Here is a 109,521-nt window from a genome sequence, read left to right on the forward strand (position 1 = left end):
CAGTGGAAAGTATATTCCATGAAGCATGTCACTGTTGATTCAGAGTCAAACGTAACTTTTGTTGTTGTTTGTAAAATGATATTATTGTTTTGAGTGGTTAACTTTTATAAAGCATGTTAAAATGCTACTTAAAAATAGTTTTTGGGTTTTTTTTTTTATAGTGACAGTTTGTCACTGGTACTGATTAACTCGAAAATTTGTTTTGGAATGCAAATCAGAGGTCAACTACTCTAGTATTCAAGAATGGATTGCAATTTAAGAATGGATTGCAATTTAATCCTTCTTTACACTCAACTTTTCTGCTTATATAGTTGAGTCTACTTTGTGAAGACTCATTCCCTCAAACCAATGTCTGCCTCATTTAACAGCCCCTTAGTCTGTCACACTTACTCAAGATGAGTTAGGAAGTGCTGTCAGCAGTGATGTACTCGGGAGTGGTGGAAACACAGGCGCAAGGCAATGGTTCCAGCATACAAGGTGAACCTAATTGGTGTGAATGTCATTCTGATGTACAGTAATTCAGAAATTAACTCAGTATACCTCAAGCACAACTTAATTGTACTCTTTCAACTGTGGGAATATTATTTTCATTCACCGAATGATATTTAGGAAGCCGACTGGTTAGCACATCCACTTCACAGTTCTGAGGACCTCAGTTCAAATCCGGCCTCGCCTGTGTGGAGTTTGTATATTCTGCCTGTTGTAACTTCATTATTATAGGCATATAAACTGTAAACACAGCCTTAGTCGCAACATTTTTTTAAATTATTTATTTATTTTAAACCAGTCCTGCTCAGCTGCATGGCCTTACAGAATGGTGGGTCTGTATGCCTTTGTGCTGGAACAGCTTTGCTGTGCAATAGGGGAGTTTGAAATATTCCCTCTGCTCATTTTTTTATTTTTTAATTAGTCTGATGTTTATTGAAACTGCAGACAGAAAAGGGCTTTAGGGGACAGACTAAGGGACAGAATGGACAAGGGGAATAGGGGTGCGAACCACACAGACATTCAAGATATTTGAGCACAAGTAACATTACAACAGTCAAATCGTGCTCTTATTTGTGGATGGGGACAACCACCCGGTGAGGAGATGCAACAACTCACCAATAGGATAAGATGAGAGAGGACAGAAAAGGACAGGATGTGGGAAATGAGCAAGGCAGTGCTCCTGATGAGTGGTGCGATAGGATTCTTTTTAGTGTAAGAACCTGAGTTGATATGTTAATATAACCTGTGTTGTTCTAAGTGGTCCCAGCACAAGCAATTAAAGTCACAACAAATTTGAAAATGGTATTTTATTTTTTTATCTGTGATTCTAAGATATGCTACTAAAGATGTGCATTATGTAACAAAGGGCAGTGAAAAAGTAATTTAACCTACTAATAATTTTTTTTTCCCCGGAAATGTTCAGTTTAAAAACTTGTTTGAAGGTTTATTTAAAAAAAAATGTTGTTAAAACCTTTCCTCTTCCTGACAGCCATTTTGGAAATGAGGTCATTGTTGGATGCGTGTCAGAAATAGAGAGCTGTGACTGAATTTCTTGCTTTGTAAGGGGAACCATCACCATTATATATTTTCAAAAGGTTGACAAAATGTGCATGGGGTTCGGGTTATGTCATCAATGATGACACGTGATGGTGATGTCATCAGTGGTGACTCTCCGATATTGTCTGATCGGTGCCTTGACCCTCGCACTATTCCCAGATTACAGTTTTTTTCAATTGTTGAAACACGATTTTGAAAACAGGGCTGATTTTTTCAAAACACTACACACACTTCACGCAACCACACACACAAGTAGCAGAACACTTCAGATCCTTTGCAAAATGAAACACTAATTTAAAAAAAAAAAAACATATTTTGTTTCCATATGAAACACATTTCATATTACTTACTGAAATATATAATGAGCATCCCTCCCCCCGTCCACCAAAAAAATTATACATAGGTATAGGGGAAAATGAAAAAAACGTTTTCATTTCATAAATGTATGCTGCCATCAAGAGGTTATGAAAAAGCTATACACTTTAATTCCAATATGCCACCGCCACCTAGAGGTCATGAAAAAGGTGGAGCCTACACTTTCATTCCAATATGACAGGGGTACATATGAGTGCATATATGTACAGTTGTGCTCAGAAGTTTACATATCCTGGCATAATTGTTGAAATACAGTTGTTGTTTTTTTAAATACAACCATCATTAATTTCTTTATGGTTATGTTGTGTTTAATGAGAATGCTTTTCTGTAATACTTGACAGTTTAATTGGAATCCCATTAAAATTAAATTAAATGTGTTTCGCCTGGTCCTTCATGTTTTCTTTAAAGAATTGTACCCATCTTACAAATTGTGTATTTGACACCATTTGTGTCCAAAAAAAAAAACAGACGACAAAGGTTTTCTGAGGTCATAAGAGCAAATGGCCCGAACTCGAAAATGTTCTTGAGGACTGGGTGAACACACAGCGAGCAGACAGCCGAGGTTATATTTACATTACATTTATAAAAATCTTTCTGTGTAAATATCTAATTTCACAATGTATATATCCGCGGCGTATAGTCTGGTGCGGCTAATATATGTAAAAAAAATTAATAAATGTTTTCTAATATTAGCCGCGCCCACTTTGGGCGCGGCTAATATTCTGATGCGCTCTATAGTCCAGAAAATACGGTAGTTCTGTGTCTAATGTATGCAAGTGTGTTTAGTGTTTTGCAAAAAGTGTGAGGCTGATATTGTGCTTATAGTGGTGCAAATCTGGGCCGATGTTTTCCCCGCTGAGTGTAAGGTTTTGATAATTGTGTAATACGTTTGATTTGAGTGTTTAGTTGAAAAAAACTGTATCCGCCAAAGATGGTCTGCCGCTCCTTTGCTTTCCACAGAGATCACTCACAGCTGACTCTTGTTTTTTTTTTGCCTTTGATCCTAGACACCCATTTTTTTGACTGTGCCGTCGCCTATTGCAGCGTCCCAATACACATTTTGCAACCTTTTCAAAATGTTTAGTGGTGGTTACCCTTCCAAAGTGAGAAACTGTCTGCTTCTGACAAAATGTTTGACAGGCTTAAACAAAACGTTTTGGGAGTAAACCTTCAAGCAAGTTTTTAAACTACAAACCATGAACATTTCAGAAAAAAATAATATCACTAGTAGGTTAATTATCTTGGGCTTGTTACTATTTGACGCCCCCTTGCACATTGTATGAATTACAAGTCTGCTCAACGTAAAATCATATTAATGCTTATAGTCAAACCAACAAAAGTGCAAGTCTTCTTCATCTATGTTGGAATGCATCGTATTAAAACATTTCAATGCCAATTTTGTATTTGGGGAAAGTGAGGCAGTGCCCCATCAGATGGTGCTACAATATGAAATGGTAATTAGCATTTTCAAATAAGCACAACATTGAATCTGGCGCAAAAGTAGAGCGTTTGTTTTTTGTTTTTAGGTTTTAATGTAACCTTTGTCAATTTTTTAAAAAAAGGCCTTCACTTTTCATTATTAACGTTGAAACTGAGTTTTTTTATTGTTTAAATATTTTTGCCATTATGTTAACCCAATTTTACACTTGTATTACAGTTGAGAATGTTAAAATATTTAGCTTAAATTTGCCTGTACCATTAAGATATATTTTGGAGGGTCACAGTTTGAAGCTGGAGCATGTTGCTTCTATTTCAATTCATTCCTCTGGGACAAATTGTTTGGAAACCTGAACAAATTGGATCAGTGACCCAGTTGGATTGTGTTCATCCTCCTCTTGGCAACCTTGTGCTTTATCAATACATGCGAGACTGCGTGAACACAAACCCATGGAGATTCCCTAGCATGAAAAACATAATTGATTAAAGAATATTTCACTAGCATTGACATATTGACTGACAGCTTTTGAGAGTCGGGATGAAGGCCTAACTGATTGATTTTCTGGCTAATTGTTTTGCTTCATCATCTGCTTCTCTCCCAAGCAGCGACCTTTTGTGACCCACTACACAGTCACCAAATTCACAGATGTTTTGCGTAAAGAGGTCACTGCATTCTGGTCCAAAATTACTGATTCAAATCAAAGACTCCTGCAACTGTTATTGGGATAATAGTCAGCCTGAGAGCCTTGTATGTGAATTCATACACATTTTACAACCATTAATCTGTATTCTACGAGATATACTGCCACCATGCAAACTCCTAAACAGGCTTCCGGCAGACTGCGACCCCACTACTGAGCAACATCCGATGCAATGCAGTTGATTTTAGGATTGATATATGTATCAAGTACGGCAAGATGAGGCAGCATTGCCATCCTCGGAATCTCAATGAGCAGTGGGAGCTCTTCTTTTTTATCTCCCCATCCTCACTGTAACCCAAAGAAACCTCTGTAACCTGCACAACAACAGCTCTGCATCGTTCACATCTCAATGCTACGTGTGCAGCATCTGAATTACAACAGCCGGTGTCACTTTGCTGCTCTCCTCTAAAAGCTGCAGCTGTCAAGGAGGATGGATTACATGACCAGATTTAGGACTAATTAGGGGGCAAATTATTAATATATTAAGTGAATATAATACACTATACAGGGAAAAGTATACTGTATGACACCTGGCCTTACAACTACAGGAATGAGAAATGGAAGAAAAAAAACGTGTACCGGCATTACCAGATAACTAGCAACCCTTTTTGCTCAGTGACTGTTTTTGTCAATGTCTTTATGTTTCAAAAGACTGCTCTGTCAATTGACTGTCTGTTGTCGTACTGGAGCGGCTCCAACAACCGGAGACAAATTCCTTGTATGTTTTTGAACATACTTGGCAAATAAAGATGATTCTGATTCTGAAGTGTTTAATGGGGTTGAGGTCAGGTTGTATACTGTAGGATTTTCATGATAGTGCCACCTCTTTCATTTCTATGTTTAATGTGGTAAAGGTCCTGTAATTTGTCAAACTAACATTTTCTAGTATTTGGGATGTAATAGTGGCTCTATGGTGCCTCAGTAAACGTGAAATATGAATTAAAATCGTCCACGCATTCTTGAGTTACAGAGGTTTTTCTGCCTAAAGGCCTGAAATCAGGTCATTTGAATTTCTTGAGCTTATCTACGTTACTAGTGAAGATCTCCGCCTATCTCTCAGCTCAGAGCCAGCACTGTCAACATATCAAACACGTGTGGTCTCACAAGTGGATCTTCTACACGGAGGCAACCAATCAGAAGAAAGGGGGCGGTGTTAGCCAAATCTGGACAAAGCAAATACAAAAGTGGGTCAAACAGAAGTAGCTGTCAGAGGGGCCTTTTCTGGACACTGGTGTGACAAAACCAATGTGATTTTTAAAATGAAATTGACACTTTTATACTAAGTCCATGTTAGAGAGTCACTCTATGGAGGTCCAACTAGCCAAAATATGGGACCTTTAAATTAAAAATCTCACACATTTAGCAGCTTAGTTTGCTAATGCCTGTGGCCGCCTCTGCCTTTACGGAGTTTGCTTTGTGTGCGGCTAGAATGGAAAAGAGCCTTTCCGAAAGTTGCATGCATAGCATTGTCCATAATGCCAAATTGACTAAAACATGCGTTCCAAGACTTTTGTCCATCGTCCATAGTCTATTAAAAGTCCCATATTTTGGCCCTTTCGACCTCCATAGAGTGACTCTCTTAACGTGGACTTATATAAAAGTGTCAATTTCATTTAAAAAACACTGTGGTTTTGTCATATTAGTTTTCAGAAAAGGCCCCTCTGACAGCTACTTCTGTTTGACACAGTTTTGTATCCACTTTGTCCATATTTGGCTAAGACCGCCCACTTTCCTGTGATTGGTTGCCTCCGTGTAGAAGACCCACTTGTGAGAGCAACGTGTTTATTATGTTGACAGCGTTGGCTCTGAGCTCAGAGATAGACAGAGATCTTCACTAGTGACGTAGAAAAGCTCGAGAAATTCAAATGACCTAATTTCAAGCCTCTCGACACAAAAAAACATCTGGAACTCAGGAATGCGTGGACGATTTTAATTTATATTTCACGTTTACTGAAGCACCATAGAGCCAATATAACATCCCAAATACTAGAAAAGGTTGGTTTTGGTAAAATATAGGACCTTTTAACATGTAGGGGCAAAACTTTGCTAAATATTGATTCCATACTTTTCTTGCCTTAAAATATAATATTGCAAATCTTAACAATATTCATTCATCTTCCGTTCCGCTTCTCCTCACTCGGGTCGCGGGTGTGCTGGAGCCTATCTCAACTCTCTTCGGGCGAGAGGCGGGGTACACCCTGAACTGGTCGGTAGCCATTCACAGGACACATACAAACAAACAACCAATCGCACTCACATTCACACCTACTGGCAATTTAGAGTCTTCAGTCAACCTACCTTGCATGTTTTTGGGATGTGGGAGGAAACCGGAGTACCCGGAGAAAACCTATGCAGGCACGGGGAGAACATACAAACAGCACACAGGCGGGGCCGGGATTTGAACCCCGGTCCTCAGAACTGTGAGGCAGATGTGCTAACCAGTCGCCCACCGTGCTGCCATCTTAACAATATAAATCCTTAAAACTAATAAAAGGTGAACAGTCTCAAAGCCTAATAAACATTTGTAACCTGTAGCTCAATCCCAAGAAATTCACATTTTGTAAAAGTAAAAATACATAATTGAAAAAGTTTTCTGTACATATGATTAATGAGTAGCCATTCTGTTTGAATGGGGAGTTTGCTCCGGCAGTACTGTAGTTTGGTGCAGGATGGATTAAAGCGTCCCCCGTCCCTACAGAACTGCATGCGGTGGTACTGTGTTGCTGCTTGTACTGAACATCCCGTTTCCATCCTCAACACTGCAGTGCTGTTAAATCAAGCCGTCGCCTGGCAGCCAACTCACCTCCCAGTGCAGCTTTCATTACAAAATTCATGATGAAGCAGTTCTGTGTTCTCTTCCTTCAGCGGGTCACGCTATCTGGAACGGCCGGATGGACCTGCAACCGGGGGACAAAACACTTTTAGCAAATACTGTTATGACATTCATTCCGCTGGGTGTCGCACACAAGAGTTTGATGGGACAAAGAGGAGGAGGAGGACGATCCGCAAAAGAGAGAGCGAATGACCTCCAGTTAGGGCATCGTGAAAATCAAGAAGAAAAGTGCATTTTTTAGAGTTTATCATTGTTGATCATCTTTATTGTGTTTTATGAATTACTTTATTAGGGGCAAAAACAGTTGCAAATCAAACTAGAGACATCTTTACCCTCTACTGTACCACGTTCTGACTTTTCTCTAGATATCCGCACCCTTGATTTACAACCACAATCCATCTTGTGTGGATTCATGCTGACGCTATACCTGTGATGTATCGACATGGGGAAGAAAAGCACCCGTGGAAAAAAAATGGAAGAGCAAAAAGAGGGTCAAGGTGAGCAAGAGAAGCCATGCCTTGTATCCGAAAGATAACCTTTATGCTGTCGTAATCGCTTTCTTGATCTTAAAAGTGCATGCATTGTAATCCTTCTTGCAAGTGAATGGTCTCTATTCATTTGTAATAAAAATCATCTTGTCTTGAAGTTCCAGTGATATTACAACTAAGATGTTAATGTGATATAATTTGACATTTGTCAACATTTTTCCACATAACACTTCAAAAAGGCACTTTGGCTGCATCTTACAGCTTTGCTGGTGCTCTACTGCATTACAAAACTTGCAGCACTCCTCATTATTACAGTGCGGTTGCCTTAATCTGCAGCAGCCTCTTCAAATCATTTCCTGCTTTGCCTCCTCTTCAGCATTGTCTGCTGCAGCGGCAATCTCTCCTCACGTGAACCCTTATTAACTCAGCATTCAGCCAAACGTTTTGCAAGTAATTCAATTCGGGTATTCGACGAGCGATCGGCATATTTCGGCAAGTGCACCAGCATGTCCCCATCCTGTCCCGCGCGGTGCACCAACAGTGGTTTCATCCTTTACCTTGATTTGGATCCTTGTCCGAGTCTTTCTTAGCCCAAATTAGGAGGGGGGGGAAAGGACGCTGCGTGTCCACAACCAGTCTGCTTCTTCTTCTCGAGCAGAGGCAAAGAATATGCAAGTTGTTGCGTCTAAAAAAAAAAAAAAGGCTAGATCGAGCCTCTCAAATTGCAGACATGCCGGTTGTGTGGAAGTCAGGCTGCAGTGGAGGAGGAGGAGGAGGAGGGAGGAAGAGGAGGGGTGAGGGGGAGGAGGAGGAAGAAGAGAGAAGGAGCTCCTGCAGGACCAGATGAGAGCATGCAGAGGGAGGGGAGGGGGCTGGGGGACAGCACATGACCGTTATAGCAACATTTAAAGAGCCGGTTTCATTGTCATGGTGTCAGAAGTGAAGAACTAAAATATCTTGCATCGACGGTAAATACATTCCTGGAAAGAAAAAGCACTTTGTGAAAAAGAACAACCACAACAACATTTAGTCTTAACAAACAACATACAGGTATTAAACTTAATATACAAAAAGGGGACAACTGTCCCATGCATGAAAGGGCCACTGGCTGTCCGCCATTCACGTACACATTGAATGTAAGCACCAATTTATCCATACACATTTTAATATTCGAATCTGTTTGACACGAACACACAAAGTATAAATGTTTGTCCACTCACATATACGCCGAGTGTAAATGTATGTCCATTCATGTACACACATAGCGCAAACATCTTTCTGTCTCTTCTCATACACACCCAATGTACGCAACTCTAGCCGCCCGTTTGCGTGCACAAAATTCAAACAGCGGTCTGTCCATTTAAATACACAGTTAAATTGAAATGGAATTAAATTCTCATACACATATAGTATAATGCATATGTTATTCTTCGAAGGGAAATATCTCATGCCTCATGGCTATTTACAGCAGAAGTTGTCCTTTAAATAGGATTATCTCCTGCTAGCAGAAATGTTGCCTTTCATTATTCTGTTTGAGGTTCTGGTAACGACAAAAAGGTCTGTTGGGGTGATGCGACACGACGAGCTCTTCAAGAAATACGCTTGAATGTTTGTAAATGTGTAGAGAGTCAAAACAGAGACTCTTTTTACAGGAAATATTGGCATCAGCAGACTATTTGCACACCCAGCAGACACGGAGCAACACAAATATTGAATGCAACTGCTTCACTGGCCACCTGGAGAGAACCTCCCTCACTCCACTTTTAGTGCTAATTTGGGCTAAGCAAACTCGAGAAGGGAAGTCTATCAGTCTTTTAATTGACTGAGTCTTTGCTGTGTTCACCGAGTTGTCAGCACAACTGCCTATCGGCATTGTGAACGCGCCTCCAACTACCGGAGACAAATTCCTTGTGTGTTTTGGACATACTTGGCAAATAAAGATGATTCTGATTCTGATTCTGATTCTGATATGGTTAGCAAGCTTACTATTCACTTGAAATACGTGACTCTTCCTTGAAATTGCGGTTTCAGTCAGCCAAACAATCTTCTCAAATAAATTGAATCGTAATATGAAAACACAAATACATGACAATTGTTATCCCTTTGTGTTTTGGTGTGTTTGTTTCTTCAAACACAAGCCGTCAAATACAGTGGGGGAACAATGTGTTACTTTCTTTGTGGAACCTTTTCCCACCACTCTAAGCAATATTGCCTGTTTTGAGGAATGAACACACAGCTGAGCACTGATTAATATGCACTGGAACAACCTTTGTTTTTGTTTTTCCTAGTCAATTCATAAACAGTATGTCCATAGCTTATATATCTATACTGTACGTCCAATGCAAACATGTGTTAAACCCAAGGTTTGTTGTGTAACTGTAGCCCACCAGAATGTATTAGATACATTGCCACTCGTCCACTGTGTCATCTTTTTTTAAATTTTGATGAATGTATGCAATTTTGGGGGCAGAGTAGCCTGTAATTTATGAACGTCAGTTACACTCTTAACTGTGCTTTCAACTACTTACTTACATGTCCAAAAAAATGTCCATTGGGATTATTGGGGTCATCTACGAACATGAGTTTCTAGTTACAGTACACTGTACAAAGGTCACGGGCAGTAATGCAGAAAAATTGGTTTGGGGACAAAACCGAAGTCCCAACTAAACAGTACATAGATCAAATAAAAATAAAATGTCGCCCAAATCAATACTTGATCCACACCCATGGAACTGCTCAAACAGTCATGTGCCGTGTGGTTCTATGGCACAATTTCAGCAAACACATTCCTCTTTATACACACAACGGAAGCCGTGGTAAAAAAATAAAAAAAAAAAGTACATAAATTATGAATATAATATGCAAGTGTTTACCTCCTTTTTCCTAACAGTGTTTTGCTATCTGGCCCCCTAAAATAGCTTGCCCCAGCAAATGCTTAAAGCGGCCTTGCATTTCCCCCCGTCGCTACATTGGTAGACTCAATAGGAATGGACAGACAGAGAGCACACAGAGGACCAGGGGGAACTTAAAATGCTGCATCGCACATCAATTAATCAAGACGCAGGAGACTGTGTCCAGTCGATCCACTGTGGCACCAACACATCCATCACCTTGTTTATAACCCGGAAACACTCTAAGACAACTGCAGCATCCAGTGCGTCCGCACACGCACTTGTGACACATGTCCACAATTTAAACGTTTTCCGTTTGAGGTCAAACATATAAATTCACTGCAAGGTTTTCAAAATTGAACATTAGATGTTTTTCTACGTTAAGACCTTAGCGCACCACACTTATCCTCTGACAGCCACATTCGAAGAAGGCGCTCACTTCCGTTGCACTAGTTGTTGAATTCTCAGCAACTCTGGTGTTCAATAGTTGATTTGGGTTGATGCATTCAATAATGAATTCAGATTATTTGGGGTGACTTTCAGCTAAATTTGAATACATTTCTCAACTGAACCCATCTCAACATGCAGACTGTGTGTTGCATGCTGTATGTACAAAACGAGAGAAGTCAAGGTATGAGCTACTGAATTGCCATTTAAATCTCCAGCAGCCATTTTTAAAGGAAAATATAAACAGCAGAGTTCCACAGGGACTGCCTGCCATTCAAAAAAGGTCAGAATTAACATAGTGCTGCTGTCACACAAAGCGGTGCTGTTTTTGACACATCTAAATATAATCATATAGGAAGGTTTAAGTGTCAAAGACAGTGTTTATCTTCCAGTAGTGGTCAACTTCTTTTTTACACTAAACCAATTCATGTTGAAAAATGAGACGTGCATCAGGGACATGACGTTTATGTTTCTATGTCATTAAATTTAGTAACGTGTTTTATTATTGTAATGTATTAATATTACTGTGGTTGTCATATTTTTACACGTATTTAAGAATGATAAAATGCTACTGGAAATTGCAAAATTGCCAGTGTAGTTAATCAAGGTTTTATGGCAATTATGCTATGGCAAAATTTGAGGTCGACCACCATCACGGAACAGATTGTGTTCAGCCTATAAAGTTAAAGTTTATTTCCGTGACAGTCTTATGGTGGGATATACCGTATAAATTACTGAATTTAGTTGGACATAAGAAGTTAAGAACTGGTCTCTCTCTTGATTAGTTGCCAATGTGGAAGTTGTCCTTCTCACACAACCAGTCTTTTCATGCATCTCTCTACCATGACAGCACCATTGTGTCATGGGACAGCAATTTAATTTAGCAATTTAATGTCATTTCCTCAGGCAAGTTCAAGTAAAAAGGCATCAGTTTGTCTTCGTGCATCAGTAGATCCTCAGCCAAAGGCTTTTGAAATTCTGGCAGCATCCATTTTTCATGTTCAGATACCAGCATACAGTACCAAAATATCCGACCTTAAAAAAAATGAAAGGATAATGCATTTCAAAACATCCCTGAGTTTGCCATTCATAGCTGCATTGGCCAATGCAACAGGAAACTGGTCAATAAGAATTGCTTTGGGAAAGACATCAGTTCTGCTGAGTGTTGACAGTTAAACATTGTGTCCTTCACATGAACTTTGCATCTGACTGCATTGGACCCCAATGGGAAGGTAGTTAACACCTGACCTAGAAACCTCACTCGTGCTAATACAATACCACTGCACCATATCAGAGCGTTGTCCATTGAGAACTGTTTATTTATATACATTTATGTGTTTATGAACAATCCCTGTTTGTCATGCCAGTTGAACTCCATGTCTGTTACAAAGTTACCGCTGACATTAACACATCCCTGTGCCATGTAGGAGGTTTTGTGTTTATGACATTAGATGACAATGAGGAAGGTGTGTGAGCCACTTCATGAGAACACTGAGTAACTCTGCTCTGACAACATAAAACAATAAGGTTAAGGTACATACAATTTATATAATTGTACTTTTTTTTTTTTCAAGATAAAACCATCTCAACTGTTTAGTACATTTTAGAATTAGTAGCTGCATTTGGACATGAACATCTTTTAATAGGATTTCTCTCTTTCACACATATTACCATATTCATTCAGCACTTTGACCTCTGCGAGGTTGTTTTGTGAAGTCAGAGGGGAGGAGCGATTTAGCTTTTGCATTAGTCTGCTGTCCATCATCCGTGCAGCACTCTCAAGTCCCTAGAGAGGGTGGAGGAAAGGCAGAGGCAGAGGGGGAGAATAAAGACAGGAGGGGGAGGGGGATGAGGTGTGTTCGTGTGTGTGTTCGTGTCCATCAGCCCGCGAGGCCTTCAGAGGTCCCGTGCAGAGCAGTGCTGCTGCTGTGCTGCAATGCGTAAAGGCACCTCTTCATGCGGAGAACCGACCGGCTGACTTGCTGGCTGCCTCTGAGATGAATGCATTGCAAAGGTGATAACTAGCGTGCTCCTCTCGTCATTTATAGACTCTCGGCATCTCTCAACAGCTGACTCCACGGGGCTGCACCACAAGAGAGTAAGTCCAAATACTGTGGTAACTAAGACAGCAACATGGGTCACCTCGAGGATGCTCTATTTCAAAGGGACCTAGATGGTTTATGGTGTACTTTTAATGGTTCGGGGCATCACTTGTTGGACAATACATAGTATGACTGCTAAATTCTGCTCATTTTTTAAAAAAAAATTTCACCTGCAATTCTTTGTGAAATCAGTTATTTGAAGTGCATCTTACTGTGAATACATAGCAATTGCAGCTATAGACTAGTAATTCAATTGTAAAAGTAATATATTTATAACAAATCTCTCAATGTTTAGTGCTGTTTTTGGAGTCATTTTCTTCGTGTGTGTCTGTTTGACTTCCTGTTCCTATCAGCTGTCTTTAAACCTATACCGATGCACTAAAAAAAAGTACTTCATTGTTAGTTGCACATGAGTCAAATGTGGTAAACTATTATCATTTTACCCCTTTTCTTAGAAAATAATCAAGTAATATACAGTATGCTAGTCACATTTTAATCAACCAATGTACATGTTCAAATTAAGTAAATTCAAATGACTTCTTTTTTTTTCACGGTGGTTGGAGACAGGAGATTTTCACTGGGGCGTGGCACCAAAGCTAACCAGATTGTGGTGTCAAGAGATCACTTCCTGCCTGATGACCAGCAGCGTGATGAAGGAGTGGCGAAGGAAGCAGCTCAGTATGACAACTGGAAACCCTCCATTGTAAAGACATGAAAACGTCATGTAAACAAGGGTGTAACTGCTAGGTGGTTAGGATCTATTGGGATTTTCACTCACTCGATTGCAGGACATGAAAACAAATCGAGGAATACAAGGATACAAGTAAATATGAATGTTCTCTTCTCGCTGAGCTGTGACCAGAGCGGCACGTTTCAAGTTCATTTCTTCACTACACCCTCAGGGTTATGACTGTTAACCTGCTTCCTCTGCCTTTGTCAACTGCAAGGTGTAAGAAGCGCAAATCTCCCTGCAACCTACAACTCGTCTGCCTCCTAACTACACGTAATGTTGAAATAGAAGTAAAACTGCAGAAGGCAGCCCCCATCTCACTTTCAGTAGACTTGGAAAGAACCTAGAGTGGGGAGTATGGTGCCTCAGAAATCCTGTGCAGTAGTACAGTCACGGAGTAATGCAGGGGAGAGATGAGCATGACAGGATGGGGCAGGCGCTCCATTCACACCCACTGCGTAGACACACAGGAGCGGGAGGGAAGTACTCTGGACAGCAAGTGCAAAGATTTGGGATTCCTCTGGGTAGATTTCACACATATTTCATTTATTTTGTTGTTTGCATTTATGGGTTAGGTATGTAACGATATTGCTCAAAAAAAAAAGGGGGGGAACACATAATCATCACACTAACTGCATGTAAGTCAGTCACACATCTGGGATATCAACCTGTCAAGGAACTAATAGTAATTGTAATATTAATCCTAAATAATAACAATTTCACCTGCTGCTGTGCAAATGGAGGAAGAGGAAATAAAAGGCAATAGCATGAATGTGAAGGAAATGTTGACTTTTTAATTGTTTGAAAATACAGTAGCCAAGTCTCTGAGGTGCCTGCACACATGTCGAGTGTGAAGTTACACAACCAACAATTTTTTGTTTTTCCCATTTTGGAAAATGCATCTATAAAGGCCTTGTCACATTGCACTTCGCCACGCCCAGAGCACTGTCGATGAACCTATTCATTTTGTATGTGCTGACAGGGTGCGATGACGGAAAGTCGTGTCACGGTACAGCGCGACATGTAAGGTGGGTGTTTGCCACAACGCACCCTTGAATTAAAAACTGTTTAGTTTGAGAGCTGCATCGCTGTGACGTCAGAAGGCCAACCAATAGGAGAGGGTTTAGTGGAGTGATTTCAGAGTGCTAATATCAATAGACCAACGAGTGCGAAAAGCTTCCCTGTTTTTTCCTGGTAAGGCTGCTACACAAGCATTTCCAAAAATGGCAAGCTTGCACTTGGCAGTGTCATCCTTGGCCTTGAGCCGTTCAGCTTTTGGACAGCGGTTGGCACAAAAGTACACGCCGTGACCCAAAGTTTTGCTATGTCACCTAGCACAGTGTCAAGAGTGGAATGAGGTACCATGAAAGAGGTTAGTTGGTTAGTGATGGTCTGGGTTGGCATATCCTTAGAGAACCGTTGTAACATCCACATGTAAGCCAGCGATACCCTGCCTGCTGTACCTATATGAGATCCCCAGAAAATATTGGCAGATCAAATTCTGGTGCCATTGACTGGCTCGCATCCTATTAAGCACCTCAGGAACATTATGTATTGTGTCCCTCACTGCTCCATGCTCCAGGAGCTGAGTGAAATGCTTTATCAAGGTCTGGGGGCAAATCCCTCTCGTAGGGTATCCGTCGTCTCAACAGGAGCATGATTCTGTCTGCAATGGATTATTTCAAGTTTACATTTATTGTTCATTCATTCATTCATTCATTCATCTTCCGTTCTGCTTATCCTCACTACGGTCGCGGGCATGCTGGAGCCTATCCCGGCAATCTTCGGGCGAGAACTGGTCGCCAGCCAATCGCAGGGTACATTTATTGTTCTTACATTATTTTGTTCTCAACTAATTACAATATGTAATCAAAAAAGCCATGAAATAAACTGGATTATTTCATTCGTCTAAATCTGGGATGTCCCTGTAAACCTCATTCATCCAGGTCATTTCATTCTCAAGACATTGAATCGATCACAACTGGACTGTTCTGATTGTCTTAGAAAATGTTTCACCTCGCAACCAAGCAGGCTTCATCAGTTCATGCACAAGGCTAGGACAACACTAACCTGGGTCCACAAGGCGTTCCCAGGCCAGCCGAGAGACCTTAGTCTCTCCAGCGTGTCTCCTGGGTGGGATCTCCTCCCGGATGACCGAGCTTCTCACCCTATCTCTAAGGGAGAGCCCGGACACCCTGCGGAGGAAACTCATTTTGGCCACTTGTATCTGGGATCTTGTTCTTTTGGTCACGACCCACAGCTCGTGACCATAGGACAGTGTAGGAACGTAGATAGACAGGTAAATTGAGAGCTTCGCCTTTCGGCTTAACTCCTTCTTCACCACAACTGACGGATACAAACTCCGCATCACTGCAGATGCTGCACTGATCCGCCTGTCGATCTCCCGTTCCATTCTTCCCTCACTCTTGAACCAGACCCCAGGATACTTGAACTCCTCCACTTGGGGCAGGATCTCATCCTCGACCTGGAGAGGGCACGCCACCCTTTTCCGACTGAGGACCATGGTCTCAGATTTAGAGGTGCTGATTCTCATCCCAGCCGCTTGACACTCGGCTGTGAACTGCTCCAGTGAGAGTTGGAGATCACGGCTTGATGAAGCCAACAGAACCAAATCATCTGCAAAAAGCAAAGATGCAATACTGAGGCCACCAAACAGGACCCCCTTTACGCCTCAGCTGCACCTAGAAATTCTGCCCATAAAAATTATGAACAGAATAGGTGGCAAAGGGCAGCCTTGGCGGAGTCCAACCCTCACTGGAAACGAGTGCGACTGACTGCCGGCAATGCATCCAAAACTCTGACACTGGTCGTACAGGGACCGAACAGCCCGTATCAGGCGCTCGCCTCCAAGCCCCGACCGACTTTTCCACTGCCAGGACGAAAACCCCGCTGCTCCTCCTAAATCTGAGATTCGACTTCCCAACGGACCCTCCTCTCCAGCACCCCTGAATAGACTTTACCAGGGAGGCTTAGGAGTGTGATACCCCTGTAGTTAGAACACACCCTCCGGTCCCCCTTCTTAAAAAGGGGGACCACCACTCCAGTCTGCCATTCCAGAGGCACTGTCCCCAATGTCCATGTGATGTTGCAGAGGCGTGTCAACCAGGACAGCCCCACAACATCCAACATCTTTCTGAATTTGTTAACATCATAGGAGTTTTTGGAGCCGTGCTTTGTCTGATCCCTCACCTAGGACCTTTCTTCCATGCCAGGAGCATAAAGCCCCAGACAACTTAGCTCCTAGGATCATTGGGACACACAAACCCCTCCACCACGATAAGGTGATGGCTCAAGGAGGGGACTACTAGTCAGGGTGTTGGTGGGAAACCCAACTATTTATCCTCCAAGTTGGAGGCATGCCCCAAACCACAAATGGCATAATTATTTTGTAATGCAAAATGACAGATGCCTTGCAGATAGGCCACTGTCTGTCAACAAGAGTCGTAGTCGTGTAAAGTCCCTCGTTAATATCCCATTCAGTTGGAAAAAGGTTGTGGAGCTGCCTCAAGCTAAAAAAGGCTGTTTTTTGTTGTTGTTGTTATTTACTGGAGGCAAAATTATTGTCCCTTTGGAATAGACGAATGGATGGCATTGTATGTGGGAGATAGGGGATGTCGTAAGCCACCTCCTCTTTTTAGAAATGCTTGTTCCGTCTTCACGTAGATGGCCACGCTCACTCCACTTGTGAACCATCTGTCTTCTCTGTCAAGAATATGCACACTGTGTCCTCAAAAGAGTGCTATTGCTCTTTGAGACGCAAGTAGACAACTAAGTCTTGACCAGAGGAGTTGCCCCGTCTGTGTTGGTACATAAGCCTGCTCAATGGTTGCTTGGTTTCCCCAACATATGCATCTGTGAATTCCTCACTGCACTTGACTGCATATTGCTTTTTCTGGGTATGGGATGTCCGGTGTTTCGGGTGTACCTGTAACAGCCTTTGTCTCAGGGTGTTACCATGTTTGAAGTGAACCGGAATGTTGTGTTAGTTGAAAAACCTGATACATTTGGAATGACAATATTGCTGTGTGTGTCACTCTTTTCTTTCTCATCCACCTTGCTCTTGTCCGTTCTGGTATGTGTGCTTCATTGTTTTAGCAGTGTGCTTCACTGATTGCCAAGGAAATTCTGATATGAATCTATACCCATGAAATCCTTTTATGAGGCTTGGGTTGCCTACCCCCTCGTGATTGTTGCAGGTTTGACAACACAAAATCTATACATTCTGTAGTGTTATTCCTGTATTCCTTACACATGAAAACAAAAGTTACAATGTTGTACCTTTACCCTCAAAAGATGCTGCTTCTGTAAACCTTTATAGTTTTGCCCTGGAAAAAGGTACCATCCATCAATTTTCCGTACCATTTATCCCAGCTATCTTCAGTCAAGAGGCGGGGTGCACCCTAAACTGGTTGCCAGCCAATTGCAGGGTACATGTAAACAAACAACCACTCACACTCACATTCACACCTACGGGCAATTTAAAGTATTCAGTTAAACTACCATGGATGTTTTTGGGAGGAATCCGGAGTTCCCAGAGAAAACCCATGCAGGCACAGAGAGAACGTGCAAATTCCACACAGGCGATTTGAACGTGAATTTGAAAACTGTGAGGCATATGTGATAACCAGTCGTCCACCATGGCGCCGAAAAAGGTACCATGGAGTCAAATAATTAAACCCACTGGGTACATTAGTATAGATGTTACCTTAAGACACAAATAGACTCTAAGTGCAAGCTTTTTCTGGCAATGAAAATGCAATACTGTCCCTGAATATCACTGGAAGATTACCCCTTCCTGTGTATCACATCACAACAGCTGATGTTACACATTTCAAAAGGCAGCATGGTCAAATAACAGTGACTGATTCAAAGCTACATTACATTACTTATGGTGACGCAGCAAAAAAACAAAAACAGCAGTGTTGACCGGATCAGGACCAAAGTGTCATTTCCCCCTGAGGAGACAGACTGTACTGAAGGCAGTAACCCCACAGAGTGCAACCCGTGACAGACCACACCGGTCCAAACAGATGCCCCTTTGAGCTACAATGGGTGGGGATGTCTTTCAGAGTCACATGTACTGCACTGCAACAAGCCATTGTTTAAAATAGTCTGATAAGCTCGTGAACTTATGTTTTATCCAACTCGATCTTTTTATCTGATCTATACGATGGTGTGTTAGTGCAGTCCCTGTGCAGTAGAATAAGGAAATGATGATCAATAGGTCAGCGCCATAGTGTGGCTCATTGAACCAAATGCATGCATGCCCACACAGACGGGCATGACCACTGTTTTCTTTATGTGTCAGGAAAACACATATGCATATGCAGTCCATCCATCCCAACAGTAATAAAGATTGTGCTGACAAGGCTTCTTACAGTAACCATCAATGACTCATGTCCATTGTGTGTGCGTGTGTGTATGAGAGAGAGAGAGAGAGAGAGAGAGGGAGAGAGAGTGTGTATTTGTGTGTGCGTGTGTGTGTGTGTATCATACTGTAAGCCAGCCTCCAGAGAGAAAAGGGGAGGGAAAAGTGAGAGAGTAGTGAGAAGTATTATGTTTTCCCCTCATATTTGGAAGGAATGTTCCCACATCAAGGCATATGAGGCCAATGAAAGGCCATGATAAAATAGGATCACATCTGGATTTAACGGCAAAAAGTCAAAAATGGGAAATGAATTCACTGGCTTTTGGAATATATGGAAAAACTGCTGTACACTCTGTTACTATAATCATTAGATTATAGATGAATAGATGAATATAACAATGGTCTCCATTCACACTAGAGTGTATAATTTGACAACCAGACCAAGACTGCATGCAATGCATATATGGTTCACGAACAGCCTAGTGAGTTAACAAAAACAAACTTTCAGTTGGACTCTACTTGAACTTTAAATTTAAAACATGCTCCAACAATAAGGTCCACAGTGAAAGCTACTTTCTTCTCGAGGACCATGAATCAGGAGTTATTGATTTATGGGTACTTCCTGGTCCCATGCACACACACATGCACGCAAACTGCTGATGGGGAGCTTTCCAATTCAACAGAGCTCTGTGAATACATTACTGTATATGGACACTCAGAGTTGCCATGCATATTTGATGAATTTAAAAAGGTAAGGCAGTAGGAGAGGTATGATGGCTCAACTGTTCTTGCTGGAAGCAAAACACAAATTATCTGTTTATTATTATTCAGACAAATGCAGCAGGAAGTGTATCATTCGATGGCCAGTTCTATGCTTGAATTAACTCTGATCTTGATATTTTATTATTACTTTCATTCTTATACAGTTGTAGCTACAGCAAATGAAGATAGTGTTATTTGTGCATGAGTTGTGAAAATGTTGCTCCTCCTCTAGATTACTCCAGCAGAAGACGCCAACACAGTCTCTCCCTGTTTTCATTTGACTTTGCAGATATGATGTGTGCCCTTGAGAGAGACCTTGCTTTGCATTGCAGTCATTATGGTGGTCACAAGTACAGGACTCTGGCTGCACCACTGCCTCCCTCTGGACAATGAGCAAAAGTGCATACAGCAGTGGAAATGCTGCAACTACTGGTGAAGGGAAGCATTGGTGTCACAGCGTTGATGGAATTACTTCAAAAGATACAGGTCGTCTGTTATACTTTGTTAATCAATAATCCCACAAAAACAGTGTTTAAAATTAGTAGAACGAGAGCGGAATACATTGGGTGGAAGTTAAAACAAAATTGAATTACATACCCGTGACCTTATGATTCACTTTTTCAGATCAGCATCAACATTACAAATCTTTAATGTAAGCAAGTACCCCAATTGCACCACACACACACACGCATGCACACACACCCATGCGCACACACGCAGGCAGACACACACACACACACACCACGTTTTTCTGTGCGCATCCGCTTCCGTCTAAAAGTTGTCCATCATCTCCACACCCACTCACACCCACGGCAAATACATTTCTCTCTTAAGGGATCCTGGCTCACCAGGAAATCTTTAGTTCTTATGCAACCTGACCCTGCATTGCAGCACACAAAGTACGAACAACAGGTATGGTGGTGCAGCTAAAGTATGTGTTTGTGTGCGCATGTGTGATTTTTTTCAATTTATTTCACGGATAGCCCCTTGAGATGGATCATCTCATTTTACAGGGGGATCTTATAATACATAAATATAATCACAAGCGATATAATTAAAGGTAACTCGAGAACATCCAACATTTAAGCACATAGACACCTGCACCATACACAAACACACACACACACAAAATCACTCACACTTAATATTACGTACACACAGGGGCTTACCACCAGATTATGGGCCCCCATACCACTCCATCATGGAAGGCCCCATGGGGTGCAGATAAAGCTTTCCTCCCAAAAATTACTTGACAACGTGTGTGTGTGTGTGTGTGTGCAAGCGTGTGTGTGTGTGTGTTGGGGGGAACGTGTTGCGGTCCCCAAATGTTTTTGTCAACAGGAGGGGGAGGATAGGTGGCGGGAGGAAGGGTGGGTGCTTCGTAGGAGGGAGTGGATGGATATTTCCGTCAACTGGGGTTGGATAGGGCCCTCTGCCGCACAGCCAAGGGCCGCCAAAATGCTCAAGGCCCTGGGAAGGTTGTCCTCTTTTTCTCCCCTGTTCAACGCCGCTGCATGCATACATAGGGTTCTATTTTCCTAGACAGCAGATCAAATCCTGGCATACCCTGACTACAAGCACAAAGCTCGCTGCTCATGTTCGGCAATTTGGCAGACCGGTCTGCAACAAGCTAGGTGTTCTGCCGGTGCAGCAAGGGTATGTCCTTTGACATGCGCCCGGCGGAGTGACATTTTGGTGACAGAAAGTCAAATTTACGCCTGCTCAGACGACGTCTAAATACTGGTGCGGTATAGGTAGACTGTTGGTCTAATGTGATTTTGGTGAATTTGATCAGGACACATAGGCAGACAAAAACACGAGCTCCACGGACATGTGATGGATATGTCAGACATACTCCATTCATAAATATGTGAACAGCAGCCATCAAACTTTTCCATCTAGGAATTATTTATTTTTTTTATTCTGTTCAAGGCAAATACTTCGGCTGACTACATAACAACATGAAAAATTATATATGTACATATATATTTTTTTTCTTATTCAAAAGAAGCTTATTGATAGAGAGCCATGTTTGGACTTGATTCAAATCTGATTTTATTGAGTGTTGAATTTGTGAAATGTCAGAACTGGAGGAATATAATAGATATAAATGAATTTGACAGTCAGAACAGACGTGTGTGTGTGGGGGGGGGGGGGGGGGGGGGGGGGTATTGATGAAGTTAATATTAGAGGATAATATTAGAGGACCTAAAGATGAACCTTGCGGGTACACTTTTACAAATAATCTTGAAGTCTGACTGGCTGCCCTGAAAGAAAACACATTGACTTATTTGATGCAGAATGAGTTGAGAAATAATAAAGAGTCAGTAGAGACCAATAGCATGTAGTTATAGAAGGTGATAGTGATCAACCATGTCAAAGGTACCTTTAGAATGATCAATGAATATGCTGCTATCGGCTGCTTACTGTATGTCACTGGTAAATTTTACAATGTATCATTGAGATGCTGTATATAATTGATTAAAGATAGTTTTTTCCAAATATTTTTGCTATGGTATTAATAATTGAGATAGGTCTGTATGTAAATGTTGATGTCTGTGGGGTCACCTCCTTTTTGGATAGGGGTTACTCTGGCACATTTCCAGGGTGTGGGGGTTTTAGCAGCTGCCAAAATCAGCCAGGGGAAATGATCAAACATGAGAGGCAAGTTCAAAGAACTTAATCTCCAGACCTGGACCAGCAATGCGTCGAGAATTTAGGTCATCAATGACCCGCTAAACATTAGTTGGTGTGATAGTTTTAAAGGAAAAGGAACTGCCAATTCTGTTCTGGATCATTTTTTACAGTCACAGTGAGAATAACGAGACACGGAACTACCAATTGTGGAAGTGTTGGCTAAATACCTCTGGAAGTGATGATGCTTCAATGACAGTTTCATTGTTAATTCTGAAATGAGTAGCTTTCTTGTGATTTATTGGTTCTACCTGTACTTTTGATTCTCTTGGAAAATGGCTTCAGGTTCTTAAAACTAGTTGACAGTCCTTATAATGATTTGCCTTTGCATTTCTAGTATTGGGTTTATTGGGGTCATTTATTTCTCCACCCTTCACATTAATCAGTAACCAAGAAGCAGCTCTCTCATGTGTCATCAAGGTTGGTGACCCTTGAACTAACCTGTGTATCCATCCACCTGTTGTCATTCATGCAACAGAATAGTAGCCTATCCATTTTCTGTATCGCTTATCCTCACAAGGGTCACGGGCGTGCTGGAGCCTATCCCAGCTACCTTCGGGCAAGAGGCAGGGTACACCCTGAACTGGTTGCCGGCCAATCACAGGGCACATACAGTGAGTACAAAAAGTATTCAGACTCTCTTAAAGTTTTCACTGTTTGTTAGATTGCAGCCATTTGCTAAAATAATTTAAGTTCATTTTTTCCTCATAATGTACACACAGCACCCCATATTGACAGAAAAAAACTGAATTGTTGAAACAGATTTATTAAAAAAGAAAAACTGAAATATCACACAGCATAAGTATTCAGACCCTTTGCTGTGACACTCATATATTTAACTCGGGTGCTGTCCATTTCTTCTGATCATCCTTGAGATGGTTCTACACCTTCATTGGAGTCCAGCTGTGATTGATTATACTGATTGGACTTGATTAGTAAAGCCACACACCTGTCTAGATAGGACCTTACAGCTCACAGTGCATGTCAGACCAGAGGTCAAAGAAACTGCCTGAAGAGCTCAGAGACAGAATTGGGGCAAGGCAAAGATCTGGCCAAGGTTACAAAAAACATTCTGCTGCACTTAAAGTTCCGAAGAGCACAGTGGCCATCTTCTTTTCCTTTGGGCTTGTCCCATTAGGGGACGCTACAGCGCGTCATCCTTTTCCATGTAAGCCTATCTCTTGCATCCTCCTCTCGAACAAAAACTGCCCTCATGTCTTCCCTCACGACATCCATCAACCTTCTCTTTAGTCTTCCTCTAGCTCTCTTGCTCTCTTACCAATATTCTCACTATTTCTCCTCTGGACGTGTCCAAACCATTGAAGTCTCCTCTCTCTAACTTTGTCTCCAAAACATCGAACCTTGACTGTCCTCCATAATCCTGAAATGGAAGACGTTTGGGATGATCAGAACCCTTCCTAGAGCTGGCCGTCCGGCCAAACTGAGCAATCGGGGAAGAAGAGCCTTAGTGAGAGAGGAGAAGAACCCGAAGATCACTGTGGCTGAGCTCCAGAGATGCAGTCGGGAGATGGGAGAAAGTTCTAGAAAGTCAACCATCACTGCAGCCCTCCACCAGTCGGGGCTTTATGGCAGAGTGGCCCGACGGAAGCCTCTCCTCAGTGCAAGACACATGAAAGCCCGCATGGAGCTAAAAAAAACAACTGCAGGACTCCAAGATGGTGAGAAATAAGATTATCTAGTCTGATGAGACCAAGATAGAACTTTTTGGCCTTAATTCTAAACGGTATGTGTTTAGAAAACCAGGCACTGCTTATCACCTGTCCAATACAGTCCCAACAGTGAAGCATGGTGGTGGCAGCATCATGCTGTGAGGGTGTTTTTCAGCTGTAGGGACAGGGAGACTGGTTCCAATCGAAGAAAAGATGAAAGTGGCCAAGTACAGGGATATCCGGGATAAAAACCTTCTCCAGAGTACTCAGGACCTCAGACTGGGTCGAAGGTTCACCTTCCAAGAAGACAATGCCCCTAAGCACACAGCTAAAATAACAAAGGAATGGCTTCAGAACGGGCGGCACGGTGGATGACTGGTTAGAGCGTCAGCCTCACAGTTCTGAGGAGCCGGGTTCAATCCCTGGCCCCGCCTGTGTGGAGTTTCCATGTTCTCCCCGTGCCTGCGTGGGTTTTCTCCGGGCACTCCGGTTTCCTCCCACATCCCAAAAACATGCATTAATTGGAGACTCTAAATTGCCCGTAGGCATGACTGTGAGTGCGAATGGTTGTTTGTTTCTATGTGCCCTGCGATTGGCTGGCAACCAGTTCAGGGTGTACCCCGCCTCCTGCCCGATGACAGCTGGGATAGGCTCCAGCATGCCCGCGACCCTAGTGAGGAGAAGCGGCTCAGAAAATGGATGGATGGATGGCTTCAGAACAACTCTGTGACTGTTCTTGAATGGCCTCAGAACTGTACTTTTTTAACAGTGTGTTTGGGGGTGTGATGTGAGATTTTTCTACTATAAAATATTTAGCCAAAGTAATCCACTCAGCAATCCGCCAGTATAGCACGATGGTATTCAAAAACGCCGACACGATACGATCGCGGACGGAGAAAGAGCAGTATTATGGTTACTGGTTTGATGACACTAACGCCCCGCCTGCTCCAATATCACTGGCCCTGGGACACGCGCTGCTCCACTATGATTGGCTGTTGTTTCCCTGGGGAACGCCCGACAGTTTTCAGACGGGAAAATAAGTACTGTATGCGAGTTAAGTGTGGCGGCGTTAATATTTTTCCCACGAACCCTAAGCCACCCTAATCCATCCTAAACTGCCTTAAAACCTAAACCTAGTCCTAAACTTAACCATAACAAACGTCTTTGTTTTTAATTCGTACAAATGTGACACTTGTTTGGGATGGTGCTCAGGAGCCAATCATGTTGCAATGAGGCGTGTCCTACCTAGAAACTATGTGGGAATCCTGGTAACGCGTTGCGGCTCGGCAAAGCGCAACCTACTGGAAAAAAATACAACAGAAAGAGGCGAATACGCCAGGCGGCAAGGACACCCAACAGTGAAGTCTTTCTTCAGATAATTAAAGGTAAGGTTCGCCGTCATTGACCGTTGTTGTTGGGTCGTGAACTTGAGCTACACTTCAGCGGACACTGAATGTACATAATAGGTGCGGTGAATCAGCTCGGCTAACTGCGACGCAGCTAGTTCGTTAGGTGAAGATGACGCGTGGTTAACGTGCAACTCAAATATAACGCCACCTAATTGTGATACGTGTGATTTCATTTAACGTGCTAGCATAACATTGAATGTAGCACGGTCGCTTCATCCTACTGTATTGCTATGACATCCGCATTCATCGTCTTATCAGCCGATAGACACTTTCTCGAGGAGGCAGAAAGCCCTTTTGGGTTACCCCGGACGTGATAAAACGTGTGTACTATTTAATGGCGCAAGAACCGGCATCTTGAGCGTTAGCATGCACCTACTGGCCAGGTCACACCACTGGTCACTGTGGTCAGAAATTATATGGCGAGCGGATTAAACATTTAAAAGGCTATAAAATTGACTATCCGAAATAATCATTACATATATCAACAGCGTCTTTCTCACGAGTCATAGTTACATTTGTTACATCAGTGTGATTTCCTTTAAATACATCTGCAACAGAAGTGTGACTGTTTCAAACGTCTGCATTATAATTTGCCTAGGTTTGGGCAAATGACGTCACTTTTTGATGTGCTACATCTACCTTTTCTAAAAAGGTACATGTAGATGGCACATATCTTGAACTGCAGTTATGACCAGTCAGAATCAAATTATAGATTAGATCAGTGGTTCTCACACTTTTTACCAACTCAAAAAATATTTGACTCTACAAGTGCAACCATCATGACAACATTAAAATACAGCAGCGTAGTAGGCTGAAATTTTCATAAAAAATGAGGCAGAGGTTTCATTTAATATTATTGTAAGCCACTGTAACAGTTTCAACATGAACACTGAGCTTAAATAGAGGAAAATGAAAAACTGTCCTTTAAATAAGGATTCAATTAAATAATACTACACATTTAAGTTAAATAACAAAATATGTACCTAAATGTTTGAAAAGAAACAGTTCTAATAGATTAAATGGCAATGTATTGTACTTTAAAGTTAAATACAACTGAACTGTACTTATCAAATGTAATGTAGTGGATTAATAAAAAAGTTTAATGTGGTTTGAACATTTAATTAAGTGATTCTTTCACATACCACCAGAGGGGTCCAGCGTACCACTGGTGGTACTCGTACCACATTTTGAGAACCACTGGATAAGATATCTCAAACTGGAGTTACACGTCAACAGTTCTGTCACAGATATCTGTAATTCACATCGCAGATACAGTAAACCCCACCTCCATCGCGGGGGTTACGTTCCAGTCCACCCCTCAATAAGTGAAATCCGCAACATTTAAATACACCCCAGGCATGTTTTTAGAATATTTACAGTACTTAACATTTCTTACGGTCTTTAAACATAGTTTTAAAACATTTTAAAACAATAAAAACACATTTAAATACACACAATATTTTAAGAGATCAAGACCAATAAAGGACAATACAAAAATAATGTACAGACAGTAGTAAAAAAAAAAAAATCAAGTTACAACTTTAATAACACCCCAAAAACACAAGATACGTGGACCGTGAAAACTGAATGGCAATACAGCTGGGGTTTACTATATCTGTAAATGAATTGTAGATCTGTGATGGCAAACTACGTACACATGAATGGCAAAAGTGACATTTGTCTGAGGCAAAATGATGTTACAGATTTTTGAAATGCTAATTGTGGATAGGAAGAATGTAGCTACAGATATCCCCAAGTTCTTTTTGACTAGGCAAAACTAAATTACAGATATCTGCAACATATATCCGGTCTAGCTGTTAAATGTTCAAAATATACTTTACACCGATTTTATCGGCCTTATCGGTATCTGCTGATAATTAGCATTTTATGCTGATCGGCTTCACTGTCATAATTCGCCGATGATCGGCTCCGCAAAAGACATTTACTCTGCATCGCCATCGTGCACAGTATATTTGAATCCAAAAGCTAGTTTATTTTTAGCCTTGTCGCATGTCTTTTGGCGTAGTCCTGTCAATATCTGACGGCCAAAAAAGTTATTTAAAAAAGCAAAAACAAAAAAAAACATGTTGGCTGTGTGGAACAGACAACACATCTGAGACAGACAACACGTAATGCCCGGATCAGACTACAAGACACATTTGTTCTTTCAAGATTGCACTATGTCAGACTACTGCATTAAAATATTGTATTCCGATACCACTGCATACCGTTTTTTTACGATCATTGCGGGCTTTATCTTGTCAACTCAAATGCGACCGGATACACTCGTTACCGTGGTGACGACAACAAGAGTGGATCGCGCCGACTATATTATGAGGACAAAATGGGGGAAAACGTGTGTTGGTGGTCACCGGTGCTCAGGACATGAGAGGATGTTCGTTTAAGGCTTGCTTGAGGTATGTTCCCGTACTTTTAATACGATACGGCTCGCAAGCAGGCAACAAAAACGTTATGTAGCCTAGCAAGCGAGTGGTAGCACGAACGGTTGGACGTAAACATGCCGCCGTTCTGACGAATCATGCTCTAACATTTCGGTGTGGGTGAAGTAATTTAATTAAAAATAATTTAATGACAGTAAGTTAGCACTCATTATTTCTGTAATGTTGGTTTGACCTGACTGATTAGAATACAGGATCTGACTAGAGCAGTGATTTCCAACGTTTATGGAGCCAAGGAACATATTTTACAATTGAAAAAATCTCACGGCATACCAACAAACAAAAATGTCACAAAAAGTGGATACATTAATTACTGGAATAATAGATACAGGTCTAATAGAAGACCATTCATTTTTTCTGTCAGTCACTATTCTTCACTGGCATAAATAGAGGAACAAAGATACATTCCATCCATCTATCCATTTTCTGAGCCGCTTATCCTCATAAGGGTCGCGGGAGTGCTGGAGCCAATCCCACATATCATCGGGCAGGAGGCGGGGTTTGCAGGTTCTCCCCGTGCCTGCGAGAGTTTTCTCCGGGCACTACGGTTTCCTCCCACATCCCAAAAACATGCATGGTAATCTACAATTGACAACTCTAAATTGCCTGTAGGTGTGAATGTGAGTGTGAATGGTTGTTTGTTTGTATGTGCGCTGCGATTGGCTGGCAACCAGTTCAGGGTGTACCCCGCCTCCTGCCTGATGATAGCTGGGATAGGCTCCAGCATGCCCGCGACCCTAGTGAGGAGAAGCAGCTCAGAAAATGGATGGATGGAATTAGTGCTGAGGGAGCTCATCAAGGAAGAGGAAAAACTACAAAACATTATGTTTTATTTTACTATAATGGCATAGAGCTTGACTGCTTACAGGATATGTTATTCATAATGCTGCTTATGTCTTGAAAAAAAATCTGTTGTCAGATGTCAAACATGCTTTTGTATTAAATGGTGTGATCATATGTCACAATGATTTCGCACAATTTATTTTCCCTAGTGTTGCCAAATTAAGACTATGATAATATTGTAGTCTTCCTCTGCGGCACGGAGATTGACTGGTTAGCACATCTGCCTCACAGGTCTGAGCACCAGGGTTCAAATCCCGGCCCCGCCTGTGTGGAGTTTGCATGTTCTCCCCGTGCCTGCGTGGGTTTTCTCCGGGTACTCCGGTTTCCTCCCACATCCCAAAAACATGCATGGTCGGTTGGTTGAAGACTATAAATTGCCCGTAGGTGTGAATGTGTGTGCGAATGGTTGTTTGTTTGTGTGCCCTGCGATTGGGTGGCGACCAGTTCAGGGTGTACCCCGCCTCTCGCCTGAAGATAGCTGGGATAGCCTCCAGCGCGCCCGCAACCCTAATGTGGATAAGCGTTACAGAAAATGGATGGATGGATGTAGTCTTCCTCTTTATTGCTTTCTCATTCTTCCACCCTCTCAGCCAATCACGCACTAAAATTCAAATAAGCCCAACCCAATTCCTCCCCTGCCCTGACTACATGTGTCTCTCTCTCTCTCTCTCTCTCTCTCTCTCTCTCTCTCTCTCTCTCTCTCTCTCTCCCCCTCCCTCCCTCCCTCCCTCCCCATTCTTTTCACCTCCCACATTCCTGCCTACCAAGTTAAACATGTTTAAATAGCAATAGACTGAAAGGTTGAAGTACATGATAGGAGGTGATTGGTGGAAGATCCTATTGTGGAGGAATGGAAACACATTGTGGTTTTGTTTGCAAAAACCCTCATGTGAGTCGTGACATTTTTTTCTGCTTCCTCTCAAATATTTATTATCAAATATCTTATTTTTTTCAATGATTTTTTTTGTCTGCCTTTCTGACCTCTCTCAATATCTCCATCTTCTTCCCTCTCGGCTGCCTGTTTTTTGATTTGCATACGTACCTTCCCCCCACACTGTAATGCCAAGTTCTTGGCTGCTGATGTGGTCTTGTGATGCTTGAGTAGAAGTTACATTTTGCTGAATGGGAGATTGGCTTTAACATGCTTGGTTACATCGTGTTTTTTGTACGTGTTTATGTGATGAAGAATCTTCAGTTTTTTGTACACAGGATAAACTGTGTGGCAATAATATGCGTTGGTGTGTTTATTTGTGACCGTTTTGTTATATTCAAACAAATAGTTATTTTATTGCGAGTATATGTTTGAGACCTACCCTCAATTGGTGATTATCTGCGATATTTTGAGCTGGTATTTTCCGTCACATGGTAGTACACCGAGCGCACAACTCTAAATAGGGACTTGCCTGTATCCTGTAAAAAAAAAAAAAAAACATAATTCAGAAATCTGCTAAATAACATGGGGTGCAAACGATGACGCGCGATATAGAGGAAGGAAAGGAAGGAAAAACTGTCCCACTATAACTGGTATGTCAGCCCAGTCTGTCTCCAGTCACAACAGATAGTCAAGGCACAGTTGATAATTTTATTTTCTCCCTCTAGAGAGATTGGTATGCAGGTTGGCTTGACTGGTGGCCAATCTGTCAGTGGCCATGACATGATAAAAACAAACTTGTTCTGTTGATTTAAATGTCGCCAAGGACACTGGAGTGTTTGCTGCAGTAAATGTACAAATGTACAAACCTGCTTATTTGTTTGTTAATGTGTTCAGTCAAAAGTGATTGAGTGCATTCAGTTGTATTGAGTCATCCATCCATCCATTTTCTGAACCGTTTCTCCTCACTAGGGTCGTGGGTGTGCTGGAGCCTATCCCAGCTATCATCGGGCAGGAGGCGGGGTACACCCTGAACTGGTTGCCAGCCAATCGCAGGGCACATAGAAACAAACAACCATTCACACTCATAGTCACACCTACGGGCAATTTAGAGTCTCCAATTAATGCATGTTTTTGGGATGTGGAAGGAGTGCCCGGAGAAAACCCACGCAGGCACGGGGAGAACATGCAAACTCCACACAGGCGGGGCCGGGGATTGAACCCCGGTCCTCAGAGCTGTGAGGCTGACGCTCTAACCAGTCGTCCACCATGCCGCCCTGTATTGAGTCAATAATTAGGGAAAATATTTTACTGTAAACTCAAACAGGCTCCCTTTAGACTGTCACTAAGAATGGATGCTGTCCTCAACAGCTAATTAGATTAGAATCTTAGTCATTAGACTAAAAACTGAAGAAAAAAGATACATCGTACCTAATGATAGATGCATTTGTTCAGACTGCCATGGAATTAATTCATAAGTTAGATCTACTTCAGTTTAAGAGCTGACAGTGTATTCCATTACCAGTATGATCCTTGCAGCTGTTGATATTATTAGGATTGGAATTGATGGAATTGGATGGAATTGATTAGGTTTGTAGGCCTACTATAAAATGGTATCACCGAAAGTGACGCAGGCATCAAGTATTAAGAGTGGGATGGAAGTATGCCCAGTATGCGTGCCTATTGGTGTGTGCACACTTGTGCATGCTTTTCAAATGCAGACATTAGCGTAGTGAGCGTCCTCAAAGCTAAGTTTTCTGACGGCAAGTAGGTAGCTGCACAGTTACAGAAAGTTGAGCGGCATAAATGGAATTAGTTTCAAAGTCTAACACCAGCGCGCAGATGTGGGACCATTCTGGATTCAAGCCAGCCCAACGAGCTGATATGTCGAATTTGTTAACTTAACCTCAAAGAACTTAAAACCTCAAAGTGACAAAATCCACTTTAAACACAACCATCGCACCCAATTTCTTCAGCTGGGAACAAAAAACACGGTGGAACATTTCCCGTTTCCCGTGAAAGTCTTTGCCGAAACAATGCAAATACAAGCGTGACAACGTATATGTGCACGTATGCTCACATTATATACAGTATAGTGTACTCACTATTGTAAGAGATGTAGCCATTGAACAGATTGACAAAGCAGTGTTTAAAGAAAGGCTGCAGAGTTCTGAGTAGTACAAATGTTGAATCAAAACAGTTTGCTTCGATCTACTTGTTGTGCTGTTATTTATGTTGCTATACTTTGCATTTATTCTGAAACAACTGAAAAGTTGAACTTGATAGACAGTATATTGCCTGTTAAGGCGTGGGTTCAGTGACGGCGCGAATGTGAGTGCGAATGGTTGTCCATGTCTATATGTGCCCTGCGGCTGACTGGCGACCAGTTCAGGGTGTAGTTCGCCTTTTGCCCGAAGTCAGCTGGGATAGGCTCCAGCGCCCCGCGACCCTAACCAGGATAAGCGGTGTTGAAAATAGATGGATGGATAAACCTCTGTGCAAGTATTTTTTGTATTTGTTCAGTACAATTTTTGTAAACAGAGCCTGAGTGTCTTTTTATTTATATTTTTTATTTATCCAAGATGTTATATTTATTGTTCTACATTACAATGCCAATGTTCAATATATTCTTTGAGTTAATTGTTCTTAAAAAAGGATGTACTTTAATTATTATGCTCTTGTATCACTGTATAAGTGGCATCAAGAACATCAACAATACTATCGTTTGGCGTGGTAGTTTTGTGGAAAATATATCATCCTCAAAAATTTAAATAAAAAAAACTAAACAGATACCATATATTGAGAGGGAGAGCAATGGATAACAAATATTGTATAGTGTAAAAAAAAATAGAGTAACAACTGTAATAAAAATCTGCAATATAGCAGGACAGCAAAGGAAGAACTGTGACATAGCGGAGGATTACTGTGTATAATGCACTCCCAAAGTTTATGTAAAAATTCTGGAAAACCCTTCTACCTATGTATAATGCATTTTTACAATACATGATTTTGCTTCTACCCATGTGATCAAAACATGAAGTAGTATCTTTATTTTGTTAGTTTTTTTTCAAAGAATTATCCTGATGTTAAGCACTTTATTTGAAAACATAATACTTTTTTAAAATTGTATTTACTTGCTCTTATTTTGAAAGTCACAGCCCTACTTTTATTTAGTAAATGAAACAACACACAGTTGTGCTCATAGGTTTGATTACCCAGGCAGAATTTGTAAGACGGGTACAGTTCTTTAAAGAAAACATGAAGGGCCAGGAGAAACGCATTTAATTTTAATGGGATTCAAATTAAACCAACAAGCATTTCAGAAAAGCATTATCATCAAACAAAACATAGCCATAAAGAAATTAATGATGGTTATTGTTCAGTCATATTTAAAAACAAACAAACAATATTATACAAATTGTGCCAGGCTATATAAACTTATGAGCAGAACTGTACATGTATGCAGTCATACGTACCCCCTGTCATATTGGAATGAAAGTGTAGGCTGCACCTTTTTCATAACCACTCGGTGGCATTTTGGAAATGAAAGTGTACACCTTTCTCATAACCTCTAGGTGGCGATGGCATATTAGAATGAAAGTGTGCAACTTTTTCATAACCTCTAGTTGGTGGCGTACATTAAAAAAATGTGTGTATATAATGCGCACTATTGACTTTTGACAATTTTGGGGGGGGGGGGGTTAATGTGCATTTTACACGGGAAATTACGGTACTGTGTCTGTACTCCGTGATGATAAGTTGCATGGACTCATTGTACCAAGGCTGGGACTCTTGTATCCTGGGACTCACATAGTTTTAAGTTTAAAATGATCTATGTGGGAGTATCAAACTAATTTTTTTCTGGCGCCATTGAGACGCAAACCATCTCCCATGATCCCCTGTAAATTGCACAGGGGATCATGGGAGATGTGCATTCGCAGTGGAGGAAATATCACGCCACATTGAGCAGAGCGCTAAACTTATGTAGTTGAATGTCCTGTGAAGCTTAAATTAGAGATGTGGACACATTTTGGTTTTGCAGTAATCTAAAACAATCAAGGATAAGTAATAAGTAATAGGAGAACTTGAAGCCACTATGTTGATGTACAATCACCGGGATCCAAGAAGCAAGCAAGGCAAACAACAATTTGTGAGACATTTCAGCAAGGTTTTCAGCTTGACTGGTACAAATTTCCATCTTGTCCATATTGCAGTATAACATAACAGGTAGTTGAACATCACAATCTACTCAGAGCTACGTAACCACTATTAGGTAGGCTTTACATGATCAGGATTTTTGGGGCTGATCACAGAAAAAAACGATCACCGATCCGCTCACAAGATGGAGCTATGTGTTTATTTAAATGACTTGTTCATTTATTGTGTATATTGTGTACTGCGTACTGAGTATCTTAAAGTATTCACTAGTATAAAAGTATTCTCATTTTAGACAAAAGCTAAAACATCAATGACCTCTAGGGGCCATTTAAGGATTGGCCACTGACACAAGTTTAGGTCAAATCAACATTACAACATGACAGAAATCATGGGTGCTGACTTACTGTAATTAAATTACTTTATTGCAATTAAATTACTTAAACAAATACTGTTAATTACATGCTTACTCTAACTTTCTCACGGTCCCAGCTATATGGACGGGTGTTGGGCAGAGTTTGTCCGTTTGGATTTCTTTCCCCCCCCCCCCAACGCTGCATTGCTTGAACGTGGCATGTACATTATTCATGTGCCTGATCAAATTTGTTGTGTTGAAGCATTTAGATGATGTCTCCCAAGACGTACTTCAGTTGTTTGTCTGAGACACCGCAAAATAGTCCCACACCGACGATGTGTTTTTTCACCGATAAGATTGAAAAAACTATATTGGCTGTCAGATAGTTACAGTACTACGCCACAAGATACGTGACAAGGCTAAAAATAAATTAGCTTTTGGATTCATATGCCACGGCGATGCGGAGTAAATGTTTTTTGCAGAGCCGATCGATGACGTCATTGATCGGATCGGCGAATTATGACATGAAAACCGATAAGACAATCAGCATAAAATGCCAATTATCGGCCGATACCGATCAAGCCGATCAGATTGGTGTAAAGTCTACTATTAGGTAGCTATAACTATGATTAGTACATTTGAGCATTACATATTTTGTGTTCAACTACAATAAGTATGTTTAACGTGTATTTAATCTGTATGTTGAAAACAGCATCAGAAGTAGGAGGTCAATTTACTGTTAATCCAACCTGAAGAGACGTTAGTTGCACTTTATTCAAATAAATTGTGAATGCATTTGCCATTAATGGTAATGTATATCTATAAATAAGTTTACCTGATACCTTTACAAGAAACAAAAGGAATTTTGAAAATATGACATGCACTCTCAACTATCCAGGTATTTATTTAGCAGTCTCACTGCTTGAATTTTTGGCTAAAAAGTTACTGAATTGATTTCAATCCACTGATTCTTTTTGGATCGTATCGTTCTAAATGAACCAATATCGCCTTTGAATCGAATCAGCAACCAAGAATCGTGATACAAATTGAGTCGTTAAAATGAATCGGTTTCAAATAAGGGTTTCAAGACAGGGGTAGGGTTTCAAATTAAGGTTTCAAGAGAGTTTTAGGGTTTCAAACTAGGGTTTCAAGACAAGTTTAGGCTTTCAAAGTAATTTTAAAACATGGGTTAGAGTTTAAAATTAGGGTTTCAAGACTGGGTTAGGGTTTTGAAATACGATTTCAAAACAGGTTTCGGGTTTCAAAGTAGGGTTTCAGAACATACTTAGTGTTTCAAAACAGGTTTAGGATTTCAAAGTAGGGTTCAAGATTGTTAGGGTTTGAAGACAGGGTTAGTGTTTCAAATTAGGGTTTTAACTCGAGAGTTTTAGGTTTCAAATTAGGGTTTCAAAATAAGGCTAGGGTTAAAACAGGGTTAGTGTTTCAAAGTAGGATTTTTAAACATGCTTACGGTTTCAAATTAGGGCTTAAAGAGAATATATGAAAGTTTCAAATTAGGTTTTCAAAACAGGGTTAGCGTTTCAAAGTATGGTTTCATAACTGGGTTAGTGTTTTTTAAATTAGGGTTTAAAGAGCGTTTTAGGGTTTCAAATTAGGTTTGTAATTGTAATAATAAAAACTGATTTTATCCCCATACCTGTGGTTGCTATTTAACACCATCACTGACTAGCATTTACATTCCCTGAGAAAAGTTACAGGATTGGAATGACTCTTCATAGTCAAGCCGTCGGGTGTTGCAAAGGAAAATAAATTCTATTTTGACTATAAAATGTATGAAATTAAGAACGATACACACCTATTTACTCAAATGTCCCAAATTATATAATTTTTTTACAGAGAAATCTCAAAATTGGGGTCTGGAAAAAGTAAGGAATTTTGAAATCTCAAATGTGTAGGAACCCAGCAATATAGGATCAGTAAGAGAATCGCTTGAACATTCACCGAACGATTAACTTTAGAACCAGCTCTCACAGTTTCTGTTTTCAATTCCCATCCCTAGTTGGTATACAAAATGACATCATCGTTTGAATGACTCTGAATTTTGATACTGTTGACCTACGTAAGGTAACGTCATTGAACTTGCAATGGGATGTCCAAACATGCGGAACACACTTAATCGCACCATTGTCCGTGTTTTACTCAAAAGCTCACTGCTAGGAGATGGAAAGTAAACTCAGGCGTTATTATTTATGACTTGTCTTATCGGGTGCTATGGAGCCGGTGGAACCTGTTCTATCGTCTAGAAGTGGGCAAGTATTTCTTTTGCAGAGTTTCACACCATCCTGAACTCTGTTTCAGTCTACATCTACTCTACAGTGCCGCGAAAAAGTATTTGTCCCACTTTTTTTTGCAGGTTCCCCACTTTAAGATCATCAAACATATCTAAATATCAAACATAACCCACGTAAACATACAATACAATTTTTAGATGGTGATTGCATTTATTAAAGAAAAATAACTGCAAAGCTACCTCGCCCTGTCTGAAAAAGTAATTGCCCCCAAAACCTAAGAACTGGTTAGGCCATCTTCAGCAGCAACAACTAAAATCAGGCGTTTTCTATAAATGGCAATGAGTCTTTCACATAATAATAATTTGGGCCACTCCTCGTTGTAGATTTTTTTAAATTCAGCAACACTGGAGCATGAACGGTCTTTTTGAGGTCATGCCACAGCATTTTAATCGGATTCAAGGTCAGACTTTGACCAATCACAGTAAGTCATCAAGGTCCTGAAAGAGTAGAGCAGCCCGAGACCATCACACACAATACGAGCCTTTAACTTAAAGTGAATAACATTTAATATTTGGTGGCATAACCCTTGCTTGCAATAACTGCATCAAGCCTGTGACCCATTGACTTCACCAGACTGTTGCATTCTTCATTTGAAATGCTTTTCCAGGCCTTGACTGCAGCCTCTTACAGTTCTTGTTTGTTTCTGGAGGTTTCTCCCTTCAATCTCCTCTTCAGGAGGTAAAATGCATTCTCTGTTTGGTTAAGGTCTGGTGATTGACTTGGCTGCTCTAAGACCTTACACTTTTTTCCCCTGATGAAGTCCTTTGTTGTGTTGGCAGTGTGTTTCGGGTCATTGTCTTGTTGCATGATGAAGCTTCTCCCGATTAGTTTGGATGCATTTTTCGCTAAGGCTTGATGCAGTTATTGCAAGCAAGGGTTATGCCGCCAAATATTAGATATTATTCATCCATCCATCCATTTTATGAGCCGCTTCTCCTCACTAGGATCATCGGAGAGGAGGCGCGGTACACCCTGAACTGGTTGCCAGCCAATCGCAGGGCACAGACAAACAAACAACCATTCGCACTCACAGTCACACCTACGTTCAATTTTAGAGTTGTCAATTAACCTCCAATGCATGTTTTTGGGATGTGTGAGGAAACCGGAGTGCCCGGAGAAAACCCACACAGGCACGGGGAGAACATGCAAACTCCAAACAGGCGGGGCCGGGATTGAACCCCGCTCCTCAGAACTGAGGCAGACGCTCTAACCAGTCGGTCACCGTGCCGCCTAAATGTTATTCACTACGTTAATTTAATCATGTCTGTTCCAATACTTTCACTCACTTGAAAAGTGGGTGACTTCAAACAAAATATGATCTGTCCTGAGTTTAACATATTCAGTTGTAAATACCATCAAATTAAAGCTGGAATTCTGGACTTTTGTCTCATATTCATCTTTTGATCTGAAGCACAAATGTCTTCAGTATACAACAAAAACAAAGGAACTGACCTTGCCAATACATTTGGAGGGGACTGTACATTTGTTTGATGATCTTAAACGTTAAAGTGGGGGAAAGTATGAAAAAGGGGGCAAAGCACTGTATGTGAGGTGTCATGGCAGATCGCATTGTAGTCGATTGTAGTCACTTTTCCACACAACACGTTCTCTGCTAAAATAAATTAATAACCTGATACATATTGGAGAAAACTATTGAGGCACATTTTTTCACTGCATGATGCCTCATCGGCTTGAAACTGCTTTAAGTGGCATGTACATAGATCTTGAGATATTTCTAAAATGTGAGAACCCACACCCAACAATTAAAAAAATATATGATTGGTTTTATATGTGCCCTGCGATTGACTGGCAACCAGTTCAGGGTGTACCCCGCCGCCTGCCCGTTGATAGCTGAGATAAGCTCCAGCAGTCCCGCGACCCTTGTGAGGATAAGTGGCTCAGAAAATGGATGGATGGATGGATGGATGGCGACCAGTTCAGGGTGTACCCCGCCTCTCGCCGGAAAGATAGCAGGGATAGGCACCAGCACGCCCGCGAGGAGAAGCGGTACAGAAAATGGATGGATGGATATATATATATTATTTGTCATCTTAGTGTGTCTTGTACAGGACATTTAGATACCTGGCACAACAATCCATACACTTAAAGGAGACAATTATGCAATTAAAAAAAAAAAATTAACATGTCTTTTATGAAAATACTCCAAGAATCAAGAAACACATATCTAGTGTTGCAGAATTATGTCTGTTTTGAGGTGGTGGTCCTCACTGATGAAAATAAGCCTTTCTTTCCTTACCCCACCATCCCTCCAATGGGGCAAATACCGACTGCGGAATCCATTACCATGACAACTAAGGTCGCCACTAGTCTAGAAAAAGCGAATGTGAATTGGGAAGTGCGTGTGAGCCCCCACGAAGACGGTGTGTATTGTATTTTCCCTCGTGGAGTGGGCACTTCTTCACCAAGCGGCTGATTTTGCACCTGTCAATTAGCTCATCCGTCCATGTGCTGCTTGCAGCAGACACAAGGCCAAACGCAAATACCCCCAATGCGTTGGCACCTTCACAGTGCAGTCAAGTATCAGCCGATAATGTGGTAAACTAATCCCAAGATGTGCATTCAACAAAACTTTGGTGTTAGCTTTGACATTGTGTCTTAGACAGTTTTTTTTGTCCTGCTTTGGCCTGGGAGTGGTGTCTCTTTGCCTAGCTATGGGTGGTATTATGTATATTGTACAATTTGCTTTCTGACACATTTTTGGAAATAGACAGCTCACAAAAGATTTACGTGGTTGTTTCACACTTGATTGGTGGGCATACTCTCTGGAGACCCCACCTATTTTAATATAAGCGTTTAAAGTACATTTTCTTTAATATGTCAGGCTTAACAATCTATACATCGACAAGCAGAGGCTTGTCCATCAAACCAAAAATTTTACACTATCAAACGGGGATGTCCCGATCCAACTTTTTCAATTCAATTCAATATTGCAGCCTTGAATATTGGCCGATACCGATATTGGTCTGATCCGATATCAGCGATAATCATACATACTTTTCTTGTTTTTTTTTTTTTAATTCCTTATTTTTAAAAACACCATTTAAACAACATTTTCCCTCGTGTTTTTGAGAATGTAGGGCGAAAGCTGAAACTGACTATGAGTGTAGACTGAATGGGGAAATGAAATTAAATGAAATGTCAGTATTTTGAGGGAAATAGCCCATGAGCAACATATGGGGGGGGGGGGGGGGGAGTACTATGAACTTGTTTGTTTTTGGAGTGGTGAACTTACTTCAAAATTTTGAATTATGAACGATGAATTGAAAGTTTAATAGTTGGCATTAAAAAAAATATTTTTCCCAACACTGATCCTGTATTTTTTCACATTGCAAGATATATTGCAGGGTTAAAATTAATCGCAATGTCATTTTTTTCCCCCAATATCGTGCAACACTGGTGGCACCAACGGGGAAATGAAATGCCAGTGTTTTGAGCGTAATAGCCCCTCATCAACGTATTGAAAGAAAACTATGAACTCGTTCGTTTTCGGACCGGTGAACTTAGTTCAAAATGTTGAATTATGAACTATGAGCAGAACTAGTTCATTTTTGGAAGGATGAATTGAACTGTGAACTAGTTCACATAGAAAATGAACTTTCCCGACACTGATCCTGTATTATTTTTAGGCTTAACACGATCATGATTTTTGGGACCGATCAGCAAGTTTAATAAAAAATACCCGATCACCGATCTGATCACAAGATGGAGCAACGTGGGACCCTGTCATTTAAAACTATGCTGCTAAATTATGAATGATTAATAAGACAAAAGCTACATAAAAAGCATAATAGTTGCTATGAGTGCAATAAAACTCCTGACAGAACACAAACAGCCTTTAGGGCTTTAATGAGCTCACACAGTATTTAAAATGTTCCACCATTTTGTTCAGATAAATCCCGGTCACGTGATGCAATGAGGGCGTTGTCGGGCACGCGAGTGCGGGAGTATAAAGAGGCCTTTACTCTCTCACAATCACACACACAGGCTTCTACAATCACTGACTGTTTCCACATCGATGTCATCAACAGCAATATTTCAGGTGATTCACAGACATATCGGAGGTACTCCGAGCTAGCAGAGCTGCCACTTGTGTTTACTCCGCCCTTAACATTACGTTATTGAGGTAGTCGTGAGCTGTAGAGTTTTTCATGTGACTTTCATGTAAACACACACTATTCACCATATTGCATACATTCTCACCATTGCCAATACGTAGTCTGCCGTTAAGAGCCAGACCGGCAAACTAATGTTACGGTAAAAGCAAATCAGCCTCCGCCTTAGTGTGCTTCCCTCCAATAAAACAAGTGAATTACTTTTTTTGCACACTTTCTCTCCATCACAGACACATGCTTTTGCTATCACGGACCGTTTCCATATCGATATTATCAGCAGCCTTCTTTCAAGTAATTCTCAGACATGTCGGGAGATACTGCGAGCTAGCAGAGCCGCCGCTAATGTTTACTCCGCTCCTACGTTACTCTGCTGCTCACTGTAACGTAACGTTTGTAGTAGTTGTGAGATGTAGAGCACTGGGATGTTTATTACAATTTTGGGAGAGTTTTCTGCGTTTACCTTTGGCACATGAGTTTTGCTCTCCGGAGCTTCTCCACACGAGAAAACGTTTTCTCTCTGCAGCATGTGTTTGTGAGGAAAGCTTCCGCTTCAGATGGGCTCTGTCCCTTACTCGTGCTGTGGCTGCTTATCAGATGGCGCTGTGGGTGGAACAATATTGGAGGCGTGGCTGCATCTGAGCCTAATCTAATTTGATCTAATTTCTTGGTAGCGGCACGTCAGATTAAAAAAATAAATAAAATGCCAATATATGTAGAAATTCCAAATATCGGTGCCGATAATCGGGCGTGCCGATAATCGGTCGATCTCTCATCCTCTGCCATTCCTCCTTTCAGATCCTCTCCAGTTCTGTCAGGTTGGATGGTGAATGTTGGTGGGCAGCCATTTTCAGGTTTCTCCAGAGATTGTCAATTGGGTTTAAGTCAGGGCTCTGGCTGGGCCATTCAAGAACAGTCGAGTTTGTTCTGAAGCCACTCCTTCGTTATTTTAGCTGTGTGCTTAGGGTCATTGTGTTGGTGGAAGGTGACCCTTTGGCCCAGTCTGAGGTTTTCATCCAGGATAACCCTGTACTTGGCCGCATTCATCTTTCCTTCGATTGCAACCAGTCATCCTGTCCCTGCAGATGAAAAACACCCCCACAGCATGATGCTGCCACCACCATGCTTCACTGTTGGAACTGTATTGGACAGGTGATGAGCAGTACCTGGTTTTCTCCACACATACTGATTAGAATTAAGGCCAAAAAGTTCTATCTTGGTCTCATGAGACCGAAGAATCTTATTTCCCACCATTTGTACATTAGCATGCGGGCTTTCATGTGTCTTCCACTGAGGAGAGGCTTCCGTCGGGCCACTCTGCCATAAAGCCCCGACTGGTGGAGGGCTGCAGTGATGGTTGACTTTCTAGAACTTTCTCCCATCTCCCGACTGCATCTCTGGAGCTCAGCCACAGTGATCTTTGGGTTCTTCTCTACGTCTTTCACCAAGGCTCTTCTCCCCCGATTGCTCAGTTTGGCCGGACGGCCAGCTCTAGTAAGGGTTCTGGTCATCCCAAACGTCTTCCATTTAAGGATTATGGGGGCCACTGTGCTCTTAGGAACCTTATGTGGAGCAGAAATTTTCTTTCTTCTTGGCCAGAGCTGTGCCTTGCCACAATTCTGTTTCTTAGCTCTTTAGGCAGTTCCTTTGACCTCATGATTCTCATTTTCTCTGACATGCACTGTGTGCTGTAAGGTCGTATATAGACAGGTGTGTGGGTGTCCAAATCAAGTCCAATCTGTATAATCAAACACAGCTGGACTCCAATGAAGGTGTAGAACCATCATAAGGATGATCAGAAGAAATGGACAGCACCCAAGTTAAATATGAGTGTCACAGCAAAGGGTCTGAATACTGTGTGATATATCAGTTTTTCTTTTTTAATAAATCTGCAAAAAAGTCAACAATTCTGTTTTTTTCTGTCAATATGGGTGCTGTGTGCAATTAATGAGGGAAAAAATATAAACTTAAGTGATTTTAGCAAATGGTTGCAATATAACAAAGAGAGAAAAATTTAAGGGGGTCTGAGTACTTTCCGTATCCACTGTACCTCAAACAATCCTTGAACAAACGTCTTCTCCCGAGCACCGGTGACCCCCAGCACCACCACACGTTTTCCCCCATTGTGTTCTTTTTTTGACCAACACAATACACACGCTATCCATTGTTGTCGTGGCTGTGGTAATGAGTGTATCCGGTCGCGTTTGTTTTGACAAAACCCAGTGATCGTAAATGACGTCAAAAGACACGCAACGAGGCTAAAAATAAACTAGCTTTTGGATTCAGATATACTGTACACGATAGCGACGTGGACTAAAATGTCTTTTGCGTAGCCGATCAATGACGTCCTTTATCGGAAAGGTGAATTATGACATTAAAGCCGATCAGCATAAAATGTTAATTCTTGGACATTACCGATCAAGCCGATCAGATCGGTGTAAAGTCTAATTTACATCGGTGTATATATCACAAGTTTAAAAAAATATCCCCCCAATATCGTGCAGCCCTAACATAGAGGTCACATTATAGTAACACGTTTGTTTTTCACTTTGTTTGTGCTGTTGAGTCATATTGCTTAATGACTCTGTGCATCATTTCCACACTTGGTTTTTTTATCAGTAACACCGCACTTCTGAACACTTCATATTGCTTAACGACTCTCTGTACTTTTGTGTTTATGTCCTAAATGTATATTTTGTCACAGTGGCTTCTTTACTGTCGTACTACAGTGTCTCCAACTACAGGGAACAAATTCCCAATGTTTTAACATACACAACTTGGCCAATAATGATTATTCTGATTCTGATTTAAGTGTGAAAATAATGATGAGTTTCTAAAATCGTTAACAATTTTCACAGATTCAGTTTGTCTAAGGATGCTTCTGAATGCCAAAACAATAGTTTGTTGTCATCCTCTATACTTTTTAGTTGTGATCTGAGGTTGATTTGATGACATGTCATCAAATATTTGGACATTTGCCTCCCAATATACAATACCACCTGTAAACCAAGTCTACTGAACCACCATATTTTTTTTCCTTTTACGACAGCCTGCTGTTGCAGAAATTTGTTGGAGTCTTGAATTTGACTTATTATCATGTGATCTGGGTGTATCGAGTGTGCTTTTTCCACATCACGGTTTTCCCTCTTCTGACGGGACAGAAGTAGTATGTATGGGTTGCTTTGGTAACACAAACAATGACTTTTACATTCCACAGGGTCTGAGCTTTTTTATTTTGTGTATTGTGTGTGAACTGAGTGACACTTAAATTTTTATTCTAGGAACTTTACTCCAAGAGGATGCAAAGCAGTGAAAAGCTGAAAACGGAAAAGATGGACAATCTCAATCAGGTGTGACTTTTCCATATTTAGAATCATTGACTAGCAAACTATTCAAACAGCAAAGTGCTTACCCAATATACGACAAGATTTTATGACCGTAGTCTGACATTGTGCAAGAAACCAAATTTGTCTTGTAGTCTGATCTAGGCATTACACAATACAAATGGTTAACAAGCAACGCGTTACCTCATCCTTAAAATAACCAGTCATTGTCATGATGTCATGTAATTAGGAGGACAGTATTACTGTCATTGCCACTTTGACTTACATAATGTTCCAACAGATGCTAGTATTCCCTGAAAACTCATTCATGTGTCTCACCTACAACTCTTTATGCAGTAATAACTAATATGATGTGTACGGCTGTCACATTTGCATTGGTGTAGTGTAAGGAGCGGCTAAGGGTGTGTGTGGCGACATGCAACAGGGCGGACTACTCGAAGCTGGCCCCTATCATGTTTGGGATCAAATCCCACCCTGATGAGTACGACCTGGATGTAGTGGTGCTTGGTTCGCATCTTATTGATGATTATGGGTAAGATACACATGAAACTTTCCATATACAACTACTATATGGCTGTGCTTTATAAAATCACAAACGATTGTAAAAGCTACGTCACGCTCACAGAACCACTAAATAAGTACAGTAGAACCCCGCTATTCATGGAGACAGGAACCGAGCCCGACTACAAAAAGCAAATTTTTGCGAATAATTGACACTCCCCCAAAACTGATTGCAATTGGTTATATTAATAGTTTAAACCATAAATATGCTGCAAACTATGACTCGAAAACACATTAGTAGCATTGCGAACGCTTACAAACATCTTCAAACATTTCTGTACCCTTAAAAATACAGTAAAGGAAGCAGTTTAAAGCTAAGCGCATGCATACACAATGTACTGTACAGTTCCTGTATGTACATGTCAACAATTATGATGATGACATTAGTTAATAATTACCTGTACTTGAGCAATGCCGTACGGTGTAAAACGAACATTTGATTGCGCAGCAAAGCGCAGTTATTACATTGACTGTGTCGACACCCCTGGTGCTGTTAGGAAGCCCTGTTTCGTGGGCCACTGGCTGATAGCAGTTAGCGCTAGAATGCTAGGGTTTGGTGTTTACATAATCTAAAACCACTGGATGAACTGGTTGTCGTAGATAGGTTTAGCGATGGTTCGCTGAGCTGTTGTTAAGCATTTTACTGGTTTTAATGCTGTGTTAAGTCTTAGTTTGGCATCAGTATCTTGAACCAAAGCAGCCGCAGGAGACACGGGCGCTGTGATTTTTATCCCGCTGACTGACAATCACAAATCTAATACGAGGGCACTGTGATTTTTATCCTGCTGAAAATCACAAATCTAACACAGTTACTGTTAGATTTGTGATTGGATGAGCGATTGTGTATAGGCGGAACACAACAGCCTTCTGCTACCTTAGTTTGGTTGAGCGGACAACTACATTGATGTTTTTTGGCGTGGTTAAGGCCGACATTAACTGTTGTCTCAACTAAATAGACGACACAATACAAAAAATATCATACAAACTGTATCCAGTATTTTGCCATGAAAATATATTTAAAAAAATATTCTGACTATTTTTTTCAACATTACAGGGAATCACGATAAGGCAAGCGTTTCCGTGAATAATGGAGGAACCTCAAACCTAAAATATGTGGTGGTCCACTGAACTATATAGTCATTTAAGCATTTTCTTTTGTTCTCTTCCCACTGTGTCATAGGAACACTTTTCGAATGATTGAGCAGGATGACTTTGACATCAGCTCCAAACTGCACACGATTGTAAGAGGGGAGGATGAGGCAGCCATGGTGGAGAGTGTTGGGCTTGCTCTGGTCAAACTTCCAGATGTCCTACAAAGACTGCGGCCGGATATTGTTATTATCCATGGAGATCGTTTCGATGCACTGGCTCTAGCAACTTCTGCAGCACTGATGAACATTAGAATACTTCACCTAGAAGGAGGAGAGGTGAGAAGACAGTGAATTAAGGGAACTAAGGAACGTTCTTCTAAGCTTTTTCCCTCCATCCCGTCCATCCTCATTTGGGGAAGCGGGTGACCTGTAGCCCAGCTGACTTTGGGCGAGAGGCGAGGTTCACCCCGGGGTGATCGCCAGGTCACATATAGATAACCATTCACACTCACGTTCACATCGCTGGACAATTTGGAATCTTCATTTAACCTCTATCTAACAAGCATGTTTTTGGAATGTGGAAGAAAGCCATAGTACCTGTAGAAAACCCACACAAGCACGGGAAGAACATGTAAACTCCACACTGGGAGACCAGAGCCGATTCGAATCACAAATATCAGCACTGTGAGGCAGACATAATTACCATTAGTTCATCGTGCTGCTCCAACAAAGCTATTTAAAAAATATAATTAATAATACTTGAGGAAAGCCTGAGGCCCACCTTGCCAGAAATAAGTGAAGACTTGGAATGTAATCCATGACAATCCTTCAAAGTACACTGCCCACATAGTCTCCTTGTCCATGGAGATTCCCTGGTAGTATTTCTGGCCCTGTTTCCAGCAGGGCTGCACAATTACTAAAAAAGATTATTATTATTATTTTTTTTAAATTTATTTATTTATTATAATATTTTTTTTTCTATTTAAAATACGAGCACTGCTAAATATGAAAAGTGCTTCATTTGCAGCAGTGCCCACAACCTAGTCATCCAGCCACCACGGGGCGAACGTATGGTTAAGGCTTCATTAGCACTAGCACCGCGCTCCGGGGCCAACTTTAAAATAAAAGCCAAAAATGGCATAGATGTCCAATGTTGTAATATATGACACTTTTATTTTGAAGTTGGCCCTCTCAGCACGTTGGTGGAGAGTCTGCGTGTCACAGTAAGACACTATTAACAATCGTCGCGGCGACTTGAGTTTAACTTTTCGGCTGGCTTGACCGCAGTGAAAAAAACGTCGGAAATAAATAAAGAGGGAAATCACAACTGCCAAGTTCTTTGCAGTTTGTGATTGTGCATGACTGAGCAATGGTCAAGCAGAACAGCAGAGATGTACCTTCCTTGACAATTTGCTACTGTATGTTGATGGGGATTTTCAAATGAAAAGTCGGTGCTTAGGGCCTAACGTTTATTAGGTTTTATGCCTTAACTGTATTTGCTTCCATCAAGTTGCAATTTGTGATTGCACTTTGTAATAGCATTATTCAGTTAGCCCTCGGTAAAGTAGAATTTTTGTGGGTTCATTTATATTCTTATTGTTCTCTATCATTTATTCTTATTTAAAGATTCATTTTGCACAAAATCTGTTACATATTGTTTGTTGAAAAATAGTGCAATAAAAATTAATTTTTCCCTAACATGAGGAATAATCGTGATTTCAATATAGGTCAAAGTAATCATGATGATTATTTTGGCCATAATCGTGCAGCCCTAGTTTCTAGCAACTTCCACATCACTGGTGAACATGAAAATACCTCACCTTAAGGAAGGTTCTTTTTTTTACAGTATATCATTTGCTAGAAAGTACAGTATGCTAGATTATGGATCGTAGTGAATCAGCCAAGAAAAATAAAAATTACTTTTTTGGTGCAGATACGGATAAAATTGATGGAATTTATTTTCACTTTTCATCATTTGAGTCACTATGGAGTGACTGTAACAGACATTTTGAAGTTTTATTCCACTTTGTAGGTGACCAATTTTGCCTTGAGATGTACAATGCCATGAAAAAGTATTGGCCCCCTTCTCAAATTCTTATATTTTTGTATAGTTTCCTTACTTTCAGATCATTGAACAATTGTAAATATCAGACAAATATAACCCAAGTAAACTTAAAATGCTCCTTTTAAATGATTTCATTTATTAAGGGGGAAAAAATTCAGTTACCTGGCCCTGTGTTAAAAAGTAGTTAACCCCCTTGTTAAATCATGAATTAATTGTGGCTAATCACAATTTTTGGTGAATTTTCACTTGATCACACCCAAGCCTGATCACCTCCAGACCTGTTCAATCTAGAAATCCCTTAAACAGGATCTGTCCCGACGATATCAAGTCAGAGAAAAGATCTAAAAAAAATTGCAACAAAATGATACGATCCAAGGAAATTCCAGAACAGTGGAGAAATAAAGTAATTGACCTCTAGCAGTCTGGAAAGGGTTAAAAAAGCCATTTAAAGCTTTGGGATTCCACCGAACCGTAGGGAAAGCCATTATCCTCACATGGAGAAAACATGGAACAGTGGTGAACCTTCCCAGGAGTGCCTGGCCTACAAATATTACCCCAAGAGAACAGCTATGACACATCCAGGAGGACACAAAGGAATTCAGGACAAATTATAAAGAACTGTAATCCCTCCCTTGCCTCAGTTAAAGTCAGTATTCATGACATAAGACTTGGCAAAAATGGCATCCATGGTTCCAAGGCAAAGAACACTGCTGACCAAAAAGAACTTTACTTTTGCAAAAAAAAACATCTGAATAATTCCCAAGACTGTTGGGAGAATATTACATGGACTGACAAGATGAAAGTTGAGCTTTTTGGAAGGCGTGTGTGTCTCGTTACATTTGGCGTAAATGTAGCACCGCATTTCAGAAAAAGGACATCATACCAACAGTCAAACATGGTGGTGGTAGTGTGATGGTCTTGGGCTGCATGCTCCTTCAGGACCTGGACAACTTGCTGTGATTGATGGAACCATCTTGAACAGAAAATCCTGAAGGAGAATGTTCAGCCCTCGGTTTGTGACCTCAAGCTGAAGCGCACTTGGGTTCTGCAGCAGGATAACAATCCAAAACAAACCAGCAAGTCAACTTCTGAATGGCTGGGAAAAACAAAATGAAGTTTTTGGAGCAGCCTAGTCAAAGTCCAGAATTGAATCCGATTGAAATGCAGCAGCATGACCTTAAAGAGGCCATTCATGCTTGAAAACCCTCTATTTTGCTGAATTCAAACAATTCTGCAAGGAAGAGTGGGCCAAAATATCTCCACAGAGATGTGAAAGACTCATTGCCACTTAGAAATATATATAGAAAACGCTTGATTTTTTATTTTTATTTTTTTTTTTAGTTCACTTGGGTTATATTTGTCTGATATTTATTTGTTTGATTATCTTAAAGTATGGAAACCATGCAAAAATATAAGAATTTTAGAAGGGGGCCATTACTTTTTCACAGCACTGTAGGCTCAGTGTTGGGAAAGTTCATTTTCTACGCGAACAAGTTCAAAGTTCAGTTCATCATTCAAAAATTGAACTAGTTCCGTTCATAGTTCATAATTCAAAATTTTGAACGAAAACGAACTAGTTCATAGTTCTTTTTTTTTTTTTTTTTTTTTTTTTTTCCCCCAATATACTGCTGACAGGTTTTATTATCCTCAAAATACTGGCATTTCATTTCCCCATTGTTGCCACCCATTCAGTCCACACTAGTAGCCAGCTGCAGCGTTCACCCTACAATCTCAAAAACATTGCTTGAAAGATGTTTTTTTTTTTTTATTAGAAATTAAAACAAAAGCAGGACTTTTGTCCTTAATGTGCAAACAAAAACACACAACACAATAAATGACAAGAACGATGGTAAAAGGGACATTGATAACTTTGCATTCCAAGCAGTGCTGGCTGACTATATTTACAAAATATTTTCTTATCTACTCTTATATTACAAAACTAAATTTCTATATTATCACAGTGTGATCCTACAGTGTTTTAACTAAAGCATTCTGATAGAAATAATTTTCTGAGTAATCCATTTTCAGTTATGTACTGTATTTCAAAAGAATACATTCACTACCATTTATGCAGTGCCCCTGGACACACCTCACTGCTGCGTGCCTACCTAGTTTCATTCTGAAGCGCGAAATAGGAAATGCAGCCGGTGTACTTTCTTTCCCATGTCGTCATTCATAGTTATCATCCAAGGAGATAAGTATACTACACTCTGGGCTGCTCCGTGTGTTGTTTGAAGCGTTATAATTTACTGTAAAATGGGTGCTAATATTATTAGTATGTCCAAACAGGTCACTATTACAGTTCATTCACTGTATATTACAGTACATCAACATCACAGCAGACCCTGCAATGTGACTATTGCACACACGTACATCCTGATGACGAAGTTCAAACAAAATAGTGTGCAGCCCTAATATAAATTTATAATTGCCTAATATTATTATATACAGTGTACACAAAGTTTTGAAATCAGAAGCCACAAAAAATCAACTATAACTCAGTTTATTTTAGAAGGGGCATTGGTAACAAATTATGCTTGCAATCGCTCAACATTATTAAAAGTAAAGAAATTTGCAATTTTGGTATTTCAGCAGGAAGCATGAAGTCGACACACACGATTTGTTTTCGTCGCTGCATAAAATTATATGGCTGACCAGATCTGGCCTCTGGGCCGTGAGTTTGATAAACTTGTACATGATATCAAGTCTCCTCTGGGCTAATTTCCCAGGTGAGCGGGACGATTGATGACTCAATCCGCCACGCCATCAGTAAACTGGCCCATTACCATGCCTGCTGCACACGAAGGGCAGAGCAAAACCTCATTTCCATGTGTGAAGACCACTCTCGTATCTTGCTGGCTGGCTGTCCCTCCTATGATAAGCTGCTATCACCTCATAACCAAGACTATTTGGATATCATCAAGAGCTGGTTGGGTATGTCAGAAACAACTGCTATAACTGTTGTAAGACAGCAGTAGAAAGTCATGTACAAAACAACTCAGGACATTTGTGTTATTTTTTTTTAAAAATACATTCTACAGGTGACAATGTGTGGGATCATGACTACATTGTGGCTTTGCAGCACCCTGTCACCACTGATATTCAGCACTCTATTAAGATCTATGGACTCATGTTGGACGCACTTGTCTCCTTCAAGAAAAGAACCCTCATCCTCTTTCCCAACATCGATGCTGGTTAGTATTATGGGTTATTATGCATTATATTTCCATTGTATTGACCTTTTTTCTGTTTCAATTGTTTTATAAACCAAACTTGCCAAATCACGTGTCAGTGGTTGAGAGTCACAAAAGTCCTTCCACACACTTTGAAGCATACCGTGGTTGATCTTCTGGGGCACAGTCATGCTGGAACAGTAAAGGGCCTTCCATAAATACTTTCCACAAAATAGAAAGTGTGGAATTGTCTATATGTCTTGGTATGCTGATATGGGTAGAGCTAAGGGGTCATGCTTGAATTTGACATACTGTAATATTTCCCATGTATACAGGAAGCAAAGAAATGGTGCGTGTAATGAGAAAAAAGGGCATTGAGCAGCATCCCAACTTTCGGGCAGTGAAACACATTCCCTTTGAGCAGTTCATTCAACTAGTGTCCCATGCCGGCTGCATGATTGGAAACAGCAGCTGTGGTGTGCGAGAGGCCGGGGCCTTTGGCACACCGGTCATCAACCTGGGAACAAGACAAACAGGCAGAGAGACGGGTAAGAAAGAGATAATGTAAATTTGGACCTCAAGTGACCCCTACTGTGCATATTTGGCCATTACATTTATATTTGGCAAACAAATGTTTCTTTTAGGCTGTCAGAACTAATTCTCCCTCTCTGCTAGGTGAAAATGTTCTGCATGTAAGGGATGCCGACTCGCATGATAAGATCTACCATGCTCTGCAGCTGCAGTTTGGAAAGAGATACCCCTGGTAACACTACATTTTCATTGAAAACATATTGCAGTCCAATATTTGTTACAGAATTTTTTTTAGACCACTTTACAGTCTGCGCCGGGTTTGGAGCGGCGGGCTTAACGATAGCTTCTGCCGCAATACTGTTTGTTTGTTCATTGAATATATATATATAACGCGTACAGTGGCTACGGAAAGTATTCAGACCCCCTTAAATTTTGCACACTTAGTTATATATATATAATCTCACATCACACCCCCAAATACACTATTAAAAAAGTACTGGCAGTGGTCCTTTTATGAAATCTTGGCCTGTGAAATTGAACGCAACGCTAGCATTCTGGGCGACACGGTGGCCGACAGCTGCCTCATAGTTCTGAGGCCAGGGGTTCAAATCCCAGCCTCGCCTGTTGCATGTTTTCCCCGTGCCTGTGTGGGTTTTCTCCCACATCCCCAAAACATGTGTGGTAAGTTGATTGAAGACTCTAAATTGCCTGTAGGTATGACTGTGAGTGCGAATGGTTGTTTATTTGTACAGTGGGTACAAAATGTATTCAGACCCTCTGAACATTTTCACTCTTTGTTATATTGCAGCCATTGGCTAAAATCATTTAAGCTAATTTTTTCCCTCATTAATGTACACACAGCACCCCATATTGACAGAGAAAAATGGAATTGTTGAAATTTTTGCAGATTAAAAAAAGAAAAACTAAACTATCACACAGCCATAAGTATTTAGACCCTTTGCTTAGTATTTACTTTTATTTAAAAGCACCCTTTTGAGCTAATACAGCCATTATTTTTTGGGGGGATGATGCAACAAGTTTTGGACACCTGTATTTGGGGATCGTCTGCCATTCTCCTTGCAGATCCTCTACAGTTCTGTCAGGCTGGATGGTGAACATTGGCGGACAGACATTTTCAAGTCTCTCCAGAGATACTAAATTGGGTTTAAGTCACTGAGTTGTTCCGAAGCCACTCCTTTGTTATTTTAGCTGTGTGCTTAGGGTCACTGTCTTGTTGGAAGGTGAACCTTCGGCCCAGTCTGAGATCCTGAGCACTCAGGAGAAGGTTTACATCCAGGATATCCCTGTACTTGGCCACATTAATCTTTCCTTCGATTGCAACCTGTCGTCCTGTCCCTGCATCTGGAAAAACACCCCCACAGCATGATATTGCCTATCCCAGCTATCATCGGGCAGGAGGCGGGGTACACCCTGAACTGGTTGCCAGCCAATCGCAGGGCACACATAAACAGTCGTCCACCGTGCCGCTCAATTACATAAATGAATAAGAAAAAATAAAGTGAATGAAAAATAGAATAATTATAAAACAACAGCAGCAACCTCGACGACAAAGAATACAGATGTCAAAAGTTTACTTTTACACATACAAAATAGTCTTGTTATTGTCAGATGGCACACTACCCAGCTCAAGAATCTAGATTTAGCATGTTGCGGACGGGTGACCAGTAACAGTGGGGCAAAAAAGTATTTATTCAGCTACCAATTGTGTGAGTTCTCCCACTTAAAAAGATTAGAGAGGCCTGTAATTTTCATCATAGGTATACCTCACCTATGAGAGACAAAATTCGAAAAAAAATCCAGCATATCACATTGTCTGATTTTTAAAGAATTTATTAGCAAATTATGGTGAAATATAAGCATTTGGTCAAAAACAAAAGTTCATCTCAATACTTTGTTATATACCCTTTGTTGGCAATGACAGAGGTCAAACGTCTTCACAAGGTTTTCACACATTGTTGCTGGTATTTTGGCCCATTCCTCCATGCAGATCTCCTCTCGAGCAGTGATGTTTTGGGGCAGTCACTGGGCAACACAGACTTTCAACTCCCTCCAAAGATTTTCTCTAAGGTTGAGATCTTGAGACTGGCTAGGCCACTCCAGGACCTTAAAATGTTACGAAGCCACTCCTTCGTTGCCCGGGCGGTGTTTTTGGGATCATTGTCATGCTGAAAAACCCAGCTACGTGGGAGGTGGAAAATACCTCCGTAAAGCTGTAGTGTCAAAACTAAACACTAGGGTGCATCACAACAATACAAACACGAAGATGAATGACATTTTAATATGAACCTAAATATGATGTGAACTTATAATTCACAAGATTTAAAACTAGTCGATAGCTTCTATAAAACGCATATATACTCATATACCATATTTTACTGTATTACTTTTCTAACTTTTACTTATGTATAATAAGCATGATTGACTTTTGAGGGGAAAAAAATTTGCATTATACACTAAAAATAACGGTAGATATAACCATCGTCACATGGCCACCACAATATCTGTTATATCGGGGTCAGTTTTATCGAGGTTCCACCGGATGTGTAAATGTATTGTATATGTATAAATGTTTGTATATGTATATGACAGAGGTCTAATTATTTACCATAAAAAAGGAAGGAATATTGTTAAGATTATGCCATTTCAGTTTCAAAACAGCATAATAGGGCAAGGAACTGTATTTGGTAACCTAAACTTGAGTTGAAATAAATGCCACAGCCTCTTTTGACAAGGAAGTAGAACCTCCATCTAGCTGGTTAAGGTAATAGCTCATTTCACAGGTGATGAATGTTTAGGTCTGCAGTCTGCATTGTCTGAGTTCTCCTCGCAATGTTCCTGCCTTTCCAGTTCCAAGATCTATGGTGATGGAAACGCCGTCCCTCGCATTCTCAAGTTCTTACAAACTATTGACCTGAATAAGCCCCTTCAGAAGACATTCTGCTTCCCCCCAGTGAAAGACTCAATCTCCCAAGACATTGATCATATCCTGGAGAAACAAAGTGCTTTGGCTGTGGACCTTGGTGGGACCAACCTCAGAGTAGCAATTGTCTGCTCTCGGGTAAGTTGCGCAGCCCTCATCTGAATACCTAGAGTAAACACTGCATTCCAAATTAATAAACAAATTATATTTTTGTCTGGTTTTCCTAAACAGTTGACACAAATGACAGTTGGCATAATTTTTAAGTCATCAACCGTCAAAAGTGTAATTCAGATGTTTTTGAACAAACCTCCCAATGATAACAGTATTTTTGTATTATTAAAAAACTGGAAATGCACTGTTCCAAATTATGCACAACAGAGTTTCCAAACATTTGACACATTTTAATGAACTGAAAATAGTCATTTATTGAATTTGCATCATTAGGTTGTATATTTTCTGGAATCAAAAGCTATTTAAAAATCAAAAACGTGTTACATTTTGACATACTGTAATTTCTCGTGTATAATACGCTCTTGAGTATAATGCGTCTAGGGTTGGGCATCATGAATCGAGAACCGATTGGAACCGGGACTAACATTTAGGTTCTCCCGGAATCGTTCAAATTTTAAAAATTCGGTTTACAGTTTCGATGCCTACAGTCCCCTGACCCGAAGAAGAAAGTGGTGAAAACCAACGAAGAAGCGGCGAAAACCAACACAGAAGAACGGGCACGAAGACGTGCTTGTGCCCAACGACAGTGTGTCTTAACTATGTTAAAATAAATGACCAGTCACCTTAGTGCAATATTTGGATTTATATTATATTGTGTAAAGGGGGCGTTACGACGTTTAGAAGTTTGAGGCGCGCCCTCTCCCGCTCTGAGCCTCAGCCTACACCGTGCGGAACTTCAGTGAAGTCAATTGGGTGAGATAAACAATAAAATACGTCTATGCCAACATTGAGGCAGCTAACATGTTAAATGGTGGGTTGCACTCTTGCACTGACGGTTTTTAGTGTTTATTTTAGTCTTCAAACCAACGTACGAGCTGATGACAGACACAAAAATAAAATCATTATTTTACCATACTGGAAAGAAAGTACCAACAGTCGCATCACAAGCTTAACATTGAGCTAAAACTTCACCAATGGTCAAACTAGTACCTGTACATCACAATGAATTGTAAAAATTTAGGGAAAGTTGTCACATTTCTGTCGGGCCAATTATACATACTCGTGCAGTCACTGTAGTAGTCTTACCACGCTGCACTATTTGCATATCTGCTGTTAACCAATACTGGATATTGCCACGTGAGCTCAGGAACACTTCAGAAAACCATTGTCATTTAACACAGTTTGTCGCTACATCTGCAAATAAAACATAAATACATAAAATAAAAAGTTAAAACTCTACCATACAAAGCAAAAGCCGTATATCAACAACCATGAGAAAAAGCTGCCAGCTTCTTTGGGCCCAAGCTCATCTGAGCTGGATTGACGCAAAGTGGATAAGTGTGTCTGACGAGTCCTCGTTTCAAATTGTTTTGGGAAATCATGGACGTTGTGTCCTCGGGGGCAAAGAGGAAATGGACCATCCTAATGATTATCAGCGCAAAGTTCTAAAGCCAGCATCTGTGATGGTATGGGGGTGTGTCACTACTCATGGCATGGACAAATTGTACGTCTGTGAAGGTACCATTTTTGCATTTTTCTTTTATTTATTTATTTATTTTGTCCTGTTCAGCTGTTAGATCAAGCAGAAAGGAGGATCTGTGTCCCTTTTATGCTGAACAGTTTTACCACGTCACAGTGGACTTTTTAAGCTGCTGCTGTGGTTTCTTAGTATTTTAATGGATATTTACTGTGAATCAAAGTTGATCAGTTGAACAGAACAAGGTTTCCAGAGGGGAGTGAGAAAAGAAGATGACAAAAGACGAAACACTAGCTATAAACAAGGTGAGGAAAGTAAATCATATACCTAGAACAATGACACAATAGCTATGAGTGTGGATAAGCAGTACAGAAAATGGATGGATTGATGGATATTGTGGCACACCCTAGTGTTTAGTGTTAATACTGCGGCTTTATGGAAGTATTTTCCACCTCCCACATGACCATTGATTGGCACCTCAGCCCTTGCACAACATAGTGAAAGCTAAAGGGGTTAATTGCCCGGATAACACGTTCACTCCTGGTACAAGATAATAAAAGCCATCCGCACTCACATTCACACCTACGGGCAATTTAGAGTCTCCAATTAATGCATGTTTTTGGGATGTGGGAGGAAACCGGAGTGCCCGGAGAAAACCCACGCAGGCACGGGGAGAACATGCAAACTCCACACAGGCGGGGCCGGGGATTGAACCCGGGTCCTCAGAACTGTGAGGCTGACGCTCTAACCAGTCGGCCACCGTGCCGCCTGTACCATAAATAGTTGCAATAATGTTAATGTTAATAGAGCTTATATGTGTTTATCCCCCATCTTCAGTTTTTTTTTTTTTTTTTTTAAAAAAGAAGAAGAAGAAGAATCACCGTTTATTCCCATGAACATGCATGCATGCACACGAAATTTGTTCTCTGCATTTTACCCATCACAGTGAACACAGACGTTAGTGGAACACACAGGAGCAGGGGGCAGCTGAAGCGCCCGGGGAGCATCAGTGTTTTGCTTGCAGCTTAATTTTTTATTATTATCTTGCACCAGGAGTGAACATGTTATCCTGGCACATGACCTCTGCTGACGGATGTGCCAGTGGCCATGTGGGATGTGGTAAATGCCCCCATAAATCTGCAGTATCAAAACTAAATTCTAGGGAGAATCCGAGCATCAATACCTAAACATCATATAGAAGTAGATGAATTATAGCATTTGAAATATGAACCTAAATATAATGAAAACCTATAAATCATAAGATATAAAATTAATTTATGGCTGTTGTAAAACGTATGCTCAACTCATGTACCTCATTTCACTGTGAAGGAATTATCCAACTTTTACTATACCTATGTATTACTTTACTACTGATTTTAAGATTTTTTTTGGGGGGGGGGAATGCACATTATACACGAGAAATTACGGTTTGTATTTGGCCGAAAATATGCCAGGGCGAGAGCTTAGTCCCTCAAAGTGAAAAGTAAGTGGATTTGCTGACTGACCACTTTTTCATGCTACCAAAAGAACTGTGCTTTCATTTATAAAAAAATAAAAATAAAAAAACATCTAGCATGACAATTTACAATCTCAAAGAAACTGAAGCAGAAACTCAAATTAATGAGTTTAGTCATGTAAGATGCTATCAAATAAGGAGTCCTATGTCAAAATGGAACTTGACTTGATAGGAATTTGAAGTTGAAATAGCTTTTAATTTCAGTAAATAAGACCTCCAAATGCAAATTCAATAAATGACTATTTTCATTTCTTTAAAACATGTCAAATGCCTTAAAACTGTTGCGCGTAGTGATTTGGAACAGTGCATTTTAAGTAATTTTTCAAAAAAATACGATCGGGAGGTTTTTTCAAAAACATTTGAATTATATTCTGATGGTTGATGACTTGACAATTATGCCGACTGTCATTTGTATCACCTATCATTGGCGTAATAATTTGGAACACCGTATATTCCCATTGATTGTATTTGTTAAATGATGAGATTGAAAACATATTCTGCTTGTTCCCTTCCACCACCCCTGTCTTTCTTCCTATACTTTACTGTCCCTTGCTCCATCTAGGGTAATATAGTGAAGAAATATACTCAACCAAATCCAAAAACCTTTGAGTCCAGGATGCAGCTGATATTGAAAATGTGTGAAAAGGGCATGCAAGATGCAGTATCTCTCAACTGTAGGATACTGGGTGTTGGTATGAAACTATAACACACAGCACTCTATATCACTCATTCCTTATTCTCTCAAACATTTACATAAAATTACATAGGAGTGTCAACTGGCGGACGCGTAAACCCACAAGAGGGTGTAGTACTGGACTCAACAAAGCTAATCCAGGAGTGGACCTCTGTGGATTTGAGAACACCCATCTCTGATACTTTTCACTTGCCTGTCTGGGTGGACAATGACGGAAACTGTGCAGCCTTGGCCGAAAAGATGTTTGGTCATGGTAAAGGAGTAGAGAACTTTGTCACTGTCATCACAGGAACAGGTGAGTTGCTATAGTTTTCACCCGCTCATTTTTTCAGGCTCAGACGAACTGTTTCAGGTAAGACAGTAGGACAGTGCAAATGGTGGAGATACTTCTCAAGCACATGAGCGGCCAGTATTGGTCAACAACAGATATGCAAGTAGTGCAGAGTGGCGAGACTACTACAGTGAGTGCATGAGTAATGCATAATTGGCCCGACAGAGATGTGACTAGGGCTGGGCGATATCCACAATATTTCATATCTCGATATTGATGACAGATATCTCGATAACGATGCGATAACAATATTACTATGGGTTCAGTGAAAACTAAGATTTTTTTTTTTGAAAAAGCAAAATATAAATTCAAAAGGATGTGGAAAGTGCAGTTTTTTTAATTGGAACATACTGATCGTCATCAACATTAACAAAGTCAGCAATAAATACAAAATAAAGTGTAAAGTGCAGTTTTTAAATTAGAACTTACTGACAGTCAGCGATATGAACAAAGTCAGCAATAAATAAAAAAAATACTACAACTAACATTGTACTGCAACTCTGCTTTAAGGATAATTTTATGCTACAACCGAAGCAAGTGTTTGTTGTGTGTGTGTGTGTGTGTTAACTGCATGAATGTCTGTTCTGTACCAATTACACACACGCATACATACAGTACACACACATGCACACACAAGATAGAGATGTGTCACACACCCACCCATTTCTCTTTCTTCTATACAAAGTTATTGAAATAATCACAGCAAAACGTAGCTATCGCGAGGTGTAGCCTGTGTCCAAAGCACTGAAGTCGAGTCCAGCTATTCACCTCCAACGCCTTGATCATGTTGGATGCATTATTGGTGGTCACGCAAACCTTTCGGCCCTTCCTCAAATCCCACTCCGCTAATGAACCTCTCATCTCATGAGCTATATTCTCTCCACTATGATCCCCGGGGTAAAAGGACATCTGTAGACATCGCGTCTTGAGTTCGAAGTTCGTATTTATAAAATGGACTGATAGACTGATGTACGGTTCAGTTGTCCGGCTCGACCACAAGTTGGACAGCGTGAGGGGCAGCTGTGGCGAAGGATGCCTCCTCAGGTCCACGATCATCTCTACAGCCTTGAGCGTGTTCAGCTCCAAGTTGTGTCGGCTGCACCACAGCTCCAGCCGCTCCCCTTCCTGTTGATACGCAGACATGTCACCGTCTATGATGAGGCTGATGACTGTGATGTCATCTGCAAACTTCAGAAGTTTGACAAGCCACAAAGCAAACGAGACAAAACTGGAACTTTTAGGCAAGGCACATCAGCTCTATGTTCACAAAAATTAAGCATACTAAGAAAAGAAAACTGTCCCTACTGTGAAACATGGAGGAGGCTATTATGTTCTGGGGCTGATTTGCTGCATATGTCACAGGGTGTCTTGAATCTGTGCAGGGTACAATGCAAAATCAAGACTATCAAGGTATTCTAGAGAGAAATGTGCTGCAGAGTGTCAGAAAAGCTTGGTCTCAGTCACACGTCATGGGTCTTGCAACAGGATATTGACCCAAAACACACAGCTAAAAACACCCAAGAATGACTAAGAGCAAAATATTGGACTATTCTGAAGTGGCCTTCTATGAGCCCTGATCGAAGTCTATTTGAGCATCTGTGGAAGGAGCTGAAACATGCCATCTGGATATAGCACCCTTCAAACCTGACAACTGGAACAGTTTGTTCATGAAGAGTGGGCCAAAATACTTGAGAGGTGCAGAAGTCTCATTGAAAGCTACAAAAATCATTTGATTGCAGTGACTGCCTCAAAAGGTTGTGCAACAAAATATTAAGTATACCAGCATTTTTGTTGAGGCCTGTTTCATGGGTCAATAATTCTGTTGAATCACAATTCAAAAGCAATTCTGATTTTCATTGGTTAACTTTCCATTAAATGTATATGTATTATCACTGTACATGTACATACACTGTATGACCACTGTTGGTTTTTCTTTCATGAACAGAGGGGTACCAAACATTTTGTCTGTGTGTGTGTGTGTGTTTGTGTGTGTGTGTGTGTGTGTGTGTGTATACAACCCCAATTTCAATGAAGTTGGGACGTTGTGTTAAACATAAATATAAACAGAATACAATGATTTGCAAATCATGTTCAACCTATATTTAACTTTATACACTACAAAGACATATTATACAAAAGCCATTTATCAACAACACCCAGAAACGCCGCCGACTTCTCTGGGCCAGAGCTCATGTAAGTTGGACTGATGCAAAGTAGCCTGTCTGCAGTCCAGACCTGTCTCCCTTTGAAAATGTGTGGTGCATTATGAAGCGTAAAATATGACAACGGAGACCCCGGATTGTTAAACAGCTGAAGCTGTACATCAAGCACGAATGGGAAAGAATTCCACCTACAACAAAGCTTCAACAATTAGTGTCCTCAGTTTCCACACGTTTATTGAATGTTGTTAAAAGAAAAGGTGATGTAACACAGTAGTAAACATGACCCTGTCCCAGCTTTTTTGGAACGTGTTGCAGCCATAAAATTCTAAGTTAATTATTATTTGCTAAAAACAATCAAGTTTATCAGTTTGAACATTAAATATCTTGCCTTTGTAGTGTATTCAATTAAATGTGGGTTGAACATGATTTGCAAATCATTGTATTGTGTTTTTATTTGTTTAACACTACATCCCAACTTCATTGGAATTGGGGTTGTATGCAAATGGTGTAACCATTCATTATATCAATGAATCGATTTATATTCCTATTATCCAACTAGAGCGATCTGTACTTGGCAAGTAACTATATAACAATAACTATATTGATTTAAATTGTTTTAAAAGGTAATCAATCAACTACACTAGGAAATAATTCACTGGATTTAAGCACGTCAGGAGGTGTGTATGTGCTGTATTTCCAAGAAAAATGCTTGTAATTCCTTTTACTTCGCTTGATTTTTCAGTTATCACATGCCAGTTAGCAATGTCAAGGCTACTTTCTTCGTCTCTTTTCATCTTCGCTTCCTTTTTTATGCCCCTTATCACGTCACTCCTTTCTGTCATGCCCCTAGTGGTTGGCTGAAACACCAAAGTATGTGTGTGTGTGTTTGTGTTGTTTTTAAGCACATTTTTTAAGTTTAAGACATCCGTCTGTCTGGTGGATGGCAGATGAGGAAGCTTACAGAAATTATTATTAAGAATGCGTGTGTGTGAGTTGCAGCAAATGGCCGTGCACTTTGAAACCTTTCAAGCGGCTTAGCTTAGCTTGCTAGCCGCTAACAACAATAGCGGTGTTCCCTCAAGGGGAAACTTGGGCGAACAAGAGGAAAACCAGTGACAATGTCAAGTACTGGATGCTGTTTCAGGCTCACTTTTGTGCTCCAAAGAGCAGTTTTGTTCATTTATTTACCGCTGTCTTGTTAACACTATTCCTAAAATATTCATTTCTAACCATTAATATTTAACTGTTTAGAACAGGAATTCTCAAACTTTGGGTCCAGCTAGGGACACCTTACAATGGAGACATTTTTCCAAGGATGCCCTCATAATTCTAACACCAATCTCTTTTCTAGGGAAAAAAAATTGGCTCAACAATAAAATCGTAGCTTAAATAATACAAATACATTGCTGTTTTACCCTTTGCTTTATTGCAAAACAATACAATCAATCAACTTTTATTCAGCAGACTCATAGGCCATTAAAAAAACACGTACAGTACACAATAAGACAGTGGTCCCCAACCACCGGTTCGTGGACCGGTACCGGGCCGTGAGGCATTTGTTACCGGGCCGCAGAGAAAGAATTACCAATTTATATAATTTCTGTTGTATTTCAATTCACGTGTCAATGTGTTTTTTAATATTAAAATTGACCGGATCTTCTCCGCCGCAGTAGCCGCGTGTCTCAATTGACACGTCGAGACTGCACAGAACGCTTCCGTTTCCGGTCCCAGCCGGCTCGAACGCTTCTGTTTCCGGTCCGAGCTCAAAGAACAAAATCATTTCATAAACTAGTTTAGTTTGTTTACTGAAAAGATTTGTTCTTTTGAACGAAACGTTCGCGAACGAAACAACACTATATCAGGAGTCCTACTTAAAATACGGGTTAACAGTTAACTCTCACGCACCAAGTCCGCTCTGATACAGATACAGTCGTAGGTTGCTGCTTGACACAGGCAGAACTACTTTTACGGAGTTAAAAGTCTACTCTCATTGAGGAGCTACGGAACTGCAGTCTGGTCTGGCTGCCTACAATAACTCGACTCCCACTCCACCATCGCGCCCACATTGGACGCGCCACAAACGGCGAAGGGGGAAGCAGAAGCGAGGCAAGCGTGTGTGCGTGTGCGTGTGTGTGTGTGTGTGTGTACACATACACAAACACGCCACAGCCGGTCCATGAGAAAAATGCCTACTCTAAACCGGTCCACGGTGCAAAGAAGGTTGGGGAACACACATAAGACAGACAAAAGGAAAGTAGATTCGGAAAATCTTCATATTTAATGAACATAATTAGTTCTTACCAGATTCCCTTACAAGAAAGAACATGAATCTAAGAGGTTTCACCTGCACTGTCCAGTATGCAGGTATTTATTTCACAGTCACACTGGACGGATATTTGGTTAAAAAGTTACTGAATCGATTTCTAGCTACTGAATCGGATCATATCGTTCTAAATGAACAAATATCGTCCTTGAATCAAATCAGTAACCATGAATCGTAATATTAATCAAATCATTGCTAAAACGAATCGATACACCCCTAATATATATGCAACTTTTGACTGTGAAAGGTATTGGAGGAGGGATTATCCAGCATAACGAGCTGATCCATGGCAACACTTTCTGCGGCGCTGAACTGGGTCACATCATGGTGTCGTTAGAAGGCCCGGAGTGCTCATGTGGAAACCGAGGATGCATCGAGGCGTATGCTTCTGGCCTGGCCTTGCAGAGAGAGGCCAAAAAAATTAATGATGGTGAGTGACAGTTTTATTGTATCATATTTGGGAATGTGGTGAGGCTTACTAAATGTTCAGCATTTTGTTAGCCTAACAGCATAATTACTTCGTCATAATTGAACATTTCCCAAAAACAAGAAAAAAAAGTAATATTTCGTTTGATACTCTAACATTAACTTCAACCACATGTGTGAACATGTTGCCCCGCCCCCCACTCCACCTAAAAAAACAAAACAAAAAACTTAGATTGCATAACAAAAAAAAAGTGTTAGACGGATGATGACATCACTCAGGCAATGTTTCTCTTACACAGAAATACAAAGATAACCAAAGTTTTTGTTTTTTTACTTTCCTAAACATAACCAAGTTTTTGTTTTTAAATATCTAAACTTAGACAGGTTACCCATATACTAGATTATGTAGTCTGACAAGTACTGAAGAGTCAGAACGTTCTGGACTGTGTGGTCACCAACTTTTCTACCTCATGTAAAAAGAGACACCCCATAGACGCTACTCAAAGCTTATTGGGTGGGGGCTCAGGACTTTTAACACATAAAAAAGACAAAAACAACATAATTAGGGATGTAATTATATCTCTAGCTCACGGTTTGGTTTTACCACGGTATTAATCTCACGGTACGAGAATTATTGCGATATCATGGGAAAGCTCATGGTTTTGCAGGTAGGTTCACGGTACAGGTGGGGCAAAGAGGCGAAAGCAGGAGAACCAAAACAATTGTCTCTTTCTTGCTGGCCGAATCCTTCTCCATAGGCTTTAGTCGTTTCTGTGCGTTTTCCCACAGGTTTTTGTGAAGAAGACATCTTCAAATCATAAAGTCCTACTCACCATTATTGGCACCCCTTCATTTTTTGCATAACCTGTATAATATCTTCAGAAATAAATGGAAATGTACCAAACTTATATCATTAGGGTCTTTTAATTGGAAGTCCAAAGTAACCCATCCATTTTCCAGAACGCTTATCCTCACTAGGGTCACAGGCAAGCTCTTACTTTTGCAAAAAAACATCTGAATGATTCCCAAGACTTCTGGGAGAGTATTATATGGCTGACGAGATGAAAGTTCTCATTACATCTGGCATAAATGTAGCACAACATTTCAGAAAAAGAACATCATTCCAACTGTCAAACATGGTGGTGGTACTGTAATGGTCTGGAGCTGCTTTGCTGCTTCAGGACCTGAACAACTTGCTGTGACTGATGGAGCCATGAATTCTGTTCTTTAACAGGAGGAGGAGAATATTCAGCCATCAGTTTGTGACCTCAAGCTGAAGCCCACTTGGGTTCTGCAGCAAGATAAGGATCCAAAACACACCAGCAAGTCAACTTCTGAATGGCTTTAAATAATAATAATAATAATAATAATTTAATGAAGCTTTTGGATTGGCCTAGTCAAAGTCGAGACTTGAATCCGACTGAAATGCAGTGGCATGACCTTAAAAAGGCCATTCATGCTCGAAAACCCTCCATTTTTGCTGAATTGAAACAATTCTGCAAGGAAGAGTGGGCCAAAATATTTCAAAAGAGATGTGAAAGACCCATTGCCAATTATAGAAAACATGTGATTTCAATTGTTCAGTTGCTGCTAAAGGTGACCCAACCAGTTATTAGGTTTAGGGGGCCATTACTTTTTCACACAAGACCAGTTAACGTTTCCGAAATAAATGAAATCATTTAAAAACAGCATTTTAAGTTGACTTGTGTTATATTTGTCTATTTACATTTGTTTGATGATCTTAAACATTAATGTGGGGAAACTATGCAAAAATAGAAGGATTTCAGAAGGAGGCCAGTACTTTTTCACGGCACTATAGATTCATTGTGTGTGTTTTACGCTTTTTATGGCAAGCTACTGAGTGACTATTAAAGGTCCCATATTTTGGCTATTTAGACCTCCATAGAGTGACTCTCTAACATTGACTTAGTATAACAGTGTCAATTTCATTTAAAAAAAACAAAAACACCTTGGTTTTGTCATACAGGTGTCTAGAAAATGCCCCTCTGACAGGTACTTTTATTTGACCCAGTTTTGTATCCGGTTTGTCCATATTTTGCTAAGACCGCCCTTTTGTCTGATTGGTTGCCTCCGTGTAGAAGACCCACTTGTGAGAGCAAGTCAGCAGAGAGTCAACAGCTGCTCCCTTGGATCTTCCATCTATCCATTTTCTGTACTGCTTATCCTCACTTGGGTCTGCATGCTGTAGCCTATCCCAGCTATCTTCGGACAAGAGGCGGAGTACACCCTGAACTGGTCGCCAGCCAATCGCAGGGCATATATAAACAAACAACCATTCGCACTCACATTCACACCTACAGGCAATTTAGAGTCTTCAATTAACCTACCATGCATGTTGTTGGGATGTGGGAGGAAACCGGAGTACCCGGAGAAAACCCACGCAGGCACGGGGAGAACATGCAAACTCCACACAGGCGAGGCCGAATTTGAACCCTGGTCCTCAAAACTGTGAGGCAGATGTGCTAACCAGTCGTCCGCCGTGACGCCCACAACTAACGTCAAATCGAAACAAGACATGAGTTTGACAGCAATGTAAACATTTAAAAAGGTTTTTATGTTAAGATTTTAATTGCTTCTAAATGTGCCATGCAGATCAGATCTAAGTGAAATTTGGTATGGCATTTTACACCCGTGCGTAATATTGAAATTTTTTTGTTTCAGATGAAGTGCTGAAAGTGGAGGGGTTGGATATAAAGCTCTCTGAGCCCATCACTGCTGCTCACCTCATCAGTGCAGCAAGACTGGGGAACGCCAAAGCTGTAGCTATTCTCAACAAGGGTCAGAACCTAAATGAGCCCACTTACACACATTACAAACAACTGGCATATTCTTCTGTTTGTAAAGTAACCATACTATAGCCACTTTACCACACTATAGCCAACATTTGCTTTATCTTTGTCTGACATCAAATTATGTGTAATATTATACTGTGAAGGAAAAAATAAATCATTTCCTGGAAAGGCTAAAATTTTTGGATAGGACTGTGTTCTCAGCAAAATGTTAATATGCAGCGCAGTACAGTTGCAATTCTTCACTAATTGTTTTTTTTCTTCTTTTTTTTATCTGTTTCTCTCTGCAGCCTCCATGGCATTAGGCATGGGCATTATCAACATCCTGCACACAATCAACCCCTCACTAGTGATCTTATCTGGTGTCTTAGCCTCGATCTACCAAGACCCGGTGATGCGCCTTATCTCTAGTAGAGCCCTCATACCTGCTCAGAGCACTAAGTTGGTCACATCAGATTTGGAAGAACCCGCTTTACTAGGAGCTGCGAGCATGGTGTTAGACTATGCTACAAAAAGGACTTATTAAAGGATACACATATTCCTTGTCTCTTTAATCATGGAGGACTTCTGCCATCAAGAAAACATCATCTTAATAAGTAAACCAACTAAGGGTGGGACTCCATTAAAAATATGAATTAATTTATAATGAATTAATCTCAATCAATTGCATTTTAATTGTATAACAATATTTGTCCTAAAAGCAACATGGTTTGATTTTAGGATACCTATTTTCTAACAATATGGCCTTAAACAGTTTCTACGTGGCACTTGAAAAGTTGGATCACATGTTGGAGGGTTGAGGTGCTTTGGTGGTATGAAAACTCTTTTTTTCGCACAGTTTTTACAAAACCACGCTTATCAAGGCTTTCATTGGACAGTTGTTGTTGTTTTTTTTTTAAATGAAATTTGCCTCCCATCAGTCCTGGCAACGCTGTTTCATAAATATGAATAGGTACAAACGAAACGTCCCTTTTGAGGTGTGTGCCTACAGCGAAGCTAAGCGAGGAGGGTAATAGTAGTCAGCGCATTCAATGTGTGTGGACGGCAACAAAACCAAAAGACCAAGGATGCCGGGACATTGTGCAGCATTCAATTACGTACAATGGCGTACAATTACAACAAGGGAACTGGGAGTAACTATTCACAGGTATAAATATTTTTGGGGCATTTTAACAGCGAGGAAGACCGCAGCTGGCCCATCTTGTCATCTCTGTGCTTTTGCACACGAAACATTCTGAGCTCTTAGCCTGTTTAAAAGAGGGTTTTGCGCTTTGTTAGTGGAAGGCTAACAACTATAATACTGAGGAATGTAAAATAAAACGAAAAGTCTGAAAATTTGGGGGAAGCCAGCAACCACATAAGTCATTGTTTCATTTAACTTGCCCTCAGAGTGGAGCATACTGTATGTACATGTATGTCACCATCCTGCGTAACATTGCCTTTAAAACTTGGGACAGTATGTGCGTTATGTTGTGTCATACTTATGTGGCTTTATAGCGTCGCTCGCTGTTTGTGACCGGCTCCAAGTCAGCCTTTTATCATCCACAAGCTCCAAAATGAAATAGGCAATGTGTCTCAATATTTTATGTTGGCATAATATTTGTACGAGCAGAAAAGTTCTTCTCGTCACTTTTCATTTTGCCCTATGCTTCGTTGAGCAGTGCCGTGCAGCTGCCGTTCACACAGGCTACTACTAGGTATGTTACTAAAACTTTCAAACTACCTGTATATCAAAGTAGAGTATATTATTGGATAAAGATTTGAAACATGAATAAAATGAGCCCTAGTTTGTAAAAATCACATAAGGATTAAGGATTTTATGCCACTTTTTATGTTACAAATTGGCCCAAATTTACTTGTCCACAAATCAATGTAAATCAATACAAAATGTGTGACTGAAACCTTGACTCTTTGGTAGAAAAATGCCCATTTGTTTCTTATTAGTTGAGATGAAAATGTGATGTTTAAACAGGGCATTTTCAGATTTTTCAATAATTCACGCGACCCATTTTATTCCGAGAATAATCTGACGAGAGCAAGCTAATCGTCAGATTTACTTCAAACTTAACCGAAAACAAGAACAGTAATAGTTAATCACGTTGGTGTATCTTTCACTCGTGTCGAAATCCTATGGATGTGTGATTTTGGAGGCCGGAATCAAGGAAAAATTTCGTCTTTGTCAGAACCACAGAAAATCTCATCTGAATTGAAAATTTCAAAAACGAGGTGGTCAAGGGATTTTCCAACGTTGTCATCGGCCAGAAAAAAACAAGGATTACCTTGCGTGAAACTATGAGATAATGTGATTTTGGTGCACCTTCGCTAAATACAAGTGCGGGGAATGAAAATGGCAGCCGGTTATCTGGATTTAGTAACATACATACTAATACTATATAGAAGCCTCACACAAAGGCACACATAAAAAAACGAACAAAACAAAAAAAAGACAAAGGCACTCAATGATTGACAGTAGTACTTTTTGCTCACTGAAACTTGAACTGTTTAATTTTACTTCGGGAGCATGCCGTAGCGTTGACAAACAGATGGTGTTTAAAAAAAAATCTAAACCTAACACCATGGCTACCTAGTGAGGTGGAAGTACAGTCCCCTCCAAAAGTATTGGAACGGCAAGGTCAATGCCTTTGTTTTTGATGTACACTGAAGACATTTGGGTTTCAGACCAAACGATGAATATGAGACAAAAGTTCAGAATTCCACCTTTTATTTCATGGTATTTACATCTAGATGTGTTAAACAACTCAGGAAAGAGCACCTTTTGTTTGAAGCCACACACTTTTCAAGTGAGCAAAAGTATTGGAACAGACATTAAATTAACTTAAAGTGAGTAACGTAAAATTTGGTGGCATAACCCATACTTGCAGTAACTGCATCAAGCATGCAACCCATTGACTTCACCAGACTGTTGCATTCTTCATTTGAAATGCTTTCCCAGGGCTTTACTGCAGCCTCTTTCAGTTCTTGTTTGTTTGTTTTTCTGGGCGTTTCTCCCTTCAGTCTCCTCTTCAGGAGGTAAAGTGGATACTTTATTGGGTTAAGGTCCGGTGATTGACTTGGTCAGTCTAAGACCTTCCACTTTTTCCCCCTGAAGAAGTCCTTTGATGTGTTGGCAGTGTGTTTGGGGTCATTGTCTTGTTTGCGTGATGAAGATTCTCCTGATTATTTTGTAGGCATTTTTCTCTAAATTGCCAGACAAAATGGTTTTGTAGACCAGAATTGCTTCTGCTGCTACTATCACGAGTTACACCATCAATAAAGACAAGTGAGCCCGTTCCAGAGGCAGCCATGTAAACCAAGCCCAAGCCACGACATTACCTCCACCATGCTCCACAGAGGAGCTTGTGTGTTTTGGATAATGAGCAGATCCTTTCTTTCTCCATACTTTGGCCTTTGCATCACTTTGGTAGCGGTTAATCTTGGTCTCAGCAGTCCATAAAACTTCGTTCCAAAACGTTTGTGGCTCATCTCTGTACTTTGCAAAATCCAATCCAGACTTTTTGCTGATGAGTGGTTTGCATCTTGTGGTATGGCCGGAATGTTTCTTCTCTCGGAGTCTTCTGCAAACGGTGGATTCTGATACCTTCACCCCTGCCCTGTGGACGTTGGCAGTGATGTCACTGACTGTTGTCTTTGGGTGTTTCTTCACAGCTCTCACAATGTTTCTGTCGTCATTCATCATCATTCTGCTGTTGAGACCCTTGGCCGACCTGTTCAATGTCTTGCTCAGTACACCAGTAGTTTTTCTTTTTCAGTACATTCCAAATTGTAGTATTGGCTATTCCCAATGTTTGTCCAACAGCTCTGATCAATTTTCCCTTTTCTCTCAGCTTCAAAACGGTTTGATTTTCTCCCATAGACAGCTCTCTGGTCTTCGTTTGGTTAACAGCAACTGCAGTTTTTCACAGGTCAAACCCAAAGCCAAAAACAACCTAAGCAACTAGAAACACCCATCGGTCATGTTCCAATACTCTTTGCTCACTTGAAAAGTGGGTGGCTACAAACAAAAAGTGCTCTGTCCTGAGTTGTTTAGTACATCTAGATGTAAGTACCATGAAATAAATTCTGGAATTCTGGAGTTTTGTCTCATACTCATCTTTTGATCTGAAACCCAAATGTCTTCGGTATACAAAAAAAACAAAGGAATTGACCTTGCCTTTCCGATACTTTTGGAAAGCTATTGTTTGCGTATTTTTTTTAAACTAATTCATCGACCCTGAACGGGATAAGCGGTATTGAGAATGGATGGATGGATTAATTTGTTTGTAATTTATTCATCGCAAATGTGTTAAAGTTCCACCCCGAAACCAAACATATCCAGCTTTTGTTTATTATTTTTAAAAATGCGTTAGGTCCATTTCTTTTTGCCGTTTGGTGTTTATGTAAATGGGACTCATTCTCCAACTGTTGACAGTTTATTCATTCCGAACCAAAGGTTGGCCATATTCCCGCATGGAGACTTCATGTCAAATGAATCCATTGTGCAATCAATCAGATCAAATCTGATCAAATTGTCCTGATTAAAAAGAAAAGCAGGTAGTTTTGTTTTTACAAAAATATAGCATGAGAACATACACGAGGTAGTAATTTGGTGATGTAAAATAACTAGCCCATTAAAAGGCTTGTTGCGCTCATGGGTGATTGAAAAGTAACTCCCTATTTTAAAATACCTATTTATTCATATGTTGTAATATTTTTCTCAATGTTTTTGTGTATGTTCCATGATTAAAGGAGCAAGTCTATTCTACCAAACCAACGACTTTGGAAGAACTTGAAGGGCGAATACGAGATGTTGTCTTCCATCCCACAAGAGTTCCTTGTGAAATCAGTTAATGCAGTTCCCAGGCGGCTTGAGAAACTGGTGGCTAATGCTGGCGCCCATATCAAATTTTAAATAAAACTCCATGCAATACACTTTCTTCTCATGTTAATTTCTTGTAACAATTATAGTTCAGAAATAAATTATAAGTACTTAAAAATAGGGAGTTACTTTTCAATCACCCCCGGTATATTTCTTCTTCTTTAACCTTTCTACAAATGCTGTTTAAGATAATGGTGACTATCGCTATATAACATCATACATTCCACATTCAGTGTCTTATTATTAATCATTCTTGAAGACTTGGAGGGGGGAAATATTGATTTTGGCTAGTGGTCTCAGAGATTTGATAATTTACCTAAAATTGAAATAATTTAATTATTGAATTATAAGCTGAAGACTGTTGTAACTGAAACTTACTCTTTTTACTGATATGATGATGAATGGTTATAGTGGTATACATTTTACGTATTATTCTTTATAATTCCATTGTGGGTTTTTTGTCATTGGTTTATGATGGTCCAAGTAAATACAGGAGTTTCATTTAAAGCACCTTTCTACCTTCAAGGTAGCTTTTTAACAATGTTACCTCATTCACATAATTATGTGTGACATGGAAGAACAGTAAGCAGCTCATGAACCATCGTTGGGGAACTGAGTGTTGAATCAACATTTTTCCCATGCTATACAACACGGCCATTGTACCGCCTCTGCCATGTCTTATTTTACATACCTATATATATACACACACATATATGTATGTACACATTGAGTTAAATAAAGAGAATACTATTTGTGAGATGTGTGTAGTGTGTGTTTTCAACGTGGTCATCTGGGAGCACATTTTGAAACCTGATAGTCACAGAATTGTAGACAATTTGAAATATAAACTAACTTGAGTCAGGTGCCTGCCATCGGAATAATATGACACCGTAAGGGCAGTTAAATAATTAACTACTGTTACATTATCTACACTAACTTTTGCACTAGTATCACTGGTTAGTCACACCAGCACGATTTAGTCTTACTCTTTTTTGTGGAGGTACAGCTGTGATCATGACATACCATAATTTCATATGAAATAAAGACTGACAGTATCTCAATATTTTCTAAATATTTTACTGTGAACAAGAAGTTTGTCCGCAACAAGCAGGGGCAGACAACAGGTCAAATAAATATAAAAATAATAATAATATTTGGAGGACTACTTTTACTTGAGTCATATTACAACCCCAATTCCAATGAAGTTGGGACGTTGTGTTAAACATAAATACATCAATTCACTTGCATGTATCCACAGACACACACCCCTAGGACTCTTTAACTGTGTGTGGGGCCACGAACTTACTGCGACAAATAACTCATGAATATACAAATCGCTTGTGTATCCCCTCACTTATACTCTCGTCCTGTGGATTTTTAAAATTCACATAATTAATGCCACCACACTTCAGTTGTGCAGCCGGGTTCACGACCTTTTTCTTGCATGCTGCTTCTCCTGTCCTTCCCTCACAGGATGTAGCACTACAGCCACATGCAACACTCATATTTAATACTTCATTGTTGTACAACCCCAATTCAAATGAAGTTGGGACGTTGTGTTAAACGAGATATTTAATTTAAAATATATTTAATGTTCAAACTGATAAACGTTATTGATTTTAGCAAATAATCATTAACTTAGAATTTTATGGCTGCAACACATTCCAAAAAAGCTGGGACAGGGTCATGTTTACCACTGTGTTACATCACCTTTTCTATTAACAACATTCAATAAATGTTTGGGAACTGAGGACATTAATTGTTGAAGCTTTGTAGTTGGAATTCTTTCCCATTCTTGCTTGATGTACAGCTTCAGTTGTTCAACAGTCCATTGTTGTATTTTACACTTCATAATGCGCCACATATTTTCAATGGGAGACAGGTCTGGACTGCAGGCAGGCCAGTCTAGTACCCGCAATCTTTTACTACGAAGCCACGCTGTTGTAACACGTGCAGAAGGTGGTTTGGCATTGTCTTGCTGAAATAAGCAGGGGCGTCCATGAAAAAGGCGTTGCTTGGATGGCAGCATATGTTTCTCCAAAACCTGTATGTACCTTTCAGCATTAATGGTGCCTTCACAGATGTGTAAGTTACCCATGCCATTGGCACTAACAAAGCCCCATACTATCACAGATCCTGGCTTTTGAACTTTGCGCCCATAACAGTCCGGATGGTTCTTTTCCTCTTTGGCCCGGAGGACACGACATCCACAATTTCCAAAAACAATTTGAAATGTGGACTCGTCGGACCACAGAACACTTTTCCACTTTGCATCGGTCCATCTTAGATGAGCTCGGGCCCAGAGAAGCCGGTGGCGTTTCTGGGTGTTGTTGATAAATGGCTTTTGCGTTGCATAGTAGAGTTTCAAGTTGCACTTACGGATGTAGCGCCAAACTGTATTTACTGACATTGGTTTTCTGAAGTGTTCCTGAGCCCATGTGGTGATATCCTTTACACATTGATGTCGGTTTTTGATGCAGTGCCGCCTGACGGATCGAAGGTCACGGGCATTCAATGTTGGTTTTCAGCCTTGCCGCTTACATGCAGTGGTTTCTCCAGATTCTCTGAAACTTTTGATGATATTATAGACGGTATATGATGAAATGCCTGAATTCCTTGCAATTGTACGTTGAAGAACATTGTCCTTAAACAGTTCCACTATTTTCTCACACACTTGTTCACAAAGAGGTGAACCTCGTCCCATCTTTGCTTGTCAATGACTGAGCAATTCAGGGAAGCTCCTTTTATACCCAATCATGGCACCCACCTGTTCCCAATTAGCCTGTTCACCTGTGGGATATTCCAAACAGGTGTTTGGTGAACATTCCTCAACTTTCTCAGTCTTTTTTGCCACATGTCCCAACTTTTTTGGAACATGTTGCAGCCATAAAATTCTAAGTTAAACAAAAACAATCAGGTTTGTCAGTTTGAACATTAAATATCTTGTCTTTGTAGTGTATTCAATTAAATATAGGTTGAACATGATTCATTGAAATCATTGTATTCTGTTTTTATTTGTTTAACACAACATTCATTGGAATTGGGGTTGTAGATAATGTAATGATTTACTTCTCTCATCCTGTTTACAATTAGTGCTTTGTCTTTTGTCTTTGTTTCTCTCTCCCTTCTAGAAACTTTGTTCTGTTCGACTGATCAAGTCTGATTCCCAATAAACCTCAATTATAATACCACAGCAGAAGCTTACAAACTCCACTGTGACACACCGGCATGAAAGGGGTACAGAATTTCCATTCTGCTTGACCTAACAGCCGAACAGGACAAAAAAGAGAAAAATTAAGCAGGCAATCCTTTGAGATAGAGGTCTCGGTCTCTCTCTCTCTCTCTCTCTCTCTTTCTCTCTCTCTCTCTCTCTCTCTCTCTCTCTCTCTCTCTCTCTCTCTCTCTCTCTCTCTCTCTCTCTCCCTCTCCCTCCCTCCCTAGACTAGATTATTTTTTTAATCGCACAAGATGGACAAAAAAAGGTCGCATATGCGACCAATTTGGTCGCAGTCTTGACCCGTGGTTATTCATTGGCAAGAAACCACAGATGTTGCAGTTACGCTAGTGCTTGAGTTCAAGAATGAGGTACATCTCGACTGAATCTGAGTAATCAAGGTGCCATATTACTAGCCCCCTTCACACTGTGTTGGCGTTTCTGTGCTGCAAGTTTGAATTTTATAGGTAGTAAAAAGAACACCCAGAAATCTAATGAAGTCTTGAAATAAGTTGACGGTTAATTAAGATGGGAAATAATGCAGGAACGTATTCAATCTATAGAATAATGTTATTGTGTATTTCAAATTTCATACCAATAGGCTGGTAGTTAGGCAGGATGGTAAGACGTCCAAATAATATGGCTAAGTGATATTATGTCCTTATGTAATTTCTGGATTTGACAGTGTTGAATGATTTTCATATTTTTTTTTTAATCAAAGTTGTGACAGCACGCAGAGTAGTGTTGTTTCGTTCATAATAATAATCTCCCCACTTTTCCTAGTTTACAATACATGACAACAACAACGCATAGTCCTTCGGTGAACGTGAACCTCAGGAATGGATCATTAAATGAATGAGGAAGTACTTGAAGGAGTTTGTGAAAAAGAACTGAACGATTCGGTGAACGAATCTTTTTAATGAACTGATTCGAATGATTCAGTACGCTCAAAAGAACTGCCGTGCCCATCACGAACGCACAGGTCACGAGCACTGCATCTGGGTGGGCATTTGTATTTGATTGGACACTGGTTCAGGCACGGGTTCTCCGATTGGTTCTGACTCCAATCAGTCATATTTCCTGGCTTTTCATTTGCTACGGGTTAATTTCCGTTTGTCTCGAAGTTTCTTTTTTTTCCCCTCGCGTGTCCTTCCCTTTCAGCTGATTGCTCTTTGGTCAAGATCTGCACTTTTTGAATATTTGTAAATTTCCGACAGATACAAAGACAACATGGATGATTTTGACATGCTCAACACACCGGCTACTGGAAATGGCGTGGGCTCAGACGAGGACCCTGCTGCGGCTTTTTTGGCCCAACAAGAGAGCGAAATCGCGGGGATCGAAAACGACGAAGGCTTCAGCATCCTGGACAGTGGAGAGGTTCCTTCGTCGTTGGGAGATTCCAACGGTGGGTGACTACCGCCATAAACTGAGGACAGTTTGCTCTCACATCCTTGATAAAAGTTGATTAAATGCTGTCCTGCATTCAAGCATTAGCCGTGTTAAGCTAACCTGACACTCTTCCCCTGACAACACACAACCACTAATAAGGATGAGAAACGTTAAACGTGACTTTTTTATTTTTATTTTTTTACTTATTTATTTTTTAAAAGTAACGGCCTTGTGTACTACTCACACCTTAAGTGGGAAGTGAAATGAATTAAGCCGTGTTACTGTCGTCAATCATTGCCAACTGTGGGCCCGTGAAGCCCTTTGAGACTCTAGTGATTAAGGGATATACAAATAAACTGGACTTGACTGTTAGCCTGCTAACAAAACTATGATTTTATAATATTTTTTTCTTAAAACAAACAAAAAAAGCTTTGCGTGTTAGCATTTATATTTAATTTTAAAAAATTAATTATTCCTCCAAAACTCCAGCTAATCCTCAAATCTGCCCTTCAGAGTTTGCTGTATGTTCTTGGGATAATTTTGACCAATTTGTAGCCAGTCTGCATTCACAATAAAGACGTTTGATATGAAATACAAATTTTATACAGTGTATAGTAATAAAATCACAAATTACATAATTATTGTAATTGAACGTTGAGCCCATATTGCTAGCTCATAATGGTCACGTTAGTGAAAAGAGAAAATATTAGATTGAAGTGGCCTAAAACAAGGTCTTTAATTTGATTGTATGTCTGTGCACTTCACTGATCATATTTCTGCAGAGGTGTTGACACTCATCTAGGTTAGAAGAACATTGTCTGTCTGCTTGGTTTCTAATGGAACATTTCCTGTTGTCTTTGTAGATGGTGCTGTCAATGGAGAATTCCATGGGGTAACTAGTCTTCACATTATTTTCAAAGATTATTACTTATTTTTTATTTATTTATTTATTTATTTTTTAAAACAACTCCAGATCAGCAAATGTTTGATGGTTTTGGCATTAGAGTTGGGAATCGAGAACTGATTGGTACCGGGAGTAACGTTCCGGTTCTCCCGGAATCGTTCAAATTGAAAAATTTTGGTTCCCCGTTTCGATGCCTACAGTCCCCCCACCCTGAAGAAGAAGTGGCGAAAACCAATGAAGAAGAATGCGCACAAAGACGTGCTTGTGCTCAACGGCGGCGAGCAAAAGTGTGTTTTAACTTGGTTAAAATGAATGACCAGTCGCCTCAGTGCAACACATGGAGTAAGATTATATTGTGCAAAGGAGGCTTTCAGATGGGTAGCATCTGACGCGCGCCGAGCCTAAGCCTACACCGCGCGGAGCTTCAGTCAAGTTAATTCTCAGTCAACTGGGTGAGTGAAACAATAAAATGCGTCGATGCCAATATTGAGACAGCTAACAAGGTAAATGCACTTTTTATTTTTTTTTGCACTGATGGTTTTTAGCGTTTATTTTAGTCTTCAAACCAATGTAACCGCCGATGACAGAAAAACAAGCTTAACATTGAGCTTAAACTTCACCGTAGCAACTTTGCATCACAATGAATTGGGACAAAATTCACATAAACGTCTCATAGTATCACAAGCACTAACCTTGCATCATTGGTGAAAATCGGGAAAGGAATCAGCGTTTTATAGCAATTAGTCCCATCCATTAAAATGTTTTTTTAAACAAATTGCCAGTGAAGTTACTTTTCATGTCAAAATGCTGTTCCATTGAGTACCCTTCGTAATAAAAGGCTACAAGCTTAAAACAGGAAGTCATTCCTGAATTTTAACAGGTTCTTTATCTCATGATAGTTCTGGTAATTGCATGCAGTCACACAATTACCACAATTCCCCCAGGTAGTACCGTAAGTACTGTTCAGATAGGATCACTACATTAAAGATTGCAACAGCTACATAAAAATCATACCAGCTTTGACAGTGGCACCATCTGCCGATCAGTTCAACAAAGTACGTACTGACACCATGAACAAGGGGCACTCGTTCCTCTTATCATATTTATTATGAGAAATACACAATTTGAATAAAATTTTTAATACAAGCCTTGTTTGTTTTTTGATACAATTCATTCAAATTTAACAATTTTTGACAATAGAAATGTGCAATGAACTATACTGCTTGGTGAATGTGGTTCTGTAGTCTGTTTTCATGCATCTCAGAAGTTGATAATGATAATTCATGTACTGTAATTATCATGTACAATCATTTATTCAAAGAACATGATTGCTAGGCCTGTCACGATAATTTTTTTAAGACGATATAGTTGTCCAAAAACTATCACGATGAACGCTCATGTTTTTTTTTGTCTCTCAAATCATGAAAAATAAGGCCCACCCTTATTTTATTTATTGTGATTTTTATTTACTTTCTAATTTCTCTATTAAATATTTTTTCTTTACTCTATGATATGGATCCCCCTGGGTCTGAAATAAAGAGCTGCAAGACTAGCATGGTTTACGTGGCGCCTTCTATTCAGATTCTAATCGGTTTAGAAGCCGAAACCGAAAGAAAATGCTTCATATAAACACCTCAATCAGAATAAACAGGCCGTGCCGCCTTACGAGAGATCTTCAATAGAAAGGATTTCAATCGGAATGACGAAAAAAAGTCCATGTAAACCCAGCTACTTTGTGGTTGGTAGCCAGGAGATGAGCCCTTCACCTGTCAATCAAATATCCATTGATGTTTGCTGCCGTCAACTACTGGCTGAATAACGTGTGTAACTAAGGTTGTGTTTAATAAACGGTTAACGTTCCCATGTTTGTGTTAATTGGGGACTAACATGCACAGCAACGCGGAGCGAAACGCTGATGTTTTAAATAACAACGCAGTAGTGGGGTGAGCTGTTGAGCTCAACTCACTAGCTCCTTAGCTGGCAGGGTAGCTTGTTGGCTCGCAACAACAAACAGTTAACTTCCCCTTAATCTCTTAAGTGTCTCTGTTGTGTGAATCTACCCGCTGCGCATGGAGCAAGGCTGTGGAGTATTGGACGCAGTCAACACCGGCAAGAGTGTACCGATATGCCGGCCTTCCATGAACCCAACTAGCTGCTAATGACACAGCCGTCCAACTCTGTCAGCTCATCACAATGATAAATTATCGAGTCCGGAAAAACTATCATGTCCATTTTATCTAACGACTAATAAGTCGCTATAGTGATTATCATGGCAGGCCTAATGATTGCTTTTAAAACCCTTTGTTCTTGTTAATGTAAAGTTTGCCCTCATGAAGTAAAACTTACACTTCTGTATATACTTTCATTCACTTTGTTTGAAATATATCTGGCTGCTAGAACCTTCCCAATTTCCCTTTCCTTTGCTGTCATTGCAACATTGCTGCTTTTTGCACTGTCAGGACTTCCTTTGGTCAGTAAGTGAAGAACAATAAATGGCACTAATAATGTTTTTAGAGAGAGCCAGCAACGTACACTTTGCAAAGTGGATTGGTGGCAGGGACAGAAACTGCAAGAAATAGGACTGGAACTCTGACATCTTCGTTGGAGTGATTAGAATTGCAAGAAGGTATGGGTTGTCACTACTATGTATATCATGTTTCTTAGGAAAGCAACGGCCCATCTGATGCCTATGCAGCAATTTCCAATGCAGACCGCCTGCAGGCAGAACCTGAAAGCCTTCGCAAATGGAGGGAGGAGCAAAGAGATAGACTGGAGATGCTTGGTAAGCCCAGAAGAAGAGGCGCGCAATTATCTAAATCAACGAGTGTTAATTCCAGCCAAGATGTTTAACTTGTCAGTCAGTGCAAAACTTAAAACATGGAAACAAATTACACTTCATTCCTCAGTGCCAACCTGTCAATTTTCGCACTAAACAAAAGCTAATTGTTGCATTTAATCGATTGTAACCAGACTTTATAATGCCTATAAACACCTTAATCTGACCTTGTTAGACTTTTCTGTGTTAAAACCATTGGATTGGAAACAAATGGTGGAGGCAGACAAACCTTGGCCATAGATTTGAGTTGTATGCAATGCATGTAACAAACTCTCAGTATCCCGATTAATTTGTGCAAAATATACTCCGTTATTTGTCTGTCACACTACCTTAACAAGCCTGCATTTTCCTGTGTCGCTATTCTATTTAAATGCCACGATCTGGAATGGGAACCTGCTAATTTTCCTCCTTGGAAAGTCATGTCAGAGATGTAACAAAGGCGAGTTGTCACCTGAGTGTTAGGATAGTCGTAATGCTGGCCCAGGAATGTGAAGTTGAACCACCTGACTCACTCCTCCTACCCCATTGTGTTGAAAGCATTGTCGTTGTCACACCAGAAGCTGGCGCTATTGTCTTGATTATCTGGTTGAAAGAGGTTGAGTTTTGAGGATAAAAAATGAAAAGGCAGTTGGTCCTGTGGAGGAATGGAAGCATCTAGGAGAGGTGGCTGTGGAGTTTTGGACCAGCTTGTTCAACAGAATTCTAGTGGGCAAGAAGATGCCTGAGAAATGGCAGAAAATTGAGTATTGAATCTTATAGAGGAATAAAGTTGATGAGCCTCACAGTGAAGTTATAGGAATGAGTATTGGAGGCTAGACTCAGGACAGAAGTGAGTATTTGTGAGCAACAGTATAGTTTCATGCCTAGAAAGAGTACCCCAGATATATTATTTGCCTTGAGGGTGTTGATCAAGTACTGAGAAGGTCAGAAGGAGCTAGATTGTGTCTTTGTAGATCTAGAGAAAGCCTATGACAGAGTACCTAGAGAGGAACTGTGGTACTGCATGCGGACGTTTGGAGTGGCAGAGAAGTATGTTACAATAGTACAGGACATGTATGAGGGCAGCAGAAAAGTGGTGAGGTGTACTGTATGTGTGACAGAGGAATTTAAGGTGGAGGTGAGACTGCATCAGGGATCAGCCCTGAGCACCTTCCTGTTTGCAGTGACGATTTATAGGCTGATAGTTGGCTGACAGTGACAAAAGTTAATTGCTCTTAAAAATATGTACTTGAATTATTTTCTAAAAAGAAAACATCACCGATACTATCGTCTATCGTGATAGTTTTGGGAAAATTTGCTATCGTGGCAGGCCTAAATGTAATGTATTGAGAGAGACCAAGAGCAATGGATAACACAACAATATTGTACAAACAGTATAGAAAATAGTTCTCATTGTTCTTGCCCTTATTGTGAAATGCAACCCAACGTTTATTACCAGTACATAAATGAGAGAATGTTACACAGTTGTGCTCATGTTTGATTACCAGGGCAGAATTTGTAAAATGTGTACAATTCTTAATTATGCTCTAATATCATTATATCAGTGGCATTAAAAAAACAAAACAAAAACACAATACTATTGTTTATCATGAATTTTAGGGAAAATATATTCTGACAAAATATTTGCTATTGTGGCAGGCCTAAATACAATATATTGAAAGGGAGCAATGATAACAAAAATATTGTACGAACTGTATAAAAGAGCGTAACAACTACAATAAAAATGTGTAATATAGCAGGACTGCGAAGCAAGAATCGTGATATAGTAGAGGATTACTGTTTCGTATCTGTGATGATAAATTGCAGGGATTCATTGTTTCAGGGCTGGGACTCATTGGTTCCATGACATGTGCATCCACATAGTTTCAAGTGTAAAATGATCTATGCCTGTACTTCCCAGATTGGTTAAATATCTGGTCAAATCCCTTCACTAAATCTGATCTCTATGTTCTTTACTTCTTGGCCAGATGATAACTCTCGTAAGCAGGAGTCTGAATGGAAGACAAAGGCCAAGGTGGAACTGGAGGAGTGGCATGCCAGACAAAATGAGCAACTGGAGAAAACCAAAGCCAATAACAGGTACTGGCTTCAAAGATTGCTTACAACTCGGGGGATCTTATTGGTCATCACAATAACTACCTGTACATTTAAGGGTAACTTCATTTATCCCCTTAGAAATTGTGAGAAGTGTTTGAGGAGACTAACTTCCTTAGCTGTAAGCCGTTATATTTTTTTAAGATAATGCAGCGGTACCTTGAGATATGAGCGTCTTGACTTACGAGTTTTTCAAGACACAAGCTGTCACTTGACCAATTCTTTTGTTTTGAGACAAGCAAAATTTGAGACCCGAGTGCGCTTCAGACTCTTACCACTTGATGGCAGCACATTTCACATCCAGGCACCATCCCTTCACATTGGTTTCGTTGCAGTTGGAGGATAGTAACAGTAATGTGCTATTAAGTTGGTTTGCCAATTGACCACAGAACAACAAGGAATGACAATACATTAGGTACAATTGTTTTGTGCTCACAATTTCCATGTTTGAGGGTTATGTGGACAGTGCTACCTCTGTGTATTTTTATACTGTATGCTACCGCTGAGTGCAATTTTTTTGGGGGGGGAAAAATACATTTAAAAAAAAAAAATGAGGAAAATCAGAAAGTTTTCAGACCCCCCCTTAAATTTTTCACTCTTTATATTGCAGCCATTTGTTAAAATAATTTATGTAAATGTTTTTCCTCAATGTACACACAGCACCCCATATTGACAGAAACAAAAGTAATTGTTGAAATTTTTGCTGATTGATTAAAAAAGAAAAACTGAAATATCACACAGCCATAAGTATTCAGACCCTTTGCTGTGACACTCATATATTCAACGCTGGTTCTGTCCATTTCTTCTGATCATCCTTAAAATGGTTCTACACCTTCATTGGAGTCCAGCTTTGTTTGATTATACTGACTGGACTTGATTAGGAAAGCCACACCCCTGTCTAGATAAGACCTTACAGCTCACAGTCCATGTCAGAGCAAATGAGAATCATGAGGTCAAAGAAACTGCCTGAAGAGCTCAGAGACAGAATTGTGGCAAGGCACAGATCTGGCCAAGGTTACAAAAACATTTCTGAAGCACTTAAGGTTCCTAAGAGCACAGTAACCGCCATAATGCTGAAATGGAAGACATTTGGGACGATCAGAACCCTTCCTAGAGCTGGCCGTCCAGCCAAACTGTGCAACGGGGGGAGAAGAGCCTTGGTGAGAAAGGTAAAGAAGAACCCAAAGATCACTGTGGCTGAGCTCAAGCGATGCAGTCGGGAGATGGGAGAAAGTTCTAGAAAGTCAACCATCACTGCAGCCCTCCACCAGTCGCGGCTTTATGGCAGAGTCGCCCGACGGAACCCTCTCCTCAGTGCAAGACACATGAAAGCCCGCATGGAGTTTGCAAAAAAAAAAAAAACACCTGAAGGAGTCCAAGATGGTGAGAAATATGTGGCATGCTCATCATCTGTCCAATACAGTCCCAACAGTGAAGCATGGTTGTGGAAGCATCATACTCTGGGTGTGTTTTTCAGCTGCAGGGACAGGGAGACTGGTTGCAATCGAAGAAAAGATGAATGCGGCCAAGTACAGGGATATCCTGGACGAAAACCTTCTCCAGAGTGCTCGGAACCTCGGACTGGGCCGAAGGTTCACCTTCAAAAAAGACAATGAGACTAAGCACACAGCTAAAATACCGAAGGAGTGGATTCAGAACAACTCCGTGACTGTTTTTGAATGGCCCAGCCACAGCCCTGACTTAAACCCAATTGAGCATCTCTGGAAAGACCTGAAAATGGCTGTCCACCAACGTTCACCATCCAACCTGACAGAACTGGAGAGGATCTGCAAGGAGGAAGGACAGATGATCCCCAAATCCACGTGTGGAAAAACTTGCACCATGGCTGTATTAGCTCAAAATGGTGCTTCTACTAAATACTGAGCAAAGGGTCTGAATACTTATGGCTGTGTGATATTTCAGTTTTTCTTTTGTAATAAATCTGCAAAAATTTCAACAATTAATTTTTTTCTGTCAATATGGGGTGCTGTGTCTACATTAATGTGGAAAGAAATAACTTAAATGATTTTAGCAAATGGCTGCAATATAAAAAAGAGTGACAAATTTAAGGGGGGCTGAATACTTTCCGTACCCACTTTGTGTCTTGAGAAACGAGCATGGTCACGGAACATATTAAACTCCTATCTCAAGGCACCAATGTATCGTACTATGAGTTTGAAAGTACATTCGTGTTTTGAGGTCATAGAAGTATATTTAGGGTTTGACCTATGGAAGTGTCAATTGAAAGGTGTGTACTTTTTTCACGTTTGCTATTTGGTGAATTTCTTGGTCCCTCTCCCCTGCAGATAATGAAAGTTGACTGTATATGGTATTGTAGTATTCATTACAAACATTTCCTAGTTTAAAATAGTACAGCACCAGCCAACCATAGAAAACTACGATGAAAATATTCAACTGTCTTATACCATATGACATTTATGCCCAATCAAATTGAGTGTGGTGTCTCTGAGTCACATTCTAATCAACATGAATTTCAAAGCCCAAGACCATTATGCCACATGTTGATTGTACTGTACTATAATACTTGTTTCCATCTTCTTCTCCATTTTATTGCTCTCTTTTCTCTCTGCCCCTTTGCTGCTCTGTCGCGTGGGCGGATGTTTGTCCAGGGTGCTCGACGAAGACTTCTACAAGCAGCCCTTCTCTGAGCTCATTGGTTATGTGTATGTTGCTCCAGCTAACATCATTTGTTCTTATTTGTGCTTTTTAAGTTTTTTTTTCTTTCCATTTTCAACCACAATCCAACCATGTGGTATCATATTAATCTCATGAGTGAGGACATTGTAGTTTTTCATCAGTCTTTATCCCATCCAGCATAGCTCATCATCATTGCGCTTGTCATCAAGATTGTACATGAGAGGAATGCTACTTACTGCATGCAATTGTGGGTGCAAGTTATCACTCATTCACTTTGATACTTGTAAAGCAATTGTTTTAGTTTAGCCAAAGGGGAAAAAAAAAGAAAAACCCTTGTCGCTCGCTTTTTTTTTTTTTTTTTTTTTAAATTACTTCTTAAGAATGGAATTGGCCCAAAATTAATTTACGATATAGTCTTGTTTAGGATGTTTTGAAGCAGTTGTGTTATAATATTAGTCAAACTCTTTATCTGATGCTGTTTACTTAAATCTATGAAGTATTTATTCTCCTCCAAAAAAAGGACTGGCGTGGGGGTCCAGCATCCGATATTACCGTCCAGTACGGCGCTGTGTACGGCCACCGTGATGAAAATTTCATAAATGAATTTGGGGGGCAAACTTTGGAAATATAGAAATTCAGACAAATTGTTCTAGAAGTTAATTTCTATAGGTTGGCAGCTCTGCATCTTCTCACCTACAGGGCCTGACCCATGTTTGTCTTTTCACGATCACGATTGTGCGACTTCGTATGAATGTGATTTATTTACTAACAAAACCCGACAGACTTGGTAAATATTCTGCTATGACAAGCTACACATCGGACAGAGCTGATGGCGGGCGTGCGACTCAAGCAACTCTTCTTGCGTCATTGTTGGTATCCCACCTTATGTTGCCATCATACACTGTTGCCACCAACGTTAACACATCATCACGAAATCATGTTCCATCACACTAACGTATTATGCTGTCATGGACTAAATTTGTATAATACGGTGCCATTCGTCAGCATTAGCTGCAAATGGCTAGCAGCTACAGGCAAGTGCCCAGTAGGCTGGTGACGGCTGGCGAACTACTTTTCAAAGCCACTATTATAGACAAAAATGAATCTGCACACTTACCTTTTGATGCTGAAAGTCTGACACAGTTTCAGTTTCGAGTGATCCATTTTTAATAAACCAGGCTTACTCAGATACAGCAGGCAAAGTAGTACAGATACTACAGTAGTTTCATCATCACTTCCGGTCTGTGGCTGACGACATGGTGGCCCCCATACGTTGAGGAATTATTCCATTTCATTCTTATTCCACAATCGCAATATTAACCAATGTATCGTGTTTTGACTAGTGCTGCAAAATACAATGTATTCTCGCCCCCCCCCCCCCCCCCCCCCCCAAATGGGTTGGCTTAGTTCTTGAACTTTTTTGCTTTGGTTGCCTGAGTTACATCTTCCTTGCATGTCATCTTTTATAATTTGGGGACCCACAAAACAACCAATATCCTCACTATTAGGTGGCTTTGGCTCAGTTGGTAGAGCGGGTTGTCCACTGAGTGAAGGATTGGCGGTTTGAATCCCGGCTCCGGCTGTCCACTGTCAAACTGTCGTTGGGAAAGACTGAACACTAAAATGCCTCGAAGTCAGCATTGTAAAAGAGAAACTGTTCTCAATCCGCAATATGCATGTGACCATACCCGGAAAACAGTTCAGCTCTTTTGCTGTGTATGCTACGTTAACAACTATTACTATGGTTTGGTTACATGATTGATTGAAGCTGAACTTGCTAAAATAGTTTTCTTTATGGCTGGTGTCTTTTGACAAAAGATCCATCCATCTTCTACCGCTTATCCGAGGTCGGGTCGCGGGGGCAGTAGCTTCAGCAGGGACGCCCAGACTTCCCTTTCCCCAGCCACTTCATCCATCTCTTCCGGGGGGATCCCGAGGCGTTCCCAGGCCAGCCGAAGGATGTAGTCTCTCCAGCGTGTCCTGGGTCGTCCCCGGGGTCTCCTCCCGGTGGGACGTGCCCAGAACACCTCACCAGGGAGGCGTCCGGGAGGCATCCGAATCAGATGCCCCAGTCACCTCATCTGGCTCCTCTCGATGTGAAGGAGTAACGGCTCTACTCTGAGATCCTCCTGGATGATCGACCTTCTCACCCTATCTCTAAGGGAGAGCCCGGACACCCTGCGGAAGAAACTCATTTCGGCTGCTTGTATCCGGGATCTCGTTCTTTCGGTCACGACCCACAGCTCGTGACCATAGGTGAGGGTGGGAACGTAGATCGACCGGTAAATCGAGAACTTCGCCTTTCGGCTTCGCTCCTTCTTTACCACAACGGATCGATACAAAGTCCGCATCACTGCAGACGCTGCACCGATCCGCCTGTCGATCTCCCGTTCCATTCTTCCCTCACTCGTGAAAAAGACCCCAAGATACTTGAACTCCTCCACTTGGGGCAGGTCGTTTGAGCATTGTCATCGCAATGTATGTGTGCGCAATACTCACATCGCAGGGTCCACTGCGATGTAATTAATGTAATTAATATGGAGTGAACAACTGTAACATAACAACAACAGACCATCATAAGGACCTGTTTGTACATGCAAATAAGAATAGCACAGAATTTACGGTAAATTATAACCCTTCAAACAACGTGGAGCAGCTCGGACTGTTATATACTTACCTCCTTGTATGATAACTATGAATGGAAACAATGTACCCCAGCTGCATTTCCTGTATCACTCTTCAGATTGAAGCTAACGCCCATCCCAACAGATTACATTTGGGGGCACAGGGAGGGCTGGAGAGCTATGGCTACTCTGAAGAGACGAACTTCAGGTGTACACAGCAATGTGTCATTTAATCTAATGCACTCAAATATAGAAATATGAATGAAAACATTTTTTTTTAAGTCACGTCATTTTTTTCCCTTTATCGTTGACGTCACGGGCGCGTTCTACCCTCAGTGGGAGTCGCGTTTGTTTTTATAATGTGAACAACTACATAAAAAGATTGGATTTAACAAAATCAAATCAGAATTGGGCGTCTTGCCCTGCAGTGTGAACGTAGCCTTAGAGCAAAGATTTTTACACAACTGCTTCAAAAAGGACATGCCAAACAGTCGTTTGACCTGTGCAGCCTTTGCTTTTACATTCTGTTGGTTTCAATACTCTTCAGCCTGCATTGTGGTGTGCATGCTTACCTTTTTTAACGAATATAGCTCTGAGCAGTGGCTAATTGGCAGTCATTTGTCATTGTCATTTATAATAATAACTAAATTTTGTAAGTTTTTGTAACTGTATTTTGTAAGTTTTTTTTCTTTTTTTTGTGTAAATGTATTAGTATGCGCACCTCAATGCCGTATACCGGTAAGTACACAGAATTACCTGTCAGCAATGGAACAAATAGCAATTTTGAAATCAGGTATCCAACTAATTTGCACAAGTAGTGTTAAACAACAGTGTAGATTTGCTTATTTTAGTGTTTTGCTTTGACCTGCCTTTTTAATCAGTTTCCCTCCATCATGGAAACCACAGTGTCCTTGTGTGTAGCAAACAAATGACAAAGATGAGCTTCCCAATAAGCAAACTGAAGGCTGCTCACTGATCATGCTGTAACTTTAGAATGGCTGAGGGGAAAAAAAAAAAAAAGCACTTTTTGCATGATGGCTTAAAACATCTACATTGGTCATTTTTTGGGTTGTCTTTCATTTTGGCTCCCTCCCTTTTTTCTCTTAATTCTGACCTGTGAAACTATTTCTCCCTCCTTTCTTTTCTATGCACCTTTAAAGCACACACATTAACCATCCTTGCTACCGCCTCGACCAGTTAAGTAACAAAACCAAATGTCCATTTAAATTCATGGTGCTTATGGGGTGCGATTTTTGATTAAGCTTTGTGTACTAGCCCCGTACTGTATATTCCCCGGTTCAATATCTTTGTACAGTGCTGTGAAAAAGTATTGACCCCCTTCTCAAATTCGTATTTTATTTGCATAGTGTCCTTACCTTAATGTTTAAGATAATCAAACATGTAAATATCAGAGAAAGGTAACCCAAGTAAACATAAGATGCAGCTTGTAAATGGTAATTTTATTTATGAAAAAAAACCTATTCAAAGCTTCCTGGCCCTGTATGAAAAACTAATGGCCCCCGAAACCTAATAACTGGTTGGGCCATCCTCAGCAGGAACAAATGTTTCTATGACTGGTAATGATTCCTTCACATCTCTGTAGAGATATTTTGGCCCACTCTCCTTTGCAGAATTTTTTAATTCAGCAACAATGGATGGCTTTCGAGCATGCATTGCCTTTTTAAGGTCCTGCCACAGTATTTCAATCGGATTCAAGTCTGGACTTTGACTAGGCCACTCCAAAGCCATTTAGTTTTTTAAGTCATTCAACAGTTGACTTGCTGGTGTGTTTTGGATCATTATCCTGCTGCAGAACCCAATTGCGCTTCAGAGGCTTGAGTTTGGTCAGTAAAAGTCCCATATTTTACCAAACCAACTTTTTCTAGTGTTTGGGATGTAATATTGGCTCTGTGGTGCCTCAGGAAACGTGAAATATGAATTAAAATCGTCCACACATTCCTCCGTTCCTGACATGTTTTCTGCCGAGAGGCCTTAAGTCAAGTCATTCGAATTTCCCAAGCTTATTTATTTCACTAGCGAAGCTCTCTGCCTTGCCTTTCTGCTCCTGAGCCAGTGCAGTCAAAATAACAAAAGACGTGCTCTCATAAGTGGGTCTTCTACACGGAAGCAACCAATCAGAGGAAAGGGGGCGGTCTTAGCAAATATGGACAAAGCAGATACAAGACTGTCAAACAGAAGTAGCTGTCAGCGAGGCCTTTTCTGTACACTCAAATGACAAAACCAAGATGCTTTTTTAAAATGAAATTTGACACTTTTATAGTAAATCCATGTTAGAGAGTCACTCTGTCGAGGTCTAAATAGCAAAAATATGCGAACTTTAATATGAACCCCAAAAATATAAGCCACAGTTAAATGATGATTTAACACAGGGTAGCTTTGAATATTTCCCCCCCCCCCCCCCCCCAAACAAGATCATTTTAAAACGGCTTTTTTTTTTTTTTTTTTTTTTTTTTAATACATGGGTTATGTTTTTTCGAGTATTTACATTTGTTTGATGATCCTAAACATTAAAGTGGGGAAAGCATGCAGGAATATAAGAATTTGCAAAGTGAGCCAATACTTTTTCACGTATTGTATGTATTGCCCCTTTCGTGATGTGAATTGTGTTCGTTGTGACAGTGAAGTTTGATTTGCTCCTCATTCCCATTTTGCTTTGTGATGTTGTAGTTAGTAGTTGACCTTGGAGGTTGGTGTAAATACAGTATTTGTATGTGGGTCAGGCTTAAGGTTTATCTGTTTCTACCTTAATGTTCTATAACATAGTGGCACCTATTCAAAAATGCAACTACAACTATTCCCATGTTGTGCTTAATGTTTAATGTACATACAGTATGTTTTAGTTTGGGAACACTATTATTATATAACACAATTATGGTACGCGTCAACTCCAACTAAATGATGCCACCTCTTCAAAACACCTGCTCTCCAGCTCCATGCATGGCTAAGGCCCAGCATTGCTTCCACTCTGTGTGGACTTTGTTAAAAGCAACAAACAAAACACTCGGCAGTGGTGTTTCGTTTTAAACGGGCAGCTATAGTGATGAGAGTGTCATCACGATAACTAGCTCCTGCAATGTCTAGAAATTAGAATCATGCAGCCACAGAATAGCTTGAAACACCAAAATAGCTTTCCACACCTACAAGTGCCACTTTTTCTTGTTGGATGTTTCATCAGTTTTTAATACAAACCTTTCTGTTGTACCCAATTACAAATACAAGTAACTGCACTGTTATGTAAAGGAAGAGTATTGGGGTAATTACAATTCTGTTATGTCTTTCCTTGTAAGTAGAATGCTAAAATCTGTGGTTTTGCTCTCTGGTAGCCTCTGCTGAACCAAATGATTGAATCAGAAATAGTCTCGTTTCTGCATGATGCGGTGCTTGCATAAGAAGACATTGGAGGATTTTTTTTTTTTTTTATTTATTTTTTTTTTTTAAAAAGCTTAGAAATAACTGATAGCAAATAAACATACTTTAACTGTACTTCACACTTTTGTGACAATTACACATGCCATTCTCATCTATTCAGTAAAAAAAATAAATATCTAGTTCAGTTTTCTAACATTAGGTTGGTACGTATTTAAATGACCCAGAAAGAAATTGTAAACGTACTTTCTGAGCCTAACTACAAACATCAACTTTCAGATTGTTGATTTGTCTCATCATGGTTCCAAGACAAAAGCTGAGCTACATTTAATATCGCTGGCAAATGAATACCCGCATTCCCATTGGGACTTGCGCTACTTGGTTATCAGCAGAGGAGTATCTCTCAGAGCCGTTAAATATATTTGTTCTCATCTGTATATCACCTTTTCTGCCTTTGACAAGTTTCTATTTCCCCCTTCCCTCCGTCCCCCTGTTGGGTGCAGGGCGGCCGAGGAGGCCATGATTTCAGACATGGACGAGAACAACCCCGGCACGGAATGGGAGCGAGTGGCTCGCCTGTGCGACTTCAACCCCAAGTCCAGCAAGCAGGCCAAAGACGTGTCCCGCATGCGCTCCGTCCTCATCTCCCTGAAGCAGTCCCCGCTTGTGCGCTAGACTGCGCCTTATATAATCCAAAATTAACATCAATGCAAATGCAACCAACAGCTGATGAACCACATCTGTATTCTGAAGAAAAGGTTGGCATACTCCTCTTCTGTCCATACCCATTTAGCGCGCACATCTTTTTTTTTTGTAGTGGAAGGGTACTGTATTCTTCTCCTGACAGACCTGTTAAGATTAGCCATGGAACATCAAATCACTGATTTGTCACAGCATATTTTTTTAATGATGTGTCCTCAGACCAATGAAATGCAAGTCCTTGTTCGGGGCCACATAGCCAGCAGATGATACCAATCCCATCATGCCATGCTGTAACCCCTCAAACTTCTGGTCTCTTGTAAGATTTGATTAATGGTTTTAGCCACCATTTTTTTTATATCGCATCACATTGTGATTATCCATACTTAAAATGTCCTCAGATTTTCTTTCTTTTGTTCTGTTTAAGGACCAAATAATAATTTAAAAAAAAATAATCTAAATCCATCAAGTGTTTTTTGAAGTGTCTGTGTAGTGCCGGTTGTTGTGTTCAATCTATGCATCTCCTTGTGAAAAGCACCTCCTGTCAGGAACGGTCCAGTACATTACAATTCAAACGTGACATCTCAGTATGTGTGTGTGTACTGTCCATGTTCACCTATGTACATATAAAGAAGGCACTATATATACAGAATATAAAACCTACATGTTGTAGAATCTGACAGTTGTGGTTTTAGAGAGAACTAGATATTAGTCAACTGTTGTTTGACCACGCATGTCCATTGCCCACTTGTTTCAATATCAGTAAACAGTGAATCAAAACTGTTGTCCTGTTTTTCCTTTGCATTTAATTTGCAAATGATTGCCTTCGAAGCTGATGCTTTATCAACGGCAACTCATATTACGAGCACATCAGGTAGTTCTGGTTTGAAGTGTCTGCAAGTAGGTATCTTTGTTAAATGTTGACCCAACTCTAGTGGGCAGCATGTCTGCCTCCCAGTTTGGGGTTCAATTCTCTGTTCTGGCATTACTGTGTGGTGTTTACATGCACTCCCCTTTACTTACCCCCCTTCCAGGAAGCATGGTGAGTGACTGGGTAGCACATCTGCCTCACAGTCCTGAGGACCCAGGTTCAAATCTGGCCATACCTGTGTGGAATTTGGATGTTTTCTCCGGGTACTCCAGTTTCCTCCCACATCCCGAAAACATGCATGGTAGCTTAATTGAGGACTAAGTTGCCCATAGGTGTGAATGTGACCAGTCCAGGGTGTACCAAAAGGACTCAGATTAAAGGTCAGAGGACAAAAACGTTCAACATTTTCTTGATAACTCTAGAACCCCTTTACAAACCACATCTGCCATTTCAAAGTGATTATATAGCAGATATACAGCAGTTAAATCGATAAATATGGTTCAGAATGTGCCTTCTGCTTTTTGCATGTAGCGCCTTCCGGTCTTCGGCTCCATCCGGCGCTGTGACGTCACACGAGCCCAACAGCCTGTTCATTCGCCGTTGTGTGCTGTTGTTCCCGTCCTTATATATTTGTTGTATGATTTAGTGATTTCACGATGGTTTATTATGTAGCATTTGGTTGTACAAATGGTCCAGGCAGTGGCAATAAGAGTTTTTTTGGCTTTCCAAGTGAAAAAGGATTACGTGTCCAGTGGATAGGGAAATTCAATCGACAGGGGAAGAAACTTGGTCAGCTATGGGTGCCTAGCAAGCGTTCCAAACTCTGTGCTGATCACTTCGACCCGGTGTGTTTTGCGAAAGACGTAGCAGAAAGCATTGGATACATTGGTGTAGTTAGGCAGAGGCCGAAACCCCGCTGCGGGGCCAACAATTTTTCCTACGGCCATCGGGACCTCAACCGCCGGCAAGAGAACAAAATCTTGCAGCCGCCGTGGTGAAGCGGCAAAACGGCGGAGATAAGAGGTGAGGATTTCCTTTTATATATCTACTTTTCAGTACTGATGTTTGTACTTTTGCCTATATGACTTTCTGTGTGGCGTCTTATAAAGCTACTTGAGTGAGGGGCACACAATATATAGGAATACTGCATACTATGTAAAAGCTTGGGCCGTGTCACTGAAACATATATGAAAATACAGTATAATAAGTATAGTGATGTTCAAAAATATTGGCACCCCTGGGGTCATTATCCACTACATTATCCACTACATGGTTGCAAAGTAGTCATTACTTTGAAGTCTGCTGCGTATGTCTGTTTTAAACACACAGAATTGTTTGTGCTACTGGCCAGACAGTGGTCATTAGAGAACGAAACAATCACGGTACCCGCTCTCACATAAAACTAGAAATATTTCTCACTATCATTTCAAGTGGCGATTTATGCAGAACGGATTCGGTGCAGGCTCACAAATGAGGCAATGAAGCTATCACTTTTACTGAGAGGGGTCTGGATGGGACTAGGGGTTTTGTCAGAGGGGGACATTCAACTCGCTTCAAGCTATCGTGAGTTGAACTTACCGGTACCGCAACAGAAAACCAAGCAGGCCCACAGCAGTAGCCTTTTATAATAAATGTTACTCATAGATGTAAATGTTGTTCCTCTCTATTGCTTTTATCTATAGTTCAAAATTAAGAGAGAAAAAAATCCAAGGTAGTCAGTGTTTTTTTTTTTTTTTTTTTAATGCTTTTGATATATTGTGTTCAATCGATGCATCTCCTTTTATCTCCATTTGGTTTTGTCTGTAGTTCAAAATGCAGATGAAAGCCGAATAGCAATGACGCTGACATCTCAGCCAGTTGAGAAAGTTGAAGATCCTCAGAGCGACACATGCAGGCTCGGCGCATCCACAAGCCCTGGACCGTCAGGTTATTTACAAAAATGTGAGGGTTAAAGTCACTTTTGTGGGCTACAGTTTCACCAAGAGAAGACTTTGTTTTGAACAAATGCCAGTGAATCTTTTCTCGTGCACCAGATTCCACGCTGCTCTTGATCATTATCTGATAAAAATCAATGGCTTGGCCTATGTAAATACTTCTTCCTTGTAGGAGCTGCACCTGCTCCCACAGACAAAGATACAATACTACATTATTCATTCTTTTTGTAGTCCTGTTGATAGTGGAGTAACAATATTGTACATAACACTGTCAACTGTGCATGTAATATGCTTGCCGCCTCCACTTTCGTCTTCAGTAAGTGAAAAGCATGCCCTATCGGCTCCAGTTGTGCCAACTAATTTGGGCACTGATAAATATTCAATATATCTCCTTTCAAAATGTCTTCAATTGCTTTCACTGTATGTTATTATCCATCTATACTGTGGTCATTGTAGGATTTGTCTCAATGTGAACACAGACTATATCCCTCTGTACACCTAACTATTACACTTAACTACAGAAATTCATGTGTATGTCATAACACTGGCACACCATGGCTTCATCTGTCTGAAGAATCAGCTTCCAGAAATTGGGACATTTATTCGTAGATGTTTTCTGGCTACGTCATGTCGAGAACCAGTCGTTTAGTTATGACGTGCCATAAAAGGGCAAAACAACGTTTACCTCTCTCCACTTCATTGACCTCGGTGAGGGCAATTAACTTGCAGCTTTTAGTCCCAAAATCATATTAACCTCATAAGACAAGGTCATAAAAGACACGGTAAACAGGATATGAAACATTTTGTAATAAATTCGTGGCTTATTCAGCCGCCTGTTTCTCCCAATGAGAGCCCAAATCTCTCTGCTTCACTCTAATTATCTTGGAGCACACTTAGACAATGCTGTTTAGGCAGTTTTTGTCCAATTGAAGCAGAAGATAAAAGGAATGGTTAAAAGGTGTTCATAAGACTGATATAAAATAGTATCACCGACATGAAAGGAGTGGAGGCGGCGCAATAACTATCTTTTGTTGAATTTGCTTTACAACCAGGATGCATGTTCACGTCAAACTTTTACTGTAAATCAAACACGTGGCCAGTTCATTTTTATGATTGAACAATGTTCACTTATTTATTCTTCCTAACATTGAGATCCAGGAAGTTACTGGACAAACGCTGATAAAGCATTATTGGCACCATGATCTTTGTCTCGGTCTTGAGAAATTCTAAAAGCTGATCAGGTATTTAAAAAAAAAAGATGCAAGACATTCAATTAAAATGCGGGGCTGCATCTTACTTGTATTACAAGCAGAAAGAAAATCTGCAAAATCACTAAGCCTCTGGTTTCTCAAGCTGATTTTACACTTGGGGTCAGACTAAGTACATCCTGCACATCCTGTACCGGCTTGGTAAGCAAAGGGTATAATGTGCTATCTATATGAGGGGCCACTATATCTTTTATGGCCTTTTCAAACGTAGTCACCAGCGATGTCACTGGTGTTTGTTAGAAAAATATTTCTTTGCATTTATAAAATGTCTGTGTTCTATTCTGTTAGTTATAACTTCCTATACATTTTCTTATAGTGTGAGGATAAGAAAGGCTACCTTGTTCCTGTCTGTGTGTGTCTCTCTGATATTATAGAATCATGTTGCTGTGAGACAAACCAAGGGGGGGGGGGGGGCAGACGCTTGGTCAAGCAGAAGATACCGGCCTGTCCATGTTTGAATACATGACCTTGCTTAGGCCCAGTACACACATAAAGACAATTGTGCTGTTTCTGTCCTCATTTGACCCTTTCCCAACCAAGGAGATGAAATTTCATTTTTGACTTAGACCGTCTCCACTTAATTAGCAGACCACGACCGACTCGTAATACAGTGGAGGAAATAATTATTTGATCATTCTCTGATTTTGTACGTTTACCCACTGATTTTAATTTTAATGGGAGGTTTATGTTGGCAGTGAGAGACATAATATCTAGAAGAAAATCCATAAAATCACATTTAAGAAAAGATAAAAAATTGATTGAAAATAGTATTATTAAGTAATTACGTATTTGATCCCCTTCCAACAATAAAGAATTTTGGCTCCCACAGACTAGTCCTCTCACTTTAAGAATATACTCCTAATCTCAACTCTGTATGAAAGACGCCTATGTCAAAGTTGTTACCCATATAAAGACACCTATCCACAGAATCAATCAATCTGACACCAACCCCTCCCTCGTGGGCAAGACCAAAGAACTTTCTAAGGACATCAGGGTCAAGATTGTAGACCTCAATAAGGCTGGAATGGGCTACAAGACTGCATCCTCCTCTCTAACACCAACTGCACTCTTCCCTCCTTACATCTATCAACCTTCTCTTTGGTCTTCCTCGAGCTCTCTTGCCTGGCAGCTCCATCCTCATCACCCTTCTACAAATATACTCTCTCTCTCTCTCTCTCTTATATATATATATATATAATTAGATTTTATTTGAGTTTTTTTTGTCTCAGTGTTTTAATTTTCTAATTGCTTTTATTATTCGTCACCACTTTTGCAGTGCGTTTTGGGGTTTTGTTGTGCTGAAATGTTCACAATTGTTCCGTAAATGAACACCTATACCGGAGAAACATATTTGCTTTATATTTGCTCTTGTCTTGGATTTTTGGAAGACCCTTGTAGCCCTCAAATCAACTACTCTCTCTGATTTCAAAAAGTGATGAGTACAAGGGGCAAAGCAGGTTATTATCTGTGCTGTTTTGAATTTAACTATGTCATAGAATTATTATGATCAAGTATTTAATTAATAGTGGATTAGTTTGTTTTATATAATTTGTTTGATTAATAATTCATACAGCTCTTTTTGCAGCTTGAAAACCGACTATTTCATTTGTCTCTGTGTTTTTTTTTAGCTGTGTTATTAGGGTTTTATGCAGCATACAAAACATGGTTATACAATACGACAGTTGAACAATAGTCGAAAAATGATGAGACACGCAAAGCACACACCGTGCTTAAAAGGAAAAAAAAGTAAATGGACATAATACCTTAATCAGTGACCATATCTAATAATGTCCTGATATTCTTTTTTTTCATCCTGTGGGTGTGTAAAGGTACATACAATAGCGTGCATGTGTATGCTGAGAACATTTGTTCTCTTTTTTTCCTTTTTGTATGTGCAACATTTTGTGCCACATTTCAAGTGCTCTATAAATACATTTTTGATTGATTGATGGAAATAAATCACAAAAAAACATTTAGTCCTCTTCCGTGTTCGCTTTAATTTTTCATCCATCCATCCATTTTCTGAGCCGCTTCTCCTCACTAGGGTCGCGGACGTGCTGGAGCCTATCCCAGCTGTCATCGGGCAGGAGGCGGGGTACACCCTGAACTGGTTGCCAGCCAATCGCAGGGCACATAGAAACAAACAACCATTCGCACTCACAGTCACACCTACGGGCAATTTTAGAGTCTCCAATGAATGCATGTTTTTGGGATGTGGGAGGAAACCGGAGTGCCCGGAGAAAACCCACACAGGCACGGGGAGAACATGCAAACTCCACGCAGGCGGGGCCAGGGATTGAACCCGGGTCCTCAGAACTGTGAGGCTGACGCTCTAACCAGTCGTCCACCGTGCCGCTCTTTAATTTTTCACTTATGTGAAAATGTATCCTAAAAGAAAAAGAAGACGCCCCTCAATATATATACAATATATATATATACACGTATATACACACATACACATGAGCATATACATTCAAGCCCGAAATTATTCATACCCTTGGCAAATTTTGACTTCAAATTGCTTTTATTCAACCAGCAAGTATTTTCTGGTTTGGAAATAACATCTCCCAGAAGATAAGAAAATAATGTACAAAAGGCATCATTATGGAAATAAATATTTATCAGTTTACATTTGAGCGAAAAGTGGCATATCCAAAATTATTCATACTCTTCCATCCATCCATTTTCTGAGCCGCTTCTCCTCACTAGGGTCGCGGGCGTGCTGGAGCCTATCCCAGCTGTCATCGGGCAGGAGGCGGGGTACACCCTGAACTGGTTGCCAGCCAATCGCAGGGCACATCGAAACAAACAACCATTCGCACTCACAGTCATGCCTACGGGCAATTTAGAGTCTCCAATTAATGCATGTTTTTGGGATGTGGGAGGAAACCGGAGTGCCCGGAGAAAACCCACGCAGGCACGGGGAGAACATGCAAACTCCACACAGGCGGGGACGGGGATTGAACCCCGCACCTCAGAACTGTGAGGCTGACGCTCTAACCAGTCGTCCACCGTGCCGCTCTTTAATTTTTCACTTATGTGAAAATGTATCCTAAAAGAAAAAGAAGACGCCCCTCAATATATATACAATATATATATATACACGTATATACACACATACACATGAGCATATACATTCAAGCCCGAAATTATTCATACCCTTGGCAAATTTTGACTTCAAATTGCTTTTATTCAACCAGCAAGTATTTTCTGGTTTGGAAATAACATCTCCCAGAAGATAAGAAAATAATGTACAAAAGGCATCATTATGGAAATAAATATTTATCAGTTTACATTTGAGCGAAAAGTGGCATATCCAAAATTATTCATACTCTTCTCAATAATAAATAGAAAAGCCTTTGTTGGCTATTAGAGCAATCAAATATATAATTGCAGATGTCTCCACTGATATTTTTGTCTATTCATATTTATCGATGAGCTATTTCAGGTCTGAGGATCTCCTAGCCATCACACGGATTGTCAGCTCCCTGCGCAGATTGTCAATTGGGTGCAAGTCAGGACTCTGACTGGGCCACTGCAAAATCTTCATGTTTTTTGTCTGCTAACCATTTCGTCAGCACTTTTGCAGTGTGTTTTGGGTTGTTGTTGTGCTGAAATATTCACAATTGTTCCGTAAATTAACACCTATAACGGAGACACACATTTGCTTTGTTCTTGTTTTGGATTTGTTGAAAACCCTTGTACCCCTCAAATCAACAACTCTCTCTGATTTAAAAAATCTTCTGAGTACGAGGGGCAAAGTAGGTTAAATTGTGCACTTTGTACATTATCTGTGCTGTTTAACTGAGTTTAACTATGTCATAGAATTATTATTACTTGGTATTTAATGTGATTGGTTTGTCCTATATAATTTGTTCCATTAAGCATTCATATAGCTCTTTTTTTGTAGCTTGAAAACAGACTATTTGTTTTGTCTGTGTTTTTTTAACCATGTTATTTTTGGTTTTATGCAGCATACAAAACATGGCTATACAATACGACAGTTGAACAATAGTCGAAAAATCCATCCCACCCTCTTCTTGTTGGTCCACGTTCGTGACAAACAAAACAAATAATTATGAGACACGGAAAGCACCCAACGTGCTTAAAAAAGACAAAGTAAATAAACAAAATACCTTCACAAGGGACCTAATTGTATAATGTATTTACACCAAGAGCAGCTCAGTCTGGTGTTAAAATAAAATGTGTGTCATTAATTGGGACAATAAATAAATAAAGGTTCTGAATCTTATTGAACTTTCCAGATTGTCCCCGGATCGACAGCCTAATTTTTTCAAGTCTTAAAAAAATGAAAGCTATCCTTTAGCCATTGTGTGTACCTAGGAGGTGGGATGGTTTTCCACCTCAACAAAATGTTCTTTTGGGCCACAAGGGTGACAATAGTTGCTTTTCCACCGCAGGAAGAACTTCCCGAATTACCCTGGTAGCTTGAGTTTCCGCTGTGTTCCTACCAAAACTGGGTATGGAAGGTTCCCCCAGGATTATAGTTCCTCCTGGCGGGTCTTCTAGCAGGAACTCTTGAGGTGGTGGGCTGTGCTGACGAATGCCGATTGGTTGGCAGACGTCTGTAGCGCCACAATCATTTGTTTACTTTTTACATTCACAGAGCCACCATTCCTGCATGCGACGTTACACAAGGCTTGAAAAAAGAGGATTAAAAGACATTAAAAAGCAAAACTTCGGAACACCGATCTGTGGACTCATGAATGTGGTGTCCTTGAGCAAGACATTGATACCCTGAACTGCTTCCCCTTGCTCCAGTGTGTTCCACTAAAATGTGTGTGTGTGTGTGTTCACTGTGATGGGTAAAATGCAGAGAACAAATTTCATATGCATGCATGTTCATGACAGTACAGGTGATTCTTCTTCTATTAACAATGGACACAGGATTTTCTGGACTTTTCATTGTTGTGGTCGCGATGCAGCAAGCTGCTGGCAGAACAGCTTTTGCTCCATAGATGCACACAAATGGGACACTTAAGGGAAACTTACCTGTTTATTAGCTTTTTCCCCTTTTTTTTTTAATTCATTCAAATTTGGCTGGCTTTAAGACATTTTTGGGCCTCTTTAGTGGTGTAATGTTAAAATTTTGTTGGTGTGGCTTTTGCCAACAGAGCCTTATTCCTGTTTATTTATATTTTTTTATTTCTCAAAGATATGGTATTTATTGCTCTACATTCCAATGCCAATGTTCAATCTTCTTTAGAATTTAAAGTTAATTGTTCTTAAAAAGGATGTACTTGAATTATTATGCTATAAATTATCATTATATCAGCATCATAAAAAACATGAACAATACTATCGTTTATGGTGATAGTTTGGAAAATATATCGTCCTAAAAAATTTGCTACCATGGCAGGCTGCAACATAATATATTGAGAGAGAGCAAGAGCAATGGATAACACAAAATATGGTACAAATTGCAAATGTAAAAATCATATAGCGGAGGATTACTGTATCTGTACTCCATGATGATAAATTGCAGGGACTCATTGTTCCAGGGCTAGTCCACCGTGCCGCCTATTATTATTATTATTATTATTATTGGCGGCACGGTGGACGACTGGTTCGCACATCTGCCTCACAGTTCTGAGGACAGGGGTTCCAATCTGGGCTCAGCTGTGTGGCGTTTGCATGTTCTTCGCGTGCCTGCGTGGCACTCCGGTTTCCTCCCACATCCCAAAAACATGCATGGCAGGTTAATTGAAGATTCTAAATTGCCCGTAGGTGTGAATGTGAGTGCGAATGGTGGTTTGTTTCTACAACACCAATTCCAATGAAGTTGGGACGTTGTGTTAAACAAATAAAAACAGAATAAAATGATTTGAAAATCACGTTGAACCTATATTTAATTGAATACACTACAAAGACAAGATATTTCATGTTCAAACTGATAAACTTTATTGTTTTTAGCAAATAATCATTAACTTAGAATTTTATGGCTGCAACACGTTCCAAAAAAGCTGGGACAGGGTCATGTTTACCACTGTGTTACATCATCTTTTCTTTTAACAACATTCAATAAACGTTTGGGAACTTTGGACACTAATTGTTGAAGCTTTGTAGGTGGAATTCTTTCCCATTCTTGCTTGATGTACACCTTCAGCTGTTCAACAGTCCATTGTTGTATTTTACGCTTCATAATGCGCCACATATTTTCAATGGGAGACAGGTCTGGACTGCAGGCAGGCCAGTCTCATACCCACACTCTTTTACTACGAAGACACACTGTTGTAACACATGCAGAATGTGGTTTGGCATTGTCTAGCTTAAATAAGCAGGGGCGTCCATGAAAAAGACGTTGCTTGGATGGCAGCATATGTTTCTCCAAAACCTGTATTTACCTTTCAGCATTAATGGTGCCTTCACAGATGTGTAAGTTGCCCATGCCATTGGCACTAACACAGCCCTATACCATGACAGATGCTGGCTTTTGAACTTTGCGTCCATAAAAGTCCGGATGGTTCTTTTCCTCTTCGGCCCGGAGGACACGACATCCACAATTTCCAAAAACAATTTGAAATTTGGACTCATCGGACATTGCCCGTAGGCATGACTGTGAGTGCGAATGGTTGTTTGTTCCTATGTGCCCTGCGATTGGCTGGCAACCAGTTCAGGGTGTACCCCGCCTCCTGCCCGATGACAGCTGGGATAGGCTCCAGCACGCCCGCGACCCTAGTGAGGAGAAGCGGCTCAGAAAATGGATGGATGGACGGACCACAGAACACTTTTCCACTTTGCATCAGTCCATTACCAACTGAACCTGAAGACATTCTTTATTTGCACCTAAACACATCAGTTAACAATCCACATCCATTTACAACACTTCCATCAGTGCCGCCTGAGGGATCGAAGGTCACGGGCATTCAATGTTGGTTTTCAGCCTTGCCACTTACATGCAGTGATTTCTCCAGATCCTCTGAAACCTTTGATGATATTATGGACCGTAGATGATGAAATCCCTAAATTCCTTGCAATTGTACGTTGAGGAACATTGTCCTTAAAGTGTTTGACTATTTTCTCACGCACTTGTTCACAAAGAGGTGAACGTCGCCCCATCTTTGCTTGTGAATGACTGAGCAATTCAGGGAAGCTCCTTTTATACCCAATCGTGGCACCCACCTGTTCCCAATTAGCCTGTTCACCTGTGGGATGTTCCAAACAGGTGTTGGATGAGCATTTCTCAACTTTTTTGCCACCTGTCCCAGCTTTTTTGGAACGTGTTGCAGCCATAAAATTCTAAGTTAATGACTATTTGCTAAAAACAAGTACGTTTATCAGTTTGAACATTAAATATCTTGTCTTTGCAGTGTATTCAATTAAATATAGGTTGGACATGATTTGCAAATCATTGTATTGTGTTTTTATTTATTTTTAACGTCCCAACTTCATTGGAATTGGGGTTGTATGTGCCCTGTGACTAGCTGGCAATCAGTTCAGGGTGTACCCCGCCTCTTGCCCACAGTTAGCTGGATAGGCTCCAGCATACCCGCGACCCTATTAAGGATAAGGGGTGTATACAAATTTATTATTGTTATTATTTAAAAAAGCGTTTCTTTTTATATAGTGTATACAAACATCTGGATTCAACTGTATGAGTGCTGCTAGCATTACTGTAAAGGTTGAAGGGGGGAGGGGGGCGGGGTTCAGCCTGTAAGCGATCAGACCATATGTCACACACTGCATCAAACTGATCTGCATGGCCATCATTGAAGAAGGAAGCCCCTTCTAAAGTTGATGCACAAGAAAGCCCACAAAAAGTTTGCTGAAGACAAGCAAACTTAGGACATGGATTACTGGGACAATATCCTGTGGTCTGATGAGACCAAAGTAAACTTGTTTGGTTCAGATGGTGTCAAGCAAGTGTGGCGGTGTCAGAGTTATTCTGCATGCACCAAAAGGAGACAGGAGACACAAAAACACCACCTGAGTCAGGACTTATCTTTTGCAAAAGGAGAAGCATTTGCTCTATCAGCGATCTAAAATCTTCGAACGTCTGCCTCCCCTGTGCTCTTTTTATTACAGCTTGAGTTTGTGGTATCACATTCCATGACCTTATAAGGCCATATGGTCAGTGACAGGGAGATGTGTGAGTTTGTGCATTGTGGAATGTGCATTGTAGTACGTTTCCAAACTGCTCTTGTTTCCAGTAAACAAGGGTGCTCTCATCTTAATGCAGTTACAGCAACAACATGTATTTATGCAACAATATTTACAAGTTTTCCATCAGGCGGCAACCAGGTGAGGAGCATAAAGACAAGTGCGTCTTGCCAACAGTCAAGCATGGTGGTGGGAGTGTGGTGCTCTCGGCCTGGATGAGCGCTGCCGGCAATGGAGAGCTACAGCTCTTTGAGGAAACTACGAATGCCAAAATGTACTGTGACCTATTGAAGCAGAGCATGACTCCCTCTGATCCAATGCCTTGCTAAAGATGCTGAGGGATAAGGTGACAGACGGGCCATTCAGGTCTTCATACCTGAACTCTATTGAGCATATCTGGGGCATCCTCAAATGGAGGGTGGAGGAGCACAAGATCTCTTAACGTCCACCAGCTCCGTGATGTCATCATGGAGGAGTGGAAGAGGATTTCAGTGCCAACCTGTCCAGCTCTGGTGAACTTCTTGCCCAAGACAGTGAAGGTGGTGCAGGCAAATAATATTGACACGTTGAGCATAATTTGGATATTTGCACTTTGTAGTGTACTCACTTTTGATGAAAGCGGTTTGGACATTATTGGATGTGTGTTGATAAATTCACACTGCTATACAAGATGACACTGACTACATTGTAGCAAAGTATCATTGTTTCAGTGTCATGAAAAGATATCCTAAAATTTTTACAAACATGTGAGGGAGTCAAAATGTGGGTCACTTTTGCGGGCTACTGTATACCCAAATCAAGGCTTCCTTTTAGACAAATGCCAGTTAATTTTTCCTGATTCACCCGATGCCACTCTCCTGTTAATCATTATCTGTTAACAAGCAACGTTTTGATTATGTAAATACTTTTTCTTCCTTGCAGGATCTGCACCTGTTCCCCCAGCTGGTGCAAAAATACTACATTATTCATCCTTATTTTAGACACATTAATAAAAGTTCTGTTGATAGTAGAGTAACAATACTGTACATAACATAACCTTGTTTGGGGGGTAACAGAATAGATGTAATGGGATTCCATAATAAGATTACAAAAAATTTTAACTGTATTCCATTACAGTTACAGAAAAAAACATAATGAGATTGCAGGTAGATTTATTAAAAATTGGGATTATTTTTGCAGGACTCCAATTTTAATGCATGGAGAGGCCGGTTATTGAGTCCTAACCTTTTCCAGTGTTAGCAGCGCATCACTGTGTCATAAAGTGGGAGGTGTGTGTGTGTGTGTGTGTGTGTGTGTACACGTCAGCAAGGGAGGGGGGGGGGATTAAGGTACCGCCAACTGTGATTTTACTTTGTCCTCTTTTTTCCATTTCACTCAGTCATGTCTAAAGGTTTTAAAAAGGCTGCTATGAAGCTCGGCAGGATGGTGAACATGAGGTTTGCACGTTCGTCTCAGTTTTGAGGTTTCAGATTTGAGGTTTCGGAGTTTGTCCTTATTTGTAGCAGCACCAAACCAGACTGTGATGGAAGAACACAGGACTGATTCGATGACCGCTGTGTAGAACTGTCTCAGCAGCTCCGGTGGCAGGCCGTGCTTTCTCAGAAGCCGCAGGAAGTACATCCTCTGCTAGGCCTTTTTGAGGACGGAGTTGATGTTGGTCGCCCACTTCAGGTCCTGAGAGATTGTAATTCCCAGGAACTTGAAGGTCTCGACGGTTGACACAAGGCAGCTGGACAACGTGAGGGGCAGCTGTGGCGAAGGATGCCTCCTGAAGTCCACGATCATCTCTACAGTCTTGAGCGTGTTCAGCTCCAGGTTGTGTCGGCCGCACCACAGCTCCAGCCGCTCCGCTTCCTGTCGATATGCAGACTCGTCCCCGTCCTTGATGAGGCCGATGACAGTGGTGTCATCTGCAAACTTCAGAAGTTTGACAGTCGGGTTCGCTGAAGTGCAGTCGTTCGTGTAGAGAGAGAAGAGCAGCGGAGAGAAGACACAACCTTGGGGCGCCCCAGTGCTGATGCTGCGTGTGGATGAGGTGGCCTCCCCCAGCCTGACCTGCTGTGTCCTGCCCGTCAGAAAGCTGTAAATCCACTGGCAGATGGCAGGTGAGGAGTTGGATGAAAGGAGTTCAGGGATGATGGTGTTGAACGCTGAGCTGAAGTCCACGAACAGGATCCTCACGTAGGTCCCTGCACTGTCGAGGTGTTCTAGGATGAAGTGCAGTCCCATGTTGACTGCATCATCTGCAGACCTGTTCGCTTGGTAGGCAAACTGCAGGGGGTCCAGCAGGGGACCTGTGACAGTCTTGTGGTGGTCCAGCATGAGACGTTCAAAGGACTTCATGACCACAGATGTCAAAGCGACAGGCCTGTAGTCATTCAGACCCGAGATTGCAGGTTTCTTGGGGACTGGAATGATGGTGGAGCGTTTGAAACAGGATGGAACTTCGCACAGTTCCAGAGATCTATTCAAGATCTGAGTGAAGACTGGAGCGAGCTGGATGGATAGTTTTGCCCCTTACATCTTAACATGTCTATTTATTTATTTTTTTTAACCACAGCTGTGGAATGTGTGTCATTGTAACAATTAGAAGTGTTGTAAATGGAGGCGGATTGTTAACCGATGTGTTTCGGTGCAAATAAAGAATGTCTTCAGGTTCAGTTGGTGATGAATACTGTTAAACACGTCAACAACAGCATAGTTATCAAATTGTCATGGTTCAATATCAGATTGCAATATGATTAGCGGTAAAACATTTTTTCACATTAGCAACTTATACGTCAAGGTTTTCTGGAGGGTGCGTTATTTTTTGGGGTGTGTGAGTGAGATGTTTTTTTATAAGTGTGAGAGTTAAATGTTATGTTTGGCCTATATGACGCCTCATAATTCTTAATTATTCTTAATTAGCTAGCACTTATGCTTTACCGTTGTGAGAGTGTCTCTTCTGGTAAAAGTCTAGTATCTCAGTCAGGTGTGTGTGTGTGTGTGTGTGTGTGTGAGTGTGTGTGATATAAGGAAGAAGGTGAGATGCAGTGAAGAAGCATGGCTTGGGGCAATCTCTGACCTAGAGGCAGAAGACGGCCTGGCAGACCCACAAATAAGATTCCGCTTCTATTCTATTCTATCATTACTATATAATAATTGCTATATTTTCCTCCTCAATTCAGCTTTTTTTTTTTTTTTTTTAAATCAAGCATCAGTCAAAATGTCTACAACGGTACAGATTTTTCAATGGCATGTAGTTGGCTTGTTGTGTTCTGCAAAATACACAAGCATAGTAAGGAGTTACGAGTGTCACAATGTCCCCAAATTGGGATTCAGTACAGGTAGATGAGCGGCTCACGCCTGGAATCAGTGCACTAAATATCTGGTTAATAGTGTCTGTAAATGTGTTTGCCATTTGTATGTGTGTCTGAGTTGTGTGGGAGCTCTCGGGCCACACGAGGTCTCCCCCGTAATCAGTTGTGGGTTTCCACTTTCTGACCCATCAGAAGTGGATGTTGCGATATGTTGTGATTTTTGCCTCCGGAAGTCTTGCATCAACGTAGTTTGGGTGGTCATCTACAGAACTGGACAGTGCTACTCCAGTGCTTTCTCTGTACTTTGTGGGAATGAATGTCTGCTTCAGGGACTCTGGAGCCAGCTTTGCGCCTCAGAAGAGTGTCTCCATCTGTAGTAAGGTTTCCACAAGGTGTGGTTTGGCAACCTCTGGCATGCCTTGGCCCAGCGTTTTTCCGCTGAGACTCTTTAATTGGTACTCACCTGGCTGGATGGCACTGCTGGTCCTGAGGGAGGGACTGCACCGCTTTCACCTGCCTATTTATTGATTGGAATATAGGCTCAAGTAAGAGTGTGGTTACTTTACGATAATATGACTCAAGTAAAAGTAAAAAAGTAGTCCTCCGAATATTTACTCGAGTAAGAGTAAGACAGTACTCAGTGAAAAAAAATTATTCAAGTAAACAGAGATTGGTGAGTAACTTCTGATTAAAACAATAATAATAATAAACACAGCATGGTCAAATAATAAAAACAATATATATAACATATTGTTATAATAATTGTTCTAATATAATATATGTGACTTGAGTAAACGTAGCACGTTACTAGCCACCTCTGATGAAATTGTCTCTGCAGTCTTCTTGGATTGTGCTGCTAAAATTAACATTACCGGTAACGTTAAACATGTTCAGAGTATATCTGTGCAGATGTAGTAAATCCACGGGGGAATTGTTCTTTCAAAACAATTTGACCCTTTCTTACCTTACCAACGTGTCAGTCCGTTTGACATGCGGGCTCGCTAAGGGATCGGAGAACGTCGTGCGACTCTGGACACGGCGGCTGCCGCCGTGCTGGAAATTATTATTATTAATTATTTTTTCACAAATCAGATGAGCCAATCTTTTTCCGGCCACAAATCCAGTCCATACATTCGTGATTGTTCTGAACACATTGTAAGCTTTAATGCTTAACAATGTTAGAAAGCAAGTGTCTTAATTTACATAAATATTTAAAAAAATCATAAATCCATTTTTAATGTTTATATTTTAATCCACGATATGCGCAATGTTACGTAATCAACACGGAATACAGAAAAGATGACTTCCTGTGTACGCTATGCTATGTGTAACGAGCCTACTTGGATTGATGACATCATTGTTTGAAGCTGAACTTTCTAAAATTTTGTTTTCTTTATGACTGGTTTATTCGGACGAGTTAAATAGTATCCGTTGATTGTTGCTATGGCATTATATTAAATATACATACACTTCAGAAAATATATATATTTTTATTTTATTCTTTGGGTTCTCCCGGCATCAGTTTAACATCTTAGGGCTCTCGCAGCTTCGTACACAGGACTCCTATGGCAGTTGACTCACAACATGCCAACCGCTATCGAGCCTTGAGGCTAAAGTCAGTCAAGTCGATGTTGTTTTAGCTAAAGGTAAGCCAAGCTGTCAACTATTCCGTGTCATTGAGTGAAACAATTTCAGCTTTATTTCCACTTTTCTTACTACACAGTTAGACGGTAAGAGATGTTTGAACTGTGCAGGGATCGTAGTTGTTTATGGTGGGAACTTTGTCGTGTCATGTTTTTGCCTCTGCATCCAAAGTCTTTTTTTATTTTTTATTTTTATGTTTGTTTATGCTTGTTCGGCCGCACGGCCATGCAGAAATGTTCGTGTTGGTTAGTGATGTTAGGCATTCAGCAAGACATCATAATATGTCAGCTGGCTTGTTGCTGACACGATTTCCCTTGTTCATCTCCTAATGTCGGATAAACAACGCGAGGCATAAAGGAAGCAGTACTTTAAATCCGCAATACAGAACCTGCAACAAAAGTAAAATTCCAGTGAAAGCCCAGATGTCAAAGTCGCATTGTTATATTGTCACATTGACACGCTCTTGGAAGAATGCTGTCAGTTTGTCGCTTTCATTCAATTAAGTCGGCGTTGGCAAACGGTTGTTTTTAAGGTGTCAAACTCAGATTATCCAAATAATGGCTACCTTTTGAGGCCTTTCGTTACATCAAATCCTATATTCAATTTTAACATACTGGAAACAAAATGTTCCTATCATTGGGTGGAAAGGTTTGCCCTCTGTGTGATCACGTGACTCATAATATAAAAGAACGCTTTAAAAGACCAAATTTACACATTCTCAAAGGCTAATATTAGTGTGGGATAGTCCATTTATCCCTTTGTGTGCATCTATTCTAGATACACAAATAATGGAAATAGTCTTGTTTTGCCCAAAGTGTTTAAGAGACTTCATAAAAGAAAAGGATGGCTACAACCTCACACCCATACATCAACAGACAAGACGTCAGAACAAAGACAAGCCAAACAATTTCATCAGACAAGACAGTTGGGCAGTCCTCCTAGAGTGTTTTTGTTTCTTGAAAATATCTTTTACTGTTTTTGTTTTGTTTTAAGATTCATCCAGTTTTGGACTACAATAATTGACGGACTGTCAGTAACTCTCCAATCAGAAGCAAAATAGCATGCATGTACAAAAGAGCTCCTAATTTTCCATTTGTCAATGTCTCCTTTCAAAAGAGGCACATGCAATTGTCAAAATTGAGTAGCAATGAGCTGCACGTGATTTTACCAAAAGAAGTGTCAAAATAAACAAAGAAAATGTTGCTGTCTCCATATTGTTAGAGCTCTGAAGAGCCCCTCATACCGTAAAGATGTAATGGACAACGCATTGCATTATTGCATTATTTGTGTGTGTATGTCAGATGTGCATGATGTTTCTAGTCTGTCACAGTTGTTTGTATGTATATACTAATTGATTGACATCACACTTCACAAAGGTGTGCATTGAAAATATGATTTTCTACAAATAACACTGGATGGTTGTTGTGTACTGTTGCTTCTACAATTTCTTGTTGTGCCAGTAAGGCGAATATAATTGTCATCAGTT

The 109,521-nt window shown here is 40.5% G+C and overlaps 3 protein-coding genes across 9 annotated transcripts in view; 2 read left to right on the forward strand and 1 right to left on the reverse strand.

The window, feature by feature from the left end:
• The window catches only part of cplx2a (complexin 2a), a 19,415-nt gene extending 11,239 nt beyond the window's left edge, over window positions 1-8,176 (reverse strand). Inside the window, exons 1-2 of the mRNA XM_061769369.1 lie at window positions 7,937-8,176; window positions 6,862-6,955 (exon numbers count right to left, since the gene is read on the reverse strand). Coding sequence (XP_061625353.1) covers window positions 6,862-6,892 — 31 coding nt within the window. The 5' untranslated portion in view covers window positions 6,893-6,955; window positions 7,937-8,176. The remainder of the gene's footprint in view (window positions 1-6,861; window positions 6,956-7,936) is intronic.
• Window positions 8,177-25,143: 16,967 nt separating this feature from the next.
• Window positions 25,144-71,847, forward strand: gne (glucosamine (UDP-N-acetyl)-2-epimerase/N-acetylmannosamine kinase). 5 transcript variants are annotated; one of them, XM_061769372.1, is made up of 15 exons: window positions 29,511-29,664; window positions 43,880-43,948; window positions 44,326-44,474; window positions 45,684-45,930; window positions 50,389-50,593; window positions 50,701-50,853; window positions 51,168-51,380; window positions 51,508-51,595; window positions 54,232-54,245; window positions 54,336-54,442; window positions 58,031-58,160; window positions 58,236-58,457; window positions 63,226-63,408; window positions 66,087-66,203; window positions 66,505-71,847. In XM_061769372.1, the coding sequence occupies exons 1-15, from the start codon at window positions 29,626-29,628 to the stop codon at window positions 66,738-66,740; spliced, it is 2,172 nt and encodes a 723-aa protein (XP_061625356.1). In that variant the 5' UTR covers window positions 29,511-29,625; the 3' UTR covers window positions 66,741-71,847. The 5 variants fall into 5 exon arrangements, 4 of the variants coding, with proteins under 4 accessions (XP_061625357.1, XP_061625355.1, XP_061625356.1 ...); XM_061769371.1 differs by lacking the exon at window positions 29,511-29,664 and adding an exon at window positions 25,146-25,449 and having other exon boundaries at window positions 54,232-54,442; XR_009787993.1 differs by lacking the exon at window positions 66,505-71,847 and adding an exon at window positions 64,639-64,726 and having other exon boundaries at window positions 54,232-54,442.
• Window positions 71,848-75,408: 3,561 nt separating this feature from the next.
• clta (clathrin, light chain A) lies at window positions 75,409-91,678 on the forward strand. 3 transcript variants are annotated; one of them, XM_061769375.1, is made up of 7 exons: window positions 75,409-75,712; window positions 76,560-76,588; window positions 79,265-79,382; window positions 81,404-81,515; window positions 84,161-84,214; window positions 87,973-88,008; window positions 90,703-91,678. In XM_061769375.1, the coding sequence occupies exons 1-7, from the start codon at window positions 75,535-75,537 to the stop codon at window positions 90,872-90,874; spliced, it is 699 nt and encodes a 232-aa protein (XP_061625359.1). In that variant the 5' UTR covers window positions 75,409-75,534; the 3' UTR covers window positions 90,875-91,678. The 3 variants fall into 3 exon arrangements, with proteins under 3 accessions (XP_061625359.1, XP_061625360.1, XP_061625361.1); XM_061769376.1 differs by lacking the exon at window positions 87,973-88,008; XM_061769377.1 differs by lacking the exons at window positions 84,161-84,214; window positions 87,973-88,008 and having other exon boundaries at window positions 75,416-75,712.
• The last annotated feature ends 17,843 nt before the right edge of the window (window positions 91,679-109,521 follow it).

The sequence above is a fragment of the Phyllopteryx taeniolatus genome, chromosome 4 (assembly GCF_024500385.1).
Source record: "Phyllopteryx taeniolatus isolate TA_2022b chromosome 4, UOR_Ptae_1.2, whole genome shotgun sequence".
Lineage (NCBI taxonomy): Eukaryota > Metazoa > Chordata > Actinopteri > Syngnathiformes > Syngnathidae > Phyllopteryx > Phyllopteryx taeniolatus.

What these genes read in the sequence shown, in the direction of transcription:
- clta (XM_061769375.1), top strand. Translation starts at nt 75,535, where the DNA reads ATGGATGATTTTGACATGCTCAACACACCGGCTACTGGAAATGGCGTG. An exon ending in TCTGAGCTCATTGGTTATGT is followed by an intron (nt 84,215 to 87,972) that starts GTATGTTGCTCC and finishes GCACCTTTAAAG; the next exon opens with CACACACATTAACCATCCTT. An exon ending in CCTTGCTACCGCCTCGACCA is followed by an intron (nt 88,009 to 90,702) that starts GTTAAGTAACAA and finishes TGTTGGGTGCAG; the next exon opens with GGCGGCCGAGGAGGCCATGA.
- gne (XM_061769370.1), top strand. Translation starts at nt 29,626, where the DNA reads ATGGAAACACATTGTGGTTTTGTTTGCAAAAACCCTCAT. An exon ending in TTGTTTGCAAAAACCCTCAT is followed by an intron (nt 29,665 to 43,879) that starts GTGAGTCGTGAC and finishes TTTTTATTCTAG; the next exon opens with GAACTTTACTCCAAGAGGAT. An exon ending in CACTGTCATCACAGGAACAG is followed by an intron (nt 58,458 to 63,225) that starts GTGAGTTGCTAT and finishes TGACTGTGAAAG; the next exon opens with GTATTGGAGGAGGGATTATC.